A 144,179-nucleotide genomic window follows, 5' to 3' on the forward strand; every position below is an offset into this window, starting at 1 on the left:
AGATCTTCCTGCATCACCCCATAACGTAAGTGATCTAGAGAGTAAAAGATACATTATGGCCTCTTATCACCAAACAGCTGTAATTTTGCTATGATGATCCAGGAATCTTGCCCAAATAGTGCTGGGAGAGACAATGAAAGATTAAGACCTAGAAACACATATGGATGTTAGTGTCAGTAGATACACTGAACAGGATACTGCAGGAAGGCAGGTGCTCAAAATGCTCAATTTCCAGACTAAAAAAGAAAACAAAACATTAAACTACAAAGTTTATTATAATTGAATTTGTAAATCATGGCTGGGGGGAGTGTAGTTACAGACTGCAGAGTAGCGCAAAGGCTCAAAAAAACCCTTTTGTATGGAAGATGTTAAGCAACATTACATTATCTCAGATTTCTGTAAGAGAAGCCTTCAGGCCTCACTGAATTGCGGCATAATTTTCTGATCATTGTAGTTCTTCAGTAAAAGTGAAGCCTATCCCACTGGAAGAGAAGCAGAGCATTTCCCAGACAAACAGTAAAAGAACTTTGGGCTACATGTATGCTGTGAAATATGTAGCTTTTATTTTTCTTATACAAACTTAAAATAAAGGCTTGTAATAAATCTCACCTGAAGAAGTTTGCGCTTTATATAATTTATGTCATCTTTCAACCAGATTTTAGAAATAGCTGAATAGAAAAGGTATTTATTCGTTATGTTATTGTTAACATTAGCAACTTTAATGGCCTGAAGCTTTGTCAAGTCACATAACAGAAAAAAACTATAAATACGTTTACAGATGTCTGAGAATCCTGTTGAATTCTTTCTGGATAAAAGAATCATAGAATCATAGGGGGTCAGCTGTCACAGCTGTGTCCCCTCCCAGCTTCTTGTACCCCCAGCCTACTAGTTGGTGGGATGGGGTGAGAAGATGAAAAGTCCTTGACTTAGTGTAAACACTTATGTATAAAAGAAAAAAGCTACCTTACTGTAATAAGTATAATGCAGTATATTTGTCAGTTGGAATAATCAAAATCTAGTCAATTGCCTTAAGCTCACTTCTCTACTTTATTAGATTTGTGCAAAACAAAACAGTAACAAAAAAACAAACCAACAAAACAAAAACAAACAAAATGAAACAAAATGAAACAAAAAAAAAGAAAATAAACAAAAAAGCCCCCAAACCCAAAGCCACAGCATAAGGACAACTGATTTTATAACTCTATGGAATGAAGTTGTTTTGCCTCTGACAAATCTGAATCCATTTTATTCTTCCTTTGTAATAATGGTACAGAGAAAGAGGACTGGAACTACAGATATCCTCCAACAACTACCATGTTATATGCTTATATCAAAAAGCACAAACTCCACTGCAATACCCAGAGCTGGAGCAGCAGAAGACAGTCAAATGGCAATAAAAAAATTACAGGGACAATTCTTATGACTACCCAAGGTAGATGACTTGAGAAATCAGAGTATGTGTATACTTGGAAGAAAAGCCACGTTTCTCAAGTCATATGGTGTCTTACCAATGTCCATCAAATTTTGTACAGTGAATTCATTCAACAGTGACATTTTCTTTCACTGTGACATTTTGTACATGTGAAAACAATTACTTCACTACTGCCACGATATGTTTCTTCCTCTCTGACACAAGTGGCACAGATCCTGGTTTGCTGTGCTTACGACGATTCAGTTCCCTAGAAACAAACAAACAGAAAAAAGTTCAGTGTTCAGCACAATGATTTAACCAATACCAGCTTCCTCCTTAAGCCACCAGTGGAAATCTCCTACAATTAAAAAAAAGACATTAAGAGCTGCTCTGCTTTTACTAAAAGCCACCTACTTCATCCGGTAAGAAGATGGACTGTCCCTTTGAAAAATAATTTTAAAATTGGCTAACTTAGTAAAGTTTCAAATCAAGGCTTTTCTTGGGAGCTCAGCTTACTTGATTTTCATGTCAATCTTTGCTACTCAAGTTCATAGAGGCTTTCAGCTGAGAAAAATAACTAAAACCCACCACTTCTCCATTTTACTGTTAATTCAATGGCTACAGCAAAGCATGCCACCTTCTGCTCCTAGAAATTCCAATATGGCAACAATCCAGCTGACTAATAACACTTACCCTAGAGTCTGCCATGAAAAAAAACAAACATACCCACCAAAAAAAAGCATCAAAACAAAACAGAAAAACCCCTCCACTCCACACAGCCAAACCAGTCCTTTCTTGCAATGTTGCACCATGCCATGCTTAACAGAACACTGCAGTTCCTTCCAGTACAGTATTTGCTCCTGTTTTTTCACTATACTTTTGGGAAGCAGCCAGTCCCCACTGACACAGGCACCTGTCTGCATTTTCCTTATAATCAAAGGTTAATCAATCCAGTACAATTGTACGATCGCTTATTCAGATGTTAAAAGTAGCTCAAACTTGTTCCTCCTACACACTGTAGCTCTGCGTAGCACACTACAGCACTGCAGTGGTGCATTTTCTGAAGACAGAGAAAACAAAGCCAGAAGAGGAAGACATACTTTCGCCGACGAGCTTCTCTCATGATACGCTGCTCCTTGATTTGACAAAATATACTTTTAGGCAAGTGACGGTGTTGAGCAATGCGCCTGATCTTTGGGTGATACTGGAACTTCTCCTTCAGCTTCTGATTGTAATTCATAGCTGCCTTCTCTCGTGGTGCAAGCTGTGGGGAAAACACCACAAACAAGCGTTATAAAAGAACAGGGCTATAACTGTCCTGCTTTTATCTACAAACCAAAATTCTAACTTTTAACTCAGATGGCTTCCTTCTGGCGAATGGCTGGAACCACAGGAATTTCAGAATTAAGGTAGGTAAGTATTAAAACCCTACAATTCCAACAATACCCCAATGATCAAACACAAAACATTATCAAAGTTCAGAGAAGTAGCTGAATTTGCTCCCTGAAAACCAGATTTTAACATCCTTTAGAGAAAGAAGAGAACAGAAATAGCTGACAGTAAAACCTCTTTGATCGGTCTGCCTGCTTTCCTAACCTCTGATGATGATCAACTTCCACTGCGAAACAAGGATATGCAGGCATTTTAATGACAGCCAGTTTAAGTACAAATGCTATAAATTAACTGTCTTCATGAACAGCTTTACAGACAGCTCTTTAGGTGGCCTAAATCTTACCCAGTGCCTTGATCCATTAGAAAGCACAGTGCACATATTACATTTCAAATATTAGCTTGACTATATGGCACACAGGGAGTTCCAGCTTTCATCGGGCAGCTAAAAATCTTAGTATCACAAACACATGAAATACAGGTAAGCTAGAATAACCACAAAAGACTTAATTTTATTCATGTTTAAAATTATGTCTGAACAACCATTAACACTGAAAGTGAGAAATGCCTTTTGCTGAGAGGTAACCTACAGAGGGTATTTATTTGTTTTTTAGAAGCAGGCAGTTTCCTTTGGTCATAACGCACATTCATCAAAAGGATAAAAAAAAATACTGTGTGTGCTGTGTTTCTGTTTAAAGCATGCACTGCTTCACATGAAGCATCAATCCCTACGTATTTTAGATTTGCTCAGATCTGTCAGAATTCCAGTTGCATTTCACACTAGTGAGCTTTCACGTAAACAGAAAGTCTGTTAATATGAAATATTAACAGATGATAATCTTATTTTCTTCCTTCTACCCTCCTGCCCAAAACAAGCTCTATAAATCCAATATTTCAGACATCTTAAAACACTTCATACTTTCAAACAAGCAGTAGCACAAGTCTTTTGCCCTCCCACATTTATTTAATCCATTAAAGTACTAAAAGCAAAGCAGTATTTCAGATAGCTATTATTTATTCAGCTTTGGAAATTACTCAGTTTCACTAATTTCTTTGTTTCTCAGGAAAAACAGAACCTGAGTTTCAAATGCTAACAAAAAAAAAAACAAAAAAAAAAAACAGTGACAAAATCAACTTTATTGCACACACACAAGTTTGGAAATTACATTATTACCATTATTATGAAATATGCTTTTTTCCCTTTTTAAATCAGCAACTGGCTATTTCTTCTCCACTTTGGAATAGAAGTAACTTCTGTTAGAATATCTCATGAATTATGAAAGAATAAGTATCATACTCAGATAGTATCTGGTCTGAAATACCATTAATGGTCTGAAAGCAAGTATTAATAAAACACAGCAAAGGAGTTTCTCCTTTGAGACAATAAAGAACCCAGGTACCAGATGCAGAGCTGCTCATCACTCAGAAAATTCTCAGGCATCAGAAATACATAATGCTCTTAACCTCTGCTTCTCCACACTCTCTTATTAGTAAAACCAAAACTCTTTACTTACATTTATCAATACCTCTCAAATGGCAAGTGAATAAATTTTATAATCTTAACCCACTAAAACTACACACCTCTCTGTCCTTTACTGAAATTCCTTACAGTGAGCCAACCTAAATAGCTGGTTCACTCTCAATAAATCTGAAGTGTTCCCACTCTGCAGAAAACTGCCAACATAATCCAAATTAGAGAGCTTTTATTTAAATTAAATGCAGTGATTTTCCTTTAATTTAAGAAGGGCAAATTGCTGATTTAATGTAATCTTGATGATTCTACAGACAAGAGGTGAATCTGTAAATTAAAGATATATTCAGGATATCTTATTTTAGAAATTAATATAGATCAAGGTAGCTCCATTTTGAGTCTGATTCAATTTTTATGTGTAATGTATAGAAAGTATAGGTACATAGAAGACCACGTAGCCGGTGACTTACCGGCCAGCCACCAAATGCCAACACCCCATATAGCAGACGGTGCTAAGTACACCTTCATCATGATGGTAAGAGAAAACTCTGCAGTAATGACAAGTTTCTGTCTATTTATGAGAGATGGCAGATAGCTAAGAGAGCAGACTGCAATAGCACACTGAATTCCAACTTCTCTCTTGCAAGTCATTTTACAAAGGTCAATGTAAACAGCTGAAGAGAACAGTGTTACTTTTCATTCTGGTGTGAGCTGGAGAAGATGCCATAAACAGAGAATGATTTAGCAGGATTAAAGACTTTGTTTAAAGGGACTAGAACCCTCTATAATATAATAAATTAGGATTTATATGACATCATGTGTGGAAGACTTGCTCAAAGATGACATATGACCCTTTTTTCATACGTTCCAAAATTGAATGTGCAACTTCCTTCCTTTGTGAGGGAAACAAATATTATGCAGCAGAAAGACAGCTGATTTGTGCCATTACCACAATAGTACTTCACAGCAAAGAACTAGAATGAAAAAGCTATAAAATGCAACTAAGCTGTCAGCAATGGGAGAATGTGTCCTCAAGTAAAATGCCTGTGTCTCGTTTCTCCCTCCTGGTGCTAAAGGCTGGTTATTTTTCCTATCTAAGCAGGAAGGTAAGCATTTTTCCAGAGCCCTAATTGAAGAGCTTTTCTTTTAACCCATCTTTAACAATTTTTTTTTCTTTTTAAAGAGGATTGTATTTGTATTGTGCTGCATTTAAAACTCCACACTATTCAACTCCTGTAATTCAGCATGAGAATAGAAAAATGGGTGTTTATCTATCCTGTCCAGGTTGCCTTTCTAGGTTAGGGCAGACAGAGCACAGATACAACATATTTTCAGAATGCAAATGTATCCCAGCAGTTTTCTACACCACATCGTGTCTTTATTTAATTCTTTCCATTGCTCTGTTTAAAGCACCTGCCTAAATTTATTGACATCAAGTTTATTTCTCATTATTTTCTTGGACCAAAAACTTATGGCTTCTTCACATCTAAACAGATGACAAAAAAAAAGAAAAATAATGTAGATGTTAAGGGCACAAAGTCATAGTTCAAGGGATGAAGTTACATGAGCATTGAATCACAAACCCCAAATCACTATGAAAAGAATGCCATGTCACACAATATCTGGTACTGCTGGTTATCAGCCTTATCTCACAAAATGGAACTGGATACTAGAAACAGGCTGAAAGGATATACAATTACTTGCACAGTTTTGATGCACTCCTGGTAATGCACTTCACTAGATCAAAACCAAGACTTATTACTGCACTTTCCCCTATCTTTTTCAGTCCTTACTCAAAAGCTGTTATTTCCGCATCTCACAAGAAAGTGGCAAACCTAAGCTCCACTCTCACTAGTTTTACACTTACTGATACACAAATCATTCCAAGCAGAAAGTTTTCTTCTTCTTCAGTTGCCCAGTGCTGTGTTCTAATTCCTAACTACTTTGGAAATGTAAGAGCCAAATTTTGCAGCTGTTACTCACAGAAGTAATGTTACTAAGTATTTACACTTAGCAGATGTAGATCTTTTTATGTGTCAACAGACTGAACAACAGTACAGCTTACTGAATTTTTACTGATGGTTTATTGCTTTCACTACAATTCGGAAAACCCAATCTATCTCTTTATTTATATTAATTCTACTCTGCTAACTGAAATCTATACTGCTGCTTTTCCAGCTTTTTCACTCAGAAAAGGCTATGTGTTCCTCTTTTTTTAAAAGACCAAAGTATTTATCTTTTCAGAAATCTTAAACCTCTCCAAGAGCAAAGGTACAAAAGCCTCAAACATACTTAACATTGTATTTTATGGTTTGAACTGTCTGGAGTATCTTAAAAACCTTGTTTAATTTAGTCTTTTGCTTCTGGACATGCAGAGCCAGATATTTACCGCTTTAAAAATAACACCTGTTTAAGTCCTATGTAATAACAATTATTTATGTTTTTATCAACTTCTGTTAAAGAGAAAATAAATGTTGCGAATTATTTTAAAGCAACTTCTGCAGTACCTCTAACAGAGAGATTTGGGTTCTGCTGCCCCTCTGTAAAACCCATGCAGACTTAACTGTCAGTGGAGTGAAGACACAGAATGCCTCTGGCTCCTCCAGAGACTTTTATTCTTACTCTAATGTTTCACTGATTTTTAATGAGTGCAATGCCAAATACATAAAAAACCAAAAGAAACATGCATGTCAAAACTGATGACTGCTAGCTAGGGTAGCCATGATTCAGAAAGTACAACCTTCCAACTGTATAAATGTTCCTCAGTCGCAATCTAAGTATGTATTTACTGTAACTTCCTTGGAACCCAGCAATACTAAAACCAAGTCAGACTAAGTACTTAGCAAAGAAAAAAAATGTTAAGAGTACCATTTTTCTTTTTCTATCAGGATACTGGTTTCCATCCATCTCCACCCCCAAAATATCCATCTTAAAATACAACATATTACAAGATGCTAGCATTATAACAGAAATCCAGTGACCTTTGGATGAGTCATTCAATCAAATGGTCTCAGCAAAGAAAAACAGCAGACTAAGCAACTAAGCATTTAAGACATTCTGACACTTCCGACAGAATTACCGAATGTTCAGCCCTGAATACGCAAAATGTTAAAAAAATAGCCCCAGACAAGGGGACATTTATAAAATGAGCAAGCATATGTCTATGAAGATAAGAACACCAATCCTAAAAAAGAAGGTGCAGGTAGTGCAGGTAAAGAAAATCAGTGGAACCTGATAAACAGCTGTTAATAGTTCTGACATTAAGAATCACAGGAACTATCAAGTTGGGTGGAGCAAGGATTGGCACAGTTGCCTGAATCCAAGCAACGTATCTAAGGTATATCCAAGAATGTCATAAGGCATAAAGATTCCACTCTTAAGTCCTACTAGCAACAATTACTCTCTAAACATCTGAAAAACAAAATTTCATAGTCCTTCAAAAAAAAAAAAAAAGATTAACAACAGCTATTGCATCCTGGATGTTTAATTATTTCGATATTAAGTAAATATCAGTTTAAGTCTATATGAAGTTTAGATCATTATTCAATCCCATAAATGTCTGACTCAAGCACTATATGGGAAAATCATAGAATGGTTCTGGTTGGAAGGGACCTTACAAATCATCTAGTTCCAACACCCCTGCCATGGGATCCCACAAATCAATTCAGAACAGAAAAAAAATGATAGCATCCTCAACAAAAAGAGTTATTTCATTATTCCATTATAGAAATTAAATTTGAATAGTAGCCTGTAACCACAAATATTGTACAGGCTACAAAGTTGTCAGGGCTTTTATCTATAGCTCTGTTGCAGAGACGAGAGACCTATGGTGGGCCATAGCTAAAAATACACGTTTGTTTATCTGTGCTACTCCATAACCAGTGCTGCACAGTACACGACAGTCCATGAATTACTCCTTTCCTCATCATAGCCCTAAGTACTCCTACCACTGCCATACCACACCTGCCACCTCTCCCAGCTCCACTCCACTTCCCTCCTATACAGAGACTATAATTTGATGGAGCTTCAGGTAACCACAAGCAGCCCTAGACATAACTACGCAACAGATCCATCCCTACATTCTTCCTTGAATTACAGCTCCCTATTCCTCCTCTACGATGTTTCATAAGATCAAGAAGAAATTTCCTCAAGCATTATCTGACAGCTATGCGGATGAGCTCAGAAAAAGCAACATAAGCAACTCCAAAATATCATAACAATACAAAGCTACGTAAGGGGATTATTGCAGCAGACAAAGTGTCAAATTCGTTCACGAAAGTCATTCAGTGCTTTAACACAACTGTGTAGACGGATATATGCAAGTGGTAACTATAATAGAACATTTTGGCTTTGTCTATACATAAACATACATATAAAAATTTGAACAAGTATAGCTGTAAAGACTTGTATCTAATTAGACTGATATCTGTTTCTAGGAACACTTCAAACTGACTTCAATTAAAGGGATTTCAAGCTCCACACTACTTTACCCACTTTGTGTCTGAGAGTAATACAGGTTAAGCACAATTTCAGTTACGCATTGATGCAAATAAACTATTTTTACAGGGCATATGTTTATCATGGTATGAACTGCACATGAACCAATCCCGTGCCAGTCAAACTTTTTGGAAGCAGTAACTCCAAACTTCAGTAGAATTACTTGTGTATGGCAAATGAGAAGTATTCTCTAGTGCAAAGAGATGATTTTTTACCTGGGTGCTAGAGGTGAGAATTCATGTTTACTGAGAACTGATGACCTCTGTTAACATTAAAAAAGACCAAAAAACATGAAAGTGACCTCTCATAGCAATGAGGAATTTAATTTTATTATGCAAGCTGCAGTAAATGCAATGAGCTGCAGTACGTCAGTTTTCAAATTAAATACAAACATCAAACTAGTTTTACACTTTCCCTTTAGAAAGATTTTATTATTTGAATAGGCTAACCAGTTGTAATAATGAAAAAAAAAACCAAACATCCTATCTTGTTATAACAAAAAGAAAAATGCAACTCTTACCACTCCCAGTTTTTCTGAAGCATTAGCTTTCCACAGACGAATATTCATCTCATCTGAGCCGCACAGAATGTATTTGTTATCTGAAGTCCATTTTACTGTGATGACATGCTGCATTCGTTTTGTGTGATACACCTCCCTAGAGCAGAGACACATTTTCAAGTGATCACTGTTCTCACCAACATTTCTTTTCAAATAGCAGAAAGCATTCGGGTGAAGGCAACAGTAATTTTTTTACTTTTAGTTTCTAAATAATCTGACCTTTTAAAACACTGCTGATCTTAAATCTATCTAGAGAGATTCAAATAAAGTGTGATGGTTTGACTGATAAAGGACCCCCTAGGATAAGATACTTTTAGGATCAGATCTTCCATTTAGAGACTTTTCTCTGTTCCATGGGATTAATTTTAACTTTGGAATTATGAAAAAGCCCAGCTTCTAAAGAATTTTAAGTGTCCCAGAAACCCTAGTCAGCTTATACGAGGCTCAGTTCTTCATATGTAAGGCTTTTGCTCACTAGATTTATGGCCATCGCACAGAGAAGGGGGAACAGTGTGGACAAGGAAGAAAATTCCTTCCACAGGCCTTGGCAGCAATTTGCTATAATGCAGAATAAGGCCTTCAGCTATGGTATTATGGGGTCTGCAAACTTCCCCTCAATGATGTGCTTTAACGTTGCAGATCATCAGTTTTGTGAACATTAGTGTTCCACAGAGAGGAAAACTTGTAGAACATGGAAGCTGCTAACCATGGTGTAAACCAAACACACAAAAAACCTGCAATACCTCATTACACTTAAATTCCTATTGCAAGACAGGAAGAATGAAAGCTACCTGTAGATTAGACATAAAGGAAAACATAAACAGTCCCTCTCAATCTTTAATGCAGTATAGGAGTACACAGCTATGTTGAATAAAGCATACATACTTGCAATAAAAATATACTTCTTCCCTAATCGCTATTGCAACATTACCACCCCTCAAACCACATAAACTTGACTTAGGAGCAACTCGGGGGGATGGATGGACGACACGGACGGACACTGGGGGACAAAGGGGCAAAGTTGGAGAGAGGAAGGCAACTAGAAGTAAAATAAAGTTATGAAGAAAAAAAAAAGAAAGAACTGACAACAGAGAATAATGAAGGCAGGTTTATGAAGAACAAATGATACCAGGCAGATCTGATAACTGGCTTCAATTTTCATCAAACTGGAGGGAAAAAAAAAAAAAGGAAAAAAGACACAGCAGATCCAATCTGAACTTCAGCAAAATATTTAATACACTGCCTTATGAAATATTACATGAAAAACTAATTCAAAGTGAACTGTATTCAAAGCATCGTCACATGACAATGTGACAAAGCCCAGTTAACAAAATATGAACAAAGGGTAATAAGTGTGATCTGTTTCAATACAAGTGTCTCAAACTGGTCTTCAGGATCATACAACAATGCTTTTCATGTAACACTTTCAGCAATCATCCATATAGGATGAAGACAGCCCCTAGAAAGCCAAATGCTAGAATGATGTACACCACTGTGAACTTCAAGTGGTGACAGATACCCTACAAAGCGACCTAAAAATATTAAAGATATAGAGCGAGGGAAATAAAATGGGCTTCATCTTGGTGAAACACAAATGAGCACACCCAACAACAGTAGCTCTCTGTAATGTCAATTCAAAACTGCCTAAGTACTGCTATCCATTAAGTAGAAGTTCTACTCTAATACATACTCCACAATTATGACACCAAGCTGTGTGGTTCGGTTGATACCCTGGTGGGAAGGAATGCCATTCAGAGGGACCTTGACACACTTGTGAGGTGGGCTGATGCCAACCTCATGAAGTTTAACTATGCCAAGTGCAAGGTCCTATACCTGGTCAGAGCAATCCCAGGCACAGCTACAGGTTGGGCAGAGAAGAGATTCAGAGCAGCCCTGCAGAGAAGGACTTAGGGGTGTTGGTCGATGAGAAAATGAACAGGAGCCGGCTTCAGTGTGAGCTCACAGCCCAGAAAGCCAACCGCATCCTGGGCTGCATCAAAAGGAGCGTGACCAGCAGGTCAAAGGAGGTGATCCTGCCCCTCTACTCTGCTCTCGTGAGATCTCACTTGGAGTATTGTGTGCAGTTCTGGTGTCCTCAACATAAAAAGGACATGGAGCTGTTAGGACAAGTCCAGAGAAGGGCCACGAGGATGATCAGGACTGGCACACCTCCCATATGAAGATAGGCTGAGAAAGTTGGGGCTGTTCAGCCTGGAGAAGAGAAGGCTGCATGGAGACCTCATAGCAGCCTTCCAGTATCTGAAGGGGGCCTACAGGGATGCTGGGGAGACTCTTCACTAGGGACTGTAGTGATAGGACAAGGGGTAACAGGTTAAAACCTAAACAAGGGAAGTTTAGATTGGATATGAGGAAATCCTTTCCTGTTAGGTTGGTGAGGCACTGGAATGGATTGTCCAGGGAGGTTGTGAATGCTCCATCGCTGGCAAGTGTTCAAGACCAGGTTGGATGAAGCCTTGGGTGAGATGGTTTAGTGTGAGGTGTCCCTGCCCATGGCAGGGGGGTTGGAACTTGATGATCTTAAGGTCCTTTCCAACCCTAACTATTCTGTGATTCTATGATTCTATGAATTATCTGTCAACTACATGACCCATCAATCACAAGTTATACAGAGTAATAATTCAATATTTACAGGAAGTGAATGCCCCAAAGAAGATGTTAATGTACTAATTAAGAATTTTGAGGGCTAGGGAAGAAGTTTACTGGAATGAATAACACAAGAGAGAAAGGTGTAAAATCGCTACTCACCTGCTGTGACCTTTGTCTACAGGAAAAATGCGGATAGATTTATCAAAGCTGGCAGAGACAAATTCCTTCCCAGTGGGTGAATAATCCACATCAAGAACAGCAGATACGTGATCCATATGCACCGTCACAGGTGATTCAAGAAAGCGCATATCAAAAGTATATAAGCTTTAAAAAAAATTCACCAACAGCATTTTCAATATCAGATTAGCTGTTCACATGAATAGTACTGTTCAAAAGTAAAAAACTGCTGTGAGACATTGAAAGGGTAAGTATTGCAGATTCTGGAACCGGCTCACAAAAATTTGGGTTTTAGTTTCGGTCTGGTTTATTTTTTTTTAAGAAATGTTCTCATCAAAATAGCTGATAAGTACAATATATCAAGCTTTACAAGAGCTGTCAAGAAAATAAACACTTATATTTCCTTAGACTGGTCCAACAGTACTTATTTTCCAGGTCCCATTGCAAGTTACACTTGCACTGGTTCAGCTGCTTTTTTCTCCCCAGATACTGAAATACAGAGAAAGAAGCAGTCTACTACCAACTCTTTTTTTTTTTGTTTACATAACTGAGGCTATAATTCTCCAGTTTATTACTTAAGTGATCCAAATTTAAAATTATTTTTTAAATATTTATTTTAGCATGATGATAAAACATCACAATACAGACTAAAACCAACATGATCAGGATTATCACTGTCACACTTACTTGTAATCTTCATTTGCTGCAGTAAAAATGAAAGCTTCCATAGGGTTCCAACACAGTGTATTTGTCCTCATGTTCAAGATAACCTGAAAGATGTTTACACATTACTACCTTGTTAGAGGCAGTAAAATACTTGCTATAGTTCAAAACGTCCTATACCACTGGAGACAACTACTTTACAGAATTGCATCAGAAGAATAGTGACATGACAGAGTATTTTCTTCTCATGTTAGAATTGGAACTCAAGAACTTCCTCTCCCTCATACATGCTCACTTGTGCTACTACTAAATTCTCTGTAAGTAATTTTAAATGTGGTCAACATGTAAAATGGAACTTCTGAAAAATTTCACTTTTCAATCATATTTATAGGAACCTTTAGGTAAGTAATTTATAAATACACCTAATTAAATTCTTATCTCAAGAGACAGTCATTGACAATGCAAATCAGCACTTGCAAAGCTATTGCAACATTGTGATATCCTCCACTTACTACTATCACTTCATTATCTTTGAAACCGCAGTTCATGAATTCTCCAGGACAGTCGCCATTCCTTGTTCAAGTGCCATGCAATGACGTAGAAGTTACCATGCTGTAATCCACTCACCATTATCACTGTGCTAGTAATTTAAAATAGTGTTCTGGGGTGTATCAGATCAGCGTCACTGCCGACAGTACATAACATACTAGTAGGATACTGAGTGTATATTCACAAACTAGAATACTGTTCTTCAAGGAGAAAATTGTTAAAGATAGTTCTGGGGTTCCTAACTACTGAACTTGATCAATATGAATTACTGACTTCTTGTTTTAAATAAAGACATGACTTTCTATTAAAGAAAAATCTTCATGTCACTGGTAAATTCCACATATAAATACGATTTTGATTCCACTGCAAAGGATTTCTGAATGTTTTTACTGTGTGCACACAGAGGGGTTTACCTCCATGTAAAAGCAGAACATCTGTTCAAAAGCAGAGTAAGATTATCCAGTGGTAGAAAGGAAATACCTTAAAAGTTACTTTGTTTCCTTCTGGCAAGGAGGAGAAAAAAAATAAATTAAAAAAAAAAAATCACACACAGACAGAATGCAATACGGGAACATGAAGTTCTTACTGTGAAACTGCTGTCAGGTCAGGCACTTTATCAAGAATTACAAGTCAGCCTGACAGCCCATTTGAATGCAGAAAAAGGCCCTAACTCCGTTTGGTTTAAATCCCAGCAACTCAGTTAAAAGACTCAATATTAGACAATGAAAACTCAGAGAACTCACAGTTCAGAGCTTCCCTTTCTCTACCACCATAGAATCAACTAGGTTGAAAAAGACTTTTAAGATCATTAAGTCCAACCATTACTCCAGGACTGCCAAGACCACCATTAAACCACTAACAGACTACTTTCATATTCAGTATGCTTATTAGTGCCATCAGCTTCTGTTAAAAAGATTACCTTCTTTAATGGAGTTGATTTTCTCATATCATATAGCACAATATTTCTGTCAGAAGCACAGCTCCCCAAAAGGTATGTCTAAAAAGCAAACAAACAAAACCAGTGTGTCTTCTAAACACTTATAAAATATGGGTAATAGCTTACACTAGATACGTAGCAGTTCCACAAAGCTGGTAGTGAAATAGTTCCTTTTTCAGTCAAGGAAATATACTCATCATTCTTTCTGTGCACCTAATTATTCAGCACAGTTTAAATAGCTGCCCCTGTAACATTCAGAATCTACCCAGTCCTCTCTACTTCAAAATTAACAAGCAATTTCCTCATAAACACTTCATCTATGAACACAGCCCAGCAAAGAGATATACAGGAACTACTGTAGTAAATCAAATGCAATGGTTTTGCCACAGAGAAGGATGAGAGCTCCACAGCCACATAACCGCTACAAGGTATGGAGTCTGTATTGCTGTGGGCAAAATGGAGACCACCCTACTTTTCTTCCTCCTCTCTCCCTCTAACAGAGACAAAAGATAAAAAGATGAAACAACATGTTACTACATTCCAAAACAATATAGCCATAAAAAAAGTATACACCCCCTAAATATTACATTAAAAGATATATAAAAATCTAAATTTGGAAAAGGCTGTCAAAGATGGTTGTAACAGAGTTTAGATCTTACACTGATCAAGAAAAATACTAATTTCCAACATATAACAGAAACATTACCTCAATGGGATTGAATTTTACACTACTTATGCTATCAAAACCCCATGTCAGAGAGCACATGGGACTTGTCCTTTGCTCATCCCAAATGTCCACTTGCTGGCCACAGGTGGCAAAAACAGCTTCCTTCCAGTGGTGATCAATTCCTGTATACACTGTCTTTAAAAGACAAAAGTAATTGTACACTTACATATGCAAGTATGTTCTTTTATACAAAAAAGATCAAATCATCACATATCAAGTCTGCCTGGTTTTATTCATTTATATTACTGAAAACCAAGTCACCACTGCTACCAGATATACTCTTGCTCAAAAGACTAGCTTTCTTTGTACTCACTTAATATGCATGCATGCAATTCTTGTTAATTTAAATGCAGTCAGCACTAGAAGCCCATTTACAAAGACCTGGTTAACTTTAAAGCAAATGGAAATTCTAAGGGTACTATAAACTTTCAATGGGACCTGAACAGATTCCACAGATGTTACAATAATTGAAGAGTTTCAAACTATTTACAACAAGCATTTAATATTCTTAAAATAAGTGTATAATAAAGAGTGCTGAAGTACATATTTTTAATCTGCTTTTGTCAAAAAGAAAGATATAAAGTTAAAATTTTGTATCAAATGGCTGCAAGGTATTGCCACGAAAACAAACCTATGTAATGCAGACTAAGCACTGACAACAGGTCTGAAGAGGAGATTCAGAAAGATCTGACCAATTCACATGAAAGGGATGGCTAGCAGAGACTGAGCTAAGCACTCTCTGATGGCATTTGAGATATTCTTTTCTGCTTATATGTAAAATAAATGTAATAGAAACTTTAAAAGTGCCTTTATAGAATTTCATGCCATCATCTTACAACTCATTATGATAACAGGTGATACCAAACTCTCTCTCCTCAAAAAGCTAGATAAGAATTGGTTCAAACAATTCAAAAGAAGAGATGGGGGGGCAATATAATCAGAACTTCAGTTTACTACCTTTCCAAGAATTGTATGAATAGGTTCCTCTTCTCCATATTCTGGGCTCTCCATTTTCCATTGCTTCACTGTTTTGTCATCGCCAACCTGGAAACATTGCAGAAAGCATGTACATTTTTACATATTATTTTATAATATGTATTTTGCAATTAAGTACAGGCAGTCTTTCAAAAGACAGTAATCTACGGTATACACAGAAGCACTCTCTCTTGCCCATTCACTGTTCCCTTTTATACCTCCAAGTTGAAGATTAGTTCTTGTTATACGATTTCCCTAGAAACTGAGAAGGCGCATGTACATCAGCTGGCTGAAATGAGGTTAACATTCTTCCTAGCAGCCCATACAGCTCTGTGCTTTGGATTTGTGGCTAAAACAGTGCTGATACAGCACTAATCATGGCTACTGCTGAACACTGCTTCCAGGGTGTCAAGGCATTTCCTTCCCTCAGTCTGTCAGTCATTATCACTGCCTCATCATCAAGAAATAGGCTAGGTGTGGCTAACAGACTGGGAGGGGACGCAGACATGACAGCTAACCTAAAGCAGCCAAAGGAGTATTCCAGACCATGAACATCATGCTCAGCAATAAAAACTGGGGTAGTGGAAGAAGAAAGGGAGGTAGGGGCTGGCTTTCAAAGTGGCTGCTGTTCAGAGACTGTCTGCTTGTGAAAGAAGGTGACTGATTTCACTGTTGCCCCCACCACTACACTTCCCTCCCTTATTCAACTGTCTTTACCTCAATCCACAAATGCTTTCCAGTTTCCAGAAAAAGGTGAGCTGGAATGATGACTATTTTTTCAGGATACATTATGTCATTTTTAATCAAATGGCACCTTAAACTGCAAATTATCTTCTGGATGTCATTTTGATGAGCATGTAAACAATTAAAAGGCACTTTCCACCTCAGTTGTTTCAGTTGCCTCTTCCTAATGCCATGGAATGTCTTGCACTATGCCAGCGTAAGTTTTTGCATGGCTGTGCAGTGACCTGGATCAGGCAAACTCGCCAAGTAAAAACGTTAGTTTTACAAGTTTAACTTCCTTTCCTAACAGCGCTGCTATTGTTCCTTCTTTCCCTCTCAACTTTCAAGCAGGGGAATTGTCAAAAGGGAATTCTAATTTGGAGTCACTTAGAATTTTTTGCTGCAACTTCCCTTATATCCTAACTTCTGTCCTCGTGATCCGATATATACTTCAGAAAAGATAAATATATAGTAGTGAAAATAGCTCTTCTATGCCCAGGTCAAAAGAAGCAAAACCTCAGGACACTCTAGTCTTCAAAAGCAATTCTTTTTATTGTATCATCTTGTAATTGCTTTTAATGCAAACAGGAAGACATACTATTTCCAGATGTTTTACATGCAAGTGAATCAGGCATCATTGATATAAGTTAATAAAGTTTAATTAACCTGGGACCATCTTGACTCAATCAGCTTATCTTTAATCATAGCATACGTAAATGGTTACTTTTTTATGTCTTTCAATGAACATAATTTATGTCCTACTTTAATGACAACTGCTTTACTCAAGACTTGATTATATGACCATCCATTAGCAATTTTCTGGTATTTATCCCTTCCATAGTCTTGAATAAGACCCATATCACAGGCATCAACAAAAATTTCATGAAAAATGGAACTGTCAGGTTCTCAGAAAAATTTAATAAATATATTCATACAGTATTTAAATATTGTATGGCAGAGAGTAAGTTGCTCACTGGAAACCAGATGGTGAAAAGGCACTCTGTACTGCCACACTGTACTAAGGAGACACATTATACTTACAGTAAAGAATGATGTACCACAGAAACGAGCACATATGCCTCGAACAAAGCCTTCATGGGCTTGTATAGTACGAATACACTGTCGTTTGGTCAGGTTCCAAATTTTAACCTGTTAAAAACAGAAAAATATTCTGTTGTTACTTATGTTTTCTGCAGCCCACAGCTGCAACTCACAATTCAAGTACAAGAGATCACACATGTTGTCTGAAATGGCATGGCTGGCTTGGACACCAGAGTGATTTTATAGTGTTAAAACTGCCTAATTATTCCCTTCTTGAAAAAATAAAAAATAAAAAAAAAAAAATTTACAAGTGCAGCTCTTTCCTTCTTATCCCCTCCAAAGCTCCACACTTGCGTATTTTTATATTTCTTTCTGAAAAATATCAGACATAATTTTAGCAAAGAACCTCTCTTAAGAGAAGGGCACTTTGCAACTAACAGAGTGCTTCCAGTCCAGCAGCTGTGCTACCTTTTATACAGACGCCCACCTCCCACAGAGGTTTCTGTTTTAAAGCATTTGGGCCCATTTAAAAAATAGGAAGAAATGGAGGACAGTTTTTCTATTTGTATGTATTTATAGTACCCAGTACTTTACTCACTCTTATCAGTGGATAAGAAATCTGGCCAACATTTCACATAAATTTATTCCCCTCTTCTCTGAAAAGATTAATCTCCCTTACACTCCTGCATGACATACACACCTTCTATAAAAAGCACAAAGCAACCAGCTACCCAGAAGACACCTTTAAAATATACAAGTACTATGAAATGAACAATAGAAGCGTGAGAGAGGACAGAGAAGACAGAAGACAGGCAATTTCTCTCTGCAACTGACTCCATCTGAAGTGCCCTTGCTTGCTATTTGTAATATTTATGTAAAATAATCAAACACAGAGTTAGCATTTTCTAGACAATATGATAAATTATTATTCCAAAAAATTTTTGGTTGTGTGCCCCTTTCCCTTAGCTCATCTGACTTCATACAATCTTCTTAATCTGCAGCAGTTTAACTTCTCCAAGGAAAAGAGCATCACCTGGGCAGCAAAAAGCAGTCACTACGGACTGTAAATATTGACATACACTGCTCCATCGTGAGGAGATAGGTGTCACACCCTCTGCTCACAGGTGAAGAACTGAAAGCCGCTGCCTTTATGCACTGGCAGATTACAACCTACGGTTTGAGAAACACTTCCCCAAACTGGGTAAGCTGCACCTTCTGAGAGAAGATATGGTATCTTGCCAAACAAAGACACAGAAGGTAAGCATGGGGCATTTGAAAACAACAAAATTAAACAAAGGCACAAGAAAGGAAAAAAAAAATAAAGGAGGAAAGGTAACTTGCTTGTTGTTGTTTGCAACTGCAGCTTACCTCTCCATCACAAGCTCCAGACAGCACTGTAGACAAACTCTTTGGATGTTTGGCCATGCAGTTAATTCCATCTCTGTGGCCATCAAGTGAGCCAAGAAAGGGTTTTGCAAACACACGTTCTAGCTTTGTTGCATTCAGAGCTCTTATGTACTCTCGTGGAACCTCAAAAGGGTGCAATGCAGGATCATAGTTTCTTGGAACTGCAGTAAAGTAATACACACATTAGAAACCCATGGTATGTAGTATAATTCAAGGTAAGCTGAATTCAGAAGTTCTCTTCAATTTTCCTGCCATGGAGAATTTTCTGTCACACTGAGATTATTGCTGTTACTGCCATTTTGAAACTGATCTGTGGGATCATTAGTATGATCGCTTCACAAGCTCTAAGTTAATGAAGCCTGAAACTTTTTTATGTCCTTTGCAAGGGAAGCTATGAATGTAAACAACAAACTGGAACCTGCAGATATCTTGCAACTATTATCAATAAAAGCCAAAAAAACAAGAACATCCAGCCACAAGGCAAAATAAACGAACCCCGTAACAGAAACCTCCTACTGCTAAACTCCAACATACACAGTACACTAGAAGGACACAACTACATGGAGACACACAAAGAGAGGCATCCTAGCGGTCTTCATGTTCGATCACCTGCAAGCCAGCCCTGGCTCTGAAATGAGGCTCATTAGTTTCATGAGCTTGATCCTCTGCTAATGCTATCTGGTTTCCCAGGCAGGAGTGTTTAGATGACACAAGCTTCGAGCAAGGGTCTCTCTGCATCTGCCTGCAAGGCACCTTATAATAAATAAAGACAGCACATTTTGACACTGCTTCTGGGTTTTGTCTCTTTCATTCTGTTTCATGCAAAAAGACTGAAAAATCAGCAGAGCAACTGACAACAGATTGCTCATTAAGAACTGATGCTTAGTCGAGTCTGCCAATTTCCAAAGACTATTTGATGCATATCAGAACCTCTAAAATCTCTGACGAAAGAGACAAAAGTTGGGTATCACTTCTGCAACATGACAAAATTTAACAGCTTACATACAAATCCCACTTGGAAAACTACAATATATTCAGCTACCGTCCCAGTGGGTAACTTCAATAGTATTTTTCCATGTTATATATATATATATAACCACAATTAAATAACTAGAACAAATTATTTGAGATGCTGATTTGCACCTACCTCTAATTGAATCTAATAATGAAGCGCGGGCAATTTAAAACAACACAGGTCTATTATCCTACCCAAACCAGTTTGATTTAGTGCATTAAATATGCCAAGTTTTAGTCCTGCTCTTTCTGACAAAGGGCTGTTTCACAAACTCTGTCATCAGGTAGAAGCTAAACTTCATTTCTATAATATTACAGAGGTGAAACTGCCACGACTGTGTAGGATAAGATCTGTGGAGGATGAGCAGGACAGAGTGTGGAAAGCCCTCATTCACCTCATTGTTCAGCCTGGAGAAGAGAAGGCTGCATGGAGACTTCATAGCAGCCTTCCAGTATCTGAAGGGGGCCTACAAATACGCCAAAGAGGGACTCTTCATCAGGGACTGTAGCAATTGCAGAAAGGGCAATAGGTTCAGACTTAAAACAGGGAAGAAATAGGTTAGATATAAGGAAGAAATTCTTCACCGTGAGAGTGGTGAAGCACTGGTACAGGTTGCCCAGGGAAGTTGTGGCTGCCCCATCCCTGACAGTATTCATAGGCCAAGCTGGACAGCCCTTTGAGCAACCTGGTCTAGTGGAAGATATCCCTACCGGTGGTAGGGAGGTTGCAACTGGATGAGCTTTAAGGTCCCTTCCAACCTGAACTATTCTATAATCTCAGCTACCAGGCTACAGCTGCTGCATCTAAAGTAAGTACAAAACCTATGCGATTTTTGCCAGGTTTAACGAGGGACACACAAGAAGCAGGACGAGATGTATCAGGAGAAAACCGGCAATAAGCCCACAAGACTGCTAAGGGTGGCCCAGGTAACGCTAAGAGCAACCTCAGCGTGCCGGAGCCGTGGCTACCCACCCCACCTCCCCCGACCCCGCGCTGTCGGCATTCCCAGGACGCGCTCTTGCAGCCCGGGCTCTCAGCCGGACCCCGCGGCACGGCACCACCGCATGGAGCCCACACCCCGCCTCGCGCCCCAGGTCCCCGCCACCGCCTCACGGCCCCTCGCGCATGCGCACGGCCACCGTCACCGCCTCCGCCGCCGACCGGCCGATTCCGGCAGCGGCTGGAGTGAGGGGAGCCCGCACCCCGCCAGGGGCTGGCAGCTGCCTGGCACTCCCTCCCGGGGGCAGCTCAGCGGCAAAGGTGGGGCCGGCGGATGCCTGAGCGCCTTCCCTCTCTCCCCACGCCATGCCGGTTGGGCGGCAGGCGAGTAGGCCGAGCCCCGCTCCAGGAGCCGCGCCGCTCACCGCGCTGCAGATCCAGCTTCGTCTCACGGACGTAGTCGTCGGGGTTACGGCTCAGCACCTTAACCCTCATCCTGCCTCCGCGCACCGGGCCGCACTGCCGGTAACCCGCACCCCCCCGTGCACACCCACGTGACCGGATGCGCCGGACGAGCTGTTCTCGCGCGGCGCCGGAACCGGCTGTCGGCGTGCGGCGGGAGGGAGCCCCGCCCCCTGCCGCGCTCCACCGTCGCGGCCGCCTTTGCCGCCGTTGGCGATGAGCGCTCCGGGGTCCGCGTGCTCCGTGCGCGAGCCGGTAGCGGCCCCGCCGCCCGCGCCGTCCCTGCTCCGCCACGTGCAGCTGGAGAACCTGGCGGCGGGGCTCAGCGGCGGCGTCCTCTCCACCCTCGTGCTGCACCCCCTGGACCTCGTTAAGATCCGCTTCGCAGGTGAGGCCCGGCTGGGCTGCGCGGGCTGCGGGTCCCGCGCTGCCGCAGGCGGGGTCAGGCAGGGACAGCCCGCGAGCCCGGCTCTCCCCGGGCACGCACCGCGCTTTGTGCCCCGAACGCATACATGTCGCCAGGCTCGCCGGTTCCAAGCCAGCGATCCACTGGCTTGTTTCTGAGCGGTTGTACAGCCGATGAGCCCTTACGCCTCTGCCCAGACTCTGTGCGGCGGCATGAGCGGCCGGCGCTGGCAGTTAGCCCCACGGCTTGAATAAACAGGCCGTAAGCCGAAGGGATATTCTGTGGTTCTCTGCCCCCCGCCCCACGTCCAAAAATTAATTTTCTTGTCATTTCCAGGAACTGTAAAATATGTGCTGTGGTGCCTCAGAGCCTGTTTTCAGGCAGACTTGGCTAGGCTTCTCCCTCTCTTTCGTGACCATCGGTGCCATAGGACACAGCAAGATTGGCTCTTTTTGACTGGCGGATGGTTTCAAGCCAACGTTCAAAGTTCACCTTTATGCCAACGACTCTCAGTGTTCAAAGCATAACAATAGTGTGATAATAATCTTGGATGTTAACAGTAGAGGTATTGTTTTACAGAAAACTCCCAACTGCTTCGGTGTTCTGCAGGGAAACGTGTCAGCTTCTCCCTAGTGATTTTACTGTTAACATGAGAAACGTGGTGCCCTTTTGTCATGTTTTCTTTTATAGAGGTTAAAACATTTTGCTGTATCTTTGGATCGTTATTTTAAGTAAATCCATGGTTGCTTTAGATCTCAAAAATAATGAGCTATCGCAGAGAAGTTTTAGAAAACATTGAAGCATTATATTTCCAAACAGGCTTTTTGCAAAATTTGAGTTGAACACTTGCCTTGCGTACTCTACTGTGAGTACGTCCTGGGCCTGTGTTATGAAGAGTGTAGCCAGCAGCTTTCTCTCTGTCTCACACCTGTAAGACTGCGTCTGAAGTACTGTGTCTGGTTTGGGGCTCACCAGCACATGGAAGGCATTGACTGGCATGATTCCAGTGAAGGCCATCAGATGGCAGGACACATGACAGGAGGATAGGCTGATGATGGACCAGGATCAGGATCGGTTCATCCTCATGAAGAGAAGGCTGAGGGGAAACATTATTGTAGCATGTGACTGTGTGATTGGGGGACACAGGTGAAGCCAGATTCTTCTTGGAGGGTAGGGCAAGAAGGAACAGGCATTAGTGGGTACATGGGAAATTCCAGTTACTTTAGGAAAGAGGATTTTTACTGTCAGAGTGGTCTAGTTCTGGTAGAGGTTACCCAGAGAAACTGTAATTTCTTCAGTCCTGGAAACATTCAGGAACCAACTGGAGATACAACTAGCAACCTGATCTATTGACATATGTGTTGAGCAGAGGAGTGGATTAGGTGATCTCTGGAGGTCTGTTGCTCATTTGGTTTGAAAATAACAATTCTTGTGTTTTGTCTTCAAACCAGAAAGTAAGAGCTGATACCAGAATATAAAGTAAAAGTAAGTTAAAAAAAAAAGGAAGTAAAAAGCTGATAGCAACATTGTGAAGATTCTAGTAGCATCATTGACAGACAGACTTTAATTCACATCTCTGATTTCCCATGTTGTTCAATGTGTTTATAAATCTGACCTAACGGCAACATGGTCAAAAAAAAACCCAAAGATCGTTGGGAAAGGTCTAGCAGGGCTCATACAGGAGGGAGAAAGGAGGCATTTGTCTTTTAATTTTGGGTGATTGTCAAGGTGCTGAGGCCTTGTCACACTGTGCTCAGAAAAAACATTTTGTCTTTAGTCCTAAAGTCTGTTGCAACATACAGGACTGCACACCAGGTTTAAAGGAGAATTAATAGTAAATGTGGCACTGAACAGAAAACAGAAATTCACGATTACAAGGATTAATCTTGTTTGGGACACAAAAACTGTGCTGAGTGTGAAACTTTGAGATTAATTTTCAGTAAAACTGCAATCTATCCTTATATCTTTAAAGAATGAAAGCTGCTCTTGTGTTGGCATCATAGTCATTTAGGTCAGACAAGAGCTGTGGAGTTCACTCCTTCCTCAGGTAAGGTCTGTATAGGCCGGATTGGTCAGTCTTGTGTGCTGGAGTTTTGAGTAGCTCCAAAGATACCTCTTCAGGCAACTTGTTCCAGTATTTGATTATTCTCATGGAGAAAATGTTCTGATTGGAATTCCCTCTGGTCCAGCTTGTCATCTCCCCATGTGCCATATCACACGTCATCAGTAATCAACTTACTCTTTTGCTGCTACAGTAGGAGCAGTAGCAGTTAACACTCTTAAATTGTGTGAACATCTCTGTTCTGAGTTCTAAAAGAAATCTGACAAGAATTTGCCTGGTTTTATCTTTTTGACAGTGATATTTTCTGAATGTTCGGATAACCAGCTGTTTGGTTATTGGGTGGGAGAATGTATTGGTTTGGTGTTTTTCCACAAATCCATCCAATGAGAATAGAAGGAGAACACAGGAAGTTTTGCTGGAAATAATCTTTGAGTGTTCTGGTTGTCCTGGGTTCAGCAGTAGCAGTCATGTTTCTCCTTCGTGGTAGCTGGTACAGTGCTGTGTTTTGACTTCCAGCCTGGGAACAGTGTTGGTGAAGCCGATGTTTTCGGTTGTTGCTAAGTGATGTTTACCCTGACCAAGGACTTTGTGAGGCTCATGCTCTGCCAGGGAGGAGGGGAAGCCGTGAGGAAGCAGAGACGGGGCGCCTGACCTAGGCTAGCCAAAGAGGTATTCCATACCACAGCACGTCATGCCTGGGGTGGGGGGTTGTCCTGGGTTCAGCAGTAGCAGTCATGTTTCTCCTTCTTGGTAGCTGGTGCAGTGCAGTGTTTTGACTTTCGGCCTGGGAACAGAGCTGATAGCGATGTTTTGGTTTGGCCAAGGACTTTCTGAGTCTCATGCTCTGCCAGGGAGGAGGGGAAGCCGGGAGGAAGCAGAGACAGGACACCTGACCCAAACTGACCAAAGAGGTATTCCATACCACAGCACGTCATGCCCAGGATGTAACTGGGAGTTAGCCGGAAGGACTGGTAGTCTGCGGGGTTAGAGGAGGTATCGGTTGGTGCTTGGTTGGGCTGGGAGGGGGCGAGGTATCAGTTGGCTGGTGCTGAGGTGTTGTATTCTCTTCCCTTGTTATTTCCTTTATCATTGTTATTATTGGTGGTAGCAGTAGTGATTTGTGTTATACCTTAGTTACTAAACTGTTCTTATCTCAACCTGTGGGAGTTGCATTCTTTTTGATTCTCCTCTCCATCCCTCCAGGAGTGAGGGGAAGGAAAGAAGGGGGGAAGTGAGTGAACTAATTGCCTGACTGGGTTTAAACCATGACAGGGGTAAATGGGAGTTACCCGGAAGGACACGGGCTTCCAGGTGGGACTCGTTTCTTGGCCGGTGGTATCGTATTCTCTTCCCTTGTTATCTTCTCTTATCATTGTTATAGTTGGTGGTAGCGGTGGTGATTTGTGTTGTACATCGGTTGCTGGACTGTTCTTGTCTCAACCCGCAGGAGTTGCACTCTTTCAATCCTCCTCCCCGTTCCTCCGGGAGCGGGGAAGGGGAGAGCCCCGGCGGGGGGGGGGGGGGGGGGCGGGCCTCGATTGCTTCTCAGCCTGGCACCACTCACTGGGAGTGAGTGAACAAGCTGTCTGACTAGGGTTTAAACCACGAAACTAGTAAAATCTGACTTTGGAATCAGTAAGGCATGACGCATTGAAAATGCTCAGAAAACCTTTTAAAGGGGAAGATCGAATTTAAAAAGTGTTATTTGGGGCTTGTGTAAAGTCCTTATAGAAATGTGTTGTCAAAGATCCCACACGTACTACTTGAAGTGTGATGTAAAATTGCTGGAGTGCTAAAAAGAAGAGACAAACAACTTCAATGCTGCTGCTCACCAAAAGTGTATAGCAGTGCATTTATTTAGCATTTCCTTTCCTTTTGCAGAGCTTAAAAGGTCTTCTTCATCTTTGTGTTTCTTTTTGCTTTTTTTTTTTTTTTTTACTTTAAGCGTAGACTTACAAAGTTGTAAACCCAAACTCTTGCACGTTTTTAAAAGGATAATTTTAAAATACAGCTGATCAGTTAGATTTCATGTTCATCTGCAGCTTGCTTTGCAGTCTTTGTACTTCTGTGGAACCTTTTACACAGCTGAGCTTCAGACTTCCTGAAATGTTCTTTTTTCAATGTAATTGCTTTCTTTCATAGTAAATGATGGATTGGAGCTGAGGCCAAAATACAATGGGATTCTGCACTGTATGACCACTGTCTGGAAGCATGAAGGACTACGAGGCTTATATCAAGGGGTAACGCCAAACATGTTGGGAGCAGGGGCTTCCTGGGGACTTTACTTTTTCTTGTAAGTAGAACTGTAAAATGTGTCATTTCCTGCAGTTTGTAATGTTCAGATATACACTGCATCTTCTTTGGGGGGTGTAAAAATGTGCTACGTGGCTTATAAACTTGTAATTCTTTTTGTAAGTCCATGTCTTTTACCCTTAATTATGTCTTGCTGGTTTAGAATTTAAGTAGTTTGAGTCAGAGACCTGATTTTGACTTACTTTGTCAAGTACAGTGCATTCCCTTTATGCTGTGAAAATGCTAAGGAACTTGAGAGATTGTGATATCAGTCATGAAGAATCCCCTAAAAGTGCCAGTACACTGTGCTTAAAACCTCACAAAAAATAAAAGCCTAACCCGACATGTTAAGAATTGGAGAACATGATCGAGCTAAATGTTTAACTAATTTTTAATATTTTTAGTGATAGTTGGGTCTCTCATTGTTTCTGTGAATTGTTGGGCTTTGCTTATAAACCCATTTGTTAATACTCATTTTTCTCTACTTTATTAGCTGTGCAACTCTGATGTGATTTACTGCTGACCTTTATTAATTGTAATACTTTAGGGAACACTTAGTTGGTATGCTTATAAAACCTTGTCAGTAGTTACTGTTTATTTCAGTCCTCAAGCTTTGCTGTACGCTCCTACTGTGGTTGAGCTCCTGTTAACAATATTTCAATCCGCAAAGAGTGGAAACTGGATCAAGAGAAGAAAGCTCAGTGTATTTCTAAGTTAGAAGACAGATACCTGTCACTGTTGCTCTCAATAAAAAGGAGGCTATCTAATTGGGTTTTTTTAGAAGTCTTGAGATCCAACAGATACTTCAATATGTGTCCCACTGATACTAACAGTAGTAATACTTTATTAATTTAGGTTATGTATTATCATAGTTCAGTTTAAAAAGCTGACTGCTCAGAGATCAATTGATCAACTAAACAAATACCATTTACTTACATATTTGTTTTCAAAGGCTGTGTACCATCTAATGTTTTCCATTATCTTAAGTGAGATGTTTTGCCGTTTGTAGGTTAAGTGATGTAAATCTGTTTTCACTATTACTAAAATATATTTTACATTTCCCAGTTACAATGCCATCAAAGCTTACAAGAAGGAAGGGAAGCTGGAAAGTCTTAGTGCAACTGAACACCTAGTGTCAGCTGCAGAGGCTGGTGAGTTTAAATGCAGAGAAGACTAGTGTTTGCTTCTAGCCTTTCTGTGTGTTGCTCCCTGCCTTTGTGTGTCAGTGCTGCTTTTTATTACAGGTGGCAAATGTAAAGTGTTCGAGTCCAAATGCAGTCAGTTATTGTCTGTAAATAAATTAATGATGTCTAAGATGAATAGATGGATCACTGTGGTCTCTTCAGTTTTGCTTAGAAGCAGCAGTTGTCAAAATCCTTTTTGACCTTGTTTTCATTGTATATAAGTGTTTTCCATACTTAATAATATATTGAATCCCAAAATATAACTGTAGCTGCTATTGGCATGTTAACTCATTAAATGTTTAACACTTAGACCTGGAAAAGAGAAGGCCAATTGAAGTTAATAGAATAAATGAATTGGTCTTTACTTGTGGTCCAAGTTTCCTTAGAAACTAAACATCTAAAATAAAAATACAATTTATATCTGCAAGACTTTTAATATGTTCTTGTCCATGCTTCTGTGTTGTATTTAATCTAGGCAGTTATGAAGACTTTATTAGGGTGTTATGTTGAAATATAAGGCATATTGTTTAATGTAAAAAACAGTAATTTACAGCTGTATTTTCAATAACCTATAAAGCTGTAGCAGGTTGCTTGTATAAACCTACCAGTATGATTAAGCAAATTTCTCATGACTGAAGTGTCCATTAAATTTTGAACCATTGTATACCTGAAGAATAACCTGAATAATCAGGAGTACATTAAGAAGTTACTTAGGTTCCTATCTACTACAGATTACGCTACATACTGTGAAACAGTGAGGCAAAAAAGGGAATGTACTAGGAATATGCAAAAAGCTGTATGCTCTGCAGGAGTAGTAGGTGGGGCTTGATTGTGAGCTTTGAAGGCAGAGAGAGGAAACAATGGTGGGCATAAACGTCATCTTTTTTAAGTAGTGCGAGTACTCTTGTAAGGTAAGTAACTTTGTCATTGTAGAAGCCTGTGTTATATTGGACTGAACAAACTTGGACAAGCTTTGGAGTTAGCATACCAACCACTCTAACTTCTGTCCTCAGGAGCCATGACTCTCTGCATTACCAACCCAATATGGGTAACAAAGACGCGACTCGTGCTACAATATAATGCTGGTGTCGACCCATCAAAACGACAATACAGAGGAATGTTTGATGCTCTTATAAAGATATACAAGGTGGAAGGTGTACGTGGCTTATACAAGGTAATACAGTTTAAGAAAAATTCCAGGATTGGCTGGCACAAGTCAGTAGCATGGTCAGACTTGTAAATACTCATCTACAGAAAAAATGCAAGTCATTTCTATATTAGCTCACTTTTATTCTGTGAGTCTTCTTTCCCACTGAAGAGCTGCAGCAAAAAGGCTTAAACAGAAGAAAAGCTATTATACTGTTGAAATGTAGGAAATCACTGAAGAATAGAGTATAAGGTTTATGACTAAGCCATCTTCTATTGGATGATAATGCTAAAATGAGAGTAAACCACAAGCTGCTTTTTAAATTTTTTGAGCCTTCCAATAATTACTATTAGGATAAGGAGGGCAGCAGTAGCGTAATATGTCTTGTTGCTAGTGCTTTTTTCCATTTCATCCCTTATCTCTGGCTTTCTGACATCTTGTGGAACATAAATTATGACTAAAGCAGTTGCTAATTTTTAATTCCACAATGGATGGTTTCACAACTGCACATTTGCCCTCTAGTTATTGAGGTCTGTAATCTGTCATCCCTAGATCCATAAAATTTTCAGACTTCTAAATATGGTCTGCGTATGTGGGGGGGGTTTATTCCCTTTAATTTAGTGAAACAGATGGCAACTGGATTTGGACTTTTTGCCTCCTCTTTCCTTCAGGCCATGACATCAAGACATTAGAAGGTGTGAAGAAACCTGTTTTAGTCCAATCAGGCTCTCTTGCAAGTAATGTTATAGAACAAGAACACTATCTCTTGGGAATTGTCCTGATTACTGAATATTAGCTTATTTTATTTGCAGTAAAAATTAGAATCATTCCTATGCTGAAAGACTACTATGCCACATACTAGGGAATGCCAAATTCTGACACCAGAAGCAAGGCACCTCGCTTATTCCTAAATTGAAATTGTCAGGATTTCTGATTTGCCTGGCTGGGTTTCTGCTCTGTTCCAAGTTGATAAATGTGTTTTTCTTGCATCTGTTAGGCTTTAAGATGTCCTTCCATTGAGTTACTTTTCAGATTATTCATGCATGTAGTATGTGTTGCCTTTGGCACTAGACACTTCTTTGTAGTGTAGATCTGTAAGTGAGGAATTAAAGCACATACTTCCTTTGAAAGAGCAAATTACTTGCTTAAATCTGCAGAGCAGGTGACCTACATAGGTCCTGAGTGACCTATGTATCTGTGCACACTGTGCAACTTTGACTTGACATCAGGATTTTCTCAACCTTGTCTATGCTAGGGAAATTGGTACCTCTTTGGGTGACTCTTTGACTTGCACATGCCTTAGACTTCCTCCATTTTCTGGTTTTGGGGGAGTTTTTATTTTTTCTCTTTCTTGCTTTATTTGAAATATGACAGCTGAAGTTTTGTTAATTTCTGTAAATTGCAGCAGCTGTAGTCCACATGAATGTCTTCTTTTTCCTCATAATCAATCTTAATTTCAGGTAGAGTTCCTTATAGCAAATAAGGGAATCTCAGAGAATACCACCACAAGTTGGAAATAAAATCTGAAAGTAATTTCTTCTGCTGAATTTGAGATTAGAATGGTATTTCTTTCCAAACATCTCCATATCTTGCTCTCTGTTGCACAAGGTGCTGTTACTGGTCTGAGAAATTCCTTTAAGTCCTTTGGGGCACAAGACTTTTAATGTCAGGATGCACTGATTTTTCTAGCAGGGATCAAAGATGTCTGTATTAGCTCTGTGGGTATTATTCATTCATTAAACTATAGTTCATCTAAAGCTGTGTTTCTCAATAACTTGTTTGTGAACTTGGCCTGGTTTTGAAAAGGCAGGAGCCTTTCCTTCACCGATTATCCCAGTAATCTAGTCAGTGATCTTCCCCACCATCATTAGGCTTTGTCCTTTGGTCTTCATCCCCTAGATGACTGGGGACAGAGCTGCTCTGCTGCATACCAGGCTAAGAAAAAAACAGCTTGGGTTATGAAATTTGAACACACCTATAGATCTCTTGGAGATCTGATCTCTAAAAATCACTTTGCCATGAAGTTAAATGTCATCTGCATTGAGTGCTGTATGGTTCTTTTCAAGTGTAAGGCAGGAGAGACCAAATGTAAAATAATCTTAAGATTGTAGGAAATGGCACTTTAAGAAAAAAACATAAAAATTTCTGAACTGTTGAAAAACTGTTAGATGCCTAGTCTGGAGTGACTGACTACTAAAACATCAATCAAGAATGCAGCTAACATTCTTCCTGCCCTCCATGTTTCTGTATTTGTATTTTAAGTTTCAGCGAAGATGTAGAAGCAGCAATTAGGAATACAGCTACTGTAAAATAAACAGGAAATGCAGAAAAAATACGGACATTAAAAAAAATGTAGTCATCAATACTGCAAGTAACAATACAGTATGCTAACAACAACAGAATCCTAGCATTAATGCGTGCTTGTTACCAAATGAAATTGGACGCTTTTGTACTGTCATTTCACCTTTGGTAGGCAAGATCCAGTACTCTGACAATAAAGTATTTTTTCCAGTCCATGATTACCTAAGGCACTTAGCTCTATTTATTTTGCTTATGCTATTTTTCTTCTTCTTGCAAATGTGTAGCTTGTAAGCTAAGTGACTTTCTATGTGTACTTGTATCCAGCAAAATCCACTGAGATTTGGCCATCTTGATTTTAACTTTACTTCCAGATTCCACAGATAGATAGAAGCACAAGTGACTTTCACATAAAAGATGGTAGAATTTTGCACTATGAAGGAATTGAGATACATATGGAGATAATGACGTAATTCCAGTGTCTCTCTGCACAAGTTGTCAGAGCAGGCCATTCTGATACCACTGGTCTTTAGTATTGTCTTCATTTGGGTTCTCAGCATGCCAAACATTACAAAGACAATCTGCTGCATTCTGTCAACACATATAGCAGAGGCTGCTCTGGTGTGAGCACTCTCCAACCATTCAGGCAGCAGTGTGGGTACCACATGGCCAAATGAAGCTTGTTCTCTACCAAGCATAGGCTTTCCAGTGTGTACATATGCCTATGTTCCTTTTCCTTGTGAATGGCAACCTTAGAAACACTAACCATAGGACATTTCTCTCTTGTCCTGAATCTTCTACGCTTAGAGCTGTTCAAGCTGCCTTTAAAACACAGGTTTTTTTCCCCACTGTCTACTGTTCAGAACTATATGCTTTACCATCTAAATTTCTAATTATAAAATTAATTCTGTCTATTGTTTTAATCCTCCAAAAGAGAATTCAAGCAGGACTTCTTTGAGCAACCACTGATCCTATCAAGCCCTCATGGCAAAAATCTTCTGAAGATATGTTTTGAATATTAAAGCAAAAAAATAACAAGAAGTACATAAAGGTAAATTATTTTAAAATTTACCTTTACAGTCATATTTCAAATGAAAAATAAACATAAAATTCTATCAAATTTTGTGGCAATTAAGGTTTTTGTGTAAAATTGTAAGAATGAGAAAGCAGAATAGGAGAATATTTCTAAAATTTCCTAAGCCAACATATTTCATTTACTGTGAGGAAAGCAGTTTTGCTTTGAAACATTTTTCCATAAGAACACATTTTTTTTTACATGTGTTTTTTAACATTGGCCCAACATTAAAAGTCCTTCAGTCTCTGAAAGCTTTCCCCATCAGCACAAGACTTAGAGTGTGCTGGTACTCATTTAGCAAGTATCATCAGTAGATGCTTGAGGACTCTTGGGTGCAAATTATCCAGATCTGCTGGCTTAAATTTAAAGAGTTTAGCGCTCTTAAATGTTTTTTAACATTCTTTTGTTGTTGGGGAGAATATTACCTCATTCTCCTGTGATATAAATACATCATTCTAATTCTTTCCAAGTAAAGAGTAGTTACTTTGTCTTTGAGCGGTTTTGTTGTCTATTCACAGGCAAAATTTGTGAAGATTTTCCTTGCTATTATGTAAATTTCATACTGGTCCTTGTTCTGCTGACCAAAATAATTTTTTCTTTGATACTTCTGATAATTTTGGGGTGGTTTTTTTTGTTCCTCCTCTTCTGTTTTTATATTACTGGTTAATTTTTCTTTTTTAATCCAGGATTTCTGAAAAACAAAGTTGTCCTTTTCCCTCTGTTGTGGCCCTTTGTCTTCAGACTTCACAGAAATTCTATGATTATGCTCACAGTTGACAAAACGTAACTGTTTGGTTTAATTCCATTTGTTCTCGTTTGGGGAAGTAGGGTTTTTTTTCCAACAACTTTAGCCAGCCCTTAATGCATTTCATCCTTTCATGGTCACTGATTATTAATTCATTGTCATTGTTTTCTACTGTGAGAAGAAAATCCCTTCCTGAATGTGTATAACATTGGAAACTTAAAGAGAGCTAATTTCTGAAGTGGCAGAAGGTCTGTGCAATTTTTATGCCTGCTGTGGTTTTAGGATTTGGGTTTTTTTTCCTGTAAGTTAGGAGTTTATGGAATAATATATCATTTTGTCCTGTTGCACTGTTCCAGTGGACTTCTACCAGGATCCCTTCTCTTTTTCTTCTCCTTTTCTAGGTTTTTAGTAGTATATTGATAAATCTTTATTCAACATGCTGGGCTTCCTGTTTAGTCTAATACAGAGTTTTGTTTCTGAACACATCTTTTAATTCCTCTGTTGTATCTGAATGGATCATGGCAAATAAGATAAAACTATTCAATGCCAGTATTTAGGGGAAAATTCTGTTTCTTTGAGTCCTTTTACCCACATTTTGATCACTTACTCCATTGTAATCATCCCTTTGCAACAGTTTTCAGGAAGCTTTTGGCTCCCTTAAGTCATTTCTAGCCAAGATAATTAATTCCCCATTTATTTGTATTTTTCCAGTGTAACTGACCAACTCTTCAAAAAAAGAATTAGTACTTGTCAGAACTCATGCAGCTGTCTTACTCATTTCAACTGAGCTAATCCTTCTCCAAAAGAAACCTTCTGTTTCTTGTAGAGGCGCTTCAGAAAATACCTCCTTTTACCCTTCATTTCAACTTTTTTGAAAGAAAAGGTTTCTGAATACTTTCGTATTGTACTCTTACTGTCCATTACTGCCTCTTACAAATGGGGAACATTTCACAGACCGCTTTGCAAAACCCTGCTGGGATGTTTTGGGATGTACTCTGAGCAGGGTGAGGAATGCACTCAAACTGATCTGAATCTTAGATTTGTTTCTTTAATGTAAGTCATCCATAAGTCCTTGTGTGCCCTTGAACTTTTCGCTTTGTCTGTGTGTGCAAGACATTGAGGTGCTGGAGCAGCTGAGGGAACTGAGGTCATTTAGCATTGGAGGAAAGGAGGCTCTGGGGACCTTCTCGATTTCTACAGCTACCTGACAGGAGGTTGTAGTGAAGTGGGTGTCAGCCTCTTCTCCCAAGTAACAAGACGAGATGGCCTCAAGTTGCACCAGGGGATGTTTAGATTGGGTAGTAGGAAAAATTTCTTCACCAAAAAGGTTGTCAAGCATTTGAACAGGCTGTGCAGGGAAGAAGGTTAAGTGACCATCCCTCAACATATTTAAAAGGCGTGTACATGATGGGCCTAGGGACATGGTTTGGTGGTAGACTTGGCAGCATTATGTTTACAGTTGGACTCGATGTTAAAGGTCTCTTTCAACCCAAATGATTCTATACATACACACATTTTTAGTATGGAAATGTTTGTGTATCATACACATTTGTATACACACACACATGTGCATATCTGTCTCCAGGACTTGACCAAGAATTCTTTTGTACCTCCACTGCTGATGGCCCTCCTCACTGAGATGCCAGCTTCCATCATTGCCTTAACAGTCTTGGGTGGGAACTGAACAGCTCAGTGTCAGTCCTGGAAAGGGGCAGGCACTGAGCAGCACATTTGCAAGACTGCAGCTTGATTAATATTGTTAGAATCCTGATCCATGTTGCCATCTTTTTAAAACCTGTGCTTGTGTTCTATGAGAAGGAGTCCCTTAGCCACTTGTTTTAGCTTACTCATTAGGTGTTTTTAGCTTGTATGTCATTTGGAGAAAAGTACATTTATTACACTTGTGTCTGATGTCTGCCATTAAGAATATCAACACAGAATTGGCTCTGAGTCATAGTGCACAATGATGAGTTGTGCAGTCACGATTTGTAAATAATGGAGGACATACTTACATGTGTAAACTGAGCTTTGTCAAGTTGTATAGTTCTTGGGAATTGCTGTTTAGCCTTGTTTTATTCCTTTTTCTAGGGATTTGTGCCTGGTCTGTTTGGAACTTCACATGGAGCACTTCAGTTCATGGCATATGAGGATTTGAAACTGAGATACAACAAGTACAGAAACAGAGTGTCAGACACAAAATTGGTACAGTTCTTGAGAATAAGAATGTGTTGTGGCATGTGAATAAGCATAAATTTATTCCATTTGTCGAGGTTGTAGTGCAGCCAAGTGTACAAAGTATTGCTGCTTTAATTGGAATGTAGAACACAGAAGGAAATAATACTTTTTCACCTTTTAGGATCAAGGAACTGATTAGTGCTCTTTTCCTATAGGGACGCCAACTTCTTATTTTGGCAAGTGTTTTGAGAATTGTAGAGAGAGGAATGGGGTTTTTTGTCTTACTTTGTGAAACCATAGATGGTGGTCTTAAACGCTTAGAAAACTGGTCAGGTGCAAGTTGGGCAAAAGTAGTTGGGGGAAAAATGTAGAGTATTGTTTAGTTCAACATTTAAAAATCAAAGTAGATTTGGGGAAATTCAGTAATTTAAACCATACTTAAAGTAAGCATGGTAATTTTTATTGCTTTTAGAACACTGTGGAGTACATAATGATGGCAGCTGTATCCAAAATTTTTGCTGTGTCAGCAACATATCCCTATCAGGTTGTGCGAGCTCGTCTTCAAGATCAACATAATACGTATTCTGGTGTGTTTGACGTGATCCGCAGGACATGGAGGTAGGCATGCAGAATTAAAAGCTTATGACTTAGAAAGTGAGTCTTACAGAATCAGAGCTATGTTTACTGGTTTCCATGCCAACTTGCAGAATCAGTGCAGTTCTGAGCAAACAAAATATTAGCTGTACAAAGCCATTTTGTGCAAGTTGCCACTAACAGCAATAATCTAAGGACAAGGGAGGAGATAGGAGAGGGTCAGTGGTAGGCTTCTGTTGTTTATTCTGTCTCCCTTCTCTCTTCCTCACCAAATTTCACTTACAAGTTAAAAAATAACATTGAGTTGGCTGTGTTGGGGCTCTTAAACAGTATGACAGCAGTGTTGTACTGTTGGGAGTTGTGGGTAATCCAGATTCCTGGCAGGAGGAAATGAAAACTAGCCACAGCTGTTTTATATGGATGTCCCTGGGTTACTGTGGGGCCTGACTGCATTTGTAGTCTAGTCCTAGCTTCTGGTAGGACCTTTAGAGAACCCCTACCTCACACCTGTGTGTATCTTCTCATAAACTTTCTTCCCTCATCTCCACAGGGCATGTGAGAGTTTTCACACAGAGCTCTGTAGTTACTAAGGTTGGCCATCTGTGCAGTATGCAGCCAGTGATGGGTTAAGATTTTATATATTATGGCTCTGTAAACAGTATAGGAAGAAATTACTCTGAAATTGTTACTCTTACCTGAAGTAGTTCTCTCGGAGTGCAAGAAGAAAAATTCCAGGCTTTGTTTTATGTCTGATTTCAATTAAATACATTAATTAAAACTAAATGTTTTTCTTTGTCTTTAAAGGAAAGAAGGAATTCATGGATTTTACAAAGGAATTATCCCCAATGTGATCAGAGTGACTCCTGCCTGCTGCATTACCTTTGTTGTTTATGAAAATGTGTCTGGTTTTTTACTTGGTTTTAGGAAAGAAAGTAGTTAAAGGTAGGAGCTTGTGTTCATAAGGAATCTATCCTTTATTTTTTGTATTTGTGGTCTGGGAGAGATTTAGTTCAGCAGACATCTTTGACACCATGAATTGATCTAGTGTTTTGAGGAAAGCACATGGAGATAGTAAAACCCTGCCAACATCTCTTCTGCTGAATGTTCTTGTATTGCTGCTGCCTTCTCTGAATCAGCTCTGCCTGCTTGAAACAGATGTCTCTGCAACTGTGAAATAATAGCACTGTGACTGGGTGAAGGCAACTGTGCAGCAATTCAGTTCATCCTGGCCTGCCTGGAATAATAGACTGATGTGTTTTGACAGGTCTTAACTGTTGGTCAGATTCCACTCCTACAGAGGTGGATAACTTCATATAAAAGCAACTCTGGGGTCTGGCAGAACTTTCTTAAATCTTTATCTGAGTTTCATGAAGAAACAAGCAAGGTCTTCTGAATCCACCTCTGTGTTTTGTCAGATTTTAGGATATAGAGTGCTCCAGATTCCATTGCTCATCCAACACGAAAAACACTGCCTTGGTGGGGTGCAGTTTGGAAACTCAGAATTGTTTTGTAAAACAGCTGTCCATTCTTGGGTTTGAATAACTGCCAGTCTGATGAACCCAGTTCTGGTCTCATACCAGACAGACTTGCATTGTGGTTTTTGGCTTGCTTTTAGCACCAGACCAAAGTATATGTTGTGTGCATCGCTGGCCACTTACTGAATTCATTTTCTCTCTTGTCCCTGCCTGCCCTCTCTCTCAACCCCACCCTGCGACATTCTGTCTGTTACTGATACATCTGACCAAATATTAGTAAGTAAAGGTGTATTTGAATGTAGGTTTACGTTTCAAACAGTTTTGTTTTCTAGTAATCCCATAGTGATGCAGTTTTCAAACCAGTGTTGCAACAAACATGAACATGCTTATTTTCAATAATATTTTCTGGGAAAAGGAAATACTCTTAAGTGGTAAAAAAAATACTGTGCACAGGACTTAAAAAATGATCATTAATGTCTTCTGATTTAGTCTAAGGAAAAGGACTGTAAGGATATATTGATTGCTAATTTAACGATAAACTAAATTACAATACATCTCAGTAAATTTGTATAATAATGATATTTATTGGTATGCCAATAATTGCTGTCAACTATATGAATTTTTTTGAGATTTGGGTTTGTTTTATTTTTTAGTTCTTCTTTAAGAAGATGCATTACTGGCCATTACTAACAACTGCCTCTGCTGTTAGTAGGAAGTTATTAAGAAGTATGTAGAAAGCATCACTTAACTAAGGAGGAAGTAAGTTAGCAAAAATCATTCCATGGGGTGGGGGAAATAATCAGTTTCATAAGGAGTGAAGGATACTATCTCGCAAAACACCTGAATACAGAGAAGTTCCCTGTTTAACAGAAAGCTGGCCTAAAGTAGAAACAAGCATTTTCATAAAAAAAGCAACTGATTAGGGATTTGGTTTCAGTTTTAAGTTAAAATCTTACAATTTAATTTTTTTTTTAATTAATTTGTCTTTTAATTAAGATCAATATTTTTAGTCTTAATTCAGCAATCCACTTGCTTGTTCCTCTTGATATATTTTGTGTATACTTATTAATAATTTATACTTTCTGTTCCACAATCCCATTCCCTCTACTGATACAGTTAATAATCTCATCTGAAAAGGGCATGTGGCCATTAAGGCTGGCTTTGGTTTCTTATTATGAAAGTTTCCATGTGTATTTAGCTGAGGATCAAATTTACTGGAAGTTTAGCATGAAAATTACTGTGTAGATCCCTAACAGCTACTAACTTCTTCTGCCTTTGGAGGGTTTTTACTTGGTTTTGTGTGTTTTCTAGTACCCAGAATGAATAACCAAGTTAACTCTGCCACTGAGAATCCAAGAAATGTTGTGAAGACATATGAATAAAAGTTGTGCACTTACTAGCCTGAGTTAGTGTACTTGTGCTCCAGGATAAATGCAAAGACAGGCTACAAGCATGTATACAATCAGTTACTGTATGTTAACTGACATTCTCTAAATTCACACCATAACTTAGCTCATAGTAACTTGTTTGTGTCCAGATACCTTAAAACCCATCCTCCAAGCCAATGAAAACAGTACAGTTCTGCAGATACAAAATACCAGCTGTATAATTTGCTAGTTTACAGCAGGATCACACATAAGCTTGCAGCTGGGAAAGCCCAAATGCTCTCCTAGCCACAGCTGTGTTCCTCTAGCATTCTTCACAAAAGCTGCAGACAAGAGCTACCAATTTGAGATGTATGGGGAAAATTTTATAACCTGCTCAGAAAAAAGCTGAGATTTAATTCTAAATAGTTGAAATAAATTAATTATCTCGGATTAAATGTTTCTTCCTTTTCATTTCTGGGAAGACTGTACATTTCTGCATGTTATACATGCTGTATCTTGTTGGGTTTTTTTTTTATTTTGTTAATGTAAAGTTGATTTTGTAATGTAAACATGACTGTTGTTGTTTCCCTCAAGAATCTTTAAAATTAAAAAAAAACAAAAGCCAAATAGTTCATCACTCATTGCATTTGGAAGCAAACACTTAAAGCACCGAAGCTAGTGGTGTGCTGCCATGATGAATTGTCATTTGTCGAGGCTGGAGACGGCAGTCAAATAGCTGTGACATAATTCTTTCACTTTACCAATACACTTTTTAAAAGCCAAGGCATTTCAACCTGTCTTATTTCTGTATCCTCCAAACTATTTAATATGTCTAGCTTTTACTTAACACCAAAGTGATTGTACAAATCTGAAAGGCTAAATCTATGAGAATTATTTTACTGGAACAATTAAGTTTTGTAACTGTAAAGTTACAAAACCAATAATAAGACCAATAATAGATGCTTATACTGAAATTCAGTCTATTGACAAGCAAAAGAGGGAAGGAGAGCTTACATAGTCTATTTTTACTTAAGTCGTTCAGAACAAGGTATTTAACACCACGTCATCTAGGTCACAGTTAAGTCACTGGGAGTTAGTTGAGAGACTTAAAAGAGTGTAACAGCAGAGCATCCTATTTTGTAGTCAGGTTTACCAGGAGTAGATGTTACATATGTTTTCTGAAGGCTAAAGCCAAGATCTGGGTTTACTTTCGTAGAACTTTCTATGAAGTCTTCTAAGAAAATTATGTTTCATAACATCATGTAAACACTTTAATAGTCAATAAAATAGCTTGGATCTTCTATTTGTAAAAGGTCTTGTTTATTTGATATAAAAAAGTTACAGTTAACTCTTAAAATGGTGGTGGTATATTTTCATACATCAAAGAAGGAATTAAAAAAGTTAATGAACTTGGGTTTGATATTTATATTCTAAAATGACTGTTGTAAAAAGCCTCTGCAATGTGCAAAACAAGGCTAGACAAAGACTACAGATGGAAGAGTTTGGTGCCTTTCACTCAAATACTTGCATGCAACTCCACAGAAATAAATTCTGAGGAAAATGGTACAAAATAAAGGGGGGGGGGAGAGAAACTATAAAAAGGGAGGGAAAGTTATTTTGGTAGTTCTTCAATGATAATGCGGGAGACTGAGTTCCATCCAGTAGAAGCATCTCCCCGTGGATAATCTGAGCAAGTCCCGACCCAGATGGCAATGTCCACCAAACCAGCATTGATCCCTTCACACAGACCTTCCACTGGTTAAAGACAAAAATCAGGTTACCTCAGCAGACACAACTACTTTGTATTTCATCACTGAAGAGGGACACCAGCACTTGAGAGCAGCAGTGCATTGCAAGCTCATAATGTTTAGTTAAACCTGAAGAAAACACTTTTCGAAATAAAAACTATTAATTAGAGATGTGGCAGCATAGGTTAGAGTCATGCATTGCCTTTATCCATGCTGCTTCTTGATGTCTGTTGCAGTACCTGCAGCAGATCACAACCCAGAGGATGGTTACATGGGAGGTACACCTGCATCTGTAAACATCCAAATTCACTACCTGGTAGCTGGGATATGGCTTCAATCCCACCTAGCCATGCTTTTAGCAATGATGGGGAGGAGGAATAGGCACACAGCCATAACTGGCTTCCACAGCTGAGCCCTGCAAAGGTGATTGCCACCCTGTAACCTTTCCCACTCTTAATTCATTGCTTCTGTGTAAAGTTCCACTTCTGCTGTCCCTTTGTTTTTTTCTCCCACTAGCACCACTAGTTGGAGGTAGGTTAATGAAACAGGTGGGTCCTACGCCTTAATGAAGAAACCCTATCATAACTCTAGATGTTAGATTTCACACAGTCATGAAATAGTACAGGGAGGAAAATGGAGAAAGTATAGACGATGTTAGTCCCCTGTTCCTAGTGTCACCTTTTATGTTGAAGTAACTTCACTAATTTGCCTTTTGCTTAGCAACTGAGTAATAGTTCCCAGCTATTTCACTTTGGAGGTACATTTGTGCCCACCTGAAATTATAATAGAAATTCCAGGAGGGATAAATCTTATGCACAGATAATGTGCAAGTATCAGTGTGACATGACACTGTTCTTGGCAAAAAGGAAGTTTCTCCACATGCTAAAACAGCACAGAATGTCTCTGTAGCAGAGATCAGTAGAACTGTCTGGACAGAAATCTCTTCTATTTCTAAATTGCAGGATGTAAGTGCCATGAAAAATACCACAGTAATGAAGTACCACTTAATAAATAATTCTTATATTGTTGATAGTCACCTGTGAGACAGCAGAGTAGGAGTAACAAGTGTTACCTGGCCACTCTTCCTCCTCCTTTCAGTCTTTTGAGTTTATAAGGCAGACTGTACCCTGGGCACTTGGTAACTAGATTTGCTACTGGCTTCTCCATCTCTGTTCATGCAGTCTCAGCATACATACCTGAAGAAGTTCGGTGTATATTAATAGTAGAATTCAGCTCCGGGCTTCCTTGATCTAAATAGATTATGGCTTCAATAGGAAGTGGCCCAGCACATTCTGCTCCATTAAAAGTGAAGTACCAGCGCTGACAACAGGCACTTTTGCATTTTAGCCGAAGCGATCCACTGAAGAGAACACGGAGAGCACTGTTGGAGCGCATCTTTGTAAATGTGCATTCCTGAGAGGAGAAAAAAATGCTTTAGTAGCAACCTCTGGGGTTTAACCTATTTATTTTCTATATATTTAGCAAATAGATTTAGGAATATAATAGGAATATGTTTATTTCAGAATGGTTTCACTATTCTCTTTAGTCCCTTCCCTCTAGAAAAAATAGAACAAAAGAAGAAAATGGTACAGCCTGGCAAATATTGTATGGTGCAAAGATGCAAATCAGAAGCAGCACCTCATAGATGGTAATGGAGAACGGGGATTATGGAAATTCTTATTTTATTTAGATAGTATCTGCTGTTAAAATAGTAACCTAGTTACATTTCAGGGTTCGTGTAAAGGGGTGTGACCTGTCTGAAGGCTGTATGCAAGTCCTTGCATGAGAGGACAGTACAATTTCTGTCTCTGTTAACAGAAATCTTGGATTCAACAGTTACAGGATCTGTGAGAGGCTTAAACTCTGCTAAAAGCTCCGCAACTGAAAAAGAAACGTTTTCAGGTATTACCTGTCTTCAAAATGCTGGATATCAGGGGATGGGGGAGGCTAGGGACAGTTCTGCAAGTACATGGCAATAAGAAATGTTAACTCAGAAAGGTTGATTCTCACTCTAAGCACAGCAATAGCAGTTAAATTTCTCCAACCAATCTGGGCATTGCTTCATAACTGTGATTGATTACCCCTCCTATGGAGACAGGCTGAGAGAGCTGGGCTTGTTCAGCCTGGAGAAGAGAAGGCTCCAGGGAGACCTCATAGCAGCTTTCCACTAGAGGAGCCTACAAGAAATCTGGAGAGGGACTTTTTACAAGGGCATGAAGTGATAAGACAAAGGGGAATGGCTTTAAACTGACAGAGGGGAGACTTAGATTAAACAACAGGAAGAAATTCTTCACTGTGAGGCTGGTGAGACAGTGGAACAGGATGCCCAGAGAAGCTGTGGCTGCCCCATCCCTGGCAGTTCAAGGCCAGGTTGGATGGGGCTTTGAGCAACCTGGTCTAGTGGAAGGTGCCTCTGCCCATGGCAGGCGGTTGGAACTGGATGATGTTTAAGGTCCTTTCCAACCCAAACCATTCTATGACTATGAAAAAGGTTCCAAGGAGAAACCTGTATGATTGGTGCTACCCAGCTCACAAATTGAGATTGCTGTGGTTGGTGTAGCGCAGCATCCGTGGCAAAGCTTACTTACTGCTATCTTTCCAAGATCGATGCCATAGTTAAGTGCACTCCATGAACACTGCTTGAAGTTGGGCGTCCAGGACTCTTCGATGCTCTCGCGCATGCACTCTCCCTTCTCCCCCTTCAGCCCATCCCGTCCTGGGATCCCAGGTGTCCCGGGGATCCCATTGGCTCCTGGGTTTCCATCCCGTCCAGGAACACCACTGGGGCCTTGCAGGCACACGCCATTGTACTGAAACACAGAACAGATCTTGCTGCTTCCATCCCTCACTCAGAGGCTAACCAAGTTAAACACAAACAAACACAAACGCCCTGCTGTGACAGGTGATGTCTGGATCACCAAGAAGATGCTTCCATAGAGGAAGAAAAGGAAAAAAAAAAGTTCAAAGATAAGCAATGTCAGCAGAATTTGCTATAAATTAAGATGCTGATTATTTTACGAAAAGATGCATAAATCCTAGAACGAAAATGTGGCTGTGTCCAAAGGATTAAAACCTGCTGGAAAACCTCAGAAGATCCAAAATGTTTCAATACAGAAACAAAAAAAAAGGTTGGATGTTAACAGTTACTTTCTCCTACCCCAACATTGCTTGTGTCACTGTCTTGGCCAATAGGCTTCCACTGCTATTTTTCCCTTTCTTTAAAAAAATGAAAACAAAAAACCAAACAGTGAAGAAAACTTTGCAGGGAGCAGAGCTTAGTGCTGGTTTCTTTCTGTTACCCCTTCTTTGCAACAGAATCACGTCGCAACAGTCATGCCCCATAAGTCAGACTCCAGAGTGCACACAGTAAGTCAGTGTTGATGTGGATGTGGGAAGCTGCCCCCAGGAACAACCCCAAACTCAGGATCCTCATTCATAGCAGTGGGAAGGCACATGTGGTAGGGTTAGCATACTATCATTCTCCCTCATCACAGTATTGGGAAAGGTCAAACACTACTCTCCCAAACCACAGTTAACACACGTTGCCTTTGTACCTTATGAGATTTGGGGTTGCCCTCCTTGGAGAGAAGGTTTGTGCAGCCCAGAGCTCCTTCCCCAGCAGCCTGAGCGCTGGATGCTAGGGGACACCCACGTGTGGAGCTGGGCGAGCAAAAAAGAAACAGAGCAGGAACCTGCAAGGGCTTTCACTTTAAATGCTCTTGCCCATCTGCTGACTGACTGCTTCATCTCATCCCAAGGCCACACAGATAACTACATTCTGCTCTTGACCTTTCTCACACCTCTTTCTCTTCATCCGTTTTGAACCACCTAAGCCCTACCTGTTTCAAAAAGAAATGACCATGCAAATTATTCTCCTTCCTGCAAACCATACCACTACTGCACCATGGGAGCTGTAAGCTACAGCCCCTGCTCTCTGTCCTTTGTCAGGCTGGTCAACTTTAGTCTTCCGGGGTTGTTCCTTCTCCAGGCCTTTGGTGCAAAAAGCAGCATGGTCATCACAGGCTCGGCTGGAGGCACTCTACGAATACAACGAGTGAGTGCATGAAGAGGTCTAGTAAGCAGAAGTTGACTGAGAGTTGGACTAATCTATGCTGGCATTCTCTTAGTACCTTCACCAAAGAAAACACTGTTGACAAATGGCAGTGGGATGCTATAATCAAGAAGGACACATGGAGAAGTTGTTAGCTGGAGAGAGCAGGCTGCTGGGCAAAGCACACACTGACTCAGAGACCATGTGAATAATGCAAAGACATTTTTGTTTCACACAGCACTGGTTATCTGCTTTTGCTGCTCTTTTTCCATTGGATGCTGCTTGTAACAGTGACTGGCTCTGGCTTTTCACATGTGATTACTCACCACAGAAATGCCAAGGATGTGGAAACCAGGGAGAGCTGGGGGGAGATGAGGCTCAGGACTCATGCTTTTTGTATGCTGTAAATGCATAAAACATCTTTTAAAATGTCCACTGAAGGCAGCATCCCCTCTGGGGCATACCTTTATGCTGCCCTGAAGGGCTTTAGCTTTGCTGCTTACTCTGTGGCACCCAAAAGCATGGAGCAATGCAAGAGGAATGGAGGATCCTAAACCACTGCTCCAAAATCTCCATGTGTGCAGACCCCTTATTCTCTGTGCAATAAAATTTCCACAATTAAAGTGAAAGGGTAATAAGGTGGTGTGAAAGCAAAGGAGCTTTGTACCAGTGATGCTTCCAGCACATCACTTCAAGGGATCTCTCTGGAGATGATAGCAGAAATGGCCCTGTCACTGCTTTTCTATAGGAGGTGAACAGCAGTCCAGCCACTCACAGAAATAGCTTCACATCTGCTTTCTGCATTCCAAAGACTGGAAAATCTCCCTCTTTTCTTCTATCCCTGAGACAGGATAGTCCCTGTGCATCCAGGTTTCTAGTTGCAATGGAACGGCAGTCACAGGTGCCAAACGGGATAATGCATCAACACCACACCAAGGCAACGGGGGGTCAGTAAGCGTGCAGATACGGGTTTCGCAGTAACTAACAGCTACTAAAGAGGAGTACTCTGATTTCTCTCTTTGTCGTTTATTATCCACTGGCCCTTTGGGATCTGAACAGCATCACCACCGAGGTGCAGGGACTGCGGGTTCCAGCGGAGCCCACGCCAGCTTCAGCCGCAGGCCCTGAAAACACGAAGGGAAGACCCGCACCCACCCGCCGCAAACCAGCGGTTTCTATCAAAGCCCGTCCAACCCTTCCTCACAGCACAACCAGGGCGTGATAAAAAACAACCCAAGACAGAACCCAGGCAGCACCGGGACCCGGCGGTGCCCGGCCCGCAGCGGCAGACAGGTTTTCCGAAAACCTCTGATTTTTCTTTTTTTTTCCCCAACCTTTCCACTGAAAGGGCCGAGCGGCTCCATTCCCCAGCCCCCGCCGCCCCGACCCCGCCGCTCTCACCATGTCCACCACCTCCCGCTGCCGCAGCGCCTTCTGCTTCCCCTTGGGGCTCTCCGAGCCGCCGGGCGGCGGGGCGGCCGCCAGCAGCAGCGCCAGCAGCAGCAGCACCGGGGCGGCGACACACGGGGCGCGGGGCATGGTGCGGGCCGGGGCCGCGGTGCTGGGGCCGGAGGCTGCGGCGCAGAAGCCGTGTCCGCCGCTCCAAGCGGCAGCGCGGGGATCAATGAGCCTTTCAGAGCGCGGAGCCCGAGCTCCCTCCCCGGGGAGGCCCGGAATTTCCATCCTGTAACCGAGCGGGAACGTCCAGTGCCACCCCCCCGCAGCCATTGGCAAAGGGGCCGGAGGGCTCCCGCCCCTCGGACCAGCCCCACGGATCTCGGCCCGGGCGCTGCCGGCAGCCCCGGACGGGCCCTCCCGAGCACCGGGAAGCCTCGTCCCGGCCTGGGGAACTCTCCCTGCGGCGGGGAACACCTTTCCCCCAAGAAATCCCGTAAGGGCCCGCAGGAGTTCCACCGTGAGGGGAAACGGTGGTAAAACAGCAGCAGCTGGATAGAAATCACTGGTTTTGATTTAGCAGAAGTGCCAGTTAAGGGCACAAAATCCTTCCGAACAGCAGCAGCGGAATTCGAGCGTTTATAGAAGAGCTTGGTGTTGCCTGAGTGAGCATTGTCAATTTAGTCACCCAAGAAAAAACTCAATTTAATAACCCAAGTCCCATTTTGTTTTCATTTAAAATAATACTGTATTTTTCATCATACCAGAAATGAAAGCACTATGAAATAAAGGATGCTGTATGTCCTTAAGCATTAAATAGAGAAACAGTAAATATTCAAAAGCTAACTTCTGTATGCTGCAGTCTTCCGGGGGTTTGTAGAGGTAGAGTTTCCAGAAGGGGGAGATTAGCTTTCGTACATTTTTCTTCTCAAGTATTTAACAAAAACGCACATTTCTCCTCTAGGAATGCACGTTACAGGACGTTGAGCCATTTACAATGGACTGGACTTTTATGTACACTAAACCTCCTCTGTGGCTCTGCCTGCAGTTAGTTACTTCTGTGCTTTACACTGCTTCTGCCTTTCTACCCCCTTCACATCTGTACTGGCTGAAAACAGCAGTGAGGTGAGATTTGCACCACAGGTCATGCTGCTGGCATCAGCCCTGGCACACACTGTCCTGGGCACTGGGACGGACACCAGCCTCATGGCTGAGGTGGGGGCTCCTGCCCTGTGAGGATGGCAGCCATACACTGACAGCTGGTGAAGGATTCCTAAACCAGTTGGGAAAACTCATGGAATGTTGTAAATTCTTAATTATAGCAATCGCTTCTGTGACAGCTTCAATGAGCATCACGCACAAGCAGAGGCTTCACGGTACAGCAGTTTGGGTCTGGACTAGAAGCTTTTAATCCCAAATGGATGGCTTTGCCAGGGGAAGCAAACTGGGGAGAGCTGTGAAAGAAGCTCTTCGTAAATACTGGTGGGACATCTGCTTTGAGCTCTGGTGAGTGCACTGGGCAGTTCCCAGTGCTCATTTGACTTGCAATGTGCATCGCCATCTGGGAAACAGAACTGTCAACATCCTCCTTAGCCTGCTTCAGTCCAAGCAAGCCTTGCCATCTGTAGGCTTGTGCTCTGTGGGCTTTTGATATATTTAAAAGCTTCTGAGGACAGCAACTGTTGTTGAATGCTGGTGAAATACTCCACTCAGAACTACTGATTTACTTTACCTTAACTATTTCCCAGACAAAAGGAGCTATTGTAATAAACTTGTAATAAACCAGGATCCATATTACATCGACTAGTGATTCCTTTATCTTACCCATACTGCTATATGATACATAACTTTTATGTGTGGCTTTACAAACACGTCAGCAAGGATGATGAGGTACATACATCCACCATTCAAATGTCACTAAAATCTTCCACTCGGCCAGTCTGCTGCTGCACCACCGAGGCGGGCTCATACAAAGTCAGTGTGGCACCATCAGAGCAACGTGCACAGCAGATGCTTGCACCACGAGGCTGGTGCCATGACTGCTGTCTCTCCACTGCAGCTTGAGCTGTTGTCCCCCTCACACAGCCTCTCAGCATCCCCAAGCACAAGCCTGGAGAGGAGGATGTGCTCAGGCACACATGTATTTCCATTCATCTCAGCTATAAAATGTTTTAATTCAAGAGGCTGCCCTCTGGGTAACTGAGTATCTCCACCTTTCTTGTGAAAACTCTTCTTGTTATGAATACTATTTGTTACAGTACTGGTTTGAATTCAACCAGTAAATAACTGCTTTCATTCACTGGTCTTCACTATGTGAAGCAACTACAGTAGGAAAGATTAGGAGCATTTTATCATGGGAACCCATTGCAGAGCCTGGGAATGAAAGACCAGGGCTATATTCCAAATCTGGTAGAAAAGACCAAGATCCAGTAGAACAGACCCAGATCTGATTGAAGAGTCTCCTTATATAGTGAGGAGAAGCTTTAACCACTTTGAAATAGATTCTTCTCAGATGGGAACTATATTACTTGTGGCTTTTCACAACCAGGAAAACCAGACTTAGGTGTCTAAATATTACAGAAGGTTCAAGGCTGAGATTCCTGAGCCAAATGAGGCCCTGTAAGGTAAGTGCCTAGACCAGGACATTTCCTCTGCCTTTAACTCTTACTGTATTATACAGTTCCCTGTCCTGGCAGTGTCTGGGGATTTTGGCTTTGATTGGCAGGCATACCTAGACATTGCATTGGGGAACACGTGCATGCCGCAGGGCAAGAAGCAGAGTGCTCAGGGTTAGCACTGCAGCGCTCAGCATCACAACATTCAGGATCCTTGCTGATCTACCTTTTGTGGTTTTAATTATGGAGTTCATAGTTTAGCTCTTATTTACTTTATTACTGGTATTTTAGAGTGAGTTGTAAGTTGGTGTAAAAGGCTGGGATCAGAGAAGACTGTTGAATTTTCTGGAATGGCTCTTTGCAGCCTGCCTGTCTGACCCAGCAGACAAAGAGCCATCTGTGCTGCTGTAGAAGAAAACCAAAATAAGAGCTCTCAGGGAAATTTATTACAGGTTTAAGAAACAGATTTCATTTTCTCCCACAAAAAACTTTGGAACTGCATAAAAATCAATGGGATTGTGGCTTTGATCCCTTCTACCACTTTTTAATTCAAATATATTCATATGTGTTCATATTCATTAATGTTTTAAAATAATCCAAAACTTCTCTCCTTTTATTTTGCTGCTTTACCAGCACAGATATAAACCTATTTAAAAAAATCTTCCAGAAGCTTCTACACAGAGTGACAAACATGGCCTTGTAGTCACAGAAGAGCTTTGTGGTTACATGCTAACGTTTGAATCTCAAAAGCAAGTTTGGGGTAAATTTTTTAGTGGATTATAACACTCCTTGATGTCCTGTTTCTGCCTTTAGGAAAAGCTTTAAAGTAGTAAGCCATATCAATACTCCGCTTGCTGAGAGTCTGTACCTCCAGGTGACAGCCAAGTCAAGCTAATAGTTCCCTAAGCAAGCCATGAAAGAAAAAGTTGGTCATCTAAATGACAGCCAGAAAGGACAGGCAGAGGTTAGAGGATAATAACGGAGTTTGTGGAAGACAAGGTACCTGTCAGGAAAGCATATGCTAACCCTTCAGAGGTTTCTTTGCAGAAGAAGATTCCTGTGTCCATACCCAGGAGGACAGCATATTCTGAGTGTGAGAGAAAAATCCTGCAGTGAAGTGTTAATTCCTTACTTCTGAGTAAGCACAGGGTAGTTCTTAATGTTACCACAAGAAACTTCATATTTATTTTTGCACAATAGAAAACACTAGAGAGAGGATTAACACTTTTAATTACTCAGATTAATTAAGCTTTCTGTTGAGAAACACTGTTACCAACAAGCCCAGACCAGGATGTACGTCAGATACCAAGGAGTTCATCTTGTGGAAACAGCTCCTTTGATCTTTTTTTTCCATCCAAGTCATCAGTTATTTATAGTTGCATTTCCCTATAGCTGTGGCTTTTACAGTAATAATGAAAGTATTGAACATCTTAAGCTAAACAACACTCACAAGTTGTCCAACAGAGTTAGATAATCTTTAATAAAACTGTCTGGGGGAACTGCTTCACTGATGAAGGATACCCCAGGACATCCAGACATTTCCATAGCGTAAACTTGATGATGAAAAGCCCATACTGAGCCCTGTTTTCATTGACTGCTCCTTGCAGATTTCTGACTCTGGAGGACTCTGGGCTGCGCCTCTGTCACCCAAAGGCAGCTGCAACACTGGCTGCAGCCATGGAGATGTTCTGGTTGGAAGGGTTACCTGAAGCGTATCTGGTTGAAGCAGGTCCAGTTAGATCAGGTTGTTCTGGGACTTGTGCGCATGGTAGAATGGGAAAATTAATTCAGCCCACCAGCTTTTAGTTAAATTCAGTTGGCCTTCAGTGAACCACTATGTGCAAGGGGAGACCTGGAGCTCAGGAGAAACATTTGCTCATTAGAGTGACTGTGAATTAGTTGATGGTAGAAAAATTACTTGTTTGCTTCATGAATCCTCAGTTAATAAAAACACCTTCTGCAGAACTGAGAAGCTAACTTTTCTTGAATCCTGCACTTGTAGATAGTTATTAGGATGTGAAAGACACTGCTCTATTCAGACATGAAAGCTTCTTCAATGAAGGGAACAATCTTGGTTTTCCTACACCATTCAAGTGCATTACCACAGGTCTGTCCTTCCAGTTTTAGAAGATAGAACCTTGAGTCAGTGATAATCCTAAAATTACAGGGATAGACTTGAACTTTGATATTCAAAGTTTTGTATATTTTGCTTATGTTTAAGTTATGTTTATTTTTATTTGTATACAGCAAGTCTGTTTAAAGGCGTTCCTGGGAATAAGTAAGGGAGCAATGAGGAGTGAGCTGCAGGCTAAGGGCTGCGTAGCATTTCAGTTTACAGAAAGCAGACATCTATCACCACCATGGCTGGCACACACAAAACACACAGAAGCCTGTGAATGCAAGAGGATTTGGCCACAGAAACAAATGAATCAGTCCAAGACACTCAACAGCTGTACAAAACTTCCTGTCTCAGAGGAGAGACAGAGGAGCACTGACAGATCTGAATACTCACGGTTGTTATGGCCTCTGCCTGTTGCATGTGGTGATGGAACCTGGAACCCACAGCGTTCCTGAGACTTGGCTTCTCACATCCACCCTGACCTCAGCGAAGAAATGCCATAGCTTGCTGCAGTCAGGGCTGTGGAGCTTCTGGGCAGCACCTACATCATCTGTTCGCTGACAACTCACTGCCACCAAAAGGGCAATGGATTTACAGGGGCTGCTGTGTCAGGCACAGGAAGAGAGATTCACCATGAGTGGTTCAGTGGCATCACCCCATAGCTAGCCCCAAGGATACTTCAGCAAAGAAACACTTTCATTAAGATTATTTTAATGCAAGAATAAGATTTCCAAAACAGAAATGTTATTTATCGTGCAACAACTGACTAGTGCAATGGTGCTGAAAAGGATCAAGCACAACACCGAATCCCTGGCTCACATGGAGATGAAATTGAGTTTGGCCAGAGCAGTGAAAGACCTACCAGGTTCCTGTGGAGAAAAATGTTTTTCAGGTCCTTATTTGAGTTACAGTTTTTACAGCAGGTGATCATCTAACTGTGCTTTTGTGATGCATGACTTTGCTTCTAGTGAGGTTCCTTACTTCTGCCCTTGTTGATTAAAAATCTCTTTTATGAGTTAACAATTTCGCATTTCCAAGCAGAGAAACTTTCAGTACGTGTGCCCTAAAAATATCTAACATGATTTAAGTTGTATTCATTTACAAGGCAAAGTCCTCCCTTGGTTTTTATTGCGTGTGCTCTTGGGTTTTCGTACTGGCTTGGTGAGACCCCATTTCTCCCCATAGGGAACCTCATCCTGACTACCAGCTTCTCTCACAGTGTCCATTCTCAGGATGATCTTGCCTACTAAAATCCCATTATAAGGAAAATAGCTACAATTAATTTCCATTGTGAGTCCTGACTTCAGCCAGCCATTTGCATTTCATCCTCTCACTGACATGTCACACCCCTGTCAGTGCCATCTCTTCACATTTCAATGGAATGACACATCTGGATTGTTAATCCCTGTAATGCACCCATTTGTTCTTTAGTTGGAAGTCTGGATTACAGCCCTGCATGCAGGTATCTGGAAGGAGAGCAAGTCTCAGAGAGGACTGTGTCCAGTGGGCACCATTGGTGACTCAACACCAGTGCCAAGGAACCTGGTCAGCTGCTTCAGCATCCTCAAATCCTCCATCTTTGCCTGGGTCATTGAAGACTTGCGTGCACTCTCAGCCAGAGCTGGGGCTGGAGAGAATGAAGCTTCCCCGATCAGTTAAGCCATTAACTGATTAACTAACTTACAAATAATTTCCTCTAGGACCTTATCTGGCAGGGTCTTATTTTTATACCTATGTAATGTCTTGTGATCCAGGTTGTGGTCAGGCAGAACATCAGGAAGACAAACTGGAAGGCACATTATCTTCATAAATATATAGATACTTTGGTCATCCTTCATACACTCACATAAAACATACTTTTTCCTGTTAAGATCCCCTTGGTGGCTGTGTCTAATGATTCCACCACCACCTCTGTAACTTACAAACCTACTTAGTGGAAGTAGAATTTCTTCTTGCCATTTCTCTTCATCTTGTATGCCAAGAGTAAGTTCTAAAATACCAGTATGTTCCTCTCCACTTAGAACACCTGATGTTTCCTGCCCATTCTGCCATACCTGAGAGTATGCTGTCTGGGCTGGAGACCAGCCTCCCTCTCTCCAGTTCTGCTCCCAGTGTTGAGTGCCTGTTCAGCACTCCCACAAAAACCGCTTTCTTCCACACAGTTCTTGCAGCTCCTATCCAGCTCGTGTTTGTATTGAGAAACCAGTGATGAGCCATTTAATGAAGGCAGATCTTAGTGTTTAACATATCTCATGTTTGTGATTATTTTAACTACTAAGACCTGAATTAAAACAGACTTTAATTTTACATTTAATTTCTACAAACAAAGTTGAAAACCAGGGAACAAGCATTAATGAAGAGCTCTAATATAAATGCCCTGGCATGTTTTTAATCTTTTAATTATACTTTGCATCTCAAGTGCTTTTTAATAGGAAGTAAAATCGGATTTCATAGATGTACGTCAGAAAGATACCCCGAGCTCTGCTTCTAGATATAAAGTAGGCATCTCAGGAAGGTGTCGTATAGGTTGCCCAACTTCTTTATGTTTAATTACAGTTAAATTCTAGTCCATTGAAGAAAGAAAAAAAGGTTAGCATGATAAAGGATAAAAATCAGAGTGAAAGAATAAGTGCAAAGAAAGGCAATGCACAGGAAATAACATATTCCCTTGAGACTCTAAAATCCCTTTGGTGCCAGCCATCTAAATTGCTGCAAATACCAGTGGTTAACATTGGCAGAGATCCTTACCAGTGAGTGCAGCCAAACACCAGCGGTCAGGTACCTTCAAAGACTCATTCAAGGCATGGCCAGTGTCAAGGGAGGGATGTAGCATTTCTCCTTTAATGTGCAGCCATCTGGAATTGTGCATTGAGAGACTGGGTGGTCAGACTTCAAAAGGAAACGTGATTCCTCATCCTATTGAGCTACTGCTTTCTTCAGTGCTTTGCAGAAGGCACAACTTATTTTTGTTGAAGTTCAACTTTTCATATTTAATTTTCTTTTAATTTTGCTTCCGAAATACAACTGGATTTGACATCTTTAAATGAAGTCTGTTCTGTATCCTGTAAAGAAAAAGGACCTACAGTTCTCTGTAAATCAGTTGAACAACTGTCAGTGTGATGCTTCAGCTTGTTTATGCTCAACTCCTGAACCAGAGGGGTTTTTTAACTTTAAAAAAGCAAAACGATTTAAAGAGGTTTTAAGTACTTCAGAGATCTTCCTTATGATCTGCTAATAGCACCTTTCAAACAGGAACAAAATAACTATTTTTTCCATTCCCTGGGTTAGTTTTGCAAACTTGAACTTTTTTTTCCCACCCCCAAAAAAAATTAGCAAAATAGGACAGTTTAGGTATAGTATAAACAGGTACCATGAAACCACTGTATCGGTAATTTTGGTGTTATTTTTGGTAATACCGGTGTTATTTTTAATCACAAATCAAATATGATTTAGCATGTTAAATTTATCTTGTCCTTTGAAAGGTTTTATATGCAATCTGAAACTTCAGTATAATGCATACTTTGAAGTGATTTTACAGATCCATTAAGAGAAAGAAGAGCCATAAAAGTCCCTTTGGTACAGATATTCTAAGGCTTGGAGTGTTGGCAGTACCCTTTATTCCAGCTTTCTTCAAACAAAGGCAGAAAACAAGACTGAAATGGCTGCATCGATCTTTCAAATGGACTTACAGCACATCTTTTACAAGGTAGCCAGTCTCGATTAAATTACTTCAGTTGATGGAGATGTTCCCCTAAGAAGTTATTCTTAGTTTTAGAAAAGCCCTTTTGATATGAATCATCTATTTTCAGTTTTAACTTTGGTCAGATAACAGATAAAACCCTGTCGTGGTTTAAACCCAGTCAGGTAACTTGTTCACTCACTCCCAGTGAGTGGTGCCGAGCTGACAACAATCGAGGTCCGTGTCCGTCTCCCCCCCCACCCCACACCGGGGCTCTCCCCTTCCCCGCTCCCGGAGGAACGGGGAGGAGGATCGAGAGAGTGCAACTCCTACGGGTTGAGACAAGAACAGTCCAGCAACAAATCACCACCGCTACTATCAGCTAAAACAATGATAAGGGAAAATAACAAGAGAAGAGAATACGATACCACCGGCCAAGAAAACGAGTTCCACCCGGAAGCCCCTGTCCTTCCGGGTAACTCCCAGTTACCCCTCACCCCGGCCATGACGTGCTGTGGTATGGAATACCTCCCCGGCTAGCCCGGGTCAGGCGCCCCGTCTCTGCTTCCTCACAGCTTCCCCTCCTCCCTGGCAGAGCATGAGCCTCACAGAGTTCCTTGGTCAGGGTAAACATCACTTAGCAACAACCGAAAACATCGGCTTCACCAACACTGTTCTCAAGCTAGAAGTCAAAACACAGCACTGCACCAGTTAACACAAAGGAAAAACATGACTGCTACTGCTGAACCCAGGACAAACCCCCAAAAGTTTCTCTAATGAAAGGTGTAATGAGCCTCCCTATAGTCCATCCCTGTAATGCAGTCTTCCATATCCTGCCTCGTGCTCTCAGTTTCTTCCTATCATTTTTGTGGGCATTCAAATACCTGCTTAACTTTCCAGTTACTACTGTGGTATTTCAAAGTTAATCTCTGCATCCAGAGATCAGCATCACTTCAGCTATAAAGGTCACCCCAGGAATTCAGTTTGCATGTTACTTCTGGTACAGCAGCATCAGAACACACAAGTGCTGCAGTCTCAATCTACCACTGATGCACTTTATCTCCACTGAATGTTATGATTACTGCCTAGTATTTCACAGTTCTTTGCAATGCTATCTCTTTTTAAGCCCACCCTCTTGCTGTAAATTCAAAACTACCCTGTATTTATCTTTTTTTTAGAGCATTTACCACAAAAGTGATTTTTCCTAAGCTATCCAAAAATTGGAATATTAAATAAATGAAAAATGCATCTCTATTTTAATAAGGTTTCAGTGAGAGTGTGAAAATATATATTGTGTGTAATCTAAAGGGGTCTTTAATTAGACGTCATAAAAGAATGCTCTAAAAGTTAGGATGAAAGACCCAGTTCAAGTTTCTCCCTCTTTCATAACTCTCCACATTCATGTGCACAAGTGCCAGCATTGTTCTGTCTCAGCTCCTTGCTTACACAGGAGGGGTAAAAACATTGCAATACTTGTTACCTCACACAGATCTATGCAGAAAAAAAATACATTAAAGTGTCTTAGGTGTAAAAATACTGCAGTAATAGAGCAACAAGCGTGTTACATCTAGTTAACAAGAAGTAACAACTCACAAGTTCTTACTAAACAACAGTGTATTTTATTATTAACAAAGACTGTAATGACAAAGCTCCTCAACATGTGTATAAAGTCACCCGTTTATAAACATGACTACAAGAATGAAGGGTACTTAGTGTGCATTTTCACAGGAGAGTGTTCAGATCTTTCTCACTGTCCCTCCCAACAGCAAGAATTCTGTCTATTTTTAATGGGGAAATTATAAAAGAAATAGCATGTCCTATTGAAAGCAATAAATTACAAATGCTAAAATGCAGACACCATAATAGAAAGATAAATACATTCAATTTTTAATGCATGGTGGATAAAACAAATAACTTTGGTTTATCAGAACTGTAGTTCCTGTTGATTCAGCATTTACATGATTTTTTTACCATGCAGTTTTGATTGACTGTTCAAAGCATCAGTATGATGCCCAAATTAGAACACAAATCTCTGCATAGTATCAAAATATTGAGAAATATTCTTATTAGTAATCAAATACAAGATGCTGAACAGTCTTATAAAATGCATTGACATTTAGGTTTAGAAAACAGAAAAATTCTGGCTCTAAATTATCTAAAGCACTAAAGTCATATTGACTTAACTGGAGCCACAATTTCTTAAGAGCCAAACAATGAAACTCTTACCCACGTCAGTAGTGCTTGCTTTTGAGAGCCACCCTATCATAAGAAAGGCTACATGTATTAAGGCCTTTTTGATTTAAAGAAAATATATTGCTGTAGAATATAGAAAATTAAGCTTTGTAGAAAAAGTATTAAGGTCTTCTTTTAAGTAAATATATTGTTAAACAAGCCTGTATATTAGTAACTCAACAGTTTGTTTTCTGCAAGATATTTCTCTACAGAATTAAAAATATTGTTACTTGCATAGATACAACGTGAAAACACATACTTTCACTGCAGCTCAGTAGAAAAACCCAGTGTATACTTCAGGATCTGCCCTCCAAGCAGCGTCTTTGGCACAATGCATGGGATCACCACACCAGGAGGGGCTACAGGAAGCATTTTTCTGAAGCAGTGCTGCATCTAACACATTCTCCCTGCAGATGTCCAACATCCCCACAGATGTCCAACCAGCCCTGCCCCAATGCACAGTGTATGTCACATGTTACACATACAGTACAATCTGCTTTACGCAGAAACAAGGAACATGGCCTGATCACCACAGGACTGCTGACTTTAGTGACAACCTGGGGGAAGCATGTTAACCTTACTAAGTTTGTACAATACATACAAAACACCAGTTATAAATGTTGACCTTATGCAGTCAGTTATTTACAAAATTCATTTTTATGTACAAAATAAGTCACTATAATTTCAGATTCCTTTTCATATTCAGTGTACAAGCTACCATAAAACAGTGCTATAATCGATACACCATGACACATAATTTAGGGACTATTTATAAATTTGTGTTTCCCTTATGTAAAGTGATACTGCTGTTAAAGACACAGTAAAAAAGAAGAGGAAAAAAAACCTCCACGTTTTGGAAAATAACAGAGATGAAAATGGAACTTTCATGACTTGAAAAGTAACAGGGCTTTCTAAGCATTATTTTAATACAATTCATTACAAAGTGTTTTTTCTATTGGGAATATTTGTTTCTCTCCTCTTCTTGTTAAATTACTGCTAGTCAATCCAGCCATATCCTACAGGACTTTAGTTTCCACTGTTCCTGGATAGGATTAAATACAGTACATTATTGCTAACTGTCCCCACAACAAAACCTACATCTTTCAAGTGCAAAGCAAGATACTTGTGTTTTTTAATAAGGCACAGAATAGCCAGTATTTCCAGTGTAACACAGAATCCCTATCAGTTTTATACACTGCGAATGTTCATATAAAATTTCAATCTTTCAAAGGTTTGAACTGTTTCCTGAATCCAAGTCTCTTCTGGTATCTGAAGCCGAGTAGACAAGTAGCGGTAGGGAAGCTGACTGTGAGACATCAGGTATTTGGGAACAGCTGCTTTGTAATGGAGGAGATTCAACAAAATCACTCCTAGGAGTTATTCTAGAAGTAATGGAAAAGAAAATACAGGGACTCAATTTTAAGCACAGTGCATTACATTGGAAAAAATATTATGATTTCATTACTAGAAATGTATTTAAGCTATATTATTTTCAAGAGAATGCAGTACAGTTCTGTACATTTTGCCAAGCTCAGGGTCACCACTGCTCTTTTTCAGACTTACCATCTCTCAGAATGATTACTGAGAATATACTGATTCTTCAGAGAGAAGAAATAGAAAACTTACCAGAAAAAAGAATTAATGGTCATACACATAAACATGCAAAAGACTGAGTTCAGGAGACGTACCTTCCTTCAGCTGCTCTCTTCATACTCTCACCCAAGCTACTCAGGTGACATGTGCTATCTGCTTTATTTCTTTTTTCCACCTGATCCACGGTCAGTTTAGAACCAGATAACATTTGATCTCCACTGTTTTCACCTTCGTCGACTCTTTGGACTGATGTTCCATCCGCCTCTACCTCTTTCTCAGATGTCTCTGGAGAGGTTTTAATTTCTGCAACGGTTTCCTGGCTTAAGTAATCATGATTAGTGATTGCTACTGCAGACGTTCCATGATTTGTTGTCCCACCGGTGCTGGTCCCCATTGACTTCGAAATGACTTTCAGTCTGTGTGAGGTTGATTTGTAGTGCTTCTTTTTATGCTTAACTTTGGAGTTATGCCTCAAGAAAAATTCACATGATTCTTGCAGCACTCTTCGACTTTCACTGATCGGACTGAAAGAAAATACAAGTGTGTAACTGGATGAAGGGGATAATCCTATACAGAGTGTAATACAGCTTTGTACACAAACCCATGAAAGAATAGCAATCAGTGATGCAGTCTGAGCTGGATGCTAATAAACATGAGATAAAAAAAAAATATGTGAAAAAAAGAGGGGAAAAAAGCCCTGATCATAATGGCTCCAAAGCTATGATGTCTGTGAAACAATTAAATAAAGCAGATTTGTACATTTCTTACTTCTGTAAGCAGGTCCAATGGCTTCAGTTGATTAATCATCTCAGACAGGAAAGCAGGATTAGCTCATAAGCAGCTGTATTACGAAATTAACTTTATGTAAAGTAAACCTTGTTTAAGTGAAAAAAAGGTAAGCATTATAAAACTGACTTTGGTATTTTTAAATTCTTATAGCTTAAAGCAGTTAACATCTGAAACACACGAAAAATTATACAGGAAATGGAAAAAGAGGGGAGAAGGAAAGGAAGCTATAAGCTCACCATCAAGGAATGCAGATGTAAAATAAAAGGAGCTTAAGGACTGCTGCCTTGGGAAATCCAAAGAGAAAGATCTTAACCCACAGCATAATTTATGAGTAATACAGATACTTTAAAAGAAATCATCAAGAAATAAAATGACAACTACTAGAAATGGGCATGACATTTATAATCTGTTTAAATCCACAGATCGAAATTAAATAAATTAAGTAATAAAACTGAATTATTCTGTTTCAGAAAAATAATAAGGAACAATAGACTAATATAATAAAAGTGACACTAAGGAGGGTTCAATGAAAATGAATTTTAAAATAAGACAAGCCTGGCAGAGGAGAAAAGCAGAGGATGTTATTATGACAGTAAACACAGCTAAGCACTGTGCTACTGAAGCATCCAGAACATGTGAAAGGATCTAAATTGACAGCTGAAATTATCTTCTCCCATGCGAGTGGAAATCAGAGATGCAGTAGTCAATGCTGAACAACAATATGTCTTCTGCTTTACGAAAGAGAGCAAATCAGCAGAGGAAAATATTTTCTATTTTCTGAAAATGTTGAAAAGTCACTGCCTATGTAAAACTTCCAAAAACTCTAATGGAATTTTGCTGATGCCCATATGCAGCATTTAGAAAGGGTCGAAGGAGAACATTTTGATTGCCTGAGCTATATTTAAAGAGATATGCCAAAATTCCACCTTATTTTAAGGTATATACTTAAAAAAACAGGAATAAAAAAAACGGTTCTTACTCTCTTTTGCGGTTTCTGTTGAAGAAATTGGCCCATTCAGAACAGGTCTTTTTACTTCCCACCCAGAAGACTGGAGATATGCCAACAATCAATGTCAGCAAATATTTCATCAGAAACAAAAATATTTCTGGTCTTGCTAGTGCCTTTGCCTAGAAGATAACAAAGTTGAATAAATGCAAAGAAGAAAATACACTTGTTGATTTACTTTTTTATGCACAGAAAACAAAATAAATGATGTAAAAGAGACCTTCTCCTTATGGCTGCTGGTCTTTGTTGAGGCTTGTACTGAGGACAAATGTTAGACATGTACAGTCAAGTCAGACCTGGTTAATGTCTGCAGCTGAATACACACAGAGAAGATTAGTCAGAAGGAATTTATTTTTTTTTAACTTGAAAGGAAAGATAATTTGGAGGGTAACAGTATTAGTAACCATGTTCTTCAGAGATAGCTTGTATGTGTAAGATTTCTCCCTTCAACTTAAAAGAAACAGTACGTGGATGAGTTGGGAGCTAATCAGATTACACAGCATATTCAAGGAACCGCAGGGAAATAAAGAGTAGTTTTTTGTTTATTTCAAAATTAATCCACTTATTTGCAGAACTGGATCATAGGAGCAGAGATATTTAACTCAGAGATTATTATCTTCTGCTCCCATGCTGCAAATTTAATTTACATTACCTAACCTATCTGCCTGTCCCATCTATGAAAGTCACTATTTCTGTTAGCCAGGTAACATTAGCTACTTAAGCTGAAGTTTGGTTTTATTTGGTTTTGATCAGGCCAATATAATGAAAGTCTTCAAGCTTGCTCAGGTAAACCAAGGCTGAGCATGCCACTTTAATCTATTCCACAGTTAGCATGTGCTGTTTATTACAGGGACAGATCCCATTAAGTCTATCTGTGTAACATTCCCTGTTGCTATTTACTCTTTTCAATAGGTTAATTAGAGGCTGAGAGTACATGCTCTCTGTTATTATGCCAAGCTGTTATAAGTAGGTAAGCACTAAGAAACAAAACGTGCTTTTTTTTTAAAGCATCAAAGCCTTGTTTTTATCTTGTATATTTTGTAATTTTGAACCGTTTAGGTTTATACAGAGCCCAATGAAGACAAAGTGCACTTCTTAAGAACAGTAATGGAATCAAAGCAATAAAGAAGTCTGTAAGCTTTGCTACTCTCAGTTTATACTAACTTCAGTACATAGGATACAGAGGATGCTTAAGAATGTAGAAGGATCAAGCCTTATCATTCCATAATACCTGTGCTTATATTCAGCTTTTTAATGATAGTTTATTGCAGTAAAAACACAGATGGTAAGTGCAAAGCAATGAAAGATGACATGAGACACTTGCATTTCTCCTAATGATGGTGTCATCTTTTATATTTGTTCTTAATGGAAAGAAACCGCAAATTACTTGCAATTGCAGGGAGTTTTATGTACTTACAAGAGATTTAATCCATAGAGAGTACTGAACATGGGCAGATTTACTTTAAAAGCCTTTCCAAGGAAGTTGGTGTTTTAAGAGTCAAATGTTAAATACAAACACTTCTGCACTTTAAAGTGCTGTTGGGTTGTTTTTCTTTTTTTGTTTGCTGTTTGTTTGGTTGGTTGTTTTTTAAGATTTCTTCATATACTGAAAATCAGCCTGCAAATGACAGCTATCATGGGAAAAATATACTGGAAATTTGCTTGGTAATTTCAAGTGGTTTACACTTCTACATTTCAAAGACAAAAAAAAAAAAAAAAAGGACAAGAGTGATTTAAAATCTATGGTTATAAGCAACAAAATCCCAGTTAGATTTTCTCAATCTTCAAGAATCATCATTTCAGCTTCAACTGAAATTGATGAAAATTCACCTTAAGTGCTTTGATACTGAGCTAGGTACCCAAATAACGAGCAACTACTTTTAGGTACACATACTATGAAGAATGACCCTCCTCCCAGCATGAACTTTGTTGGGACTGGTCTTGTTCAACATCTTTGTCAGTGACATGGACAGTGGGATTGAGTGCACCCTCAGCAAGTTTGCCGATGACACCAAGCTGTGTGGTTCGGTTGATACGCTAGAGGGAAGGAATGCCATCCAGAGGGACCTCGACACGCTTGTGAGGTGGGCTGATGCCAACCTCATGAAGTTTAACCATGACAAGTGCAAGGTCCTGCACCTGGGTCGGAGCAATCCCAGGCACAGCTACAGGTTGGGCAGAGAAGAGATTCAGAGCAGCCCTGTGGAGAAGGACTTGGGGGTTTTGGTCGATGAGAAAATGAACATGAGCTGGCTTCAGTGTGCGCTCACAGCCTAGAAAGCCAACCGTATCCTGGGCTGCATCAAAAGGAGCGTGACCAGCAGGTCGAAGGAGGTGATCCTGCCCCTCTACTCTGCTCTCGTGAGACCTCACCTGGAGTATTGTGTGCAGTTCTGGTGTCCTCAACATAAAAAGGACATGGAACTGTTGGAACAACTCCAGAGAAGGGCCATGAGGATGATCAGGGGACTGGAGCACCTCCCGTATGAAGACAGGCTGAGAAAGTTGGGGCTGTTGAGCATGGAGAAGAGAAGGCTGCGTGGAGACCTCATAGCAGCCTTCCAGTATCTGAAGGGGGGCTATAAGTGTGGTGGGAAGAGACTCTTCACTAGGGACTGTAGTGAAAGGACAAGGGGTAATGGGTTAAAACTTCAACAGGGGAAGTTTAGATTGGATATAAGGAAGAAGTTCCTTATTGTAAGGGTGGTGAGGCACTGGAATGGGTGGCCCAGGGAAGTTGTGAATGCTCCATTCCTGGCAGTGTTCAAGGCCAGGTTGGATAAAGTCTTAGGTGACATGTTTTAGCGTGAGGTGTCCCTGCCCATGGCAGGGGGGTTGGAACTAGATGATCTTAAGGTCCTTTCCAACCCTAACTATTCTATGATTCTATAAATTCAAATGCCTTAAAGATCATATATTCCCTTTAGATTAAGTTGGAGTTAACTGCCCTGTGCTATCAATTTGATTAACAAAAACTTTCAAAGCAGAAGTTTCACACCACCAATTTTCACTTAAAAATCAACTAATCACCGCACGTTCTTGAACTGATTTACTAATTGCACAGCAGATATAGTAATGTATAATGGGCTTTGTTAATTAACTTTTCATTATAATTTATAAAGGAAACTGCTACTTGCCTGATAAGGACAAGGAATATGGTACTGGTCACAGTGGTCAAACACCCAAGTCGTTTCCCAGATCTTCCGGTTCACCAGTTCATAGACATAACATCCAAGAAGTGCTACAAGTGGCACCAAGTATAAACCACTAAAAACTCCAATTCGGATCATAAATTTCTTTAGCTTCTCCTGGTTTCTGCCATCATGCTGAATGACTTGCCGCACATGATTTAAAGAAATAATACCAGCTAAAAGAAGAGAGAGACCGAAAAAGACACAAAGGCACAACGGCAAAAGCACAAAGTACAAAGAGGCATCCAGATCGTAGAGACCCACAAAACAAACTCCACTGATATTGTCCCCTTCAACTTTGTTCATTGCAAGGAGCATAATGGTTAGAAAACCAGGTATTCCCCATGCAACCGCATGGAACCACATGGCCTTTTGCGCAATAGCTTCACAGCTCCATTTTCTTCCCGCTGCAAGGAACCAAGTGATTGTAAGAATCACCCACCATATAGTTCCTGCCATAGTGAAAAAATACAAAACCATGAAAAGGACAGTACAGGCTTTGTTTTGGGAGCCAAGAACAACTGTTTCACCGATTTCTAACTTATCATCTGCCTCATTACAGGCAGTTTTGTTCCCAAGTAAAAATCCAATAAAGTACATTAGAGAGACTATGCTGTAACAGACAGAGTAATATATGATCGGCCTCTCTGGGTACCTAAACCTTTTAACATCAATCAGGAAAGTCAGGAAAGTGAAAAGCGTAGCACAAAGACAAAAGATTGAAACTATTCCAATGAAGCTTTTTGCAACATCCAATTCATAGTTTTTGAAGTACATATTGGGACATGGGGGTGCGCACTGATCAATTCCTAGAAACTTGTAGCCTTGTCCATTGGTAGTGTGTAGGTGTCGTGGACACCAGAATCCATAATCCCTTCGGGTCTGGCCTGGGGTCTTCTGGGTTCCATGCATGTTTGTGGTTACAGCAGCAGTGGCAGGAACAGTTTCATCACAATTGACTAGTCTACATAAACAAACAGAAGAGGAAATATCTTAATACTCTTCATTCTTAACTGCAATTATTTCTTAGAAATATGAAAAAAATCTGATTCTAAGCACCTTTAAATTTTGTAGATAATGCAAAATGTGCATTACATTAAAAACTCAAGTGGTATTTAAAAAACAGACTTAAAATATTTTCAGTTTAGAAGACTATTCAAGCACAGCTATTCAACTGTTGTTTTATTGCTTATGAAACTACTCTAATTTCAATTGTTCTTTTAGAGTCTTAAATTCTACTAAACTTTCATATATGTATATTAAAAAATTCCCAGCAGGGTTTTTTTAACTCTGGATAACAATAGAGTTCTGGAGACTGATGTTGTCAAAATGCAAGCCTCAGTCAAGGAATAAAGAAAGAAGGCTGACAGTATGCAGTATATGATTATAATTTTTGTGTTTTAGTAATATTTCATTGTTGACAACAATAAAACTACCTAACTGAAAAAGACAAAAGCAGAATAGATAAGCACTGTAAAAAATTATCACTATTTTAGCAATAGTGATAATTTAGTGTTCATCTAAAAATTGCTCAAGACTCAACTGCTCAAGGGTTTGATTGAACACAATATGTGACCTTTTATATGGTTAATACAGTACTAGCAGTGTTGAACATATCTTCAAACTAGCTTATGCAGTTATAACTCAAACAGGTAGGCATTTACTCAAAACTGGGTTTATATTTATATGCTTTCCAAGTTTAAGCATATATTTAAAAAGAACAAGTTTTGCATTTTAACTTTTAAAGTAAATTTCTGTTATCTCAAAACATTTTTTGTGAAATGCTATTATAGGAGTCCTTCAATATTAGTTTGCAAGCTTGGCTTAAGCTAAACACCCCTTCAGTTCTTTGTTTCCCCTGCGTTATTGTGCTGTCTAAATAAATCCAGACTAATCATTAAGAGAACTGATTCTGTAGCAGATTCTTTCATTAACCAAGGGCTGGACCATTATGCATGGAAACGGTGCAAGCTTTATTCACCCATGTCTTCCTAGGCATTATGTATGTCTGTAAGAATAAAGAAGTAGGAATCTGAGGATTCCAGTTACTGACCATCCTCTCACAAGCTCCTCTTCAACGGGCTCCAGCAGCAGGATCTCTGCTGTGGTAAGAACATCCTGCATCACCTGGATTTCTTGTAGGTGTGTTGTGGTTTAAGCCCAGCCGGTAACTCAGAACCATGCAGACAATAGTTCACTCCCCAACCTCCACTTCCTCCCCCCACTCCCAGAGGGATGGGGAGGAGAATCGAAAGAATGTAACTCCCACAGGTTGAGACAAGAACAGTTTAGTAACTAAGATATAACACAAACCACTGCTGCTGCCACCAATAATAATAATGATAAGGGAAATAACAAGGGAAGAGAATACAACCGCTCACCACCCACCGACAGATACCCAGCCTGACCCAAACAGTGATCTAGCCCTTCCAGATAACTGACCCCAGTTTATATACCAGGCATGATGTGCTGTGGTATGGAATACCCCTTTGGCTAGTTTGGGTCAGGCGTCCTGCCTCTGCTTCCTCTCGACTTCCCCTCCTCCCTGGCAGAGCATGAGACTCAGAAAGTCCTTGGTCAGAGTAAACATTACTGAGCAACAACTAAAAACATCGGTGTTATCAGCACTGTTCCCATGTTGAAAGTCAAAAACACAGCACTGCACCAGCTACTAAGACTGAGAAAAATGACTGCTGCTGCTGAACCCAGGTCAAGGTGCCTGGGGAGACATTTCACATACGAACAGAGCAGGTTCATTGTCAGTAAATGCTAGCAATAATAGAATAATCTAAAGCTGCAGTAATTACTGCAAAATGTATTTTAATTTTAAATGTCATTTGAAAGATACATTGAGTAACTGTCTTCAATTGTAATTTTCCTAATTTTTCAAAACAATTCTTGAAGACATTTGCTGCGCTGAGTAGCACTACTGTTGCATAAAAGCTCACGCTAGATGGGAAAAGCTGATGTCTCCTTGTTTTAAAATCCCACAATCTTCCTGCAGAACTAAGGAAAATGGCATTAATGCCATCTATCATACTCACTCTGGTACAGATTTCTACCCCAATACAGATTTCTACCAGAGATCATGGCACAGAATTACTGATCCAGCTCTCTCTCAGCCCTATCACAGATTAGCAACTGCACAGGGGTTAGAAAAATGATTTGAATTTCCACTTTCTGCTCCTTTCCTGTAGTTCTTGACCTGATGTGTGTTAAAAAACAACCCAACCACTACCACCATTTGGCCTTAATAATTTATCTGCAGTTGAATGTCAGAATCCCAAAAGATTACAAGGGAACGTATTCAGTGGTTTCCATTTAATATATACCTTTTCCCCAAATGTAGTATTAACTGTCTTCTCTCTGGAAGATATATGTGAGCATCTCTGAGAAAAGTGGAATTTTTAAAAAAGGGACTTTTGGCAGGCAGTACAGGAAAAGCAACACAAGACTGAATTTGCACATTTAAGCAGTTAGGAGTAAGATAAAACTTCTATGACTTAACGCTGTGTCCATTCAACTACAGAATATTTTCTATTTAATTATTTTATGAGCAGTTATTTATAAAATCCCCATGAAGTAAGTGTGATCACCCTTAGTTCAGAGATCAGAAACCAAAGCAAAATATATTCTGTAACATTTATTATAACAAATTTTATGAAAACTATACTAAAAAACTTCTTTTTGCAGGGATCTGAATACTGAAAAGTACTGCAGAAATTTGTTGTAAGAAAGTCACAAGCAGGAAATGCAGGTGATCATTTGAATAAAACAGGTTTTAATTAGGAAATAGCCCTATGCATAAGCACTGCAGGGTCACCAAAGACAAGGAAGCTACAGCAAGGTGGTGATATTTAACATTCTACCTGAGATTTTCAACTTAGCCTAGGTCAATTGAAAACATCGCCCCCACCCCCTGTCAATGTGAAAAATACCCTACCTGGCACATTCCAGCTCTTCAGGCCATGTGATTCCAAAAGTGTCCATCAACTGCTTACAATCAGAATATACTTTCTCACAGAGGCTTCGACAAGGGTGAATCACATGAACTTGCTCTAGGCAGGCAGGGACAAAGGCTTTGCACAGAAATGTGCGGAAGTCTGGTGAACAGTGAAGATTCATAAGTGGAAAAAAAGGCTACAGGGAAGAAAAAGGCTTTGGTTAGTAATTTTAAAAAGATAATTCAAGTAGTCAAAACTAACTTTCATCACTAAGGATCACATTTGTTCCCCTGTAGGTTTGAAAAGACAACAGAATATAGTGCTTGTTCAGCAGTTGTGAAAGAGTAAAACCCAGTGACCTGAGCAGTGAGAAGCTCTGTTAACACTTCTAGCCTTGCCCTGGGATCTTGGCCAATCTCTAACTACTCAAACCTGATTTTTTACCATTTGACAATATTAGAAACTTTAATGATATTATGAAAGGCTAAGATTGTTTAGAAACAGAGGGAAACACTAAGTTCCTACATTCACCAGTCAGCTTCTAAATGAGATTTTTTAAAAGTGCTCCTGTCCCTGTAGTTCCTGTTAGATTACATTTTCAGTCTAAGTGGTGTGTTGCACTCATCGTCTTCTCTCATGCCAGAGAGGTTTGGGTTTCTTTGATTAGTAAGGTCTAAATATCATTATTCTTCACTTCTGAAACACTGCATTTCAAAATTTGACATGACTGATGAATGTTCTGACTAGAGAATTCACAAAATGATATTTAATGCAACTTGCCCCTTCCTCCTCCTCCCTCCCCCCTTAACTCTACATTTTACCAACTTTGTTATTAGGGAAACCTATTTTAGCTGAAATATTACTGTGTATCAGACAAACCAGAAGCTGTCAGACATTTTTGCAAGTGCTGAACTGCTGTAAGGGCAGCTCATTGAAGGAAGCAAGTGATGACATGCTAACAGCATGGCCAGGCATGCTCCTGTGCTTCTAAGTGGGCTGTATGTCCAAAGCAGCAGGGCCAGCAGAAGGAAGCAGGAATGCTGGGGGGCTGTGTAAGCAAGCCCTTGTGTCAGCGAGCACAAGCAGAAATCAAACTGAAGGCGCCAACCATGTGCTGGTGATCTGCTGGAGGGCACATGGACCAACAGATCAGCTAGGGCCAGGAGGTGCCAGGCACTGCCAGGACAGACAGCACATATATGGTGCACTGCCATTTGGCCCATGTAAAAGCTCTGGGGTGGCAGGCTAGGGGGATGCGCAGAAAAGGCTTGCTTCTCCACTCACCAAGGTGCGGAGACTGCCCAGGGAAAGGGAGGGAACACAGAGCAGCTGCAGGGATGTGTGCTGAAGGGATCCAGCCCCACTGGTTCTTGAATAAGCCCCAGCCTTCAGATCCATTGCAGGCTGCTGTTCACTGTCCTGTCTGCCACACCAGACACACGTTCCTGAGCCAGCTCATGAAAGTAAAACAAGCTCGTTCCCCGAGGGAACCAACCCACAGCTGAGGTGAAAGCCACCTGCAGGGTCACATCAGCCTTTGAAGTTATTTTTAATTTTTTTTTTTAAGTTTTAGAGAACAATCAACCATTGGAATAATCTCCCCAGGGAAGTGGTGGATTCCCCAACATTGAACACTTTTAAGGTTCAGCCACAGAGGGCGTTGGGACATCTAGTCTAAGGCATGCTTTGCCAAGCAAGGCTGGACCAGATGATCCTTGAGGTCCCTTCCAACCTGGCATTCTAAGATTCTACAAAGTACATGTTTTGAAGAACTGCTTCTGGTATTTCAGGAAACAGGAATCTCCATATCATACCTAAATAGTCAATTTCATGCATCAGGAAAACTGGAATAGTATTTAACACACTTTTAAATGTTCCGATAAACAGGGACAGTGTGTGAAGTTTTCAAAGTAGGCAAAGTTTTTACTAAGATTTTTATTTAGGAAGATTTTTATTTACTTCTTTGCCATTAACAGCTACATAAATCAAATATTCAACAAAGGACTGGTAAGGGAAGGACTAACTTCTGAGTCCTGAATAGCATTCTTACTTTTGCCAGCTTTTAAGAAACCCAAGTATATACATACACACACACACACACACATGCACACACCCCTACAGCCAAAGATCAAGTTTTACTGCATGCCAAGCACGTATTTTAAAATAAAAGACATTGATAAATAAATTTCCCCCTCCAAAATGGATTACCTACAAATCCTCAGGGGACTTTTGCAGTAAGCACAGGAATGTGTACGGAGGGGTGAAAGGAGAAGATAAGGCAGAGCAAGAATAACTTCAAAATGCTTTATGAAAAAAAAAACAAAAAAATGTTGGCACTATCCTGCAGAGCACTCTGGCTGCATCTGCAGATGCATCACAGCAGGCGCACAGAGGTCTGATCCTGTCTCTCTGGATGTCTGCTCTGGAGCTGCTTTTGCAGGAACCAAGACTTGAAATATTTTATGACAAGGAGAGTAGTATAACTCTGGTATAACATGCTCCAGTTCCATCAGTCAGATTAATTCCTAAACACTGCATGGTTAAGATGAAAATAACAGTGAAGAGTTAACTCCAAATGAATTAAATGACCTCTGCATAATTATGATGCTTGTGTTCTTTTCAATTAAATGTTATTTGTTCCAATGGTTAGTTTATGTTAGGTCTGTTCTTCCTGGCACTTAGGATAAAATGAAGCTAACAGCCTCGGTGATCACATACAGCTCCTGTAGAAACTGAGTTCACTTTTGAAATTCAGTCTTATAGAAATTGTCTTGATTTTTTTTTACTTTTTTCCTTTCTGTGTCCCACAAAGTTTATCTCAGTTGATAGAAAATAATTTTCCAGAGCAAGTTTTGGGGTGCCAGCCAAGAACTTCTGCAGCCACAGGTAAAACAGCAACATTTGCTCAACAAAGTAAGAATTTTAAAAAAAAAAAAGTATTTTGATAAGCAACAATTTTTTAAATTGAGTTTTCCAACATAGCTATTAAGGTTACATATTGTAGGCTCACCCCCTTGATACAGCAAATAAGTATAACAAAAGTGATATCTGGTGGAGAAAGACATAAACCCACCCTTTACCATTCTAACTATGGCATGTTGTCACTGGCTAAACACTGTTGTTTAACAATCTATTTTATTTAAATGCAAAACTGTGTGAACAGCTAAATACAAAAATGTGATATTTTAGGAAGAAACCTATGCTCAGCCTGTAATGTAATCAGAGTAGAGATCCAAGGACCTGGCTGCCAAGAGTACTTGTTCTTACAGTATTTCTTTCAGCTTGCTAACAATATTTAGCTTCTGACACATGAAAGTATAAACATAAGAAGCAGGAAGTTTCATGTTCTGAAGACACAAGCAGACTTTCTGAGTCAGACCAAACTCAGACTGCATTTAGCTGGTCACCCCATTCTCACCCCAGCTGGTGAGAAGTGGGACATAGCAAAACAAGCTGACATCCCTTCCAGTTCCCTGCAACCAGCGGTTTAGGAAATCAGCTGCAGGTTATACCACCACTGTGTTGAAAAGACACCGACAAACTTCCTTTCTGCCTAGAACATATCTAATCTCTTTTTCAATCATTTACACTTATACCCTTTGCAAATACTACAGCAGTAAGTTAGACTGCATAATCAGGCACTGCTGAGAAAGGAGCACATTATTGTAACTCCTGCTTTTGCAACCTCATTTGTCTTTTGACAAACGGCTAACAGATTACTCTTTACTTTTTCCATGTCATTTTGCCATCCTGATAAACCTTAGCATAATAAGGTTTTAAATTTTTATTTCTATTCCTTTCCTAATATACTTTGCCTTCTATCTGCCTTGACTACAGTTGAACACTGACCACACATTTTCGCAGTGACAAAGACTCTTTTCTGAGTGACAGTAACTAATACAATAATAACCCCCTCCTTGAATAGCACTGTATTTATTAACAATTAATGATTAATAAATTTACAGTACCAGACTTGCACACAACTACTGTCCCGTAAGTGTCACTCCAGAACTGAAGTACAACCTCAAAACCTAAATCAGTGTATTTTACATATACACTTTCGTACCTGATATTTAGGAAATATGGCTGCTGTCAACTATGGTGTATATAAGCAGTCTCAAAAGAACAGGCAGCAATTGCTCTTCATAATCAGAGAGATACTAACAATCTTCACAGTAGCTTTATCCACTTTTATAATGACAATCTGTTTCAATTAAAAACGGTGACACAAATATGGCATGGTTGATTTAATCCTAACACTACTGTTTAAATAGTTATTCTGGACTGGATGGAAATGAGATTAGCATCATACCCAGAGAGATTAATGCCTTCACACAATTACTAGATGGGATAGCAAGGGTGGCAATTTGCTCTTAGCCACAGTGAATCAGCTGCCAAGAATCTCCAACTTCTAATTCATGCACAATTAAATAATGATAAATAAATGTCCTAACACATGGAATTAAACGAAGGATGAAATGCTCAAGTTCCATTACATTCAAAGCAAGGTTGAGAAAAAAAACAGGGTCTTCCTATTGGAAGTTACAGTGACAGATTTAGCTCAAAGGCAAGTTAAAGACACTTTTAAGTTGGTATGTAAGGATTTAGAAACTATTTTGCAGGAGGCTGAGGCAGTTTAGATGTCAGCATCTTGTTGCTACATGTCTGTTAGAAGTTGTTATTTAACAGCAGAGCTGCAAAACAGAAATGTGACTGTAGCTCATGAACATTAGCACAATGTCAAGCATCCTTCAAACTACCAGCAAAGATGGTAGGAACTAATTTGGAGTCCCACATACTCTGTGTCACCACCTGAGCTTGCTTAATAATTGACTACTGCTGCCAGCTGCGAGTATCAGTTATAATCTGTGTTTTCTAAACTCAGCTAAAATATCATGGGTAACTCCTCTACAACGAAAGAGTTTTCAGGACTAAAATTCACTGATAAGAATAAAATATTTTAGGTATGAACATATGCAAATTTAATATGCATCATCAGTGCAGCCTAATTTGACAGAGGTAAAAGCATTCAAAACACACATTCAAATTTTAATAAGCTGCTTTTAAACAAACCAGCATTACTTTCTGTAGCTTTCACAACACAATTAAGACAAATGCAGTCACAATTGATTTAAAAGCTTGTCAAACATATTTTAAACATAATCAGTTTAGTGTTTACAGAGATAAGAATAAAACCTTTTGTCAGAGTAGAAAGTAGGTTATCACCTTGGCTTAAAAGACACAATAGTTTAAATTTCCTACACAAGGACAATCTGGAGTTCAAGGAGCTGATGGAAAAAAAAGAGAATTAAAAAAAGTAGTAAACAAGCAAGTGGATCAAATGATATTGTTCTGCAACGGAAGCTGTTTGCAAAGATATGAGCTTTCATCTTTGTTCTTCGACTAAACAGCAAAGGCAGTGCATGCATTTGGATTTTCAAAGGGCTCCAAACAAAGCGTGGGGACAGCTTCACTTGCAGCAGCTGATAACTGAACCGTTCCCAGTTGCCTGCTCCTCCCATGGTTGTACAGCTGTGGGAGCCGACAACTGGTCAGCATCTGAAGCATCATCCTTTAGGACAAGCCCATTATCTTAAAGAATGCTGTGCTGTAAACGCCAGTGGCATCAGGGACTGATGCCTGTGCAGCACAGACTCAATCGGCCAGAAACTTCATCACCCACCTAAAGTGAAACTAGTGAGGCATTCTGTCAGATACCAAGTGGAGCAAGTGCTCAGTGAGCTGAATGAGCCATCACACGAACGGTCAATATATCTGCAACAAAATCACCAGTGTATTTGCAAGCTCTTGGCCGTCATTCACCCCTACACACAATATAGACTTTGATACATATACATATATAAATATACATACTCAGGTCTAAACCTTCATACTAGCTATTCAAAGTTGATGAGAATATTAATCATAAATCCAGTCAGGGTAAGGACAAGGCACATGGGGAAGGTTTTCAAAGGTCAGTAGGCAACAAGGCACTCATGCACCTTAAAACCAAACAAACTGACAAGCAAACACTCCTCTGACACCACAACTAGGCACTAAACTTGTCATTGCCATTATACAGATACATACACAGAAAGATAAAACAGTAAAATATTTTGCTTTTTACCTCTATGGGTTCCAGGCTGTTTTGCATTAACTAACAACTACAAAAATTCTTTCTGTAGTAAAACAACTTAGTTCCACTTTTTCACTCTAAATGAAGTGTGAAATAAAAATACCAATGTTCTTATCTTTTTTAACTAAAGCAAAGGTTAGAAACAATATAACCAAGAATATTACACTTCACTAAGAAGCTGTTCTGAAGTAAACTAAAGTAGTACCCCAATACTTTCCAAAAATAGCTTATTAGCAAAATTCACGGCCTTTTGTGGTTCTAACCTAAATTATAGCTCAACCTAAATTATAGATATTCCAACCTCTGCAATTTACAGGCCAAAGCAACTGAGAGAGTTTTCCCAAGCATTACAAAACTGATTTATACACAGTTTTAAACTATATATGGTTTTATCTCTATATATACTATACAAAGCATAAAAAGACAAACAAATGTAAGTTATCTCTATGTATACTATACAAAGCATAAAAAGACAGACAAATGCAAGTTAACTGCAGGCTCTCAAACACCCAATGTCTGGACAGAGCTTCATTACATCTGGACTGTAGTAACAGAACCACCTCAAAAAAATCATGTATTTGCCATGTATTACAGGAGTAAATGGATTCATTACTGAACTTCTTGTGTAGAATACAATCTAGAAGATAACCAGTAATGCTGTTGAAAGACTGACTGCTACCTATAAAAAAGATCCTCATTTGAAGGGAATTCCAGCAGAATTAGGTATTGCTCTGGTTCCAAAAGTCAGACCAGATTCATGTTTCCCTGTCTTCTTAAGTGTAGGGACTCACTTCAACATAACAGCACCACCCAAGCTCCCAGAGTAGCAGCCCTGCACCATGCTTTCTTCCTTGCCTACTTCATGAACAAATTAAATCAGGAGAATCTCAGTCATAACAGGATCAATCTTCCCAAGTAATCTTCTGCAACAGCAAGTAAAGCAATCAAGAGCCAGATCCACAAAGGGGACTGGCTATTGGAACAGAAATTTCTGATGTGTAACTTCCAGGCACTTCATAAAGTCCTCACAGCAGTTTCCCTACCTGATGTCCACACCCAGAGGCACCCAAGAATGACATTCACAGAATTCAGGAAGCAGAGATAACCTCACAGCCAGAAGAAAATGCTCAATTAAAACTAACACCAAACTCTGAGGCACTGTTTATACAACAGACTACTACTCAGAATGCTCAGGTATCCACATTCAGACACCTCCTTTACCAGTCTATGAATACCAGAGCTCTCAGCGCCCTTTACCATGACAGTTAGTGGGATGGCAAGAAAGCCAATTCTGTGGCTTTCTGAAACAGCTGAAAAAACCTTCTGAAATAACTCTGCACAGACCAGCACTAGCCCATACAGGTGCTGTTTCTACATGGCTGCTGATCCTGTCACAAGTCCACCCAGGAACACAGTTATATGGCACAACACCTTTGCTCAAAGCTGACTTTATCAGACCCAAGGAAGCTCTGCAAGGAGCCACACTGTTGCCTCCATCAAGCTTCCCACTCCACGCAGACCTGGGCTAGCCATGCTACTGGTTAGGTGGGGATAGAGACATTGTACAGAAGTTGGAAAATCTCCCGCGTTATGAAGTTAATTCCCATGCTAATGGGGAATAATAACCTGCCACCCTCAGCATCCCAAATCCAACACAATTTAAAGTAACTGCATCCAGTGGTTTCTTGCCCATATCTTGTAAAAATGAAACATAGCTTGCCTCATGGTCAGCCAAGCAGTGTGACAGTGTCTCAAGATATGACCAACTGGAAATAACTGAAATCAGAAGACAGAGATAAGAACTGCAGGTGGTCAGGTAGATAATTGCAGCTTCATGGGCTTCAACTCAGTCATCAGACTTGTGCATGCCCAGCTGACATCTCCTACATCACAACAAAGTGAACGGATTAGTTAAAGTTACAAATATTAGTATTTTTAGCAATTTTCATGTAGTGCAGTATCAAATGCTTTCCTGAACTTCAAACAGACTGGCTTAATCCCTAGAAAATCTGCACAAGTTTCTTCCATCATGCACACAAGTTGTTGACAAAGAGGACAGGATCATTACATCTGGACTGCTGAATGAATTCTTGGTAACACAGGGACACAGAGCAACACAAGTCAGACAGCACTAGAAACAAACAACCCAAGAGTCTGAGCCACAAACCAGAGACGGCTAAAAAACCGGACAGGAAAATTGGATGGCAGCCTCTGTTTCATATGTGTTTGGGAAACTTTCACCATGTAGCCAACCTCCTATATACTTAGCATTCACCATGTGCCATAACTTTTGATTCAGAGTAATTTTCTGTAAAATCACTGCTTCTGGAAAGATCAGTGTGTACACAAAATGGAAAACCAGCCTTCATTTCTTTAGCTATCACCTTGACTGTAGCTTGAAAACATAACATTATTACTAATAATCATTATTATTCAGAGTAGATCATTATTGTGATAGGAAAACAAGTACTTAAGGTATAAAAGATACACATAAAATCCTTCCTTGAGGAAAAAAAAAAAAAAAAAGAAGGGGGATTCCTAAGTGTGGGAAATGTTTTTTATCTTCTGCAGGTATATTTTATTCTGTGGCATTTTTGTTCAGTTATTTTTAATGAAGACAAAAATGTCTAAAACAATTATAACCTGAGTAGTTATAGATTTTTGCTCTGTAGACATACGTACTCAAATTACTTTTATTTACTAACTTTTATTTACTCTTAATTTTTATTTATTCTGAGACACAAGCAAACCTGAAAGGCAAGAAAGCAATAAGCAACTCACTTTTAGATAAAAACAAAGAAATAAATAAATACATAAATTCCTAATTCTAAAAGATGGATGAGGCAGCTGTTAAAGAAGGAAGCTAATTCCTTTACCCCATTACTTTATGATCACCTCTTTCTCCTTTCTCCAAATGCAAGATATCCAAATATAAGGAAGGGTTCTCTCAAAGCTAGTGATGTTACTACAGGAGCCTCTTTCTGCATGAACTGCCTCCCACAGTCTCTCCTCCACCTCTTCAAAATCTTCACCCAAATCCTTGACACCTTAAACACTCTGCCTCATCTTGCTAGCAAAATCAAAGAATCAAAGAAGAGGCAGTTTCCCAACAGTTCATTGCTTGCTGTAGCACAGCAGTAACTTAGCATACTCAGTGGGACAATCTGGTGTGAGCTTTCGCCCATTCCTCACAGGAGCCAGCCTAAACAGAAGCAAGTACATCCCCAGCATCTCCATCACACTGCAGAAATCTTCATCCATGAGAAGCTGGGGGCTGTAGGGAGCTCACAAAACATGTTATTGTACTCTAGCCACACAGGCAGTCAAGGACTCACATTTGGTTTCCCTTTCTTTCACAGATTCCTCTGATAAGGAGGTGGACGGATGTACCCTCCTCTTTATATAACACATATGCAAAGGCACCTCTTCCTTCTCCCCTTCCCCCAGCATCTCATCCCTAGAGTGCTGCAGGCAAAAGGAAGCACACACAACTAGGCTGGGGGTTCACCCTGAGGTAATGCTGCAGCACCATGCAGCTGAGGTGGCACTGAGGAAGACAGAGAAACAACACTGGGCAAGTAATCACTGACAGATCCATCAAAGACACAGAAAAAGACTAGAGCAGCTTTAGGCCCACCCTGCTGCCCAACTGGTAAAGCATCAGGAGGTTTTAGACAATGACAGGGGTGGCAATTTCTGAAAGACAAACAAGTTGCTGTTGCCAGAGCTGCCATGGGCCAATGCACTGCATGTGAATGGCTAATGACATGCATGAACCCAAACAATCTGATAAATCATGGACAGCTGAGGGAAAACAGTGTGGGCCACCTGTACACAACGGTATACAATTTTGCCATCTTGTCTACTATTCAAGAGGAGACAATGTGAAGAGTGACCTTTGAAATTACGGCCACCACATCACCCTCAGCAGATTTGTCTTCCCTAACCTGATTTGCTACTGACCAGGTGAAGTTCAGGAAGTTCCACAGGGCAACAGCTACTCCTTAAAAACATGGAAATGATCTTGAAATCACACTTTTTTACAACTGAAAGCTTTGTACCCACTGCTGGCTTTCTCCAACTCCAAGGATGATGTGTTCCAAAAAGTCGACCCAGTATCCAAGCCCTAACTGCCTCCTATCAATGAAGGCAAAGCAGTTCTAAGTAGCTCTGTCCATGTTTTCCTTCTCTATATAAACAGCTTTAGGGATGGTTGTATGACTCCATTCACAAGTGTTCTCCTGGAGTAGGCTACAGCTACAAGACTAAGCCCATCACATACTTATGGTGCCTTGTGCTCAGCAAACAACACAAGTGTAGAGAAGAGGGGGGAGCCAAGGCATGGTCTGTACAATAAGACTTAAACTACCAATGCTTGCAGCTACATAGGAACACTAGACAGGGCACTGTGGAAGGGACAGTAATCTGCAGGAGAGCCACAAGATACCACAAAGCTTTCCAGAAAGGTCTGCTGTTGAGAAAGACCTCACCTTCCACAGGCCAGCTCTGGACCTCATGCACAGCAGGACTGGCTTAAATTTAGTCCAGAGTGAAACTCCTCAATCTCATGCCGTGAGTGGGTGTATTACTCTTCATCAAGCATGCATTACTTTGGATCGCTCTGAATTCCAAGCAGTATCCTTTCAGAACAAGGAGCAAGGCAGTATGATTCACATTATCAAGTAGATGAGAAATGCTTTTCAGACAAAGCAGCGCTAGGCTTTGCAGATGACCAATACCCTTAAAGCCAACGTAATAGGATTACACACATTCACCTGCCTGGTTTCAGCAAATCTGCACAAGCTCGTAACACTTCATGAAGCGCCTCAGTACTACAGGTAACAAACACTTTTTTTAGTGGCTGTAATTTAGTGTACACACAGGAGTCAGCAAAGATGGTTTACAAATGTGTTGCTGTAAGAACCGCTGTAAGAACCAATACTGACTTGTGTTTCTTTGGAACACCAGAGTGCAAAAATAAAACCACCAATTTTTATGGTATCATACAGAATGACACAGATGGGTATAATTCATATTGTTTTGACCCTCTGGCCAAGCGTTTCTACATTCAACATAGTGATGTTCAAACCAGAACTATTCTTGTCCAACTATTTCTAGAGACCCAGCACAGAAGTCAGTCGCACTGCTTTGGATTTCCCTTGATCCATATGAAGCATATATAAAAAAATTAATTTGGCATTTGCAAACTTTCATTAACAAGCCTCAATGTAGGTCTTTCAGCACTAAAATCTTTTGTAATCACCACTTCCTTCTGGTAAGCTAGAAAAGTTACCTTAGTTTGTACTGAGTAACATATATGTACTGCCTGCAGCCTTTACCTCTTCTTATACAAGCCTTGCCTGGCTGTTAGTACCAGTGATACATGGTAAAGAAACAGCAGAAAATGTTACAAGCAAAATACGAACTAAAGAACCCTTCCTGCTCCCTCCATTGGGTCAACGTCCACACCTCTGCACCCTTTCTTGCGTCTTAGGCTCTGAGGCAGCAGCAGGGACAAAACCTAACTCGAGGCAGATAAAGAATACTGGTGGGGTTTTTTTCTAACTGAAGCTGTAGAGGTTTCAGTAAATTCACACCTATTTTCCAGAGCAACTCAGTAACAACCTTCTACACAAAACTGTACTTATTTCCCAAAACTCTCAACCTACAGAAGGCGGGCAGCTTCCTCCTCCCTGTGCGCATACACACAGACACACACACACACACACGCACACACACTTATTTAGCTTGCCAGACACAGCTCTCCCGTTTTAGGACATACTTCGATATTGAATTAATAGAAGATTTATATTTAGTGAAAGCAAATTAAGTGATTACTTTCAAATTTTAACTTACAGGACTTCAGTATTAAACTTTTGAGGGTGGTACTTAATCCACTTCAAACTGGTTTTGTTAGTTTAAACCAACCCTAGTTCTCCTATAATTTCTCCCACTGCTGCAGCCAGTTGCACTGAACTCTCCACAGACATGCACACATGTATTCTGGCACACAGTCACAAACTCAGAAGTGAACGGAAAACTCACTACCAAATCATTTTTCCAGTCTGAGGTACTTTATTGTTCTCCATGGGATGTGTTCCAGTGGTTTGTATAGTCTGCTTTAAAACTCATTGGCAAGCCTTTTGCCTTTGTAATTCTACAGACCCACAGATCTTACCCACATCAGGAAGTTTTAAGGGCTTGTCTACAGTGAACACATTCCAGAACCGGAGCAGAACAGATCAAGAGATACGAAAAAAAAAGTTACAACACAGTAATATTCGCTGCCTTGCGGAATAATGCCTTATATTGACAACTTAGCCCAGTATAGGTAAAAGTAGAAGCTACTTTGGAATTAGAAGTGACTTGATTTCGCGGATGACCACGAGGGGGAGTTACAGCTATTTAAGTATAGCTGTAATAGACCATCTATCCTGCTGTGCCCATCTATTTTCCTGCCCCAACAAACCTCAGGTCTTCAACCTCCCTGTCTGAGCTAGTAGTAACATGAGCAGTGTTACTGTTAAACTGCTTGAAGATACAGCTACATTGAGCATCTGCAAACAATTAGATTCCATTGTCATGCGTCTGTTCAGATAACATACACAAAACTTCACACCACAAAGCCACATGATTTTACCATCTGTTGTGTAAACAAAACTAATCCAAATCTAAAGTAAAACTCAAGTAGCCTAAACACAATCTGCCAAGTTGACAGCTGCAAAAAAAACCAAAACAAACAAACAAACAAAGGGGGAGAATGAGGGAGCAAGGAGAAATCTGGAAATTACGAATTTTCTATTGCAGAGAGTAAGAGCCCAGTGCAGCTATCATCACTAGCCAGAACATAAGATTGAGTTAATCTTTTTTTCTTTCCAGTTTTAATCAGTCCAGTGTTCCAGTTTCCAGCACATCATTATGAAGAGTTGATACATGAGGGAGAAATGCAAGACCACAGGTAGCTGAATTCCTGGAGGACAACCACTATGTGAGACAGTGGCTCCACATACATCCTCTCCTGGAAGATTACTATGAAGATACCACCCCAGAAATGCCAATTTAACACCTTTCCAGACAGCAGAGCAACTGTACAGAAGCCTTCATGCTCCAGCAGATGGAAAGCACAGCTCTTCTGGATATACAAGACTACCCACAGCAGAACACACCTGCAGAGCCTTAAGAGCAGGACACAGAGTTATAACAGTTTTGGAGAGTGAACTTCACCGGCATGTGAGATTTATGCCCTTAACAAAGGTTTGCTATTTCTGGGAGTTAACACTCCAAGTAAGTAACGGGAAGAAGTTTTGAGAGGAGACAGGAGCAGAAAACAGGACTAACATTAAGGCTCTTTCTGCACAAAGTACTGGATTTCTTGAAGGCATTTCCACCACATGCCCTGTGATTGCATGATTAAGCAGCTTACTCTAAGTCAGCTAACATAAAGTGAGGAAAATATTACAAGTGTTAATCTCAAAACCCAGTGTTTACATACTAAAACCATGCCCAGTCTTGAAAACAGGCTGTGGGGAGGGGAGGCAGAAGAACAAGATGGAATTAGAAAACAAAGCCTTTAAGCATTCCTATCAAAGATCAAAAGAATGAAGTTTTAACCAACATACTATTAAAATTCTTTCTTTGTTATGAACAAGGTTTGGACCTCCAATTACCGAAAAATTCAAGCTCTTATAACACCTGAAGTCTCCTCCACCCCCCAGTCCACTGCCTCTTTATGGCTGCAAGGTGAAATTAAACACTACTCCAGAAATCAATAGTTCCTTCTCCCCTGAAGCCACACCAAATCCCCCCTCTGCAAAAAAGCGGGACCTTTTGACAATCCTAAGGCGGCTCCCTGTTACAATCAACTAGGGACAAACTATACCGGCACCATTACCAAATGCCATGTAGAATACACGTCAAAACGTATAAGGAATGCTGGTACATACTGGTCTCCCTCAGAAAAAAAGGGTCCTGCAATGAACCACCAAAGCTTATCATATTAACTCCAATCTAACCACTAGCAACAGATTAAACACTAGCTACATAAGAATGGAAAGCAACTTCCTTACTCTTTCATCAGTAAAGCAGATGTCTTAAAAATTCAGTTTGACCCAGCAGTCAATCAGCACTGCTGAATCACAAATAGAGGCAGGCAGATCAGCACACAGACACATGAGGTAGTTTAGAAATGTCTGCACAACACTAGAGTAGTGAGGTATAACAAATTAGAGGCCAGACAGTGGCAATGACAGGAGACTAGGAAGTAAATGATACAGGGTAAGGAAATCAAAACCTAATAAACACTGTTGTTCCACACAGCCACTCAGTCAGTTGGCTGAGTAGTGATCAACTGCTGCAGTGGTCAGAGGTGGTTATAAGGGAGACAGGATGGGGGGATAAAAAAGGGAAAGCAACAAAACTTCTCATTACCACTCAGATTTTATGAAGTAGCTGTATGAGAACAGGTAAACCACAAACCCCTTCCAGAAGACATGCAGTAGGCACAAGCTACTTGACAGTTCAGAAAAGTCAGTTGTAGCAATCTAATAAAAATGGCTCTGTGGCATCTGCTGTAACAGCAGCATGACTGGAAGGCACAAATACTAACAAAAGCTGGCTCAACAGTTGCAAAGACACACCAAGTAAGAACCAGCAGCACACCTGATGAGATGAAAGTGGCAGACGCTGTAGAAAGCATTCCTGACAAACAAGGACTTGATAAGGCACTGCACAGAGTTTACAACGGAAGCTTATAAGCTTGCCTTCCAATTTTAAAGCCCACAATTTATCTGAGACCTGCAGCTGAATTCAGTTGGTTGTGTACAGGTGTCTTGACATTTGATACCAGAATTTCCCATACACCTACACCAGGCTGGCAACACAATGCGAGACCAAATCCTGTGCTGTTCCAGGCTGGCAGCTAGAGGCCAACCAGGGAATCCTGACTATGCCAAGCAACACTAAAAGAATGCTTTGGTAACTGAACCAAGCTCCTCCTCCAAGCTCAGTAAAAAATATGCAAATAAGATTTTAACAACAGTAGCCACCTCCAATACAATCTCTAATTTTATTTATTTTTTTACCAGAAACTTCTTAATTTTCAACTCGCTTGTTTCACTCTGCACAGGACAAGATAATAAGCTTTTCAAGATCTGTGTTAATATGTTCCCCCTCCTCTTACCACTGAAAAGCCACTATTAAAACAGGTTTAAAACTTGTTTTACAAGCCTCTCACCCAGAGAGGCTCTGGCCCTTTTGTTTCTATCAGCAAAGCTTTTCCACAAGGTGGCATATTCTCAAGGGAGCCACGTTACAATCAGTTCAAGTAAGAAAAGTGTTTGCTTTCAGCTTAAAAACCCTCCAACTTTCAGTCAGAAGTTTCAGCATCGAGTCAGAAGACAACAGAAGGCAAAGCCACAATGGAGAATGGGCCAATAATAAGTTTAAGTACCTCTCTCCTTAGTAGATATAAACCGAGAGAGGAACAAAGAGCAACTTATAAACATTATTTTTGCACTACCCAAGTTCAGATGGGCCACAATATATAAGCCATGACCCCAGAAAATTTCAAGAACTGCCCTGTGTATCAGTGAGGTGCTATACATAATCAGCTCTGCCAAAGAGCTCTGAATAGCCACATTACTGTGCTACACCTATTCCACTCCAACACTGGACCCGAAGTGGGGTGGGGGTGCCTTATAGCTCATAACGTTTTAAAGAAACACCTAGTCACTAAACATTATCTGCCTTGGCATTCTGTGCAACAGGCATCACAAAACATTTCTCAATGACAAAAAGGTTGTTTCACAGTGTAATATTTACATACTACAGTAGGGACAGGGGAACTTACCTCCATTTGGAAAGCAGCCGTGTCCTGATCATAGTGTCCCATGATGTTTGGAAAAAAAGTCATATTGTAAGGCATTCCTGAACATCTGGAAATAGTAATTGGCTCACATGTGAACAAACTGTGCCCTCTCACCAGAGTTAGAAGTAAACTGCAAGTCACAGAGAACACAAGTACTCCCATTTTGTCAGGACCTCCAACTTCAGCGCATAGCTCTGTTCAGGAGTTAGACGGACCAGCTTGGCACAAGGATAAAAATACACATCTTCCTCTGCTGGTTCCAGCGCAAGACAAAGACATGGGAAACTAGGCAGATGACAGACTCCTCACTGCTGCTTTAGGCATCTCCCCATTTCGGCTGGCCGCGGTTTTATTAAATCCCCCTCCTCCTCCAGCCTGCAAGCTGCAGAAGCAGGAAGAGACAGGGCTAATCATTAACAGCAGAAACAACCCGACCGCGACCACCCGTCCGAAGGCCGAACGCGGTCTCCGCAAAGGCCGGCAGGAGAGGGCAGCTCCCGCCGGTCCCTCCCCGGTCCCGCAGCCCCCCCCCGGTCCCGCAGCGCCCCCCCCGGTCCCGCAGCGCCCCCCCCGGTCCCGCAGCGCCCCCCCGGCTTCACACACCCTGCAGGGGCAGCAGCACGGCGCTGCCCGCGCTCCCGCCGCCTCGCCCACGGGGAGCGGTGAGCTCGGCCGCCGCTCCCGCCCGGGCCCCGCAGCCACCGCTGCTCCCAACGCCCCGCTGTCGGCGCTCGGTTCCCAGCCCCGCCCTGGGAAGCGGCGCCCGCGGGGCCGGGCGGGACCCGACCGAGAAGTCGGCCCAGGAGCCGGGGCTCGCCGGGCGCTGCCTCGGCGCCGCATCCCCGCCACGCCCGGGCCGCGCCCCCGCCGCCCCCTCACCAGGACCCGCCTCCCAGGGTATGCTTCACCGCTGGCGGATGCCCCGGGGCGGCGAGGAGGAGCCGCCGCTCTCCGGGCCGGGCCGGGCCGAGGGGTGCCGGCGCTGCCCCCTCCCCAGCGCACTCACCCGCGCCCCGCCGGAGCGGCCGCTCCCCACCGCCTCCGCTGCGAAGGCCGCAGCCGCCCAGCGACATCGACAGGATCCGGCGGCGGGGGCGCTCGCGCGATACTTGCGCGCTGGGCGGGGCCGGGCGGCCGCACCTTTCCGTGCCGGTGTGGGCGGAGTCTGCCCACGGCGGGGCCTGCCCCCAGGAGAAAGCGGGGCCGCGGCCCCTGCCGGCCGTGGCCTCCCGGGTCGGCACCACTACCGGTATGGTCTGGGTCTCGAGGCGCCGGTTGGGCCTCAGCTGGGAAAGGGTCCGTGGCTGAACGCAGGGTCGCAAACGGCACAAAAAGATGCTTCCAAGGGACACCTGGCACTTAGGTTTTCATAAAAATGATCAATATTAACCCTGTGATGCACTGTGTAAATGCTAAGGCATTCTTTTCATAAAAGAATCGGGAAGTCAGCGCTCCCACCCACGGGAGAGATGCTAAGGCTTGTTTCTGAACGAGAGCTTAAGTCACAGCTAGCTGTGCAGCCTATTAGAATCACAAAATCAACTAGGTTGGAAAAGACTTTTAAGATTAAGTCCAACCTTTACCCCAGAACTGCCAAGACCGCCACTAAACCATGTCACTGAGGGCCATGCCTACATGGTTTTTGAACACTTAAGGGACGGTGATTCCACCACTGCCCTGGGCAGCCTCTTCCAATGCCGGAGCACCCCCTTGGTGAAGAAATTTTTCCTCATATCCAATCTAAACCTCCCCTGGTGCAGCTTGAGGCCTTTACCTCTTGTCCTATCACTGGTTACTTGGAGAAGAGACTGACCCCCACCTCACTACAACCTCCTGTCAGGTAGTTGTAGAAAGTTGTAAGTTCTTTTCTCCACACTAAACAACCCCAGTTCCCTCAGCCATTCTTCACCTTAGCTGTTAGCTCTCTGAGGATAATACTAGAGGTCAATGTAAAATGATTGAATGTAATGAAGGAAAGGGAAGTGATTTGAGGTATTCGATGAGGAGAGGATGCTTTGGTGAGAAAAAAGGGAACCAAGTGTTCAAACAGAAGAGGAGCACCCTGGTGGTTCTGGCAACTGCTGTCTTCCAGAGACCCCCACTCTAGGATGTGTGAACTGACCTCCTGCTGCACTCACGTCTGCTGCTGGCTGAGACCACACACAAGCGGACAAGCACATGTGCGGTAGTGTTTAGACCTGGTCACAAACACACGCTTGAGCTGATGAGACCCTGCAGAAATGCAGGAGCTTACTAGGCAGAGGTGAGTGAATTTCTCTTCACAGAGCCACCCAAGGTCTCATCACCCATGCTACTTGCTCCACACTCCAGGACTGGAACAGGAAACACCAGATGCCGAGACATGCAAACCAGATTTAGGCATGGCTTGACAACGTTCAGGCAGTGCTGCCTTTCTGTTAATGAACCCCAGGAGAGTCTGTGCAGTCAGGCACATTTACTCAGAGTCCAACCATGGATGCTGCAGGGTGTGAAGCTGCATGTGGTTATTCAGAGCACTACAAGAATCTAGAAGCTGTCTCTTCATGCAGATATTTTGTATATGATTTCCTGTTTTCCCTTATAGAAACACAACCCCTTTCCAGATCCCTGCATGAAACCATTTTATCACCTCTGTGAATCATGAGGAGGATTAACATACATCCACAAAGCTCTGCCATTTGAGCAAATGGCATAACTTGACAGCTGGAATTAAATTTGCTACACAGACAAGCAATAGATGTTAAATGAAATGTTTGCAGGTTGTGGAAGTTAATGTGCTCTAGTGCATGACAACACTCGCCTACACTGTCCTTTGTCATCCCTGCAGTTTTCGTCCTCCAGCTGGCTCCTGCCTTACTCACTCTCAGTAGCTCTTCCCCTCCCAGAAATACCGCATTTTTATTTTTGTGAGCTCTGAGAGGCCCCACGCTCTGCGGGTCTGGCAGTGAGAGCAGCAGGAGCAGGCAAGAGGGAGTCTCCCCACTCTGCATCTGCAGAAGCGGTTCTAGGGAAGTTCTTGCTTAGCCCTTGATGAAGTTGTTGGGTTGCTCTCAGCTCCGGCAACACCATCATGCACACTGAAACCTTGCAGGGACAGGATGTGTTGAGTGCAGATTTACACTCCAGCAGATTTCTACTGAACTCTCTTTCCTTTCTAGTTTCATTGACTAAGCCCATGATATTTTCATGAAAACAGCAGTAGAGCTATTTATACCAAGTGAAAAACCAATGCTTCACAGTACATAGGGTCAACAAATTCTCAGACAAGCTTCTGTTATAATTTTAATATGGGAAAACCAGTATGTCTTACATGATTTTCATGAAGACTTCATATGAAATTTTGCTGAAACAACCAGACAAAAATCCAAGGTGTGGAAATTTCAGCCAAACTGCAAAAAATTGTCAAAGTCACAAGCACCTGAAAATAAGGCGTTGTGGGGAGTTTAGCAGCCACAGCTGTAAGCGCTGCTAGTATCACACTATATAAATATGGCATTATATAAATTGATGGCTTAGTTCCTTCCATCAGAATGCATTTTCATACATAAATTAAACCTCTGAAAAACAGACATGACTAAATAACATTGCCTTTCTTCTTTAAAAGACTTGTGGTTTTGTTAGATGAAGGGAAAAGGCAGAGAAAAGGAAGGATGAGCCCTTTCTTCAGTCACGTTATTAATATACTTTCTTTGCTTGCTAGTTGCCCAGCAAGTTCTTCCAGAGGCTGGTTCTCAGAGCCATGATCTAAATATATTTGTTTCTGGTTCTATAAGGAATCAGAGTGAGGAATGTGAGCACTCTCACTGGTATCTAGCAAAGCACCTTTAAGTACAATTAAGTATTTCAAGCATGTGCTCAAATAGATTGCTAATTAGGAATGCAACTACTCAGATGTGGAAGTACTTTTCTCACCTGGCACTGAACATATTGTTAACATTTCAGTTAATGTAATATTAATTTGCTGACCTTTCTCTGGAACTGCTTCAAACAATTCTAGTTTAGCAATTTTTACTAAAAGAGTTTAAGTGATTTCAAGCCTTGTTTAAATCATAGGTCATCTTCAGATGCCTTTCAACACATGTAGCAGAGGGGGTTTCAGCAGCTACTTGCCAAGCTCTGCTGTCTCCTACCATCCTTGCAACGGATGTGGTAGAACAGATCCTGTGGCATCCCCTCCATGCCCATGCTCTATCCAACTAGCTTAAACCTATACTCAGCAGAAATGTTGACAGCTTGCCTGGACTATGAACTGAAGCACCATTTTCTCCTTCAATTTTTTTTTTTTGTGGGACATCCCTCCAGAAAAGGCAAACAGCAACATGACCATGTTTACCTGCTGCAAGAACATGTTCATGCCCCATGCACTGATGCACTAGGGAGGAGGGATCTCAAATGGTTGGCAGCTGTTAGGAGGAAGCATATGTTTGGCTTTAGTGCTTGGAGTCTGCACATGAGCAGTTGTATGCTGGCTCGAGATTTCTCCTGTTGGCATATCTAAAAGCTTCATAACTGAATTACACTGTTGTACCAAAGTTTGACTTAATGTAATTTAAGTATTATAGATTTGCCAATTACATAGTTTGATGTTGGATGATTCGGTTATAAGGTTCATAGTATTCTTATTATTCTGCATGTAAAACACATTATTCATAATTTGGTGACATTTAAAAAGACTAAATAGCCAGTAGATGGCACCAGTAAATCCTGTTGTGAGACTTCAAAGTGTAATTCTTGTTTTATTCTCAACTGCATTTTTGAAATGAAAAAAACCAAACACCCAAACTAGACAAAACAGCATTACTGATATAATTTATACTTATTAGTTTACAGGGAAAACCAGTTTACAGGTATTAGTTTACAGTCAGGGAAAACATTTAAGTTTGTAAACAGAATGTGTTTCTTAAGTCAAAACTCCACCATTTAATTGTACACATAAACTCATGAGAAAGCCTTGGTAAGAACACACAGAGTAATTTCCTAGTTATTTAGAAGATCGAGTCTTTGAGAAGTTAATGCTTTCCGAACACTTCTCCAATCTCATGCAGCTATGTCAGTTTAAACCTTTCTTTATAATCCATTTTTTTCTTTTTCATAAAGCCTTTAAACTATAACAGCCCCACCCCCCCCCCCCAACCTCCCCCCCAACCCAAAACAGCAATGAGAACAAGAGAAGGAAGCACACTGAGAAAGCCAGAAGGTTGATGCATTGCCATGTGCTAACTGTATTACTGGATCCTTGGAGCCCATGTCATTCTCTTCCCTGAACAAAGTCTGACCTGTTTAGACATCTAGCTATGCGGGTTGTGGTATCCACACATAAGAAGATGTTGATTTCCTTTATGCTAGAAGGATCTCATCTTTCATTTCTCTGTAAATGACAACACTGTGCCTTCATAGCATTGCTCTAATAAAACAGTGATTATGCTAATAGTATTCCTTTCCCAACAGGTTACCTCACCTAGCCTTGGATATTAAGCATAATGTAAACTAAGCAGGAAGTACGCTTGTAAAGGGTAAACTTTCCTAAGAATGGTCAAGGATATTTCATTCCTTGTGGACTTTTAGCAGCCACCTTCACTCCTGATAAATCTGCAGCCCCTATTCTTGGGTGACAGTAACAGTAGCAGTGATGGTGAGTGGTTTTTCCACTGGAGCCCCTCTTATCTCACTGGTTCTGCGGCTGGGGCGGTGCTTACTCTAGGCAGTGCCACTAATGCTGGGGGAAAGGCAATCCGTGATACAGGGCATAAGATGTTTCTGATGGAAAAGACTGACATAAACCAAGTACTCTGTTAGAGCAGACAGCCAAGATGTAGGTGATGCTGATAGCAAAACAAAAAGTCCTGACTTAATGAGGTATGTTGTTTTGTTCTTTGCTCCCTCCAAAACACTGATGCATTAACTTGAGCTGTACCGTCCATATCAGTACACTGTGCAATTAAAAAAATGGGATTGACTTCTCACACATATTGAATGCTGCTTATTAAATTGGTAGTTTGAGATATTTGTTGAAACATGAGGATTCCAGGGATATAAGAGAACAACAGTTTGGAAGCTCAGGCAGTAACTGCTACAAGGTGGTTCCAGAGGTACTAATGAACATGTTAGAGGCAGACTAATGAGCATCAGTGGCACTATTGGTAATTACACCCATCCCATAGCCACCTAATGCATACTGTCTTCCCATCATAACAATCCTGTGCTGCAAGGACTTCCCAGATTCTGGGGAACTACGTAACAGTGTACCTTATATAAAAACACAGATCTGTCTGTGAGCCCATCCTCGCAACTTCTCCTAATAGGATTTCTGGAGTGGCAGATTCACTATTTGCTGAAGTGTGAAGGAAGACGTTCAGACAGAAAGTACAAATTTTTGCTGTTAATTGCTTCACAATTCCAGATTTATCTTTAATAGCATTTCTTTGAAACTCTATGGAGTAAAGTTATTGTTAATGTGCAAAAATTAAATAGAAAGTACCATGATGGATGTATGCATCATCTTTACAAATAGAACAGCAAGTTGCTTTCTGTCAGTATTTTGGGTTAGTGTTTATGATAACAGTAAGATTATTTCAACTGTGGTTTTAATACTCAGGAACAATTAATGAATCTGCTTTTCCTGAGCTTCTTCACAGGTACTCACAAGCTATTACAAAATGGAAGCATCATATAAAATATGATGAAAACATAAATATGTTTTCAGCTGAGACGTACAGTTCCACATGAGATCAATGCGGAATACAAAAATGAATCACACTTTAGATCTTACGCAACTGCAACCACATAGTAACTCATTCCTCAGGTTAATAAAATCTACTGCTCTCCAGGACTTGTGTCAGCATTACTGGTTTAAACCAGGATTTGCAAAATATGCTTATGGAACCAGTTACACCATATCCAGTGAGATAGTGCTGACCACTGTTAAGACTTACAAATTATATAAACCTCATTTTCTCTGTCTCCTTCAGTGTCTTTTCATCCTTGCTGTTTAGGGTTAACCATTATATTACTGGTCAATGACTGGAAATGAAGCCTTTCTGTCCACGAATTTGTAGTCAGAAAGTTTATGCAGCCAACCGTGTGTGACAGCATCTCAAGTAGAGATTGTGACAGGAAAAATGAAATATTGTTAAACAACAACAAAAAAAATAGACAAAGCCAATAATGGATGAGAAAGGAAAGGCTTTGGGATCTGTCAGTAGTAATCTGAGTAGGTCATAAACAGAACAAACCAAACCAAACCAGAACAAATGCTTCATTAGCAAGGAATTGATTTCAAGCACAAAAATACATTTTCTTGACTACATCTTGTTAACATTCAAATTTTCTTTCCACCTGGTTCAGCAGAGTTTTGGTACTTCACAGCTATCATCAGCTATGATTGACAGATGATTTGGGGGAAGGGGAGTCAGAGAAGGGGTTAACCCCTACTCTGTTATGGTTTTTTATATTATTTTTGTAACAAAGTGTACTGGTTCCATACTTGTGCCTCCATTTTCTTTCTTGGACTTTCTGCCATGTAACTGGATGTGTTCAACTTGAAGGGTAAAGAAGATGCCAAAAGCCAAAAAGTAAAACTTCAATAGAGAAGGAAGGCCAGGAAGCAAGGAGGAAGGGACAGAGAAACGAGCTTCTCCAAGGCAGTGGGATGAGAAGAACAGGAGAAAGGCCAGGAGGCTCTTTGCTTCTCTGAGCAGGGCAGACAGGAGGCTGGGCAAGAGTTTACTTGTTGGGTGGAGATGGAACTTACAAAGCTTAGGTCTGGGCAATTGCTAAAGATCTTATGAAGCATCCAGAATGGCAAAGCAAAGAAAAAATGTAGCATATAAGCAATAGAAAAAGCGAACCCTGAGATGCAAGGTGGGATTTATGTGTATCCATGACATAGGAATGGTAGCCCACCTTTCTCTGAGCACTCATTCATGGTCTGTGGCCTTGGTTTCCAACCTGCGAATATGGCTGAGAATTATCCATAAAGCATCCCCTCTTACAAAGGGAAAGTGGAAAGCACTCACACCATCAGCTACTAGATCCCAGAGAGCTTCTGTGAGACAGAGAGACACTTGATGTTCGTGGGAAACTTCTTTGGCCTTCTTTGCCAAGAGCAGTCTAATGATTGTGGTTTTCTTTGTCCTCAGAGGACCCAAAGTGCCCTTGAGGGATAGGGAGGCCCATGACTCCTTCTACGGAGACACTCTTGTAGATTGGTGCAATGTCCCTGTCCCACAGCAATGGCTAAGTGTTCATTATTGGTTTTAACTGTCTTGCAAGTCTGCCTCAGGGCCTTAATTTTAGTCCTGTGCTGCTATTAAATTGCTTTTATACACCTGTGCTGGGTCATCTGGGCACAAATAATGATCATGAGTCATCACAGGCCACCTGTGGTTACCCTATACACTGATGATCCTTTACTCAAGCTTTCAGGCAGCTTAAGGCCCATCTGAGAGATTCAGTTGGGATCATGATATACTAGAAGTTCACATTCTCTGGGAGCACTGTTTTTAATGGTTTCATTAGGGATAAGTTTGGGGAGAGGTTCTGTGTCTGGTCCAACTCTGCAGTGGTACCGTACTGTAGGACCAATAGCTTTCATAGTGAAAGTGAGATAAGCAAAACAATCCCAGCATGGTGAGGCCATAGGTCTACTGAGCATCTAGGAGGAGAGCCTGATCACGGCTGGTAGCCTATACAGACCTAGAGATACCGATAGCACTTCAGGGACTAGGCCAACTGAGCAGTCCATGCCTTTAAAAAGGGGAGCAGGGACATCTGGGGATGGCAGCATGTTTACAGAGGTCAGAAAGAGAAAGGAAATTCCATACCAGAAGTACTCTAACACAGCTCCCGGGACCTTTTCAAAATGTCAGTAAAACAAAATGGATTGGTAGGACCAAAATCGGTTTAACTCACCCAACTCAATTTCTACTGGAAATGCAATTGGAGTAATGTAGCTGGGATTTTAGTCTGGCCCTTGAATTCATAAATCCAACTGTACTGTCTCTTCTTTGTCCATCAAATGCCATAACAGCTAGCATAGAGTAAGAACTGAAAAGAAGTATGTAGGAACTTCATTCTTCACCAGAAAGAGCAGTTATTTGCTCCTGTGCAAAGGAGGACTGAAAATAAATTCAAATCAATAACAGACAACAACAGTTGTTTGTTTCTATTCTCCTTTTTGTACTTGCATTATACTAACACATGCCTCCTATTTTGAACCAAATTAGTTCAACTTCCTTTGCAAAACTCAGATGAAGGTGTTTAAGCAAGTGTTGGGGAATAATTTATACTAAAACCAGATACATTTTTATTAAAAGACAAAGAAGAAATTCTGTTATAATATCAAAAATTTTAATGTTTTCATTGATTCACTGATATAAGTAGGTGCAAAGATTTAATCAAATAGACTGACATTTTCATAATTCCATAACTCAGATGTTTACCTCCTTCCATTCTCCTCTCTGTGCCTGATTTGGCAAGGTACGTGTTTCTGTATCTCTGCCAATTGCATTGTGTCTTTTCTTCAGCCACTAGCAAATACAAGGTTTCTAAACTCCTGGGAGTAAAGAGAATAATTCAGCTAAGTTTTGTTTGAGCTCTACATGAACTGTCAAATGCCAGGAAAGAATTCTCAATTTCGACCAATTTGGAAGACTCGAAAGCTGCTTTATATTCAGGATCTCTAGCTGTGTCAGCTCAAGTGCTGGTTTTAACTTGTTTCTGAATTCGAAAGCAATAAAAGGGAGGAAAATCAAACCTGTGTTACTGGAGATTTCTACTTTCATATTAACTCATGGTAAAGCAACATGGTTTCTTCTGGATTATGAGCTGTTGTGGAAAAACAGGAGCAACATGATACATGTTGAATTAATAAAGAAAGAGGCTGTTTTCACTGTGAACACACACAAAAGTAAATTATTTTTATATTGTACAAAATTATATAAACAAAAACCTTGGAAAAAATACAAAACCACTGATTTTCGTCCGCAGTTAAGTCACCTTATACCTCATTGGCAATATATAGCAATTCATGAGAATGTGCAATAAACACTAATTTTAAAGCCTTTATTCTAATAAAGTAGACAGCATGGTATGCAGTGGTCTTAGTAGAAGTGTAGATCAGCGTCACTTGAATCAAAACTTACCTTTGGTAGTTGCAGCTGAAGATATCAGTCAGTGGAGGAAGAAAGATGTCACTTAAACCTATCCTCACTGAGTTTTAAACTGCTATTTTAAATATATGGAAGAAAATCATAGAGTAGAAACAATTTATACTAAATTGCACTGGTGTGGCTAAGCAAAGCTTGTCTGTCATGTGAAGAAGGAAATCATCATTCCTTTGGCCTCAAAGACACCCTGAATACCTAGCAGAAGTGGAAGGTGCTATTACTTTTTTCTAAGAGTCCAACAGGCAATCTGAGAGTAGTGTCAAGATGTATTTATTCATTGTACTACAAAAAGTGGTCACCTGGGTTTACTCAAGCAGATCTTCAACAGGTGTTTGACAGGACAGAAATATATCTCAGAATTTAGAACCACTGACTGTTCAAGTATGTGGGATAAATGCCATTTGAATCTGAAGAGAAACATTTCAAGGAAGTGAGAAGACATGAATCAGGATATCCTGAGCTAATAAGAAAAGATAATTAATTTACCGCTGGAGAAGTCTGCAAGGTGACAATAAATGGGGTGAATAAGAACCAGAAGAGCTCCCTTTTAAAGAATGGCCTTCCAGCTACCTCAAAAGCATACAAAATAAAAACCCTCAGTTATTAATACCTGTAAAGTGGATTTCCAGGATACAGTGTGCTCGAGACAGTAGGAAAGACTTCTCCGTTAAACTGAGTGGATAACCACGACTATTCAAATGCGTTTGAGAAGTTACCACTGATTGGTTCTGAATGAGAAACCTCCCACTTGAGACAAGGTGACTGACCAGCCCTAGTCTGACTGACCATCCCTGGCCACCAGAGGAGAGCGACCTCTTAAGCTGGGTTAAACCTGTTTTAGGGATAACAAAGAGAGCAAACAATGAGCCTCCAACATAAGTAAAATATGCTGTATAAAGTAAATTCAGACTAACATTGAATTGCAAATCAATGAGGAAAGAGCAAGTAAGCAGACTGTGTTGGGAAACATATAAAAATTACTCCAGACAGACCCACAGTGAGGAGGAAGAAGCCCTCCAGCATCAGTCGTACTCCTCCTGGAGAAGATGAGGTGGAAAACTATGACCATTAACATCAAATTCCTCCCAGGCTCCCCTGTTTCTTCTTGGAGAAGACTAGTGCCATTGACCTAGGGTGCAAGGGACCAGGCAGAATAAGGACAGCCCCGGACAGCAGGGTAGGTGCTGAGAGCACCATCTTTCCTGGGAATGGGCTATAATAACTGGACAATTTGGACTATTGGTATATCACTGTGTAACTGGCTGACAGTGATTACTTTATTGGACCATTAAAATTTTTATTAAGCTAATTAATTAGAATAATACATTCTTGGTTGTGTATTTTTTAGCCTCTGTAAACTGTACTGACTGTCCTGGAGGACTGGCAGTTACAGTTCTGTACACCCACCAACACAGAGAGCCCTTCAGAGAGCCTTGTGGCATTTTGTGAACAGCCCCTTGTAGCCCCAGGCCTGCGGTAAAGACACGAGATAGCAACTGATTTTACCCAGACTGGAATTTCTGATGCAGTGGGGTAGTTCTTGAAACTTGGGCACTATGACTGTGTATCTAGGAGCACCTGGGTATATAGGTGGACAGATATGTGTGATGAAAGAAAGTGGAAAGAGTGGTGTATCGCAGTGAAATGTGTGTGAACAAATGTAAGATCCCAGGAGGGCTGAGCTAGGGAAGAAACAAGGGATGGGGTGTGTGTGTGTGTGTGTGTGTGTGTGTGTGTTCTCCTTGGAGAAGAAGGACATAAATGCTAAGAGCTTGGACTGCTGTTGGGCTGCCCAGATGGTGTTCCCCAGGAAGGTGGAAAGGAGGAGCTGACAGGAACTGGCTTTCACAATGTGTGAAAATGCCTTTCTCAAAGTAATGAAAGCGTAGATCTCAGAAGGTGTTCATAACATTATTCTGATGCTGTGTGAGATGTTTCCTTGGGCATAATGCAAGGGTGCCCATGGGTGTGCCAGGCTGGGAGGCCTGTGGGGTGGTAGAGGTCTCTGTAGGGCAGACGGGGAGACACAACTTAACCCATGCTGCCTGCAAGGAGCAGCTCCTGGGCCAGCATGGCTTTATCACAGAGGGAACGGGTTTTGTTGTTTCCCTGTTCACCAGGAGTGAACATGCACATTTGTGCGGCGCAGATGGTCTGGGACCAGCATCCAGGACCAAGAATTAGAGCTAAGTGATTTGGCAGCATAGATTTGCCCTGTGATTAAAATGCATTTGTAACATGAAATACCAGTGAGATCTTATTAGAGGAAATTGAAAAATACCTATATAGCCCAGGCTTAAGAAACTGCTTTCTTACCGTGGGTACAAGTAATTAATGCATTGCAAGAAAACACAGCATGCAGACAGGTAAGCAGTGATGACAGCAATTTCCTGCTGGAAAATGTAGCCTAGTATATATTCTGTAAGTTACTCTGTTGTATTTATTAGTTATTCTTCTAAACTGTCAAAAGATTGCCATGATGTCAAGCACAGACAAGGGACAAAAAATGCTCATTTGTTAGGTGTGAAATCCCAGCTAAAGCAGTGAAGTACTGCATTCCAGAAGTGGGTGTAAAATAATTGCCTCAGAAGTGATTTTAAACATGTTAGTTCATCTTAAAGATGGTTTTGAATCAGAAACATAAATAATCACAGAATGGTTTGGGTTGGAAGGGATCTTAAAGATCATCCAGTTCCACCCCCCCCTGCCATGGGCAGGGACATCTTCCACTAGACCAGGTAGCTTAAAGCCTAATCCAACCTGACCTTGAACTGCCATGGATGGGGCAGCCACAGCTTCTCTGGGCAACCTGTTCCAGTGTCTCACCACCCTCATAGTAAAGAACTTTTTCCTAATATTCATTCTAATTCTATCCTATTTAAAACCATTTCCCCTTGTCCTATCACTATGAGCCCATGTAAAAAGTTCCTCTCCAGCTTTCTTTTAGGGCCCCTTTAGGTACTGGGAGGCTGTTATAAGGTCTCCCCTGAGCCTTCTCCAGACTGAACAAGCCCAGCTCTCTCAGCCTGTCTCCATAGGAAAGGTGCTCCAGCCCTCTGATTATCTTGGTGGCCTCTGGACTAGCTCCAACAGGTCCACATCCCTCTTGCTTGTGGACCCGAGCTGAATGCGGTACTGTAGGTGAATAATGAATATTATTTCTGTAGAACACTATACCTGTCCATTAATATTGAACTCCCTATGTCCCAGCAGTTCCCAGAAGTAATGATACTGCTTGCGTGGGGTAGTGGCTGGACAGTGAATCAGTGAAAACTAAGTTTGCTTCTGTGCTTGGCAGTTTTGATCATGAGCTTTAGCTTCCCCAAGTCCTTGTCTGAATCAGTAAAATTAAGCTCTCTACAACGTGTCTAATAATATGCTGAAAAAATTATGTCAGATTAATACTCTGAATGAAGTGGAAAAAAAGGTTCTGGAGGCGGAACTAATTTGAAGGCAAGGTAGATGCACAGCAGTGTAAAAGGGCTGGTTTAGGGGTATGGGCAAGACTCAGCACCTGAACATTTTAGGTTAAATCAGCCCTTCATCCCTTGAGTCAAGCAGCCGCTTACTAAGTGTGCTCTGGATAGTTCTATCTGCCCTACATGATCAAGCCCAATAGTTTTACTCCCTGGTAAGAGCAGATACAAATGACCATACATATTTTCATGTGTTTTGCATTTGACAGCTCCTCATAGCTGATAAATTATAGGCTGCTGATTAGCTAAAGTTCCTTTTCTTAAGTTGCTTTTGACTGTGAGCAAATTGTTCTTTCTATGCAGTAATGCCCCAGACATATTTTCCTGTATCCAAACATGTGGGTGTTTTGCAAAGGTTAATGGAAATTAAATTAAAGCTGAATAATACTGATTATAATGCAAGAGTGTGCAAGCAAGGCTAATTAATACAGCTGGCATCACAGCTCAGTCCTGATCTGTGACACCACTCTTTCTTTCTCCCTCAACCCTGTTTCTTTCCTAAGTGGCACCCACAGCAATCCAAAACTGCTTGTTTCAAACAGTCTATCAGGGACAGATTTACAGAGGCATTCCACTTTTCTCACTTTGGTCTTAAAATTATGTTAAATCATCCAGAAAGAAAAGAAAAGCTATTACATTCTCTCTTCTTCATCCTTGCTTATGAGCATCCTTGTTCTACCATTAAGATCAGAGTATTTCCCCTGTTTTAGTGTTCAATGAGCTTTTCTACACAAGGAGCTGTTGCAAATAAATTTGGGGTTTATCTTATTAAAGTGGCGTAAGTCAACAGATGTCTTTTCTGTGAATCACCTCACTTTTTATCCTATATTAATGATCCAACTTTGCCACTAGTTTACTCGTGAGCAGGATAAAGGCTTTCAACTCTGGATAATATGCATAGGCTACCTGAAAAATAAAATCTGAAAATCAGACTCAAGGACTTGAAAATCCCAGGATGAAAACAGGATAGATTAAGAGGTCTTGTAGCCCTGCATTTTAGACCACCACATCTTATTCTTTCCTGGTACCTATTCCACATCCTTCACTGATTAAATGTGGAAAGGAGGCACAAGGAAGGCAGTAGTTGAATGGGGAATGCTTGGCCTAAGGGCAATGAAGGTTTAGTTTTGAAACACTGCAGTGTATTGAGTTCTTCAAAATATGAGGCCAAATTTGCCTTCCTGTGGAATGAAAACGTACTGTGGATGCACTGTGTATACAGTGTTGTGGATCATGTAACATCTCCTAAGCTTTAATTTGAGAAATGCCACCTTGCACATATTCCCCAGAGGTGAGAGAGGAACAGAGTTCATCAAATCCCAACTGCTTTGGTGGCTTGGCTTGCAACAGGTTTCCCCCCTCCATCACTGCCTGCAGCAAGAAAGGCTCTGCTTGCAAGGCAGTCTGACCTCTGAATTTGAAGCATCCTGTTCACAAGGTCCTCATGAGGTCTTACATGCCTGAGTGCTGGACTGTGGCTTCCTTGGCTTCTTCATGTTCCCAAATCCTTTTTCTTTCTGGCACATCTGAAAGTCGTTCCTTAGATACTGTTCTTCCTTTTCCACAGGAAACAAGCCAGTTGCCGTGTCAGCATCTTGGCCAGGAATCAAAGAGAACAAGCTACTTGTCAGACAACACCGGAGGCATAGGCAATTAGGATAGGGATGATATTTCAGCAAGAGTAACCCTTTCTGGCTCTAAGGAAAAGTTTGGTGTAATTCGGGGGGGGGGGGGGGGGGGAACAAAGAAATAACTTTTTTTTTTTCTATGGCACAGGTTCAATAACACAGCAGCTACTTTCTCCACCCTGTGCTTCTCAGTTGAGGCAGGAGCAAGGGTATTTTATTAGCTGTGTATTTTAGTTGCCTCATGCATTTACAACACCTGTACCAAATAAAAAGGAAGAATAAACCATGGCCCCTTTACTCCCCACCTTCGCTGATTCTCCTGCTGGATGTGAACCAGCCCACTGGCTGCTAGTCCATTGCTGCTGGAATCCTGGAGACCGTGGATCTTCTCAATAGGCAGTTAGCAGCTTTGCTGCTAGCATTTGCCATTTTCTATGGCATTGTACTTGGCTGCCTTTCTTTCCATGTACTGGATCTTTTTGCTTTTTTAATCTCTGCACAGTTACTGACTAGAATTTGTCATGATTTCACCTACTTTTTTTTTCAGTGTCACAGAAAACTTAACACCACACATATCTTGCCTTCAGTGGGGCCCCGATCACAGCCTTAAGTCTTATCTATATTGATATATCACTGGAGTACATGTGAAAGAGCTGTTTGCACCTCTGTGTGTAGCAGTGAGGCCCTCAGGCAGGATTCTCTTTGTGCTGTCTCTCTTACGGTACTTTTTAATCCTCCTCTCACATTTGTCTGCTTTGTAGCCCTTGCTGCACCCCCTTTTTCTTTCTTTTTATTTTTTTTCTGTTGGTCGTACTCAGTTCCCATGTCTTGTCTCAGAGAGCACTCTGTGTCTCTCAGCCTCTGTTCATATACAGTAATCTCAGTAATGAATCTTCTGGGCGCAACTGGTAAAAAATGATGAGAAAAGAAGAAGGACAAATAGGTATCATCCCCACCCAAGAAGCGGGGCTTTCATTATATGGGCATGTTATGCCTGATAGGAGCATGTCATCCCTTGTCCCCACAGTCATTATATTTGGATGAGCCCTGAGTAGCACAAGAGTAATACTGTGTATCAAATGCCTTTTTTATTCGCAGGCTACCTCAGGGTCTTAGCTCTTGAAGGTAAATCAACAACAAACACAGGAATGTAAAATGCGAGGAGTAATAAACAGACACTTTAAAAATTGTCTTTATTTTCATTTTCAGGTTCAAGGTCAACCTTCAATAATTTGCAGATAAAATTAGAGTACAAAAATGCTCCTGTTAGTCTAGTTTGAATTTAGGTAGGTTATTAAATACTTCCAAAGAAAACTAAGCTTGCTTTTTCAAACACCATTTCTGTGCACAGGTTATTTAGCTCATTCTTTTCATAAAGCAGGTAAACCAGATTTCAGTTGAAACATTAAAACATTTTACACTTGGGTGTCAGAATTAAAACCACGGGTAAAAGGTTCTCAGAAAACCATGCCTGAACTGCAGAACGGAAGTATGCACTAAAGACATTACAATGTACACATGCAGAGACATGCACCTGTGAATATGTATGTATATGAACATACCAGGAAGATCAAAAATACCTGTTTTCTGGTTTGTATGCAATCTCAGTCATTCGGCTAACAACAATGCATGTTTAACCCAATATTCATATATTGCTTACACAATAATTATACTTCCCTATATTTTCAGTATCATTGCTGTCACACAGTAAAATTGTGTGCCTTCCAGTCAATGTCCTGCAGAAATGGCAAAATGATGAAATACATTAAGGAAGTATAAGGGGCAAAATGAAGGAAAACTAAAAGAGAAAATTGCACTGAGTCTTGAGAAGATAAATTTGCTTAACATTGTCTATTGGTAACTGTAAATTCTCTTCTTTAGCTAATGTCCACTTTCTTTTGAGTGATTATATTTCTCACATAGTGGAAGAAAATGTATTTTGCATGTGTATACACATCAGAGGAAAATCCTATCTATATGTTGGGTCGAATTATGGAAACATGATAAAATAAGTTTGTTTCTGATTAAAACCTAAACCCAGGTAAATGACAAAAGCTCACCAGATGCTAGCAAATCACTCCAGCAGAAAGCATGCTGTTTCAGTGTAGCTGTAGAAATCCTCATGTGCAACCAAGGGACATTGAACAAATTAAGTGGTATAATCTTTTGGGGAAAATTACATTTCAAAAATCCTGTCATATAAAAAGACAGAGATGTCTGCAAGTCCTTTATCTAAAAGTCTATGTCTTGTGGTTATTTCCTGTATTTAAGCTGCTTATGTTTAAAAGATGTTACTCGAAGAACAGACCTTGTAAATAGGACTTTTCACTCTTAGGAAGGCCACCTGGCGTGAAAATATCCAGATGAACATTTGAGCTTGCTTCTTCCACTAAAACCAGTACAGGGGTCTGTTTTCAGGACTTTAAATTGTCTTAAGCAGTATGGACTACATTCTGTCACCCTTAATTACACAGTGGTATATTATTTTATAAACAAATTGGCTGTTTCTACTAGTGTTTGGCTCTAGCAGACGGAAAGTAAAGACAACATGAATATAACCTTATCTATGTATAAAGGCAGGATCCACACCTCCACAACATGCTCTTAGTTTTGTTAAGGTCACTTGAAGGTTACACATCAAGAACTAAGAAGCCATCTAAGAGAAAATGTAATTTCTTTTCAATTACCACCTAATGAACAAGAACAGCAATGTGTCACATGAGAAGAGTGCATGAAGTTGCTTGTCATTGGACATGGTTTGTACCAAAGAAGTTGGATCCAGCCTTTGAATGCCCTAAAGCTGGGTTTCAGGATATAGACAGGTTTAGGGGATCTTGAAGTATCTCAGGAAAAGTTATCATGAACAGAGGGACAAGTCATACAGGGAAGTCAGTCTTCACCACTCTACAGTCGCCACCCTGCAGGGGAATGTGGTCGACATAAGCAAGGTCTGCAGCATTGCCCAGATAATTGTGTACCAAGGCCATCTCCTGCTAACCATCCTGTCTCATCTCGTTCTCTGGATACAAGACTCAAAAACTCCCTGTCTGCTGACTGCTGACATACAGCTAGGGCTGTTTCACGTACCAATGTGCTATGCAGCATTGCAGGCTTGCTTCTGTTGTGTGACCTAAGACATCGGATGCATCTGGTCAGCACAATGTTACAAAATTTCTTATCTAATAAATAATCATCTCACCATCAGGACGTTTTTGTTTTTGCATCCAGATGCCCTAAATGTGGTATCCACCCAAGACAACTATCTGTGGAACAGCTTTTTACACAATGAACCTTCCCTTCTGCCTTCCTTCAAAATCCCTTCTACTCTTTCATATACCAGCATCATCAACCACTTTATGTAGCTTTCCTGTATCATACAGGTTTACACTGCACTCTCTCTGCCAGTAAATCCTTTGAAACACAAACGGGTTACAAGTCTGGCACAGATCTGAAACAGTTCATCTTCTGTTATATGCAAATGATGCAGGATCCTGACCATGTGCTTTCAATTAGGTCAGCACCCGGCCACCAGCAATGGCTAGCCATTTCTAAATTAATACTGCTGAGCTGCTACAGCCACTGCTTATTGCTAGAGTGAGTCAGGCCTCTTCCTGTCCTATAATGTTGTTAGCAAGTTGGCAGAAAGCCACAAGTTGGAAGGACGTGTGCAGACTGCCATGGTCTTACCCATAGAGCACTATTTTCAAACATGTTTAGATCTTCAGTGGAAACTTACAGCACCAGATCTCTTACCAGGTAACACACTCACCTGCAGAAAGCTTACCCTAAATTTTTGCTCCTTTTTAAGACCTCTAAAAATAAATATTTCTCAGCCTATGCCATTGTATGCAGAAATCTCACTCTGACTCTAGATTTCAATTTGATTTTTGTTGGAATAATTAATAATCGATTCCCTCTTGCATAGACATGTTGTACTCCAAGGAAAGTATTAAATACTCACACACCTAGCAGAAAGTTATTGAAATGATCCTAATAGGGAACAAATTAGGATTCAGGCCCACATTTCTATTTATGCTTATTTACCTAGTGTGTAAAAAGGACTTTTTACAGCTCATACATGGATTTTCTTCCCAGTGCCACCTGTCTTTTACGAACAGCTTCTGAATAGTGATTTTAAATGGCTGTCTAATGATAACCGTATGTCTAATGGGGGAGGCAAATAAATTTAACTCTTCATAAACATACAGACTCACGGAGAATATGTATTATTACTTCTATATTGAGAAGCAGTAAATTGAATTAATTCCTGGTCTTTGCTACACTGAACATTGGTACTCCTTTTAGCTGTGTATTTATGATCAACATGAAGTACTATGATACAGGTAAGTGCACAGCAAATCCACTATGTCTGATCAAGTTAATTTTTGGAGCTGTCATTGCGATATGAATGATACCGGGTTTAAGACCTAAATCCTGTTAATACAGAAAATAAATTAAGTAATTAAAGGATAAGTAATATATAAAAAGGTTTTTATATGACTTCGCTATATATAATGAATATATAGTTTAAAGGAGATTTAGTAGGAATGGCCTTTGTGTCAGTTTCTGGGTTTGAGTTTTATGATAGTGAGCAGTTTTAATGAATTTCGTGGGTTTACCTTTTCCAACTAAAAATGCAGATTAATTTCTTCATTTCCTGGCTTAAATTGCAATGAACTGTACCTCTCATCCTCCAGCCTCATCCTAATAGTAATGCAGAACAGGATGTACAAGGAAATAACACAAGACTTAGTAAAAACCAAATGACACAAATTTTGGCACATGTCTGCGCAGTGCCACTGCTTTAGGGAAATGACATCCAAATATCCTACAGTGTCTGCAGCTAGCTTCTACACGACATGCTTCTAAAGGTGCTCAGCAGTAGCAGCATCCTGCTGCATTCAACCTGGAACAGCTGGAGATCTTCATATCTTCATTGACTGATGACATTTAAATTGCAGTGAAGCCCTGTTAGGTCCATCCTCGCCTGTGCTTTTCCTCATTAATTGACACAATTCTTTGTTTTCCTTCTGTCACTTTGTCTGATGTTTTTTGTAACATTAATGGTGACTTCTTTTGTGGCCATTTTCTGTGTGTCCCATTTACTCTGAAAGTTTTAAAGAGTACAATGAGTTCCACTGACAGCACAAAGAGTCACTGATGATTACCTCCTAATTTATGAGAACAGTTCTACTTAATCAACAGAATGCCTCCAGCTTTCTTTACACAGTATTGTGATGCAGAGCAACTTTCTCATTCAGCATGGATGCAAGCTTTTAGAACTGCTATAAAGGCTGCAGATGTCAGTAAGCTTTGGATCAACCCTCTTGGCTATAATCATCATCTCTGCACATGCATATTATAAAAGCAAATAAATCTGGTTTTAGTCTAGAAGTGGAAACTCAAGGTTCCTTTTGATGTCATTGGGAGTTGAGTGTGACTAGCCTTCTCTACTTTAAGTTTCTTAACTGTAAAGATAATTTCAAAATAACACTTAGTTCAGCCTGCAAGACCCACTTAGAGTATATACCTTTCAGAGCTTCATCAGATTATTTCCAAATATTCAAAATAGTCTGTCTGCTTGTTGCCATAAACAACACACTGTACTGGGCACTAAAGGGCATAGGTTTAGCAAAGGTCACTCAGAACCGGGCTGATGGAGACACAGACCTAATTTAGGTGGGTTTGATGATTGCACTTTCAGTGTTTCATATGGCAAGTTGTAAGTGTAAAGAATGCCAGGTAAATTAGCCATCATTTACATGGTAACAATGCCAGGTGAAATAATGTCTGGTAAACTTCCACTGACATAAGTGGAAGGTACATGTTTATCCCAGAGCAAAACTTGGTGTTTTTTTTGCTGCTGTGCATTACTTTACGTTTCTGCAGCCTGAATACACCTGCTCCTTTTCTGTCTGCTCCCCCAGTGCTCCTGTCCACACAAGGACTCTCCAAAGACTAGACAAGTCATGAAAATCAAATCAGGTTGTTGTCAATCAGTGACATAATCTGGATACCACCTTTGCTTTTGGGATGCCTGACCATTCTATTGCCTTCATTGGTATTAGGAACCCTTCAGCAGCATCATTTACTTCCAAGTTGTTTTGAAATTACCCTTACGAGAGGATACTAGTTTCCCAGATGCAGCCTGTATCAAACCCTTTCTCTTTCCATACCACAGATTGTACCTTGTCAAATAGCTGATGCTCGGGTGAAGGCAATAGGACACTTTAGAGCTTGATGCCCAAGAAAATGAGAAACAGAGAGGTAAAGCAATTTCCTCCCTACTACCCCACAGGCTGATGGCAGAATCCAAGTCTCCTGAAAGCATCATGTGCTGCACTGCATTGTATTCTACAGCATGAAGAGATAAAAGAAAAACTGTTGTCAGTGTGAATGTTCAGATGAATAAAATAGGCACATTTTGAGTTAGGAGGATAGTCACTCAACTCCAGGCTCCCAAACTTTAAATGTCCAAATTGGAAACCTGATCATCTTAAGCTTCCCTGAAAAGTCAGTGGAGAAACAGCGATTCAGAATGGCAAACCAGAGCTGGAGCCTGACTTAGATACTACATTTTCACTGTATGAAAATACATTTTTTTTTTTACTATAAGAACTTTAGGCAGCTTAGCTTCCTTTCTTAAACATCTGCACTAGATGCATAGAATAATGCAAATGCTCTACTTATCAGAAATTTTCTTTCCACTAGGTTGCAGCAGTACAGATATGTTACTGAATCTATCTTAGCTAGAAAAAGGCAGGAGGATACATTCAAAGCCATAGGTCTCTCAGTCAGGCACCTACACTTCATTGAAATGTCAGAGGGATACATGTCACTGAGGAATATTTCTGTATTACAGCGGTGCAGAAGATAATAGAGTGGAGGTATAAAATAGATATGTACCAATGTGTTATGTGTTAGCAAATGCAAGGTAAAGTGAAATCCAAATTCTCTTTTTCATTTACTCTGTCCCCCTGCATCTAAATTTGCCTCTGTCAATGATGTAATTCCCTAGAGGAGACAGCTTCCTATGGGATGGATGTAACAGTTCCACCACATGCTGTGCTGGGTGGTATTCCCATCTGAGAAACCAAGGAAGCAGTAAACCAACTGTAGTTTTTGGATTACTTTAATCTGCAACAGCTCAGCAGCTGCGAAACAAACAGGGCAGCAGGTGTAAATGTGTGAGAGACAAGCAGGTAGGCAGCTAGGATAGATTTTTGGGCTTTGGTCTAGCCCAAAGCCTTGTGTGTTCATACATTATTGTTACACTGGGTGATCCTTCTACAAGACATAGAACACACAGGTGAGGGGGACAAGGGAGGAGGGTCTGATCCAAAGCCTGCTGAAGTTGTGGTAAAGACTGCCACTGACCTTTTCAGGCTTCACATCCAGCTCTAGATGAACCAGGAAGGGTTCACGTAGTGCACATAATATAAGCAAAACAGCACTTAAGGAAAAACCCATTCTCTTTCAGGTAGTCTAAACAGTTTGCACAATACATGCCACAGCTGGACTGAGCTGGAAATATATGTGTGGGGTTTTTTCACTGTAACAGATGTGTGTATTACTTCATTTGCCAAATAAAACATCAATTTTGTGGCTACTCAGGGATGAGGTGTTGTCAGAGGTGCTAGGCTCTGTCATGCTGTGGTTATGGTGCAGCCATTTTTTCTTATCCCAAGGCATTAAATACAGTTTGACTGCAGCAAGGAAGATTGTAATGAAGATAAGTTTGACCTGGTTGAAGCTACTGCTGAGTGTCAAAGATCATAATGATACTCTTACCTCTGCTGTCTTGAAGCCGTTCTGTCTCTGCGTTGTAGCTCCCGTACCATGGACCACAGAGTTCACACACTGAGAACCACAATTGTTCCTCTTCTCGGTGTTCAGGGTTCCAGCTGTGGCTGATGCTGCAGTTACAGCTGTCTGTGCTGATTTCCCATCCTCCAGAAGACCTAGTAGGTATACAGGAAATTGTGCTATCAACACAGACGAGCAGTTTGTAACTGGCTCTGGGTTTCCCCTGTTTCAGCACGTTTTTGTGATAGCACAAGTCATGGAACCTGTGGTATGGTACTGCAGTGAGAGCAGTTTACCTCCTTTGCTTAACTTCACCCTCACACTTTCCTTTATTTAGTTTTTCTCCTGTAGTCCACTGGCCTGAGTAACACTGGCTCAGAAAACATGCAAAACTGGTTAACGAGTGAAGCATATCAGCCTTTTTTTCACTTGCAGATCTCTTTTGGCTTCTTCACACACACAGCTGCTGGCATGACCAGGGTTTAACTAAGGACCCAGAGAGGCTCCCCTTTAACCTGTTTCTGTTCTGGGAAATTAAGAATTTAGATGTGAGCATGACAGATGAGACTAATATGGATGGACATACATACTGCTCTGTTCAGGGCCTTGAACATTTATTTTCATTAGAAGTTGAGGAAAGAAATTCAGAAATAATATATTTCATACAGTTTCAATTATCAGTAATCAAATAAATGAGTAATTTACTTTCTGCTCTAGCTGTGTGGATAGGGCATGCATTGCACAATATGATGTTGGCCAGCCTAAAACAATTTTCTAATCTTATTGCATTAACAAAAATCAGTTGTCATTTATGGTGGGTGCAGAGTACTAAACATCTGGTTGCAGTGCTGGGTCTGATATTCAAATACAAAGAGCAAGCAGGATGAATGACTGTAGCTGTCTTTTTTTTGTATTATTTATTTTTTCAAAGCTCATTTCTAACAAGCTTTATGTTCAAATAGAAAAAAGTCAGATTTACTAACTGGCAATGCAGGTATCAATACAGGAAGAAGCTAGGAGTCACAGGTACTAAGTGAAAAATAACTATGAGTAAAACCAAAGGCAACTCATTGCTACTTGCTCATTGCTACATTGTGTCATCATAACCTTCTGCCATGAAAGAGGTGGGAATTCAAGTGCAGTACTAAGAGGATTAAGAAGGAGGCAAAGTCCTGAATTATTTTCCATAAATCTGTAAGAAAGGCTGCTTTATCAGTAGAAAGCAACATCGGTAGCAGCTGAGAATGACTGAAATCGATAAAGCTTCAACCAAATATTCAAAGTCTTGATACAGAAATATCTAAAGTTGTGTAAGACTCAAGACAAACTAATCCCTGCATTTCCCTGAGCAGTCAGAAGATGGTGTTAGTTTCCAAAGACAGTTTAACTTGTTGTGGGAGTGACTAATAATGCTAAATCATCTACTTTTCGATAGAAAAGAGTTGAGTTGTAACTTCAAAATATTAAATTATAGTTCATATAAAAAAAAAAAATTGTCTCTGGAAACTGCCTTTTGTGCTAGACACAAAAACTAATGCTGTTCTCCCATTTAAATCTACCGGCAACTTCCCTGTTGACAAGAGTAAATCTCACCTCTCCTGCATCTCCCAGAAGTCACACCTACTTGTGTTTTGGCTCTTACTTCTTCCTAACACTCCACAGTGCCAGATGAGAGGCAGAAAAATTACTTGCTGCAGAACAGTAAGTGGTACAGATTGATATCATAGACAAAATCAGTTGTTAGGAAAGGAGATGGAGAGGCAATTAGCCATGTGTGAGTCAGAGCTCTAAGCTGGGAGTCACACTGTAGTAACAGGTTAAAACCTAAACAAGGGAAGTTTAGATTGGATATAAGGAAGAAGTTCTTTCCTGTTAGGGCGGTGAGGCACTGGAATGGGTTGCCCAAGGAAGCTGTGAATGCTCCATCCCTGGAAGTGTTCAAGGCCAGGTTGCACGGAGCCTTGGGTGACATGGCTTAGTGTGAGGTGTCCCTGCCCATGGCAGGGGGGCTGGAACTTGATCTTAAGGTCCTTTCTAACCCTAACTATTCTATGATTCTATGATTAAGAATGATTTGCTGATGATTGAGAGAAACAAACCAGGTTGTGAAATTTAGAGATAGCCCTTAATTATCAAGGCTACAGGAAACTTCTCAAACTATGGATAGCATAAAGCTAGGTCTGCCTGTATCTGTTTGCACAGACCTCATCAGAAGAGCAGCATCAGATGAAATGAAGATTTCTGTGACTAACAAAAATCAGCAATGCAGTGATAGCCAATGCTGTCAATAAATTTGGGAGGGGTACAAAGCCTCATAGTACAGAGGCAAAGTTAATCTTAGACAAAAGAATTAGGTCTTTGTGAAGAGAATTAATCCACATGTGCTTGCCACAGTATTCTCCTACCTGATTTTAAAGCAGCAGGTAGTGGCCAAAATTGGGCATGAATTCTGACCCAAATAAGCTATAGATCTGACCCTCAACTATGGACTCTGTGCTGTCACATTGAATAACAAGCATGTATATGTTTAAGGTGGGTAGCTGTTGATTAATATGCTAAACTAACATTGGAATTCACTACGAGCAAACCAGTGAGGTTCAATTTTCTTGTTCAGCAGCACCTTTTTTTATTCATTGTGGCTGTTATCACATGAATAATGCAGAAGATGTTTTAACAAATGCCTGCACAATAAGATACTGCACTGTAAAAATGGACTCTGAGATAACTCACAGTAAAGACGAATGGAAGCAACGTGCAGTTGCTTCCATAGGAAATCTGTATTTGTTACCATCACTGAGTTGCTTTTAATGCTACAGAGTGATAATAAGAACAGAGATCACTGAAATACCTGTTTTCATTATTTGAAAATGTTCATGTTTGGGAAAGCTACAAATTGCAGGCCTGAGTGCTGGTATGTACTTCTGCTACAGAAATAACACAGCATGGATCCCATCAAAAATTAATGGAGTGGAGATGGTGACAAAAGTGAAGTTTAAGTCATCTCCTCCAAAGCAGTAGCCTCAGGGATGAGTCCAGATGCTCAGGAAATCTGCAATAGCTTTTCTTTTCCCCTAACAAGAAAGCATTTAGAAACTTTCAGGCATAGCAAAGAGTGGGTTTGAAAGCCAGGACGGAGAAACCACAAGATCTATGGAGGGAGAAGGCAAGAAAATGTCATCAGAAACGATGTTTTGCATTTATTGAATCAGTAAGTATAATAACTCAATAAGCTGTCTAGACATTCAGAGAATCCAGAATGATTTATCCAAACTCTCGTGTGATATGAATTTTAGACAGTGAAGCAAAACAAGCTAAATGTATTTGCATCTCCTATGCATTGTGTATCAGCCATCAGAACTGTGGAGTCTCTCTTTAGAGGTGCCACAGAAATGATTCTGGCACAGGCTGGGGTGAAGGCAAGGGAGGACATCTGTCCTCCTTACATGAAATCCCCACCAGGCATGGCAGGTGACCCCACGAGCTGACTCCGGCCAGGCAGGGTTGAGCCATGTCCCAGCACACAGCAGGCATGGGGGAGTGGTGAGAGCTTTGTGTGCCTTCCTCGCAGCTTCCATGGTATGCTTGTTTGAACTCAGCTCGCCCTACACCACAAACAGCCTCTTCATCCTCTGTTTAGAAGGTATCTCTTTTACTTTCAGAGGTAAGAGAAGTAGGTGATAAATAAGAGGAAATTCTCTATTCATGAAAGACAGCAGGGATCAGATAATAGCTAATAGCAGAAGGCAAATCAGACTCTGAGATCCTGATCTGGCCACGGTTTTCTCACATTCAGGAGCCTTATGGAATTATGTTTTTCTGTAAGATTATGGTATTAAATATTTAATCCAGTACTAAAAGAACTGACTTACAACTAATATATTTAATGCTTTTAAATGAATATATGCACATTGGAGTCCTGGCAAAACTGAGAAACCAAGCACCACAGCTTGTGACAGTTTTGGCTGGCAGGTTTGCTTATTTTCCTATCTCCTAAATTCTTTTCTGAACTTAAACAGTCCTATAGATTTCTGTATTTCAAAACTTCTTTTACCCTTGCCATTTTGAAATAAGGCAAGAGGCTCCTTATGTCAGATAAAAGGATTTTCTAAAAAACTTTAAAACTGGAATTTAACAGAGATAAATAAGTGTACAGTAAATAGCTCTGAAAGTCTGATCAGATTTGTTACTGTAGTATGACAATTTCAACTAAGAGTATTCAAGGGTTCTAGCAGACAAGTAGACTATAAAACACGCAGCATTAAAGCTGAAAACCTTGATATTCCTTATACGGCTTATTTTCCCAAGTACAGGCAGATGCTAAATCTTTGCCTATTGGTATATGTTATTTCAAATTATGATACAGAATCATGGTACAAGTACCTTTAAACAGACTTAATAATGTTGCAACTGCATCTATGAAATGAAAGGTGAATATAAAATCTGTATTTATTCCAAACATTGCAACAATTGTAAACAATGTGTGATCATTCCAAAGCTCAAGACAAAGGATGCTATGTGGAAAGGAAAATAGACTTCAGAAGCAGAATAAGGGGGAATTGGTCTGACTATGGAGGGAAGGTAGAAAAGGTAAATTTGTAATGGTGGTGCTAGGGAAGCACTTAATGTCAGAAAGACAGCAGAATTTGGATAAAGAAAAATTTTAATAACCGGAACAGGAAAGAACCACCAAATTTTTGCTATATTGTGGAATAACAATTGGCTACATTTTGGAAGACAGTGAAGGCTGAGTATATTTTATTCCTTGGAAAATCATGAGATGGAATGGTTTAAGCAACTTACCAATGCCACATGACGTGCCAGAAACACATCACTCATCCCTCCAAAGTGAAAAAAATAACCTACAAATAGCAAACCTCTGAGGTGCTTTTCATAATACTGCATTTTAGGACAGGCAGTGCAGGGATCTGCTTTTGTACATGCAAAGATACAGGCTGTTTCAGTGCTACCCATGAAAAAATCACCTGAAAATGGTACTCTCCAAGCACAATACTTTATATCATGAGTGTCCAAACCAAGTCAAGGCAGCCTGTTTTCCAAAGGGGCTTGCTTTTGGCTCAGTTCCTGTTTGACCTTCTCCTTTAAAATACAAAGAAAGATGTTCCCATTACAGGAAAGCACTGTGTAAGGTGGAAAACAAGCTGGCTGCCTCTCAGCCATCCTTCCCACAACTGTACCCACCCCATCTGAAGACAGGTTCTTAGTTGTGGCTTAGATTTGTAGATGTTCACATGGCCTTTCCTCCTCCTTCACATGGTCTTTTGTTCTCATTCAGGATGTGGTTATGACACATCACTCATGTTTTAGAACAATTTCCAATCCAGAAATGGAAAGTAGTATTATTATTCTCATTACCTAGCTAATCACACATGAAATTTTAAGATGAGCAGATAGTATCATTTCAATTAATCACACTAGGGAGCAGCAAAAATATTTAGGCAGACCAAACAGAAATCCTTATGAAAAACATCTAAAAGAAACTCAAGCTTCTGAAATGGTTCAGCAGCTGTAAATTGAAGCTAAATGTTCCAGGTAAGACATCAGATGTGTATTTTAACAATGACTGTTTAGCTACTGGCCCAATTTAAAAAGACTTTGCTGAAATGTCAGCCACTGAAGAGCTGTGAATGTCCCAAAGGTATGCTCCATACAGGAATTAATTCAGGAAAGAATCTTTTGCATCTTTTCCACAGGCAATGTAAACACTCAGAAAGCACTCAGGCACCAGCTTTATCCAAGTGGCAGAAACCCATGCTTTTAGCACTGCAAGTGCTTGAAGCAATTCTGATGGCCCACTGGGGAAATACTAGCAGTTTACAAGAATGACAATTGGAACATGAAGACAATAGCCATATGAAACAAAGAAGAAGCACAACCATATGCATTGCTAGGAAACTGGTAAAAAATTACATATATATATTAAAAAAAAATCAATCCATGGAGTATTGGCTGATTATTTTGCTCTCAGTATCTAGCATCCATCTGAACAGGCAAGCCCGAATACATGATCTTCCAGGAGGCTGCTTAAAATTTAAGGCTCAGTCAAGCAAACAGCAATGCAGAAACAATCTGGAGGGCATCGGTGGATTCAGGAAAACCTTAATGGAAAATCCCACCTTGCAGCCTACTGCTGCCCATGCTAATCAGTAAAATGTCACTCCCCATCTACCTGTTTGTTTTACTTTTAACCTGTATTTTTCCTAAACAGAAGAGGAAAGGCAGCGTGACAGTCTAGGGAAGAAGTTATGCAGGTACTCATCAAATAAAATTGAGGTAGGAACACATCATTTATTTGCATGCTATGAAGAACCAAGGCACTTTTTCATGTGAGGCCACTGCTGAGAAATGCACACAATCACACAGCTTTCAGAATATTGTCCGCACAATCTAAAAGAGAGCACTGCTTTATGTGAGTCAAACAAAAAGCCTTACAATAAACTCCTGGCTTCCATCATTCAGTTTCTGATTCTTAACCATTACTGCGTTTTGATTTAAGATAAAACCCAACTTTGAATTTCAGATCTTTTTAACTGCAATCAACTCATTTCATTTTTAAACTGCAGGAATATCTGAGGGAAAAAAACCGCTAACAGTGGGACTAGAAAGATCAGTTCTGATTCTATGAAAAAAAGCCTGAAAGTCCTATACCTGACCACAGGTACAGAAAAGACAGATTTCTGTCACTTAAATGCTAGATTACTGCAGTACGTGCTCTGTGGAAATTTTTAATATTTTAATTAACAGGCAATGAGATAAACTGCACTCTGAACTGTGTTTCCTGTATGACATACAGCACACCTCTACGTCACACTGGCAGGAGCCTTCACTTTAAGCTAATTCCGTTTGTAAGTGTTAGTTTTGAACTCTACATTCCTAAACTGGAAAATACAGGATTAGAACTGACCAGAAAATGTAAATTCACTCCTGAGAAAAAGAAACAAGAATTTTTAAATGTCCTGAATTAGGATTTAAAGGGAAAAAAGAAATAGAGCTTTTTCCACAAGAAAAATAATTTTGCAGAACAATTTTTTCCTGAGCATCCTGCAGGCAGGAACTGCCATTAACAAAACCCACTGTTCAGGTCTCCTGCTCATAACCTTTCAGACACCATCCCTCCTCCCCAGTGCCTGCTGCCCAGGCAGAGGGCAACAGTTCTTCCTGTACTTGATGACAGCCCTTTGGCACCCAGAAAGTTTTTCTCACTAAAGATTTCAATCCTGCAAGAAGAATGTTTTCCACAGGAAACCATCTGGAGAGAAAGTTTCAAAACACCTCTCCTGCCAATCATCTCCATTGGTGCTCAACAGCCTTCCTCCTTTCTGGTCCTGTGGAGCTAGGAAAGCCTTTCATCTAATTCAAGCATTAATGCGCATCCTATTGTTAGTGAATTTATTTTACCACTGGGTAAATGATTATACTGGGGGAAACCATGGGCAATCAGTCCTAGTAGGTCTGCTACAGACTGCAGGAGGGTTTAGCGGGTTTTTGCCCATTAGTCAAATGGGAATTAATCAGAGATTAAGAGGCTTTGTGGAAAAATTATTATACTAAATTTTAAAATGGGGGTTTTCAGCTTTTGCAGTTTTGAAAGAATCCTAGAGTCAAAAAGTGCAAGACTGAGGAAGGAGCAGGCAGCTGGAGAGCCCTGCCAGCCCCTGCCCTACCCTCCTGCTGCAGGGCTACTGGGGCAACTGCTCCCCCCTGAGACATCAGGACCCTTCAGGAAGCTTTGTCCAGCACCTGAATGTCACCAATCACCTACCACTAAACAAGATTGAATTTCTCCCAGCAATTGAGTCTAATACATCTCACAAGACAGCAAGCTGAATGCTCATAATAGAAGAAAATAACTTGTCTATCAATTATCTTATTATTATACTTCCAATAAAATTTTGCTTTCTATGGACTCTTCCTTGTTGTACAGCAGTTGATATTTATTACTAAAGAACTAATTTTAAAATACTTTTAGAGATGGTAGAGAGAGGTTGCTTAGTGTGCTCTGATAGGCAAAATAAGTATCAGTGACATTTTTCAACTGAATCAACAAAATAAATACAACACCCACAAAGCATATAATTACACAGAATGGCCATAATGCAAAATAGCAGCAACATTCCCATCCAAATAACTTACATTCCCTATACATTATCTCAAACGATATTTGCATTTTGTAACACTTGTACTTCCATAAATTAGCAAAAAGCGTAAGCATAGGTGGTCTCAATATCAATAGGGCTATTTCCCATCCTTAAAAATAGGATATGTTTAGTTTTGAGGAGTAGGGTAGGAAGGGGTGGATGACTTGGGGATATAAAATGAAATGCCAAAGTTCTCTGACAATATGTTGAAATACTTTGTTGGTTCCAACCGGTATTCCAGCTGTTGTTCTTAAATGCCATCTGTACCTATGTGAAATTAACACCGTGTTGAACCGTCAAGTGACAGCAACGAAGAAAATGCGTGGATTGGAAGAATTAACAGCTATGGTGGGGCTGGAAAATATGGTTATTACAAAAAGCTGTATTTATCAGCTTAGTCTAATTTTTCCAATAATTTCAATGTTGTCTTGTGGTGGAGTAAATACTGGTTTAGGCCAATACTGCAATCTTTAACTGTGTTCGTGTTGAATGAGGAATGGCAATGACCAGTAGTTTTGGGTCAGCAGATTGACAACCATAATTTATTACTGAGATTATCCATTTAATTCTATTACTTTCTTCTTTTGTTATCTAGGGTTATTTATAATTCCCTGACCCATAGACTGACGCAGAAATGTCAGGGGTTTTCTGGCAAAAATGATTATTTTTCTGTTCCTGAGGGAGGCATATGGCTGGGTGGTGCATCAGCGTTATTTCCCTTCCTTCCTGCAACACTTCCCACTGCTCTCCGGCAGATGTGCTGAGATGAGATTGACTAGAAATCCCTACAGCGTATGGGACTGGTTAACTCCTCTGAGGCAGCAGGGGCTCTGGCCTTTTCCATTGCTTTGGCTTACCTCCACATTTGGTACTGAGTTTGTAGATCCAGTGCTGACACCAAAGTTTTCCGTTTATGTGGTTTTCCAGGGTGTAGTGAGGTACGACACAAAAAGAGGTGCCACTCAGAAAGAAACCCTCTGAAGAACAGCCCTACCAAATCACGCTACTAAGAAAGTGACTTTCAGAAGGCTTTAAACCTAATCTTCTTGTGCAGATGGAAGCACCTACACAAACCCCCTCTACAGAGGCACTTCCCATGTTTAAGAAGTTTATTAAACATCCATGTAAATGTTAACACAAAAAGTTGGTGTACAAAGTAGAAAAGACACATAAGAAGGCCGCTTTCTGAAAGCTAGGTGGTAAAATATAGATGCAAAAGCATTCTCCCCCTACTCTATGAAACATCGTGCAAGGTATTTTTCTTGTCTTCTCTTTTTGGGTGGCTTACAAAGTTTTCCTTGGTACCACCTTCCATATAGAGGTTTGTGACAACTGAAATGGCAGAGATCACATAATTAGAATCCGGAAATGATATTAAAATGGGATGTTTCAGCAAATACCATTTCCTCAGTCTGGTGGCTTGACCCTGGCTGAACGCCAGGTGCCCACCAAAGCTGCTCCATCACTGCCCTCCTCAGCAGGACAGGGGAGAGAAAAATATACCAAAGAGCTCAAGGGTTAAGATAAGGACAGGGACAGATCACTCACCAGTTCTGTCACAGACAAAACAGACTGGACTTGTGGATGTTAGTTTAGGTTATTGCCAATCAAAATCAGAGCAAGATAATGAGAAAACCCCCCTTAATTCTTAAAACACCTTCTCCCCCCACCTTTCTTCCTGGGCTTAACTTCACTCCTTATTTTCTCTAACTGCTCTCTATAGCAGTGCAGAGGCACAGGGAATGGGGGCTGTGGTCAGTTCATCACATGTTGTCTCTGCTGCTCCTTCCTCCTCAGGGGAGGACTCCTCACACTCTTCTGCTCTCACAGGAGGCAGTCGTCCATGAACACCTTCAAAGTGAGTCCTTCCCATAGGCTGCAGTTCTTCATGAACTGCTCCATCATTGGTCCCTGTAGGGCTGCTGCTCTCACATATTCTCACTCCTCTCTCCAGCTGCAGTTTCTCCTGTGCAATAACGTTTCCCCCGTCTTAAATACATTATCCAAGAGGTGCTACCACAGTCACTGATGGGCTCGGCCTTGGCCAGTAGTGGGTCCATCTTGGAGCAATCTAGCATTAGCTCTGTCGAACATGGAGAAAGCTTCTGGCAGCTTCTCACAGAAGCTACCCTTGCTACCAAAACCTTGCCATGCAAACCCATTACATCATTATAGCCAGGGTCTTGGCTACGGTGGGATATGGAATTCCTGTAATATGCCTACAGTCCAGACAGAGGCTATATTTATTCACTTTTACTGTAATTCTGAACTGTAATAAGGTTATGTCCTGAAAATATCAGAATAACTGTTAAAATTGTTTCTTAAACATACCAGATTTAAAAGAAACCTGTTAATAAAAAAACAGTAGTAAATGGACACAAGAGCAGAAAGAGATCCTGATATACCAATGTTACACACTAGTAAAAGTGATCCCTCTTTGGCTCTTAACCTAAAATAGAGTTTTTATTAAATACTTCTCTGCAGTCCAATTTGCAAGGAGCCATCTGCTGCATCAAGTTATTAATTTACAACCTGATGCTTGCTTACTCATTCCTGCTAAGGTTTTATCTTTACGAACATGTGGTAACTGCAAGAGCAGATGCCTGCAGCTGTGGTCCAGACCAGCACCAGTCCCTGTTGTTATGGCAACTGGTGTGCGCACAGCCCTGCTCTTCCACTGTGCTGCTCCCAGTCCTGCTACTGTGAAGAATGGAAAAGCAATCCTCAAAAACTTCTCTGTGCAAGGTTACCTCTGAAACCCTGTATTCTGCATCCTGAGTCTCGGACAGAGCCCAGCTGCAAAGATTAACCTGGACTGTAAAACTTCCCACAGCTGTCAGAGACCAGAAAAGATAAGAGCAGCAGCATAAACTGGACATGTAACCCCAGAGAAAACAGCAAGAATTATTCATAAATGCACAACTATATATAAGTTAACTATGCAAGACAAACTGTTAGCCAGCCAGATTGCTACAACACAATAAAATTTCTCCTGTATTCTGCTAATTTTCTATATTCATTTTACGAAGGACTTGATTCTACTCCCATTTCAGTTATTTTGTAAATGCCTTCACTAGGGGATGAACTGATCTTAGATTTCAGATTCCATTCCTGGCAGACCCCTGATTGTAGGTACATTTGCTGATGACACGAGCAAGTTTTTCTCCCAAGTCCCTGGTGAGTGTGTGAAACATGGATAACGTTTTTCCTTAATATGCTCCAGGAAAGAATGACTTTACTTTAGAAACAGTGCAAATTACAAAGAATAAACAAACAATGTTTGTTTTTAAAGCATTAGCCAATACTGAGAGTCAAGTAATGATAAAAAAACTAATGTTTTATGAGCTGAGGAACTGAACAAGTGAGCCCTGACGCAATCAATATGCAGCTTTTTAGTTCTAATTCAAAAGAATTATTTTTCACTTGGCTGCTGCACCATTTAAAACTTAATCATTATTATTTGCATTTCAGTACAATGTCTAGCCTATCTTACTGTGCTGGCTGCTGTTGGAAAACAACAAGGAAAGATTCTGTCCTAAGGCATCTGCAGCCCATGAGGTAAATCATGATTATAAGGTCTCTCTAACCACGAGGCAACATGCTGCTTTATCCATTGAGGCAATTTCAAGTATAATTAAAAAAAATAAATTGAATACACTGAAAAATAGAAAAAATAGAAATAAAATGACCTAAAGCCTGCTTTAAAGAAACATCAAAAAATGTTTTGTTATAGTTGATACTGAATGGGTTTGTAAAGCACTTTTACAGAACTGGTTTCTGGTAGGAAATTGTGCATCTGAAGTTACACACACACACACACACACACACACACACACACACATATATATATATATCAGCAAGTTACCCTGGTGTAACACAGCAGGCTATGCAAATGTGTTCCAATACTTGACAGGTTCTGCGCAGTTTTTGTTAACTCAGCTTTTCCCCTGCGGTTTGCTGTAACCTGTGGCGACTGCCCCAGGGACTCTCCTGCTCCTACAGATTCTTACTTCTCCAGAAAGTCATTATTTGTGCTAACTCTTCCACTTAGCTGAATCAGACCCTCTAAAGAGAAGGCAATTTGTGCAAGGGGTTGCAAAGATCAAAGAATGGTTACTAAGCAGAAATCTAACCTATTATTTTCCCCAACTATAGCAGTAGCCGAATCCTGTGAAAAGTTGTTCACTCACATAGCAGTGGATGTTCTTAAGAGAAATCATACTATTGTTTGGGCTCACCGTGAGTCTTTCCTTTTTTCCCCCTTCATGGAAACCACCCAGCCTAAGAACAGTACATACGCTTCTCTCCTAGATGATGTCTTTCAGTTTCACCACCAGCAGTGCTTCATGAAGGTACATACTGCTCTTCTACCGCTCTTCATCAGGATCAATTTACTCTATTCATCACTGTCAAAGCCTCAGCAGTGTACTGCAACAAGCTGCTATCACCTATATTCACAGCTGTTAGTGACTTGTGAACCTAGGAAAAGTTGTCTGTCTATATTATACAGCTATACTATAACAACTGATGCTGCTCTATATAACTTCCTGTCAAAAATAGGGAGCTTGCAATGCACTTCGTTAAAATTGATGTAAAAAATCAAGTAGGGAAGTGAAATAGGATCAGTTGAAATAGGAAGGAAAAGCAAAGGGAAAATTAAAAAAAACCAAACAAACCAATCTCATTATCTCCTTTTCAATTTAAAAACACTTTAACTTTCAGAATGCTTTAGTAAAAATACAAATATTTGGCCACACAAATACATATAGCTCCAGTGAGCAAACACAGAAAGGCAGATGCTGGCTGACAAAAAGAGAAGGATATAACAAAATTTTGGGGTGGGAGGAAATTATTAAGATTAATATATGGTAGTTATTAACACTTTATGATCCTGTATCCTATACATTCTTTCATCCCTGAGTGATTTACTCCTCTTTCCATTTTGATGTCCAGTGTCTGGTGGGGTTTTTTTTTCCCCACTTACCTGAAAGATGTTGACAATCACAGCTTTTTCCTCAAATCTTTCCTTCATCCTGTCTCCACTTCTCTCTCTTAACAGAATTTCACCATTTGTTCCAAACAAAAGATGACAAAGAACAATTTCACTCCTTTCTCCCCAGCTGCCTTTTGGCTGGTCCCCCTTTCCCCAGCTACCTCCTCCCTTTCTATGTTTCAGTTACAGAAGTTTCCTACCTCCACTTATGCCAGTGTCACATTCCATCTTCTCTCTCCCCCATCCTGCTCTTACCCCTCCCTCACTCTTCCCTTTCATCTCTCACTCTTAGGTAGTTTTCAGTTCTCACAATAAATCCATGTTTTCCTCTTCACATCTTAAACTCATACTTGACCTTATTTGCCCCTCCATTTGCTGCTTCCTCTCCCTTTCATCTGTAAATTCACTGAACATTCTGTCTCTAGTCATTGGAGTACCTCTCCTTATTCCTTTCCTTTCCTACCTAAAGCCTTAACCCACAGCAGCTCTCAATGAGGTACTCGATGGTACTAATCAGGACCTGTGCGCAATCCTGCCACCACAGCTGTGTTAAAGAGTCAGTCTCACCCTTCCTGAAGTCCTACTAGTCCTTCCTTTGTTCCTGTCCTCATTCCCTTCCTCTCTAATCTCTTCTGCAAAGTTTTCTTGTAAAAGAGTTTCTCTTACCCTAATCAGTCTCTATTGGACTTCAGTGTTACTTTCTTTTTATTTCTGGTATTCTCATCTGTAAACACAAACTCAAGCATCACCTGTTTCTAGGAAGAATACTTACTGGTCTACCTCTTTATCACCTCCTGTTCAATATCAAATCTTGAACTAATTGGCTTCCATTTATGTTTAGGCACCAACTAAACTTAGAGCAGCCAAGTAGCTAAGCAGTAATAGCTAAGTAAACTAAGGAGCACAGGTAATGCTAAGTGTGGCTGCAGAGATAATAATCCCTGTGTTTAGCCTTCATTGCTGGAGCTTTCTAGATACCACTGCAATACATCATAATTCTAAAATATTTTAAACCCCCTGTCAGTTCAGAGCTCCTCATTCCCTTCCCCATCTCTGTCCCTACTATAATAGGTTATGTGCACAGCTCAGAATGAGAAAAACTGGGAAATTCCAGCTTGTAGGTCAGCTCTGGGGCAGCCAACCATCTGATTAGTTTTCTGTGTATCATCCTAATTTGAGGTAGTGTGGAAGAAGGCTGGCATATCACCACATCTTCCTTATTCTAAACCTATTTCCAAATGACTTGGTTTGCAAAAAAAGCCTTAGCAAGAGCCTCAAAGGCCAAGTTCCCCTCTGGTGATGTTACTGCATTGCTGATGGCATTTATATGCTCTCTGTCATGCCAAGCACCACGGAGAGAAGATCTCTAGATATTGAATAAGCTCTTAGAGAAACGCCCAGGGGCCAACGGCCACAATCCTGCCTGGAGGTTGGGGACCAGCAGAAGCCCGGAGCGCTCAGTGGTGCTGTGGGCAGCCCACGACATCTTTAAGCACAGACCCCGGGGTGTGCATGTTACTTGGTTGGTGTAGAAAAAGGCGTTCTCTGCAGAGCAGGTGAAACACATAGGTAGGTGGACGTACATACCTACATGCACTATCTATAGGTGGACATACACACCTACATGCACTATCTATAGGGGGATATACACACCTACATGCACTATCTATAGGTGGACATACACACCTACATGCACTATCTATAGGGGGATATACACACCTACATGCACTATCTATAGGTGGACATACACACCTACATGCGCTATCTATAGGTGGGCATACACACCTACATGCGCTATCTATAGGTGGACATAGACACCTACATGCACTATCTATAGGTGAACACCCACACCTACATGCACCATCTATAGGGGGACATACACACCTACATGCGCTATCTATAGGTGGGCATACACACCTACATGCGCTATCTATAGGTGGACATAGACACCTACATGCACTATCTATAGGTGAACACCCACACCTACATGCACCATCTATAGGGGGACATACACGCCTACATGCACTATCTATATATGTGCATACAGGTGTTCATCACCGCCCCTCCCGCTCGGCCCACCAGCGGCGGGGCCCCACTCACCGGGGCGCGGGCCGCCCGCCTCGGCGCTGCCGCCCTCCTGCGGTGGGCTCTCGGAGTCGGTGTTGGTCAGCCAGGTGGACTCGGTCTCCCGCGTCCAGCTCTCGTAGTAGCGGGGCTCGATAGCGTCGGCCCTGCTGCCTCCGCAGCCCATGGCGCCGTCCCGCTCCCCGCCGCTGCCGTCCGGGCAGTACCGCACCACCGGGCACGGCCCCGCAGCAGCCCTGCTCACGCCCTCCTCCTCCCCATCCCCGCTCGCCCGGCTCCGCTCGCCTTTCTCACCCTCCTCCCCGGCTTTATCATCTCCTCAGCTCCCCCTCTCCCCTCCCTCCTGGCTGTCCCCTCCCCTTCTCCTCCCTTTACCCCCTTCCCTCCTCTCCCGCTTTTCCCCTCCCTCCATCCTACCGGCTCCTAGCGCGTCCCCGATCTTTCCCATCCCCGGCACCCGGGTAGACCCTCCCATCGCTGCCCCGTCGCGGTGCTGGCTCTGCGCGCAGAGCCCCTCGGCGGGTGGGCAGCGCTGCCTCTTCCCTGCGCTGGATATTTACACATCCAGAACTTGCACATCTATAGGCTGACAGTCAGCCACAGCCAGCACTGCGTAGCCGGCCTGCACCCCCTTTATGTACTCTGATTGGGTCTTGCACCCCATTTCACAAAGCCATCTCCCCTTCCCTTGATTTTGCCAGGAGAGCCTGGCTTCCACCTTTCTTGTTAGCTGGTCTGCTGCTGTATAATTGGGAATTCAAGATGCAATAGTGAATGCTCTACTCCAGAGAAACTTCCATTCTTCCCTTTGGGGATATACACTTTGGGAAGCAACCCAGAACATGAAATTCCTGCAGAACAGACTATAATTTATGCTAATGCAGGTAATCTAAATGACAGATGCAGAGGTTTGACGCTGTTTTGAGTCACATTGATGGTGGCTGCAGTTTGTATTGGAACAGCTGCTTCTCAAGGCCCCAGCCAGGGCCGGATCAAGCCTCAGGAATGCTAGGCACTATGTGATCGTATCACAAGAGGAAGACTTTATCCCAAATAAATGTTTCTTTCCTGTCCTCATTTTGTAGCAGAGCAACAGGTATGACACTCCCTCCTAAGACAATTTACAGAGCAATACAGAGGTCATGTGTACTGCACACTTCATGCCATTATACAGAACAGCTGTTTGCCAGAAAGGATGTCCCCAGTCAAACTGGGAGAAACTCAAGACTGTCCTGTGCTAATAGAGTTGCAAGTACAAGCACAACCTCTCTGGAGGTAAAAGCTCTTGCACCTAAAGGCTGGTACAAGATCTTCAAGAGCATCCAACAGGCCTTAGCTTTGCATCCCAGCCAGTAGGTCCTGCATGCTGGCTTCAAAGTGATTCAGGCTGGGGTTGCTGAATCACCCATTATGCTTCCCAAAGCAGATGACTACCAACAGGTTTCTAGGCAGCTTCCCAGCCAAATACTGACTCACAATGATCCTACTTTCCTACTGAGACCTGCTGAGTTCCCTCACAACACAGGAGTGCTATTGACATTTATTGCCCACGTAATTGTGCTACCAAGGTCCCAGAATCAGAGGGGCAGTGATCTGAGAGGAAGCAGCTACTTTTTCATAGAATCATAGAGTAGCCATAGAATGGTTCAGGTTGGAAGGGGCCTTAAAGGTCACCTAGTTCCAACCTCCCTGCTACAGGCAGGGACACCTTCCACTAGACCAGGTTGCTCCAAGCCCCATCCAGCCTGGCCTTGAACACTGCCAGGGCTGGGGCAACCTGTGCCAGTGCCTCACCATTTTCATCATTGTAGTAATGCTTTTGTGGATTAATAAGAATTTTTTCTTTTTTTTTTTAAAAAAAGAGGGCTCCAGCAGGGGTTTTATTTCAATCAGGCTGCCCACCAGCAGATAGTCCCCAGGGCAATGGAATATAGTGGCGCCTGAAGCCAACAGAGAGGTCTTACATCCCACTTCTAAGGAATTGTGTACACCCAAGGTGAGCACATGGCTGGTGTCATTTTCGATTGGCTTATTAACTCAGTTGGAAAGCAATAACCCCTGATCATTTTCATTCTCAAACGTTAAGGTTTGGCAAGGTTCAAATGAACTTTAAAAATACCTCAAAATAAAAATGTTCTCTTGACTATTACAAACAAACAATTAATTCTTTTGTACCCCAATGACCGTAACTGCATGTATGTTTGCTTTCAGTGTTACAAGCAGAAGAAGCAATAGGGAGGTTCAGGCAAAAGATGTTCTGCCCCATTTCAGCTTTGTCAGTGGTATCTCAACTTGCTCTGTAAGATGGAGTTTAGCAAGTACACCAGTTAAATCTGAGCTTAGGCTCCAGCTTTTCACACAAACCTGTTTGCTTCACACCAGAAAGCAAAAAGGAGGTCAGTTTACTTACTTAGGGATTCCTGTGGTTCCAGAGAATCATTAGAGGGCAGAGAGGAGTTTGTATTTCAAACTTGCTCTTTCTAGTCAGATGCTTTGTGAATCTGAGGAGAAATAAAATCAATTAAATTGTTCTATCCATTTGACATCATCACTCCAACTTGTAATAAGCCTGGAAGCAAGATTGTCTCTGAAGATTTCACACTGTATATTTGAGTCAGCTTTCCTCCTGACAGCAGATATTTACTTCAGTGAATGATAAAACATTCATCTTTACTGTTATGAGTACTTAGAAAGTACAATTTTCTTGTCTTGATTGCTCAAATATTTCTCTCAAACCATTTTCAAATTTATAGCATATAATTTCCACGTTGCTCTGCATTAATTATGCCTTTCTTTCTACAAGGAAATGATAGCATGCATCTCATACATCCATTGAAATCAAGAAGGTTTTCAATTTTATATTCACAGCTTCCTAAACATGTATAGGTGATACTCCATATTAGCTACAGCTGAAGGTTTGTTAAGATGTCACCGAACAGCTCATAAATAGGAAGAAGTTAGTTAACTTACTTTTCTACTGCACCTTCTTCATGTTTGAAGAGGATCCGGAAACAGAACCTCAAATCCTAATATCCACGTAGCCAGAGAGCAAGGTTTTGAATTCCTCAATCCGAACCTGCCAATTTAGTTTTAAATTGGATTAAAAAAACCCAAAAGAAAAATTTCCAGATTCCTAATTGTGAATAACTGTGCCACATGGAAATTTCCTGCAATGATGTATGATCATGAAAATTTCATGGTCATTTAAGCTTTCCAGCTTTCCCAGCCTTTGAGCTACAGCTGGACTTTAATGCTGCCTTGTACTTCGCAGTGGCCCAGTCTCCTTCCTCTGTTGAATAGCAAATACTTCCTAATGAGCCAACTGTAAGTTTTGCATGAGCAGGAGATTTAGGATCAGTACACGCATATTCACTTGGGCCAGATGTGCATGTTTGCACAGTGTCCATCCTGCTTTTTTGGTGTGCTCTGTACAAAGACGTCTTCAATGTGGGTACATGGAAAGACAAAATCTTAGGTTTGCCTCCATCTAGCCTCTAAAATGTTGGGAGTTCAAAGGTTTTAAAGTTACACCACAATATTTGCTTCATTTTGTGAAGTGAAAGTCAATACCTTCTGCTGCACTTGGAGCAGAGCATTATCCTGTTTGCAGTCAAGGATGGAAAATGGATTGCAACCACTCAATAGAGTCAGAGATGTGGTGTTGGGTGACGGTGGATACTGGGGTTTTGGGAAAGTGGGATGCTACAGGGACAGCACACTTGCTAATGGCAAAGTATTTTTGTTCTCAGGGAAAATATCTTCTCAAATACTTTCCTGTGAATTCAGCCAAGCTGAGATCTCCTTCTTAAAGAAGGTAGAAGATCTTGCTCCACTTCTTCTGGGTGACCCAGACCCATGCAAATAGGTATCTCGGGAAATAGCGTTATTTTCTGGGAAAAAAAAACATTGTCAGCTGTGCTGCACTTTATTTGAGAGTCTTTAAGTATCTATTTGCTAAGGAGCCTGAGAAGAGCAGATCAAGTATAATACCCAGCCAGGATATTAAGTATAAGTGCAGCAAGGATGATACGGAAAGAGGCTTGAAATTGTTCGCACAGGGAATTTGTGGGTGGCACTCTCCAGAGGAAAGAGCTGTTGAGTTTATCACTAAAAGGGTGGAAATCAACGGCTGCCGCCTTGCAGAAGCTGGAAACCTCAGACTGCAAACTCAGTGGTAGCACTGGGTGGTGATGGATTTTTTCTCATTTACCCAAGTCTCTGCAGAGCTCCTCCACATAAAGTCTTTATCTTGTGCTCTGCTCCAAGACTACACTTTGTCCCTGATTAAGAAGGTAAATCATAAAACCCAGTTATGAAATCAGTATTTCATGGAACTAAGTATCATACTGGGTAAACATTTATCACTCAAGATGTTCCTGGCAGAGTGAGTCTGAAATTTTAAGGCCCTAATACCTCGATCTTAATCAAAATAGCTTTGACTGTTTCCTTCACGTGCATTCTTCTCTCTGAGGGTATTGCAAGATTAAGCAGGTACTTATACATTTTAATTGTTTATAGGTAATTCATTTGTTTTGTTATAGACTAGATACTCTAACAGCCTAAGGCAACAGTGCGGGGAAATCTAAATGCAATGAGAAAGGAAGCAGGCAGGCACTCCATTGGTAGTGTACTGCATTAGGAAAGATCTGCAAGTTGAGGAATTGCTAATTCTATACAGGGTCCATGAAGTCACCTATAAATCTGATAAAATGTATTATTTTGCCCTTTTCTTAGGCTTTGTTTCCATTCCCTACCATGTCAAGAGACTGGAAAATAAGGAGAGGGAAACTGGCAGGGTTTGATTCCTGTAGTATGATCAGTGTGTTAGGTAAGAGTTCAATTAGGAGCAGTCATACTGAATCCTTAAATTATGTTTAAAATATTAAAATGTTTTAAAATGAGAAATAAAGATCTCAATTCAATAAGCACTTCTGAGTATTTCTGAGTCTCAGTACAACACTTTGCTCATTTGAGTCTTTTGAGCTCCAGTGCTTCAGCTGAGATTTTTTTTAAATTAAATTGAAAACTTACCTCAGTACAATTGTTCCGAATTCAACCTCATTCTTTACAAATGTTAATTCTGAAAGGGCCTGTCCTCCTGTTCATGTCCTCTTCTATTCTGTCTAAACACTGCAGAGTCTACAGCAACTTCTTCCTAAGGCTCTTCCAAAGTTTTGACTCCTTGGTGATGTGGTCAGTCCCAGGGGTGCCCAAAATAACGATACCACACCAATGCCCGCTCCCAATGCCTTTTTACACTGAGATATGAAATGCAACTGTAAATATTTTGAGGTTTCAGCGTTTTTAGGTTGGTACACAGCATCTGACTCACCGACTGCTGCACAGTGCCTGTGTTTGCTGTTGTGTGTCAGTGCAAGTGGAGAAAGCAGATGATACCGTTATTATGCAAAATCACTTCCACCCACCCTAGTGACTCACCAGCACGTCACCGAGCAGGATTTACATCAGGTTAAAAATATATCTCAGTTATCTATTCCCACCTCTGTAGATTATTTATTTCTTCCTTCCACTCCTTCTCTGAATGACGACAACACAGCTATGCATTTCCCCCTCAGAAGCAGAGCAGGGCTTGTGGCTGCTCCTGGCCAATTCAAGTCTGTTTGCCAGAAGCAATAGTTTCTTACTTACAGACGGAGCAGAAATGCTGTGTTGTAAGGGCTGCATCTTCCCTCTCCATTGTATAACCAAGCTCTTTTACTGAGATGGAGGTTTTCTTCTTCAGCTAAGATTTTTTTTGCCTCTATTAAGGGCAGGTTCATTCATTTGTATCTTAAAGAGTTGACTCATCTGTGAATTAACCTAAGGTAGCACTGATCTCCAATTGCCATGATGTGCATATCTGTAAATGATGACGACTCAAAGGCTGCTTAGCTCAAGGCAGACTGATTTGCCTCAGTTAAAATTTGCTACAGTTTTTAACACCTTAATCAAACAAACTACAGTGGAAAGTTAGTCAATCCAGGAAAGGAAAATTAAGATAATTTCTTTTAGAGCAGCTAGCTATTCCTCAGTAGTGACATACTACCTCTATATTACGGAAACACTGCAACAGGTTTTGACCTATGAATGGTATTAAATAATTACTGGCTTTCTTTTGGGGTTTTGTTTTGTTTTGTTTGTTGGTTTTTTTTAGGAATTCTATTAAGTTATTAATTTTTTGGTTTTCTGCTCTACCATACTTTGTGGCAAAATGTGAGTAGATAGCATTTAATTGTATTTGAATATTTGGGCTTAATTTAAATTGTGACAGGATGGATTTATGAATCTGAACATTTGGAGGTTTAGCTCTGTGCCTCATTTCTCAAACCCACAAAAAGGGAATTCCAGCCTTTGGGTTTCTGCTAAAGTAAATATATACATACTGAATTGAATACCATGCTGGTACACAGACTAGGATGTAGTATATAAAAGCAAAAAGGTCTATCAAGAAGAAGATCCATCCTCCAAAGGAGCCCAGCTGCTCTTGAGGAGGCAGGGGCACATGGAGCTGAGGAAGCATTGCCCTCCATGGCAGCTGCTGCGCCAGAGCCATTTGGCCTGCTCCAGGGACCTCAGGGCTTCCTGGCTGTGTTTAAATTTGCCTTCATCTGTTTTCCCTATCACTGATGGAGCTCTCAGGTCTGGCTCAGTCTGAAGGCCCAAACCTAAAGAAAACCTCACCAGAAGCAGCTTTGCTCACCTGCCCTAATAAGAAGAACAACAAAACCACAACCACCACCACCAACATTTATTGCTCTTATTTCAAGAGCTTCATCACCAGGTATTACTTAGGTTATGAAAACCCATTTCAGTGTAACTAATTTTATTTATTCATGAGTCATCCTGAGTTTGAAAACAATGATTTACAACTTTGCTGTCACGATGTGGTTGAATGATGTGCTGAAGTTACTGCTTTTTTACACATAGCACCAAAATTGCAACTAAAACAGTTACCAGATTTCACTGTAAGACATTCCTAGTAAGTGCTCCTTAGAGCACCATGATACTGCTGTTCTCTTTCAAAACACAAAGCAGAGGTGCTATACACTGAATAAAAATCTGTTATTTTAAACACTGCGGTTTTCCTTTTAGGTTTTCTTCCTATCTACATTTTGCCTTTTTAACCTGGCAAATCCCATCTGATATCTTTTATGTTCATTTTTAAACAGAGAGGATGGCACTGCAATAATTGAAGTATAACTTGTTACTCTATTTAGATGTTTAAGACTGCTTTACCAGCAAATAAGCACTAGATCAGTGAGGCATTTCGAGCCAGCAGCAGAAGCTGAAATTCTGTGAGCTTTGCCAGACATGACTGTCCTGTTGGGCTTAAAGACATTCACATTCCAGTCTTCATTAAAAGAAATCTATAGTCATGATTGAATACAACATAAATGTTATAAAGAATCTTGACAGCTTTGAATTATCCGTATCTTCTGTTGATACTTGGCTTTAAGAGGGAAGCACTTTGTACTAGCTATGTACAAAACACTCAGAGAGCTGCCTGGGAAGAAATTGTCCCACTATCACATGAGAGTTTCATTAGCTGATTTCCACTTTGGTTCTCCTGCTAGTCGTCTCCCTTTGTTCATGAGATGAACTCACAACACTAGAGCTGTTCCCTTGAGAGGGCATCAAGGACTCTAGATCAAAATACAATTATTGTGATCTTCTTTTGAGTTATTCTATTATTCTATGGCCTCCTTTGTTGCTATCCTAGTGCGTGAGAGAAATGTAAAAGGTTTGTAGAGTCTGATCAGACCCATACTTCAAGGAGAGGGAGAAGGAAAAGTAAGCTCTGGTGATTTCTGTCAGTGAAGATCCTCATGGAATCATAGAATGGTTTGGGTTGGGAGGGACCTTGAAAACATCTGGTTCCAACCCCCATCACATGGGCAGGGACACCTTCCACTAGACCAGGTAGCTCAACGCCCTATCCAACCTGGCCTTGAAACTCCTCATGTGAAAACATGAAGAGTCCTGCTCAAAAGTTACTACAGCTGTGAGAGGAGGTTAGTAAAGTCAATTCTGTCCCTGCTAAAGGAACATTTTTATTTTCCCATCCTTCAGGAACAGAAGAGTCATAGGTTTGTGCAAGATTGTATGCAGGTATTGCTGTGTGCAAATAGCATTCCCTTGTGAGAAATGATCCAGAAAAGGCAGGAGAAATTCGCATATGACCACAGTGTTAGTCACAATTGAACAGGCTTGAGGCCTATTTTCAAACATGATCCTATGAGCATATTGCGTTGGTCAACCCTATAGCTTTCTGTAACTGCAGCCTGGCTATAACCCTGTACTCACTAATGCCATTGCAAATCAGAGAATGGGAGAAGCCTAATTTCAGTTAAAATCAGTATGTTTCTTCACCTTCATTGTGGAAGGAGAAAGATGTGGGTAAAGAGAGGACTGAGAACAACAGCTGTCATCCCAATATAGTTACAGAAAACGTATCTCAGCCGTAACTGTGAGGTTAATCAGAGCACAGTGAGGAGACAGATTAAACAGTTCTTTTAGTGAAAGATCAGCCTTCTCCAGACGTCACCGACTGCAGGCAAAGTCCGCTCATTCACACTGAGAACGTTCCCTGAATTTTGGATTTATTCAGCTGCAGTTTCCAGAAGGAGTTGTGCTACAGACCACAACACATCTGTACGGTATTGCCTCTCTTGGCTGTTAAGTCTATCCACAACATCACTTGAGCTCACAGATTGTTTATTGCCAGTTTCACTCTGCACTTGAGGGTCCTCACTGTGTGCCACGGGGTTATTGCACTACATCTGTGCAAGAAGAGCCTGAGTCAGCTGGCCTCAGGACCATGGGTCAATAGCAAGTGGGTTTTGCTTTTTGTGCTCCTGATGGTTGAGACAGTCATGAGCCCAAATCTGCTGTCACTGACCACAGCTGTATCACTGATACCATATCAGTGTGTTCAACGTTTGTCTGGGTTCACACACAGCAGGATGGCAGCACCTTTGTTTCATGCTCCATGCAATTCATCATATGGGTAGGGATTAAAAACGCAGGTGTAGAATACTTCAAGAACATTTAAAAAGCAACAGCAAAATAGAAAGCTTAAAGCAGCCTGGTGTAACACTGTGATTTGCAGAGCTCTGTGTAAGAACTGCAGCTCACAATGAGAGGTTGGAGACATTGTAGTATGGAAATGAAGCCCTTGGTTTTCAGTTAGAGATGAAGACATCTGTCTCTGTCCTGTTAAAGCTGGTGGGGATCTAACCAATAGCTTGAAAAGCAGTTCAGCTGCCCAGCCAGAGAAGGGTCAAATCGGGTAGACAAGCAAAGTACCTAGTGACCCAGGTAAGATCCAGAAGTACATGGGCCTGCCAGTGGCCCCTTGTCTTACCTGCCAGTCCTGTGGTTGGACTCAATGACTTTATAGGTCTTTTTTCAACCTAAATGATTCTATGATTCTACCAGGGTATCTCAGCTGCCTTACTTTGTGTGAAATGGACACCTCTGTTTAAACAGCTGTGGCAAACTGCATATCAAGCTGTCTATGGTGAGAGCTTAGACATCCAGCTAACATGCAGACAACATGATTTTCGCTGTCTAGAGCTGAATCTCACACCTCCTCTTGCTTGCTACCTTCTGTCTGCTAACTCTGCTCCTTCAGTTCTTTCATAGGAGATTCTCACACATCCTGAATCCTTTGCCATCCAAAAAGGCTGGGTAGTTAAAAATTCATTGCTTTGAAATAATATCATTTGCAAAGGTTTACTTAAGATATGGCAATTTGTTAGTAATTACATTTAAAAAAGAATATAGTTAGTACTGTCGAGTAGCTGACCTGCTTCTAAAAGTTGCTTTGAAATTCACAATTATCTTCTTCTAAAACTCAAATTACAGTTGTGGGGATCCTGTTGTGTGTTTTTGTTAATTTTTAATTAGGAAATAGTTCAAGAGGAACAATGTTCTTGCATAGTTATTTTAAAACATAAATGGATTTTGTATTATTGTTCAGGTTAGTCTATTAAGTTCTTGGGGTCAGTTGTGTGAGAGCTGATGAGAGATAAGAAGGCCTCAATGAGGAACCTGAACCGTCTTCCAGCAAAGCAGAGCAACAGGAAGATTACAGGTTTTATTCAGCATTTTGACTGTAATTGTAATTCTAGCCTGATGGAAACAAGACCATCATAACTGAAATGGGGACAGTATTTAACCCAATCATTTTAGCTTTCTCAGTTTCGAAGCTCTAAGGGTTGAAGCGCTTGTATATTTATACGGGAAAGGCAACTCCATTATTACAACAGCTTTTTTCCCCCAAGCACAAGAGAATCCTTTTCTACCTGCCTTAAGTAATACCTTCTCAGAAAGTCAAAGTATTTAATGAATATACAGCTGCTTTTTAAGCATTTAAAGATTTGGAGCTTTTTTAAGAATGTAAAGTTATTTTTACCCAATTATCTTAAGATACTTTTCCATTAGCAAAAAATCATAAAATTATTCAAACCCACAACTTTACTGTACTAACCACATTAACTATTAGAAAAATGCCAATATACATGTTGCCATCAGGCTAAGAAATAGTAAAAGAAATAGTTTTACTGATGTCTACAAACATTCACATGGAAGAATTTGGCAAGTTAGGCTGCTGTTTAGCTATGGGAGATAAAGACAAGGATGCACCTGAATGCAGGGCAACCAAGTGGGGATTGCAGATACTTAATATTTCTAAGAAAACCAGACTGCTGAGAAGAGAGAAAGAATATTGCTTAGCAACATGAAGACATTAAAAACTGCAACCTCTGGTACAGTTGGCTTATAAATCCAAGAGGAAAAAAAGGAAGAGAACAGTGGAAGACCATAAAAGAGTGAGAGCCAGGGAAAGATGGAAAAATCAGAGTAGCAGAAGGACAAAAACCTGAAGGATTCAGTAAGGAGCATGAAATGACCTGTGACAGTGATGCAACCAAGGGATATGACAGAGCAGAAGACAGGGGAGCAAGCAGGGCTGAGCAATTGCCCTTGGGTGCTCCGGTGTGGGAAGCGGTTCCTTACCAACTGAGATTGCTCTGTGTATCCCACACTGATGTTTGTTCTTGCTTTCTCCCTCATGTTTACAGGTGAGTTAAGTTGAAAACAGTTTTTCTGTTTTCTCTTTGCCATAGCAGGTAACCGGTACATGGGAGAAGAAGTCCTTGTCTGCTGGACCAGCTGGCAGATCTGCTTTGGACTGACACTGTTACTAACACAAGAAAGAGAGTGAGAAGAGCAAAATGTATGCCAGAATAAAGTAATCAAGTAATGATGTCCACAGTGTCTCTGTCTGCAGAGACCAGGAATTTCTCCTGAAGAGTCTGGAAGGAAAAGACAAGCCTCTGTCAGGCTCTACTAGAAGCTATGAAACCCCTAAATTTTGAATAGGTAACTTGAAATCTAAGTTTGTTGTAGAAGGAAAACTCCATAGTTCAGGAACTACAGGAGCATTTTCACACTTCAAAAAAATTCAGAAACCCATTTAAAAAATGAAAAGAGGATTAAAAGGCCTGTGACAGTGCTTTACAGCCTTCAGCTGCAGGATTGCTTTATCTGTCTTTTCCCTTTGTTGCCATTGGTTTGAAGTAGGGTCATGTACTGCAAAAGGAGACGGTACATAAGGTTGAAAGTTGAAGACTTTTGCTTTGACAGAAAAAAAAGCATGTGATCCCTAATAATCCTTCCATTTAATATGTGGCAAAATCAACAGAAACAGTAAACAGTGTAGTCAAAGAATACACTTTTGAAATACTGAAATCTGACAGTGTACCTGAAATTGGACATACACTACTTCAAGTAGCAATTCTGAGTCCACCAGAACTCTGTTACACTGGTCAGGACTTGTCAATCTCTTCAGGCAGAGGTTGAATACATACATGGCACCATGCAAATCTCTATGGAGTATGGGGAAGCAAAGCTTAACACTTATGGACAATATTGGTATTACGTGTCCGTGAGATGACATTATGAAAAGACGAAACATTGCAGTTCAAATACACACCATGCAGCAGAGGCTGAGCGTTACAAACAGCAGCTTTTTGAAAGTAGCTCGAGATCGCACTCTGGAGGTGAAAAATAAAGATTTCCATTCAGAAGATTACAGTCAAAACAATGCGTTAGAGAGCACACCACAGACACAGTGTAAGACTGGAGAGGTTGTTAATGAGCCTACATGAGACAAAAGCGGAAATCACCAAAGTTTTTAGAAGAGCAATACTGGGCCCATAAATAGGGAACATCTCCACAACATCATGCATGCTCATGCTTCTTTAACATAAAACTGCAGTTGTCTATTAAAAGCTGGCGCTCCATCTACTTTCACTTGACTTGGCTTCCCCTGTAGCTTTCCCATTGACTGTCTAGTGCAGGGCTCTCCAAAAGTGTTCACACAGACACAGCTTCTCAGGTGCATCACCATCTAGCAACACCATCTGGCCCGAAGTCTTAGGGAAATACAACATCCGCAATAAGCTGCTTATGGACTCAAATGAACCTCAGGAAAATCCAATTCAATGAAGTTGCAGGAATTCAAATATTACACTTGTATTCCTCCCGACCCTACAAAATGCAAACTCCTTGGTGATCCACAAACCCCAGACCTTTGCAAGATAAAGCATTTACCTACTTGTGACTCTCACAGTTAATGCCATAGTACAGAAAGTGACGGAGTTAATTTGTTTATACTGAAGCAACACTAAAAGATCTCAGGCAGGGATCCCATCCCCACAAAGCGAAGGGTGACATCCTGTGTTTGTGACTCATCTCACGTATTATCGCACTTTTGAAGTTTACGTCAGCTTTAGATAAACTATACACTGCCTGCCTGGAGACGAATACTAAGCTGGTGGCAAATCACTCTAAGAATCCAGTCCCAGTTGGGCAGAAGACAAACACTGCACTTGTTGACAGAAGCAGTGAAGCAGAATTGAAACACACCTTCTGCAGTGGGAATTCTGAAAAAAACCCTACCAAATTCATGTACAAAAGTACCCGGGAAGAAGTTACCTTCTAAACAGTTCTGCTCAGGAGTCAGTCACTGCCGGCAATGTTTTGCTGTATCTAGTGGTTCAGCAGAACATCGATGCATTTTTCTTTCAGAAAGCTTTCAAAATTATCAGTATCTTTATGAAAATCAAACTTCCCCAGATGTGGTACTTCACATTTCACCCTGTCGAATTTCATGAAGTTCCCATCTGCCCATTTCTCCGCCGTACCAGGGGCCCTCTGAATGGGAGGGAGCATGTGGTGTATGAGCCACTCCTCCCAGTTTTGTATCACCAGCAAATTTGGTGAGGGTGCACTCTGTGCCATCATCCAGGACGTTAATAACAATGATAATCAATACTGGCCCCAGTATTGACCCCTAGGGTACATCACTAGTAAGTGACCTCTGGTTGGACCTTATGCCACTAATAACAGGTGGCAGGTCCTGTTTCGAGACCTTCAGTTCACCTGGATTTCAGTTGACCTCACTGTCCCCCTATCTCATCTGTACTTCATCAGTTTGTCACTAAGGATGCTAGAGGAGACAGTGTCAAGCACATAGCTAAGTCAAGATGAATTCCTCTCATGCATCTCACATCCTCCTGTGCTAATGGCCTTGGTAGAGGGCTATCAGGTTGGTAAGGCACAAATCCACACTGACCCCCCCTTAACCACCTTCCTGGCCTTAACATAGCTTGCTCATCATCTTCCAGGGGATCAAGATAAGGATGACCAGACAGTACTTCCCCAGGCTCTCTTCTTACTCTTCTTCAAGATACAGTGGTGCTTGTTTTCTTCCAACAAGTTTGTGGTTCATTTTAAGTTCACTGAAATTCTCTCCTGCTCTGTCCACCATAGCTGTGGTGACACTCCTCCATACCCCTTCCTGCTCATTAATGAGTTACTAGCTCTTTTCTGCATCTATTTAACTGCCCCTTCTACAATCCCTGAGCTACCACATTTCCTCTTCTTCTACCCTCTGTTCTCCACTCCTTCTTCCTTAGTCCCGGTGATCCCAGAACTCACTGCAGGTATTGCTTTGTCATATGATTTCATTATTAAGTTTTGTCAGTTTTCAAAGGGTACCCATGAGCATTTCAAGACCTATGCTAAATTTACTAAAATACTTGTACACTGCTCTTTCAGATACTTGTGCTGTGCAATAGCTGTGTCCTCAGATTTTACCTACAGAGATGTAAATTGAGACAATCCAGTTATGCCTGCTTTTCCTATTAGGACTGATGTTTATTATAATAAAAATAAAATTCCCATACTCCTCACATTCCAGAGTAGACCACACTCTTCATTTCTTCCACAAATTAATTCCTATCTGAATCACCTGGCACGCTTCTCAGAGTGAAAATTTTCCATTTCTACAGTTCTAACCCTGTTCCATTTGCCAGAAATCTTTTAAGAACCATAGAAATATAACAAACAGTAAAACGAGGTTTTGATTCTAGCCTTTCTCTATAAATCAAATCTGACACAGACTAACTCCCACCCCCTGTATCCATAGTATTTCTCTTCACCCTCTAAAAAAGCCCAGCAGTATCAGACGTTAGTGACCAGTCTTGAAATAGCTGACATTTAATACTCTCTAATCTTCACTTCCTTGTGAACAGCAGTTCCGAGTCTGTTTAGCCACAGATAATTGTAGCCTAGATACATCACTGAAAGGAAATGAACAGCAGGTATCTGCCTGCAGCCCATGGAGGGGGGCAGAGGGGAGCAGGTATAGTGCCATAGGCCCTGGAGAGGTCTATGCTGGAGCAGACATCCACCACAATGCAGCCTCTGGAGGACCCAAATTGGACCAGATGGACATGCCCTGAAAGAAATGTGGCCCCCAGAAGACCCATGCTAGACTAGTTCACACTGAAGGACTACAGCCATCTTGGCTTAATGGAAGACAGCAAATTCTTCAGAAGTGCTTCCGGTTCATGATTAGAGAGTCTACTGTGGGAAGCTCTATAGAGCTTACATGCACAGCACTGGTATTTTCAGTTAGGGATCAGATTAGAAAAACTTCCAGTGGTTACAGTACTTCAAACAACAGATAATAATAATAATAAAAAGCAAACATCTACTATTAGACTATTCAAAGCCATAACGTAGGCAGTAGTCCCAAGCTTCGACTGACTGACAAGAACAAAGAATTATCAAAAAAATCCCAGGCCAGCCTAGCATCCCAGGTTACTGCCACCTTCCCAATAATTGTTCTGTATCTTTTCTTTAGAGTCACAAAGTTATAAACCTGGAAAATATTCATATGTAGGTTTGATGGCTAAAGATACTTGAATATTTCTGCACAAATAACTACATCTCTTAAAAGTATTTGACTGAAGCATTGCTTTTAAGACTTAATACACTGGTTCAGTTTAGACACAGGTATCTACAGTTATATGTGGTATGAGAAAGCGACACATTTGCACAGGTATGTTTATTTTCCCCTGTGTTTACAGTGCATCAATTGTAATTTTAAACCATTCATAAAGCACAATTTCATACCAATTTTACATACTTTACATCACAGTTCAACAACATTAACACAATTGTACCAGCTAAATCAAATGAACAAAATGGCCATGAACATTTACACTATTCTGTAAACATTTTTAATAAACAATGGTAAAGGGAATTAACACAGACCACCATATGAAAGAGGAATGAGCTTTTCCTTAAATAAATCACTCTGTTTATAAATACTTCAATTCTCTCAATATACATTTACAGACATTATTGATTAAAAGCAGATTACCTACTCTGTTCTTTAAAAAGAAAATGTCTAGAGATGGACCACTGTGTGTTAAATTCACCTAACATAAGAAGCAAGCATATGATTAGCAGTGTCAAAAGTATTACTGTACTTCAACCTCACTTCTGTTTGTTTACACCAACACCGAGAAGATTGTCATGTTAGGGAACTTTTACTTGAATTCCAGCAAATTACAATCAATCTTGTAGTACACATATGGGTAGTACTCCTGCTGACTGAGGTTTAAGCCTGGAATATCCATAGATGCCTGCAAATAAAGTTTAGAAACCAGTTATACTCTTGCAATTCAGACTCCTACCCAGAAGCAGGTGAAACACTCATATGTTTTAGAAGTAAATAAGCTTAAATTTCTATGCTCAAGTAACTGTTTAAGCAATGAAATTAGAAGTTTGACAGACAACAATATTTTTCAAAGTGAAATAAAAGTGCTTTTTTCAAAAATCTAAGTAGTTGTGTATCAGTATTTCATCTCTATTCCTGTAGTAAACTCGCCACCACTAAATGGAAGGGAAAGTACTGCAATTGTTTTAAATTCTTCTAAACTCAGACAGTTTATGGAAAGAACAATACAAGGTGCTGAATGATCCATGAAGTTAAATGAAGCTCAGCATCTTTAATTTCTACCTTAATTGTCTCACATACCTTTCCTCCTCCCCCCCCCAAAAAAAAAAAAAGGCCCAGAAATACTTTGGAAAAAGATTAAACATGCATTAATATACATTAAATATAATGTTCAGAAAAATTATTTTTCATCTTTTAAAATTCAGCTACACTTGTTGTGTGGTCTTTTTTTAGTCAATTTTTAACTATGAAAAGCACTGCTTTCCAATACAAAACAAACCAGTAGATTAAGCCTCCCAGCAATGCAGTTTTAAACACAATGAGACTTCTACAGATGGAAAGGATGACTCCATCTTGAGATCTATTTAGCCTCCTTCAGCAGAGAAGGATCAAAGACAGCAACGGAACCAATACTAAAGCAATTTTTGTTTATCTTTAAAGGCCACTGTTACCACAGACTGTGGACAATTTATGTATTCCTTCTGGGCTCAAAGAAAAAGAGATGAAAACTATCAAAGTTCATTAAGCCAGTTTCAGATCAAAGTTGACTTTGAATTCTCTGAGGATATGAATATGTATGGAGTACCTGTAAGATATCTTTCCACCAGTAGCAGGGAAAAATGCAGTAAGAAGAAATTACATGAGACTTTTATACCAGACATCTCATCAAATGCATTGGTTGCAAAATTAAATGCCATCTGCTTTGCAAAAGTGTACAACAGAAGTGACATTTTTATAAGGAGAGAATTTCCTGTACTGAGAGATGATGCAGAGTATGGAGAGGTGGAGCTTTGTAATAAAGTAAATAAAACTTTTCTGTTTAAACAGATTAAACCTAATACTGAAGGGGAGCAGCAGTTACAAAAATACTTACATCAATGATAGCTGCTGCACTGCTGTCAAGGTGCTTGTATAAGTCATACAAAACCTCCCTCAGTTTCTTCATTGTTTTCTTATTAGGCTGAAGCAGCATTGCCTGGAAATTAACTGGCAGACCATACCTGAGGAAATGAAAATGCTGAAATAAAGCCTTCTTTCAAAGCAGAATTTTATTTTGAGAAAGAAACCTGTTGCTGAAGAGGAAATTCTGCTCATTTTCATTTTTGCAAGACCATTCTGTTCCTACAATTCTTAAGGTATCAATAAAATAGAACTTTTCTTAAAGTTTAAAATAACAAAACAGAAGCCTAAATGTTTTTAAAATCATTTTAAATCCTTGAGTCCTTAGCACAATTCTCAAAGTTACCTGACATCTCAAACTAATATTTGAACATTCCAATTAGGTCACTTGCAAGGCTTTGCTTCTGTCACTAGGTGGAGAATCTAGTTTCTACTCAACCCTCTTTTCTAGATGTGTGGAAACATATGACAATATACAAATCAAGTTCAGCTTTCTTCCTCACTCAAGTTTGTCATCAGATTTCAGCCCGTAGCAGTTATGAAACAGACCAGAATGCAATTTCATGTTACTTCTTTTTCTTTTCTTCTCTGGTTGTCCTTTAATAAGTCCTTTATGATTTATCCTTTATGATAACTTATTAAAACGGCTAAAAAAAACCCCACCCTTTCCATTTTCTGACTAAGGTAGAAGTCCTTTGAACTCTAATAATCATTCAGGTCCTTCCTTCTACAGAACAAATACAGCTCTTCTTAAGTCAACTTAGTAACCATATTTCTGGATATGGTATGAAATAAAAAAAACAAAGAAAAGAGAGAAGTTTTGTAGTTAGGGTATTGAATGGTTTTATACTTAAAAAGTTTAGACTACAAAACTCTTCAAAAGGCACATATTAAAGAAAAAGCATGCATTTCAAAATGTCAAGCTATATTACTCAAAGCCCAAATGCTTTTATTCTGAACTAGTCCAATTTCCCATTTAAATAGAAGATATAGTAAGCTCTCTACACAAGCAGGTCATAAAGCAAGCTAAGAATCAGCAGAAATGCCTTGCTGCAACTTACAGAGTACCTGTAATTCCTAAAGCACTGGTGGAAAGAGGCAAGATACACAACTATCTACTCAAATATTCTACAACTATCAACAAGAGCTATTGCCATCAGCTATTTTTACTGCCCTATTTCTCGTTTCCTCCTTTGTGGAAAAGTGGCATTCATACCCAGTTTGGTAAAAACAAGCTAAATGTAAATTCTTACAAAGTCTAGGAAGAAACACACTATTCAGGTCTGCCTCATTACCTTAAAACAGATTCAACAAAAACTCGTAGTGCTTTCACATGAATCCATGCAATGAAAGCTTCACTGAAATTAACTTTCAGCCACCGAACCAGAGGCCCCTGTGAAAGGGAAGAGAAAAAAAATATTATTCAAACTCCAGAAAAACATTAAACCCATTAATCATATTGGAGCAGATACTCAATATCTCTACCATGATAATAAAGACAATTTAAAGGCAGAGTTTCACTATGACATAATGGATCAAAGCTGTTTTGATACTACAAGAAATTTAATGAGACTTCCAGTACCTTTTCAGTACACAATCTCAGCTGCCATGGGCTAACTATATTATGAACCATTTTAGTAATATCTGATTATTTCATTCAAATACTTGTCCATTTTCAAACTTCGCATATGATCAGCTGCAATATCAGCACTAGGTTCAACCGCAGAGGAGCGCTTGTGCTAGAGGAAACTCAATTATCCCTGAGCAGATTAGGCGGGTGGCAGTCTGAGTACGTCATGTCATCTTAAGCAATGCTTTCTCAGAATCACAAGTTCATGAAATTGTTATGTAGCAATAACAAGTCTTAGATGTCTCATGTTTCTGTAATGACTAGTTTACAGACTTACAAACTGCTTCTTCTTGTCAGTTGACAGTCTATTCATTTCTTCTTTATCTGCTTTCATCTCTTCTTCATTATACTGGAAGTCACGGACCATAAATCTGCATTTGGAAGTGAATAAAATCAAAAGTAGCTATCCAGAGATCCCTCAAAGCATGAGAGATGGAACACACACAAAATAAGCCTTACTTATATTCCCTGGCTTTATGCTTGAAGTCATCCACTGCCTTCCTGAACAAGGTGACATTACAAAGATAACTATCTTGATCCTCAAAGAGTACACTACAAAGGAGAAAAGTAAAAAAGCGTCAGAATTAATAAGATTCAGGTCACCACAGATGTGATACACAGTAGCTTAACTTGTACTTACTGCTACTAGGCAAGAACATAACTGTAGATAACCATACAGGATAAGTTCCCAAATTAAACACCTTATACAGAAAGTAACTGAAACTTTAGCAACTGCTCTTAATTACTCCCTTCGTAAAGAACAGCAGTTTCCTTTTCACATTCAGAGACTTCACCACTCAAACACTTCATGCATGGATATTTATTCAAGTTAAAATGATTTTACAGAAAAATGAACTAAAGCTTGTTTAATACTGAAAAGTTTGAACTACAGAATTCATAGAAATGCATGTTTTAAAGAAAAATGAAATTGATTTAAAATAGAAAAGCACACAAATTAAAGAGCCTTAGGTTAAGAAAAAGAACATTTCTTAGGCTGTAAAGACAATCCTTCGATTGACTATTTTATGGCTCAAGACAATACTGCTTATTTTGAGCAGAGATTTAGGCTGTCCCTCAATGCCATACTGTCTTTAATAAAAAGTTTAACGAGTCATCTCTTTTTAGGCTATCCCGAAGTTATGCTTTCCCAGTAATTAAACAAGAATCATTAACAGATCTCTCACTAGGCTTAAGCTGATCCAATTCAAATGTGAAGTTAGCAAGAGCAAGGTCAGATTTTGTAACAAGCACAGAACTGGCAATATCCAATCTGCCTGATCAGAACCCCACTCTGTCATTTAAAATTAACAACATATCAATGTTTTGTGCTACATGTTGACTCTATTGTCAAGTGGCTTAACAGTCCTACCAAGTCTTGGCCTCAAGTCTTGACCATCACAGCCAGCAAGCACCAGCTTGGTACCAAGGACCTTTGTTAGCTCAAAAGAGACAAGTTACTTTTCTTTGCACCAAGAAAACCAACTACATTTCCAGTTCCTCATTCTTTAGCAGCTTTCAAAGAGTGTATGCAACTTGTTTCAAGTCCTCTGAATACAGGCATAAAGCTTACAGGCTAGCAGCTAGTATTTGTTGCTAAATGCCGCCATGCACTAGCTTGAAGCTGAATGTACCTGATCTGTACTTTTCAATTCTTTTATTCTTGCCACATACGTTAGTTTAGTAAATTTTTTAACCCTAGAGTTCCTTTGATTTTTAACTTTACTACAACATAAAAAGCTTGATCAGCTAAAGATACAAAGCTAGACATTTTGTCAAGTTTTTGACTGATTTTAAAAATTCAAAGTCACTACAGTTAAAGATCACCTGTAAAATAGAGCACATGTAAATACAAGATTTAGCTTTTAACTACTTACTTGCTGGAACGTGGTACAACCATCTCTGCTAGTGTTTCGTACTGCTTAACCCAGTCATTATAATTTGACCTACAGAATACACAGGTTATAATTACATTTTTAGTACCATAGATAAGAAATCTTAGATTAATGGATTAAAAAAATTGAAAACATTTAATCATCAAATCTTTCAACACAGGTGTAAGGTTGTCAGAAATACACAAGACGTAAGGGACAGTCTTCCTCATGCTGTTTTTAAGATCACTGCTAAATAAACTGTAATGATAGCAAAAGTAACACATTTTATCTTCAGTCTTCATATAAGTCTATAAGTGTAGAACTTTCTGAAATTAAAGAACTAAATTAAATCAGTCATCACTGAGTACAGATCCCAGGGGACCAAACAAACTTAACAGTCAAGGTTTATCAGAAGTTCCTTATGCAAGTTCCTAATAAGAATACTTTTTCCACAATTATAAATGGGCTCCCCAGCGTCCTGCACTTGCCTGAAGGACTGAGAATTTTGGAAGTCCTGCCTTTCTGTAGTTGGTGGTGAAGAGGTTTCACCCTTTGAACACCAAAGCCAAGTCAAAGGCAGAAGAGAGAACAGTCAAGATATACTAACCACTTGTTTTCTTCTAAAGCCACTGCAAAACCAGTTTACCTTCACCAGACTTCTACTGGTGACACAGACTACTGCTTCATGTGATTAACCACCTACTGGCTATCTTTACAAGTTAGAAGCTCAACTTTGTTTCCAGCTCCAGAATGAGTCTAGGGCCATTTTCTCATTTTACAAGAGTCTTAAGGATGTCTTTACTGCCACTTCCCTTGGTCAGGGTAAAAGATGGAGCTTTTGTTGTTCAAATATTTCAGACAGGAACAACCTGCTCCCCCCAGCAAACCTTTGACATGATGTAAGCAGTGTTACGTTGGCAGAGACGTAAGCGAGTTAAAAAGCAACACTCTAGCAATCTGAAAAAAATTCTAGAGCAAAGTATAGTTCACTTTGCTCACCAGGTGGTGAAAGCCCATAATCCTAACCAGGATAATTCCATCATTAACCTTTCTAATGTAAAACAAGTCATGTTTTCACTCAGTATTTTCATAAGGTTACCTTCTGCAACATCACTAGTCACAGCTAATATTAGCCAAGAGACAAATCTGATCTCCACTTTCTTAAAGAAATTCAACAGCACTCAGCATTCCTTACGATGAGTTCTCACGTAGAGTAGAATGCAGGTACGCAGGCTCATTTGCCTCTACTAAGCATCCAAACATTTATGTTCGTTCATCCAGGAAAACCCCAAACAAATTCAGATGTCCTTTCTTACAGTACTAAAGGGTTGTGGGATATATTATTTGACTTAAATTTCTTATTTTATTGTGCTTTTTGGGCACACAACAAACTTACTTTGGTACAATCACTAATAACGTGACCAAATATTCTGAATCGAGTACAAAGTCCTCTTTCTTTACAATATCAGCAAGGCTTCTGGTTAGCAAGCTTCCCCTGCAGAGAAACAAACACAGAGTAAATACATGTTTAAGAACTGAATTTGTCTGGACAAATTCCCAGGGCTTGATGGTATAACATTTTCAAAACCATATTTTATCTAAGCATTCACTATTAGTAGAGCAAACAAAATGTCTCCTTATATGTATTTCATATCTTACTGTCTAAAGTCACTGAAAGTTTTTACTAGTAGTTCCACTGCTGTGCATGATTTCCATATTCCAAACACCTCACACACTTAAGAAGCCAAGTTATCTTTTAAAAACTTGGTTTAAAAACACTGGAACCATTAAAACCATTATTTTTGAAGTGCAGTATATAGAGCCTCAGAATTACAACTAATCCAGTACAGACCTATATACAGAACCTGAATAAAAATGTAAAGCAGTATACTGCCTCATGTTCACAAAAGACTAAGAACATACACAGATTTAATGGGGCTTAACTGACAAAATTACCATGCCTTACTACAGAATTTATGGCTCACTCATAAAATGGCTGTCATTAGCATGACCCATGGTTCTGAATCAGGCAGCAGGCTTGTACCATTAACTGCAATGGTAGGGTTGGGTCAAATTAATCAACCATATTTACCCAGAACTACTGCTGTACCTCAACTGTATTCCAGATAATCACCACATGTACATGACAAGAGTGCATGCAGTCCTTGTTTAATTTATTATCTTCATATACACAACAGCTGTCACTCTGCTGGTTAATTCTGAGGGAAGAAATCCAGTAATATTGATATGCTTAAAGCACAAAATGGAGAGAAGGGACAGACTTCCTTGTTTAGGCAGACATCCAAGTATAAGTGCTACGCAGCAGTTTAACAGCAAGCTTCTCTCAAAAGCTCCAGTAATTTACAGTACTTGTATATGCTTTTGTGTATTTCAGAATTGCCTATCAATTGCAAATGA

The 144,179-nt window shown here is 40.5% G+C and overlaps 6 protein-coding genes across 11 annotated transcripts in view; 1 reads left to right on the forward strand and 5 right to left on the reverse strand.

Moving 5' to 3' along the window:
• Positions 1–544: 544 nt before the first annotated feature.
• On the reverse strand, positions 545–21,646 carry DCAF13 (DDB1 and CUL4 associated factor 13). Its single transcript, XM_061447893.1, has 12 exons — positions 21,513–21,646; positions 19,095–19,294; positions 17,727–17,834; positions 15,945–16,031; positions 14,967–15,122; positions 14,243–14,320; positions 12,799–12,881; positions 12,094–12,258; positions 9,289–9,424; positions 2,512–2,675; positions 938–1,679; positions 545–805 (listed from the first exon to the last, which is right to left on the reverse strand). The coding sequence occupies exons 1-11, from the start codon at positions 21,580–21,582 to the stop codon at positions 1,592–1,594; spliced, it is 1,335 nt and encodes a 444-aa protein (XP_061303877.1). The 5' UTR covers positions 21,583–21,646; the 3' UTR covers positions 545–805; positions 938–1,591.
• Positions 21,647–21,765: 119 nt separating this feature from the next.
• On the forward strand, positions 21,766–37,913 carry SLC25A32 (solute carrier family 25 member 32). 2 transcript variants are annotated; one of them, XM_061447895.1, is made up of 8 exons: positions 21,766–21,937; positions 26,160–26,310; positions 27,375–27,460; positions 28,507–28,667; positions 34,847–34,960; positions 35,406–35,551; positions 36,332–36,469; positions 36,792–37,913. In XM_061447895.1, the coding sequence occupies exons 1-7, from the start codon at positions 21,766–21,768 to the stop codon at positions 36,465–36,467; spliced, it is 966 nt and encodes a 321-aa protein (XP_061303879.1). In that variant the 3' UTR covers positions 36,468–36,469; positions 36,792–37,913. The 2 variants fall into 2 exon arrangements, with proteins under 2 accessions (XP_061303879.1, XP_061303878.1); XM_061447894.1 differs by lacking the exon at positions 36,792–37,913 and having other exon boundaries at positions 36,332–36,489.
• Positions 37,914–39,976: 2,063 nt separating this feature from the next.
• CTHRC1 (collagen triple helix repeat containing 1) lies at positions 39,977–45,911 on the reverse strand. The gene is made up of 4 exons (XM_061447896.1): positions 45,570–45,911; positions 42,706–42,927; positions 41,314–41,530; positions 39,977–40,124 (listed from the first exon to the last, which is right to left on the reverse strand). Exons 1-4 carry the CDS (start codon positions 45,894–45,896, stop codon positions 39,982–39,984), a joined length of 909 nt encoding a protein of 302 aa, XP_061303880.1. The 5' UTR covers positions 45,897–45,911; the 3' UTR covers positions 39,977–39,981.
• A 10,620-nt stretch (positions 45,912–56,531) lies between these two features.
• FZD6 (frizzled class receptor 6) lies at positions 56,532–83,234 on the reverse strand. 4 transcript variants are annotated; one of them, XM_061447953.1, is made up of 7 exons: positions 82,715–82,841; positions 76,203–76,332; positions 66,731–66,927; positions 62,734–63,751; positions 59,570–59,718; positions 57,897–58,325; positions 56,532–57,590 (listed from the first exon to the last, which is right to left on the reverse strand). In XM_061447953.1, exons 3-7 carry the CDS (start codon positions 66,910–66,912, stop codon positions 57,434–57,436), a joined length of 1,935 nt encoding a protein of 644 aa, XP_061303937.1. In that variant the 5' UTR covers positions 66,913–66,927; positions 76,203–76,332; positions 82,715–82,841; the 3' UTR covers positions 56,532–57,433. The 4 variants fall into 4 exon arrangements, with proteins under 4 accessions (XP_061303937.1, XP_061303936.1, XP_061303938.1 ...); XM_061447952.1 differs by lacking the exon at positions 76,203–76,332 and having other exon boundaries at positions 82,715–83,234; XM_061447955.1 differs by lacking the exons at positions 56,532–57,590; positions 76,203–76,332 and adding an exon at positions 58,570–58,608 and having other exon boundaries at positions 58,213–58,325; positions 82,715–83,234.
• A 19,266-nt stretch (positions 83,235–102,500) lies between these two features.
• Positions 102,501–121,359, reverse strand: BAALC (BAALC binder of MAP3K1 and KLF4). Its single transcript, XM_061447958.1, has 3 exons — positions 121,058–121,359; positions 105,794–105,963; positions 102,501–103,109 (listed from the first exon to the last, which is right to left on the reverse strand). Exons 1-3 carry the CDS (start codon positions 121,206–121,208, stop codon positions 103,005–103,007), a joined length of 426 nt encoding a protein of 141 aa, XP_061303942.1. The 5' UTR covers positions 121,209–121,359; the 3' UTR covers positions 102,501–103,004.
• Positions 121,360–136,267: 14,908 nt separating this feature from the next.
• Positions 136,268–144,179, reverse strand: part of ATP6V1C1 (ATPase H+ transporting V1 subunit C1) — a 20,619-nt gene continuing 12,707 nt past the window's right edge. For both annotated transcript variants that reach the window (XM_061447959.1, XM_061447961.1), the window contains exons 7-13: positions 143,158–143,256; positions 141,765–141,833; positions 140,350–140,442; positions 140,168–140,261; positions 139,556–139,653; positions 138,235–138,361; positions 136,268–137,046 (exon numbers count right to left, since the gene is read on the reverse strand). In XM_061447959.1, the coding sequence (XP_061303943.1) occupies positions 136,951–137,046; positions 138,235–138,361; positions 139,556–139,653; positions 140,168–140,261; positions 140,350–140,442; positions 141,765–141,833; positions 143,158–143,256 (676 nt within the window). In that variant the 3' untranslated portion in view covers positions 136,268–136,950. The remainder of the gene's footprint in view (positions 137,047–138,234; positions 138,362–139,555; positions 139,654–140,167; positions 140,262–140,349; positions 140,443–141,764; positions 141,834–143,157; positions 143,257–144,179) is intronic.

Source organism: Pezoporus flaviventris, unplaced genomic scaffold, assembly GCF_033815535.1.
Source record: "Pezoporus flaviventris isolate CSIRO_AGI_PZ_B2104156 unplaced genomic scaffold, CSIRO_AGI_Pfla_v1 ptg000007l, whole genome shotgun sequence".
NCBI classification, from domain to species: Eukaryota; Metazoa; Chordata; class Aves; order Psittaciformes; family Psittacidae; genus Pezoporus; species Pezoporus flaviventris.

Coding starts and splice junctions, on each gene's coding strand:
- BAALC (XM_061447958.1), bottom strand. CDS start 121,208: ATGGGCTGCGGAGGCAGCAGGGCCGACGCTATCGAGCCCCGCTACTAC. Junction 105,964..121,057: donor GGCGGGCGGCCCGCGCCCCG/GTGAGTGGGGCC, acceptor TATACCTACTAG/GTCTTCTGGAGGATGGGAAA. Junction 103,110..105,793: donor ACGGCTTCAAGACAGCAGAG/GTAAGAGTATCA, acceptor TAAAACTTTCAG/AGTAAATGGGACACACAGAA.
- SLC25A32 (XM_061447895.1), top strand. CDS start 21,766: ATGAGCGCTCCGGGGTCCGCGTGCTCCGTGCGCGAGCCGGTAGCGGCC. Junction 34,961..35,405: donor GAGTGTCAGACACAAAATTG/GTACAGTTCTTG, acceptor TATTGCTTTTAG/AACACTGTGGAGTACATAAT. Junction 35,552..36,331: donor GTGATCCGCAGGACATGGAG/GTAGGCATGCAG, acceptor TTGTCTTTAAAG/GAAAGAAGGAATTCATGGAT.
- CTHRC1 (XM_061447896.1), bottom strand. CDS start 45,896: ATGGCTGCGGGGGGGTGGCACTGGACGTTCCCGCTCGGTTACAGGATG. Junction 42,928..45,569: donor AGCGGGAGGTGGTGGACATG/GTGAGAGCGGCG, acceptor TCTGTGTTTCAG/TACAATGGCGTGTGCCTGCA. Junction 40,125..41,313: donor TATACACCGAACTTCTTCAG/GTATGTATGCTG, acceptor GTCTTTAACCAG/TGGAAGGTCTGTGTGAAGGG.
- FZD6 (XM_061447952.1), bottom strand. CDS start 82,894: ATGGGAGTACTTGTGTTCTCTGTGACTTGCAGTTTACTTCTAACTCTG. Junction 66,928..82,714: donor CGGCTGCTTTCCAAATGGAG/GTAAGTTCCCCT, acceptor TCTTCCCTGTAG/CCTTTTTTTCCACTTATGAA. Junction 57,591..57,896: donor AAGAGAGCAGCTGAAGGAAG/GTACGTCTCCTG, acceptor CATTACTTCTAG/AATAACTCCTAGGAGTGATT.
- DCAF13 (XM_061447893.1), bottom strand. CDS start 21,582: ATGAGGGTTAAGGTGCTGAGCCGTAACCCCGACGACTACGTCCGTGAG. Junction 19,295..21,512: donor GAAGCTGGATCTGCAGCGCG/GTGAGCGGCGCG, acceptor ACTTTACTGCAG/TTCCAAGAAACTATGATCCT. Junction 12,882..14,242: donor AATCAACTCCATTAAAGAAG/GTAATCTTTTTA, acceptor AACATCTTTCAG/GTTATCTTGAACATGAGGAC.